The 144,179-nt window shown below is 46.0% G+C and overlaps 1 protein-coding gene across 1 annotated transcript; it reads right to left on the bottom strand.

Annotated features, from left to right (window-relative positions):
• Positions 1-33,270: 33,270 nt before the first annotated feature.
• TMEM214 (transmembrane protein 214) lies at positions 33,271-141,409 on the bottom strand. Its single transcript, XM_082249332.1, has 15 exons — positions 141,265-141,409; positions 139,573-139,707; positions 134,281-134,363; positions 131,803-131,908; positions 131,646-131,727; positions 130,496-130,597; positions 124,914-125,055; positions 111,246-111,337; positions 110,773-110,821; positions 109,839-109,949; positions 78,728-78,845; positions 60,923-61,019; positions 60,414-60,582; positions 58,881-59,032; positions 33,271-33,639 (listed from the first exon to the last, which is right to left on the bottom strand). The coding sequence occupies exons 1-15, from the start codon at positions 141,386-141,388 to the stop codon at positions 33,513-33,515; spliced, it is 1,689 nt and encodes a 562-aa protein (XP_082105458.1). The 5' UTR covers positions 141,389-141,409; the 3' UTR covers positions 33,271-33,512.
• Between the last annotated feature and the right edge of the window lie 2,770 nt (positions 141,410-144,179).

Below are 144,179 nucleotides of genomic sequence, written 5' to 3'. Positions count from 1 at the left end.
AGGTACTCTCCACCCCGACGACCGCCTTTTGGCCCGCGTGTAGGTCTACTATTCTGCTGAGAAGACAAGCTTTGTAATAGCTCAGGACAGCGGGCAGATTTAGCCAACCTCGGTGCTTGGGAGCCATGAGGCGAGAAAACTTGATCCTGGGTGGTTTACCTTGCCGAATGAATGTCAGCCACAGGGATCGAAGGGAGAAGAAGGCGGGGGGTAGGTGTATGGGAGTTGTTTGGAAGAGGTACAATAGTTTGGGGAGGATGGACATTTTTAAAAGAGCAGCCCTCCCAAACCAGGAGATCTGGAGATTGGATAGTGAACCGTAGTGCTCCAGGTCCCTAAGCAGATTCGGGATGGATATGTGGGGTTGCGACAAAAAGAGAAGCATAGAAAGAAATAGGTGTTCCAAAACAACGGACCCTGAAATGCTCCCACAGGACCCGTGTGTATGAACAGGATACACCCAATGTGGGACTTTAGAGGCGGGGTTCACTTGGCATGTATAGATAAATAATAAAGAGAAATTGGATAAAATGCAATAATTTTATTGGTACATATATAACATGAAGCAATGACCAACAAAGATGCAAAGCATCAATACACACATAGAGATTTGTGCAATATAAAAGATTTAAGAACCATATCCTAAAGTAACAGGGTCACACAGGTCCAACATGTTTCACCGCCTTCATGGGCTTCTTCAGGGACCATAGATACTGGTGACCTCAGAATAGGTTCTAGATACAAATAACATATTGTAAGTATCATATATATTGTTTTGTTCAACATTGCAGAAAGATTAAACATCAATTATTTTCATAGAGGTGTCATATCAGACACTCACCTCTATTATAAAATCCGGGGCACAGTTAATAGGTTAATAGCCAATGGCATGATCTGCATGTCCATCCGGGGAGTGCTCACACTCCTGGGCTACTTCCAGCTGGGTATGTCCTCATGGTGTGGTGGAAACTGCACCGGGTAATGCCAGACAACGGGGGTTAATAAAGCGGTCAGCAATAAAAGATATTGAATCGCTGCCTCCTTAAAATCAAGAAAAGAGAAAAAATTGACACAAACAATATATATATGTATGGTCTGGGGTGGCATATATAATAAACCACCATTTGCCAAGCCAATACCATCATCAAAGTTTCAAGCCGGTGAAGCGGACATAGATAGGACAATATATAGAAAAAGAAGAAGAGAGATGTGCTTAAGTATTTGATCGTGACTTGTGCCTAGTAGGGGCAGGTGAAGAAAGAAAAGAGATATATTCATAGAGTTGTCCTGTGCAAATAAATAGACTCCTGCATTTGCCACAACTAGGATGCCTGGATACAGAAGATTACGTATGCGATTAGATAGAAGCCTCCACCATGAAACCCATGTGATTGCATAGTAATTCCAAGGAGAGAGCAAGTGTATAAGCCCATAGACCTAAATACCAGAGAGGGATGGTGCCAAAAGTTGAGCAAGATTGAGACCCAGAGGGAATGTGAATATCTGTCCATAATGTCCGCCAAATCGGCAAAGTTTCAATAGCAATACTTACCAGAGCGTCCAAAAGCATGTGTTCGCGGTCCAGCAGGTAACGCTGCTGTAGTCGTGACCTGCTTGGACCGCGCCGTGGCTGGCTATAAGTATCCGGTCCCACCGGAAGTGATGCGGTCATAACTGACCTCTGAAGATCACTTCCGGTGCGGGGGCCATTTTGCGAACCTATCCCGCGCGATCCGCCAAAGGAAGAGGCGGGGCGACAGGACAGGATCACTATTAATCCGCCGAAATAGGGCGGACTCGGGGAACAACATGTGAGGAGGCAGTGAAGATGGAAAACATAGCCTCGAACTCTCCAACCCCGGCCTGGCGCCCGAGTGTCCACCACTAATAATAGAGGATCATAACCCAACCCAGTGGATCTCATGCAGATAACCATGCCATTGTAAAAAATGAAAAACATGAAAAACAACACATTATATCAAATTAATGTTTACATAGTCAATACATTGCATGTAATTGTCCAAAAAGGCAATATATGCTTATAAGTACTAGATACAAAATTCTAGTTATTTTCAATTGGCATAAGAATATGCCATACACTCCAAGAGGTATGTAAGGAGGCAGATCCATCAATGAGCAGAAGACAAATAAAAATACAAATACAAGAAGAGGGAAGGGGAAGGAGGGGAAGAAAAGGAACACATAAAAAATTCAGGGATGAAAACAATAACTAAAACTGTTGTCATATAGGATATCCCAAGTAGTTATACTATTCCAAAAAAGGTTTAAAGGATAGTGCTGTATTCAACCCTGGAGGTTTTGTGGCCTGTAAATTGTAAATCCATTTAACTTCAGCCTTAAGAATGGCATTGTCATAATTACCCCCTCGTGGGTTTTGTTTTACAGCCTCCAAGACTATAAATTGTATTGTGTGTGGGTCAAAGTTGTGGTGTATACCCACATGCTTGCATATAGGCGTGTACATGAGACCTGTATCTATGTAATAGAGGTGGTCATGGACACGTCGAGCAAAGGGTCTTATTGTTTTGCCCACATAGAAGGCCCCACAGAGGCATGTGGCAAGATATACCACACCCTCTGTGAGGCATGTGGCACGAAACCAGGGTCTCAGGGTAACTCCGCGTGGTAATGGGAACAGATATCCCTCCCTCACGCATGGGCATTCGCCGCACCGATATGTCCCGAGGCCCCCTACAGCTCCTGTAGCTCCCTCATCTGCAGTTTTGTAATGGCTGTGAACAAGTTTATCCCTAAGGGATGCTGTTTTCCGATAAACCACCTCAGGATAGGGTTTTACATATTTAGTGATAGTGGCATCTTCAGTGAGGAAGTGCCAATTGTTCGCCAATATATTACGTACTACCAGATGTTGTGAGTTGAATTTAGTAATTAATTTCGTGGTGTTGGTTTGTGGCTTCTGACGGGGACCAAATATTAATCTGTCTCTGGATTGTGAGTTAGCCCTATTGAAAGCCTTTTTCAAAAGTTTTTTGCTGTAGCCTCTAGCCAGAAGTCTACCCTGCAGGGCTTTGGCTGATTTGGCAGACATTATGGACAGATATTCACATTCCCTCTGGGTCTCAGTCTTGCTCAACTTTTGGCACCATCCCTCTCTGGTATTTAGGTCTATGGGCTTATACGCTTGCTCTCTCCTTTCTTGGAATTACTATGCAATCACATGGGTTTCATGGTGGAGGCTTCTATCTAATCGCATACGTAATCTTCTGTATCCAGGCATCCTAGTTGTGGCAAATGCAGGAGTCTATTTATTTGCACAGGACAACTCTATGAATATATCTCTTTTCTTTCTTCACCTGCCCCTACTAGGCACAAGCCACGATCAAATACTTAAGCACATCTTTCTTCCTCTTTCTATATATTGTCCTATCTATGTCTGCTTCACCGGCTTGAAACTTTGATGATGATATTGGCTTGGCAAATGGTGGCTTATTATATATGCCACCCCAGACCATACATATATATATTTTTTGTGGCAATTTTTTCTCTTTTCTTGATTTTAAGGAGGCAGCGATTCAATATCTTTTATTGCTGACCGCTTTATTAACCCCCGTTGTCTGGCATTACCCGGTGCAGTTTCCACCACACCATGAGGACATACCCAGCTGGACCTAGCCCAGGAGTGTGAGCACTCCCCGGATGGACTTGCAGATCATGCCATTGGCTATTAACCTATTAACTGTGCCCCGGATTTTATAACAGAGGTGAGTGTCTGATATGACACCTCTATGAAAATAATTGATGTTTAATCTTTCTGCAATGTTGAACAAAACAATATATATGATACTTACAATATGTTATTTGTATCTAGAACCTATTCGGAGGTCATCAGTATCTATGGTCCCTGAAGAAGCCCATAAAGGCGGCGAAACATGTTGGACCTGTGTGACCCTGTTACTTTAGGATATGGTTCTTAAATCTTTTATATTGCACAAATCTCTATGTGTGTATTGATGCTTTGCATCTTTGTTGGTTATTACTTCATGTTATATATGTACCAATAAAATTATTGCATTTTATCCAATTGCTATTTATTATTTATCTATACATGCCAAGTGAACCCCGCCTCTAAAGTCCCACATTGGGTGTATCCTGTTCATTTCAGGGTCCGTTGTTTTGGAACACCTATTTCTTTCTTTGTTTCTATATATATTAGGGATGTGACGAGAGTTCTCTTGGTTCATTAACATTTGGAGTCTGGCACCAATAACGTTCTTACTACTAATTTAGGGTGGAAAACCCTGTCTTTGCTCTGTGCTGGTTAACACTCCAAATGCCTAGATAAATATTTGTTATAAATCTATTTTTCTATGGCTACATTGTGAGAAGGTTTTAAAACGGTAAAACTGTGTTTTTCTTTTGGACATGTGTTCATCTTCCATTAAGTCTGTTAGGAGGTAATTTATCTAATTATGTTTTCTTTTTTGTTTGTGTTGTTCGGCTAGTGTGCCCCACGTTACTCTGCTTCCCCCTTTTCCCCTTCTCTTCCCTTTTTCCCCTGTGTTCTAGTATTTTCTTCCTCCTCTTTTCTAGTGATAAATTATGGCAAAAATGACACAACTGGGTGGAAAAAACTGGGAAGATTTCTTGGACACTATTGAAAGGACCTGTGCTACGACCACTCATACCGATGTTGGTCTGGAGGTATTTTTTCAAAAGATTAAGCGATTGCTGGAAAGGAAGTCCAATTTGGTTTGGCATGTCAGATTTTTTGATAAATATATAGGGGAGGGTCTAAACCCACTGGGATTGCGGATACGGATTTTCCCCTCTTTTGAGACTCAGGATTGGGTCTTTAAGGAGAAATGGGAAAAGAATCTGACCCAATGTACATCAAACATGATGGAACTCCTGAGGGACAAATATAAGTTGGATCTGATTGAGATTGACAAGGAAATAGAGAATCTGCAGACTAAAAATCGCTCCTTAATGAAAAATACAGAATATATCAAAAAGGAACAGGAATTACAAATATATTTGGAGAATTACAATAAAAACCTTCTAATCAGGAAGGACCAAAAATATTATAAGGATAAACTAGCCTTCACCGGAGGCTATGCCTACAGATGGCAAAAAGTGAATTACACACGTAAAAACAGATCATTTAGAGCTGTCGTCTCGGACAGGATCTCCAGTCAATATCAATCGGATTCTGAAATATCTCTTGCATCTTCAGCCTCCTCTTCACGGTCCACACAAAGGGGACATAATAAACAGGGACATGGAACAAATGGGAAATCAGGAAAACGAGGTAATAAAGGGGTTAATCACCAAAACATGGCAGGTGAAACAGAAAAATCGAATAGGAAACGTACCCTATCTCCTCTATCCACACCCAATGCCAAATGTACTCCCACCATCGGAGTAGTTAGGGATTTGGGGGCAGTCCCCAAAACATCTAGGAATGGGTCAAACTCCGGTCCTCTGATAGGGGATGCACCCCAGGGATTCCCTTTGGGGACCCCATTTCCCTCACAGCCCATAGACGACAAAGTGTAAAAAAGAGGAGGAACTCTCGACACATTCGTGATCAGGGGTCAAGTAGCAGATCAAGAATGAACTATCAAATTAGCAATGCTCGATCCACTGAAATTATGCCCTATAATGAGGTATCATTGGAAAGGGTGAGAAGGTGAGCAATCTCTGAACCATACAATATAGATTTGTTGGAAAAAACTCATTCTTTAGACATTATTAACCTGTCATCCCGTTCATTATCTGAAATAGAAAGGGGGGTACTCCAGCTCGGTTTGAGCTTCTGCCCCAATCAAAGTCTAAACAAATTTGAACTAATGAAGGACCTTTACTTGTTTGTTAGGAGCCTTATATACAAGTTTTTGTTTGATAAGGGGAATGAAAACACACGTGACGAGGATCTATATAAGGGATTTAAAGCCCAGGACTTTCGTAACCTTAAGACATTAATGCAACTACTGGAAGAGAACAAGCAATATACTGATGGCTCTTCGTCTGGCTCTTCTTCTGATGAGGAACAAGTCCAGACTAATGAGCCAAGTAAATTCAAACCTAAATCTACCCGATTCCCCAAGCTTCAAACCTGCCCAGCGATATGGGCATTTGTGAAGCAGACTCAGAAGGAGATAGACAACTTGGAGGTCCCCCCTCCTGGGACCTTTAATTTGTCTGCCTCCCAAAGAGCTTCTTTAGATGACCTTGTCCATGATGACCTCATTGTCATCAAACCCTCTGACAAGGGGGGCAACGTGGTCATCATGGACAGGCATCAATATGAAACTATGTGTTTCGATATATTGTCAAACCAGGAATGGTACCGATATCCCCGGATGAAGTTGACACATTTAAATTCAAATTTAAGATGATACTACTTGATGCCCTACAGTCACACACCATAGACCAGGATTTGTATGATTACCTTAATGTCAAATGGGCAATTTTACCCACCTTTTACTCATTACCAAAGGTGCATAAATGCTTGGAAAAACCACCTGGCCGCCCGATCGTGTCGGGGATGGGCTCAATCACTGAGCCGTCTAGTCGTTTTGTTGATGAACAACTTCGCCCACATGTCATGGGCCTTCCATCGTACCCGATAGATACGTTGGAATTATTAAGAGTACTTGATGATCTCACGGTACCGGTGGGATCCTTGCTTGTCACCCTTGACATTGAGGCTTTATATTCCAGTATTCCGCACTGTAAAGGCATTGAGGTCATCTCCTTATTCCTTAGGGAGCAGACCCACCATAAATGGGCATTGGCTGACTTTACGTTACAGCTTTTGGACCATATCTTTAGGTCGAATGTATTTACATTTGGCGATACCACTTACCTCCAGGTACAGGGGGTGGCGATGGGGACTTCGTGTGCCCCATCGTACGCCAACCTGTACCTGGGGGGGTGGGAAAGGGAACTGTTTGCCAATGATGCCGCCTCGATGTATCTGCGCCACCTTGCCTTATGGCGCAGATACATCGATGATGTCATCATTGTTTGGACAGGAACAGTTGAAAAACTATTACAATTTGTTGACTTCATCTCTAACAATAACTATAATCTCAAATTCACGGTCCAATATGATTTAAAGAAGATAGCTTTCCTGGATACTATAGTCTTTCTAAATCCTGATGGTACGTTACATACCTCGCTGTACCGCAAGGACACAGCGGGTAATACAATTTTGCATTACACGAGCAGTCATCCCTGATCACTAGTGTGCAGCATCCCGTACTCCCAATATCTGAGGGTGCGGCGGAACTGCGCACTAGATACGGACTTTAAACGAGAGGCCAAAGCCCTGCAGGGTAGACTTCTGCCTAGAGGCTACAGCAAAAATCTTTTGAAAAGGGCTTTCAATAGGGCTAACTCACAATCCAGAGACAGATTAATATTTGGTCCCCGTCAGAAGCCACAAACCAACACCGCAAAATTAATTACTAAGTTCAACTCACAACATCTGGTAGTACGTAATATATTGGCGAACAATTGGCACTTCCTCACTGAAGATGCCACTATCACTAAATATGTAAAACCCTATCCTGAGGTGGTTTATCGGAAAACAGCATCCCTTAGGGATAAACTTGTTCACAGCCATTACAAAACTGCAGATGAGGGAGCTACAGGAGCTTTAGGGGGCCTCGGGACATATCGGTGCGGCGAATGCCCCAAGTGCCCATGGGTGAGGGAGGGATATCTGTTGCCATTACCACGCGGAGGTACCCTGAGACCCTGGTTTCGTGCCACATGCCTCACAGAGGGTGTGGTATATCTTGCCACATGCCTCTGTGGGGCCTTCTATGTGGGCAAAACAATAAGACCCTTTGCTCGACGTGTCCATGACCACCTCTATTACACAGATACAGGTCTCATGTACACGCCTATATGCAAGCATGTGGGTATACACCACAACTTTGACCCACACACAATACAATTTATAGTCTTGGAGGCTGTAAAACAAAACCCACGAGGGGGTAATTATGACAATGCCATTCTTAAGGCTGAAGTTAAATAGATTTACAAATTACAGGCCACAAAACCTCCAGGGTTGAATACAGCACTATCCTTTAAACCTTTTTTGGAATAGTATAACTACTTGGGATATCCTATATGACAACAGTTTTAGTTATTGTTTTCATCCCTGAATTTTTTATGTGTTCCTTTTCTTCCCCTCCTTCCCCTTCCCTCTTCTTGTATTTGTATTTTTATTTGTCTTCTGCTCATTGATGGATCTGCCTCTTTACATACCTCTTGGAGTGTATGGCATATTCCTATGCCAATTGAAAATAACTAGAATTTTGTATCTAGTACTTATAAGTAAGGATGATCGAACTTTTGAAAAGTTCGGTTCGGCCAGAACACCCGAACTTCCCGAAAGTTCGGCCCGGATTTCAGAACCCCATTGAAATCAATGGGACCCGAACTTTGGTAATCAAAAAACACAATTTTTAAGCCCTAAAACCCAATAAACGCCCATAAAAAGTGCCCAGGGTTCTGGGTCATGCCCCATTAACTATTAATCACAGAAAAAAAAGTTCTTAAAAATTGTAATTTTTGATAAAAAAAGCCAATTATTGAAAAAAAAAAAAAAAAAAGAGATTTTTTGATTTTGACTTTGGATTTAGTATCTGGGGGGTCTAAAAGGTGTGCATGTGAAGTTTCAGCTCTGTAGCATGTCCAGAACCATGAAAAAAAAAAGATAATTTTTCAGTAGAACAGGGATGTGGGTCGGGACCCTCCTTTAACTTTAACACCTATTTTTTTCTGGTTCTGGACATGCTACAGAGCTGAAACTTCACAGGCACACCTTTTAGACCCCCCCAGACACCAAATCACACAAAAAAAGTTCTTAAAAATTGTCATTTTTGATAAAAAAAAAGCCAATTATTGAAAAAATTAAAAAAAAAAAGAGACTTTTTGAATTTTACTTTGTATTTCAGATCTGGGGGGTCTAAAAGGTGTACATGTGAAGTTTCAGCTCTGTAGCATGTCCAGAACCAGAAAAAAAAAGATTGTTTGTATTAGAACACTTTCTTTCAGGACAGGTAGTTAGTTTCTCTCCCGGTTTAATAGCAGGCATTTTTTGGGGTTCTTTGCAGTCAGGAAAAACATCTGAACTTGTGTATAGTGGTACTGTGCACACGTTCTGATGTTTTGCCTGCCTCCAAAAACCCCCAAAAAATGGCAGCAAAAACACACCTGGGCATTTTTTTTCTGGACGCTAGCGTTTTTTTTTGGCATTTTTTTGGGTTCTTTGCAGTCAGGAAAAACATCTGAACTTGTGTATAGTGGTACTGTGCACAAGTTCAGATGTTTTGCCTGTCCCCAAAAACCCCCAAAAAATGGCAGCAAAAACACACCTGGGCATTTTTTTTTGGACGCTAGCGTTTTTTTGGCATTTTTTTGGGGTTCTTTTGAGGCAGGCAAAACATCTGAACTTGTCTATAGTGGTATATATACACACATACTTATATGTTTATACACACCTAGACATATATAGGTGCGATAGTAGCAGAAATATATTAGTGTAAATGATTTCATTAGCGCAAGCATATATTTCTGCTACTATCACACCTATATATGTCTAGGTGTGTATATAAATATATGTATGTGTGTATATACACCACCATAGACAAGTTCAGATGTTTTGCCTGCCTCAAAAGAACCAAAAAAATGCCAAAAAAAACGCTAGCGTCAAAAAAAAATGCCCAGGTGTGTTTTTGCTGGCATTTTTTGGGAGTTTTTGGAGGCAGGCAAAACATCAGAACTTGTGCACAGTACCACTATACACAAGTTCAGATGTTTTTCCTGACTGCAAAGAACCCTACAAAAATGCCAAAAAAAACGCTAGCGTCCAAAAAAAAATGCCCAGGTGTGTTTTTGCTGCCATTTTTTGGGGGTTTTTGGAGGCAGGCAAAACATCTGAACTTGTGCACAGTACCACTATACACAAGTCCAGATGTTTTTCCTGACTGCAAAGAACCCCAAAAAATGCCTGCTATTAAACCGGGAGAGAAACTAACTACCTGTCCTGAAAGAAAGTGTTCTAATACAAACAATCTTTTTTCTGGTTCTGGACATGCTACAGACCTGAAACTTCACATGTACACCTCTTAGACCCCCCAGATCTGAAATCCAAAATAAAATTCAAAAAAATCTCTTTTTTTTTATTTTTTCAATAATTGGCTTTTTTATCAAAAATGACAATTTTTAAGAACTTTTTTGTGTGATTTGGTGTCTGGGGGGGTCTAAAAGGTGTACCTGTGATGTTTCAGCTCTGTAGCATGTCCAGAACCAGAAAAAAAAAAGGATTGTTTGTATTAGAACACTTTAAACACAGGTAGTTAGCTTCTCCCCCGGTTTAATAGCAGGCATTTTTTGGGGTTCTTTGCAGTCAGGAAAAACATCTGAACATGTGTATAGTGGCACTGTGCACAAGTTCTGATGTTTTGCCTGCCTCCAAAACCCCCCAAAAAATGCCAGCAAAAACACACCTGTGCATTTTTTTTTTGACGCTAGCGTTTTTTTGGCATTTTTTGGGTTCTTTTGAGGCAGGCAAAACATCTGAACATGTGTATAGGGGGTATATATAGACATACAGTGGGTACGGAAAGTATTCAGACCCCCATAAATTTTTCACTCTTTGTTATATTGCAGCCATTTGCTAAAATCATTTAAGTTCATTCTTCTTCCTCATGAATGTACACATAGCACCCCATACTGACAGAAAAACACAGAATTGTTGACATTGTTGCAGATTTATTAAAAAAGAAAAACTGAAATATCACATGGTCCTAAGTATTCAGACCCTTTGCTCAGTATTTAGTAGAAGCCCCCTTTTGATCTAATACAGCCAGGAGTCTTTTTGGGAAAGATGCAACAAGTCTTTCACACCTGGATTTGGGGATCCTCTGCCATTCCTCCTTGCAGATCCTCTCCAGTTCTGTCAGGTTGGATGGTAAACGTTGGTGGACAGCCATTTTTAGGTCTCTCCAGAGATGCTCAATTGGGTTTAAGTCAGGGCTCTGGCTGGGCCATTCAAGAACAGTCACGGAGTTGTTGTGAAGCCAATCCTTCGTTATTTTAGCTGTGTGCTTAGGGTCATTGTCTTGTTGGAAGGTAAACCTTCGGCCCAGTCTGAGGTCCAGAGCACTCTGGAGAAGGTTTTTGTCCAGGATATCCCTGTACTTGGCCGCATTCATCTTTCCCTCAATTGCAACCAGTCGTCCTGTCCCTGCAGCTGAAAAACACCCCCACAGCATGATGCTGTCACCACCATGCTTCACTGTTGGGACTGTATTGGACAGGTGATGAGCAGTGCCTGGTTTTCTCCACACATACCGCTTAGAATTAAGGCCAAAAAGTTCTATTTTGGTCTCATCAGACCAGAGAATCTTATTTCTCACCATCTTGGAGTCCTTCAGGTGTTTTTTAGCAAACTCCATGTGGGCTTTCATGTGTCTTACACTGAGGAGAGGCTTCCGTCGGGCCACTCTGCCATAAAGCCCCGACTGGTGGAGGGCTGCAGTGATGGTTGACTTTCTACAACTTTCTCCCATCTCCTGACTGCATCTCTGGAGCTCAGCCACAGTAATCTTTGGGTTCTTCTTTACCTCTCTCACCAAGGCTCTTCTCCCCCGATAGCTCAGTTTGGCCGGACGGCCAGCTCTAGGAAGGGTTCTGGTCGTCCCAAACGTCTTCCATTTGAGGATTATGGAGGCCACTGTGCTCTTAGGAATCTTAAGTGCAGCAGAAATCTTTTTGTAACCTTGGCCAGATCTGTGCCTTGCCACAATTCTGTCTCTGAGCTCTTCAGGCAGTTCCTTTGACCTCATGATTCTAATTTTCTCTGACATGCATTGTGATCTGGAAGGTCTTATATAGACAGGTGTGTGGCTTCCCTAATCAAGTCCAATCAGTATAATCAAACACAGCTGGACTCAAATGAAGGTGTAGAACCATCTCAAGGATGATCAGAAGAAATGGAAAGCACCTGAGTTAAATATATGAGTGTCACAGCAAAGGGTCTGAATACTTAGGACCATGTGATATTTCAGTTTTTCTTTTTTAATAAATCTGCAACAATGTCAACAATTCTGTGTTTTTCTGTCAGTATGGGGTGCTATGTGTACATTCATGAGGAAGAAGAATGAACTTAAATGATTTTAGCAAATGGCTGCAATATAACAAAGAGTGAAAAATTTAAGGGGGTCTGAATACTTTCCGTACCCACTGTATATGTCTGAATATATACCCCTAGACATATATAGGTGTGATAGTAGCAGAAATATATTCCTGTAAATGATTTCATTAGCGCAAGCATTTATTTCTGCTACTATCACACCTATATATGTCTAGGGGTATATATTCAGACATATATGTTTATATATACCCCCTATACACATGTTCAGATGTTTTGCCTGCCTCCAAAACCCCCCAAAAAATGCCAGCAAAAACACACCTGGGCATTTTTTTTTATGCTAGCGTTTTTTTGGCATTTTTTTGGGTTCTTTTGAGGCAGGCAAAACATCTGAACATGTGTATAGGGGGTATATATAGACATATATGTCTGAATATATACCCCTAGACATATATTGGTGTGATAGTAGCAGAAATATATTCCTGTAAATGATTTCATTAGCGCAAGCATTTATTTCTGCTACTATCACACCTATATATCTCTGGGGGTATATATTCAGACATATATGTCTATATATACCCCCTATACACATGTTCAGATGTCATGTCTGACATCAAACATGTCCTCAAAAAAGCACTGGCAGTGGCAGCCCCTGCAGCATAAAAAATGCTTGGCTGGTGAGAAGCCATATTCCAGTTACGAAGCTATTCAGAGAAATGATCATTTCTCTATAGCGGTCACCCTGCTATGGAAGGGTTTTGTCACCCTGCCATAGCAGTCACTGCCAGTTAACCCTACACTACACTACGGTCCCCTTACACTTAACACTTTCCCTACAGAAACTCAATTTTTGAAGCTAAATTAAGTGTAAAGGAGCACTCTAACTACACTAGATATCCCTTTCCTCACACTAAAAATAGCTAAATGACACTTTTAAAGTAAAATTAACAGAACTGCTTCCATTCTCTTCCATGTCCAGTATAACAATGCTAGGAATATGGCGGGGGCGATCTTATATACTGGGGGGCGTATTCACTAGTGATTGGTCTAGGGAACCCCTAGTCACTCCAATCACATTCCTAGCATTCTCCTGCCCCCTCAATTGGCTTTTGCTAATGGTTCTGGTCCAATCACAGGCTTTTAAAGCCCATATCCTGAAGCATTGCATTTTGGGCGGTTCTGGTTGCCGAATTCCGAACTTTTTGGGCAAAAAGTTCTAAATTCGGCCGAACCTCGAACACCCAATGTTCGGGTCGAACCGATGGTGGACCCGAACCGTTCGATCATCCCTACTTATAAGCATATATTGCCTTTTTGGACAATTACATGCAATGTTTTGACTATGTAAACATTAATTTGATATAATGTGTTGTTTTTCATTTTTTACTATGGCATGATTATCTGCATGAGATCCACTGGGTTGGGTTATGATCCTCTATTATTAGTGGTGGACACTCGGGCGCCAAGCCGGGGTTGGAGAGTTTGAGGCTATGTTTTCCATCTTCACTGCCTCCTCCCATGTTGTTCCCCGAGTCCGCCCTATTTCGGCGGATTAATGGTGATCCTGTCCTGTCGCCCCGCCTCTTCCTTTGGCAGATCGCGCGGGATAGGATCGCAAAATGGCGCCCGCACCGGAAGTGATCTTCAGAAGTCAGTTATGACCGCATCACTTCCGGTGGGACCGGATACTTATAGCCAGCCACGGCGCGGTCCAAGCAGGTCACGACTACGGCGGCGTTACCTGCTGGACCGCGAACACATGCGTTTGGATGCTCTGGTAAGTATTGCCATTGAAACTTTGCCGATTTGGCGGACATTATGGACAGATATTCACATTCCCTCTTGGTCTCAGTCTTGCTCAACTTTTGGCACCATCCCTCTCTGGTATTTAGGTCTATGGGCTTATACACTTGCTCTCTCCTTTCTTGGAATTACTATGCAATCACATGGGTTTCATGGTGGAGGCTTCTATCTAAGCGCATACGTAATCTTCTGCATCCAGGCATCCTAGTTGTGGCAAATGCAGGAGTCTATTTATTAGCACAGGACAACTCTATGAATATATCTCTTTTCTTTCTTCACCTGCACCTACTAGGCACAAGCCACGATCAAATACTTAAGCACATCTCTCTTCCTCTTTCTATATATTGTCCTATCTATGTCCGCTTCACCAGCTTGAAACTTTGATGATGATATTGGCTTGGCAAATGGTGGCTTATTAAATATGCCACCCCAGACCATACATATATATATTTTTTGTGGCAATTTTTTCTCTTTTCTTGATTTTAAGGAAGGCAGCGATTCAATATCTTTTATTGCTGACCGCTTTATTAACCCCCGTTGTCTGGCATTACCCGGTGCAGTTTCCACCACACCATGAGGACATACCCAGCTGGACCTAGCCCAGGAGTGTGAGCACTCCCCGGATGGACTTGCAGATCATGCCATTGGCTATTAACCTATTAACTGTGCCTCAGATTTTATAACAGAGGTGAGTGTCTGATATGACACCTCTATGAAAATAATTGATGTTTAATCTTTCTGCAATGTTGAACAAAACAATATATATGATACTTACAATATGTTATTTGTATCTAGAACCTATTCTGAGGTCACCAGTATCTATGGTCCCTGAAGAAGCCCATAAAGGCGGCGAAACATGTTGGACCTGTGTGGATATGGCTCTTAAATCTTTTATATTGCCCGAATCTCTATGTGTGTATTGATGCTTTGCATCTTTGTTGGTTATTACTTCATGTTATATATGTACCAATAAAATTATTGCATTTTATCCAATTGCTCTTTATTATTTATCTATACATGCCAAGTGAACCCCACCTCTGAAGTCCCACATTGGGTGTATCCTGTTTATACACACGGGTCCTGTGGGGCCATTTCAGGGTCCGTTGTTTTGGAACACCTATTTCTTTCTTTGTTTCTATATATATATATTAAGGATGTGGCGAGAGTTCTCTTGGTTCATTGACATTTGGAGTCTGGCACCAATAACGTTCTTATAAAGAGAAGCATGTCGTCCCCAAAAGCTGCCACTTTATGGGTGGAGTCTCCAACCTGGATGCCGTGTACATTAGGGTTCCGACGGAGCATGTTCAGAAAGGGTTCAAGAGATAGAACAAAGAGACTAGGGGATAGAGGGCAGCCCTGCCTCGTGCCATTGGTTAAGCGAAAGGCGTCCGACAGGTGGCCGTTGACTCGGACCCTGGCGATTTGGTCTGTATAGAGTGCCTGTATGTTCAAAAGCATCCGGGATCGGATTCCAATGGACTCCAGGGTCCTCAACAGGTAGTCCCAGGTCACTCTCTCAAACGCCTTCTCGGCATCGAGGGAGAGAAAAAAAACCGGGGACATTCTTTGTAGTAAGCCAGTGATGAATATTAAGGGCTTTTGTAGGGTTGACCTCCCTGCCAGGGACAAAGCCCACCTGGTCAAAGGAGACGAGAGACGGTAGGAAGGGGAGAATCTAAATGGCTAAGATCTTGGCGTATAGTTTTGTACCTACGTTTAAAAGTGTGATCGATCGATAGCGTGTCACTAAAGAGGCATCCTTCCCTGTCTTGGGGATCACCAAAATATGGGCCTCCAGCAAGGAAAGAGGGTGGGAAGGGGAGGTGGCAAGACTCCCAAATGCACGAAGAAAGTGCGGGGTAAGAGTGTCGGTGAAAGTGCAATAGTACTGAAGCGATAGCCCGTCAGGGCCCGGGCTTTTCCCGGTTTAAATTTCCTTGAGAGCTCGACTTAGCTCTTCTCCAGATATGGGGGCTTCCATGGATTCAGCATCTGTCTCAGAAAGAGGGGTCATGCCGTGAGACTGGAAGAAGGCATCTAGTTGAGCCTTTCTGGATTCCCGGAGAGGACTTAACAGCAGAGGAATCAGAAAGGTTGTACAGTTTCCTATAGTAGGACTCAAACTGCTTGGCTATGGTGGGATTGGAGTGGTGGGGGGCGCCGGAGGCATCCCGGATAAGATGTACCGGGGAGGATGTATTCTGTGTACGAACAGCACGAGCCAGAAGACGACCGCTCTTGTTCCCCTGCTTATAAAACAGCTTGCGTGAAAGGACAAGCCTGCGGTGGGCTTGAAGACCCAGTTTGTCACGCAATTCAGTGCGAACCGCCGTCAGCTCCGACAAAGTGGTTTGTGCAAGGGAGCGTTTAAAGGATTTTTCGAGAGTTTCAAGTCTGGCATAGAGGTCTGTGATTTCCTTTTGGCGTGCTCGTTTAAGGGAGGCTGACAAAGAAATTCCATCCGAATCACACACTTGTGTGCCTCCCATTGAGTCAATGCTGAGGTGTCAGGGGTGTCATTCAGAGCAAAATAGTCCGTCAGGCTATTTTGAAGCTTCGCTACCACTGCTGTGTCTCGTAGGAGAGAGGCGTTAAGTCTCCAGGATTTACATCGCATTTCGGTTTCCAGGAACTGAAGGGACATAGTAATTGGGTTGTGGTCTGAAAACACACTGGATTCAATAGAGGAATATAGGTAAGGAAGATCCGGGTTGGGAGAGAAAGATAGTCGATTCTGGAGAATTTCTGGTGAGGCGAGGAAAAAAATGTGTAATCTCTGGTATCCGGGTGGATCAGTCTCCCAAGAATCATGGAGTCGGAAAGATTGAAGCTGGTTGGTTATTTGGCGTAGCGCTCTATAAGGAAGCACCGAGGAACCCGTGGATGAGTCAAGTAAAGGATTCAAGGGGGTATTAAAATCGCCCCCCAAGAATCAGGAGGCCTGACTCAAAGTCCCGAAGTTCCTGAACGGCAGAGCGAAAGAAAGCTACCCGCTTACTATTAGGCGCATAAAGGTTTGCAATCGTAAATCGGGCGGGAGGCCCTTAATGAAGAGGAACCTGCCATTTGGATCTTTTTTTAGTGTCTAATAGTTTAAACTCCACTTGACGAGCAAGAAGAATTGAGACCCCGCGCGATTTGGAGCCTTCCGTTGTGGCATGAAATCCCGTTGGGAAGCGTTTGTTGGAGAGGAGTATCGGGTCACCAGTCCTAAAGTGGGTTTCTTGGAGCAGAAGAATTTGCGCCCTAAGTCTATGAGCTTCTGCTAGTATCTGGGAATGCTTTTCAGGCACATTAAGGCCTCGTGTGTTTAGTGAGAGAATTTTTATGCCTTTCTGCAGGCGTATCACCTCAGGGGCAGACATAGTAGGAGGGGTCAGGAGGGACAGGGGCGAGAGAAAAAAAAAGGAAGGGAGTGAAGGGGGGGGGGGGGGGCGTGGAGCAGAAAAGGAGAGGGGATGGGAAGCGTAAAAGAGAAGAAGAAAAAGAAGAGAAGCCCCCCGTAAACGTTACCAGGGGTACTGGTCAAGCCTTAGATGAATGGGGCGAGGAATTGTGCACTCGGTGCTTGGGTCAACAGGAGCCCGGCGGTAACTCAGGCAACCGTTGTTGTGTGGAGAGGGGTCAGAAGACGAACACTAAACAACCGTGAAACAGCACGGCACTGGGGGACAGCAAGAAAAGGATTGAAATAGTGGTGTCTCGGCTGTAGGCCGCCAGGAGAGCGTCTAGTACAATGTATATTCTAGCGAGTACAGAAGAAAACAAAATGGATAAAAACCTGAACAAACAAAAACAGCGTATAATATAATTGAAAAATGGAACATGCTGAGGCAATGATCAACAGAAAATACCCAGAATGCTATGCCCAAGCAGGGTCCACAGCAAAGGACTACACCCAGGATGGGCACAGCTCAGCAACTTAAAAAAACAGTGCATTACTACAAAACAGCATAAAGCCCTGATACATTGCAGCGTGCATCCAGTTCAAGCTAGTGAGAGCTGAGGCATGTGGAGGCAAAGATATGCCAGCGTATAGGAGAATACACAGAGGTTGGGATAGGGAAGGAAGACAAGGAGCTCAGGAAAGAATAGAGGGGAATGGAGAGAGAATCACTTGAGAGAAATGACAGGGGAGAGAGAGGGAGGGGGGGGGGGTAGCAGCGGATGACAGATTGGAGGAGAAGTAGTTGGAGCCAGCAAGACAAAATAAGGAAAGAGAGCAGCTGTCAGCGATCAAGATCTGAGCGACCCCAGGATCCCATCTCCAGGGAGTAATCTGGCATTTTCCTGAGGAGGCACTAGGACAGTATTATGCAGGAGAGAAGTTGGGTATGAGCGCCCAGCAGAGGGCTTCATGGCTCCGAGGGGTGCTGCTGGGAGTACTGCGGGGCTTGTAGAGGAGGTGACCAAGAGGAGAGGGGACAGAAAGTGTCAAGTCGAGGAGGAAGAGTCATGTACAGATCAGAGGGAGTGTTGCAACAGGGAGAAACAAGATCGGTGGGTGAGAGAGTAGGCATCTGACAGAGAAGGAAAAGGATGCTTTGTGCAACATAATACAACCCCCCCCCCCCCCCAAATCCACATTAGCAAGTGACATCTAGAAGACTGCTGTATTACCCCAGCTGCACCCTTTGTGCGCCGGAGTCCAACGGCTCCATCAGGGATAGTCTCTGATGCGGTGGAGCGGTCTGGTCTCGGCTGTGCATAGGGTCCCCCGAACCTGGTAAGATGGGGAAAGCCAGGGAGCAGGAGGCAGGCGGGTTCGGGAGAAGTCTTTGTCCCTAAAACAACAGGCTGCAAAGCGGGATGGATCCCCACCCAGAGGGACAGGGATCCTGTGATCTGTTAAAGCAAGCTTAAACGTCCTCCACATAGTGGGGTAGAGGGGGGATTAGGACACAGTCGGGTAGAGACACTGCAATAGCTGACCCTCCAGTGAGGGCAAGGTGACGGTCTACAGTGCATGCAGACATAGATGGAGTCAGCAGGGAGGTAAGAGGAGTCCAGTGGAGAAGGATATGATCCGGAACAGATAGCAACCCGGCACCGTCAGGGCATGGAGCGTCATATGGGGCCATTAGAACCTGGGAGAAGGGTGTCCGGGGACAGATCAGAGCGTAGGGTTATGCAGGGAGTTCGGGCCACAGGCAAGGCAGGGAGGGGGCAGAAGATGGGCACGGCCGGTGAAGGTGCAGGGAGGATAGGAACAAGTAATGGAAACTCACATTGCAGGCATCAGGGCTTCAGAGGCGAGGAGAGCTGCAGGATCAGAGATCAAGGCGTTCCCTCCGATGAGTTGGAGAACGGAGAGGACTTGCCCGTTGGTCTTCCCGTAGACAGCCAGGTGTTGAGCCTGAGCGAGATTGATGGTGCCTATGACGGTTGCTTTGAGCCTTTGGAGTGGAGGAAGATGTAACAGACACCCAGGGTTCCGGAGTGTAGAAGGCACTGTACCAGTCCAGTAAGTCTATGACAGGGATATCCATAGCTTGGCAGAAGGCTGGGAGGTCTTCAGGGGTTCGGAGAGCCACCGATCTATCACGGAAGGAGGCAGAAGGGGAAACGCCATCTATAGGTTATGCCTTTGGAGCGGAGAGACTCAAGGAAGGGACGTAGTGCTCTCCGATTTTGTAGTGTGATAGTAGAGAGGTCCTGAAATAGTTTAACCTCTGATCCTTCATAGGATATGCGATCTCGGGCTCTCGCTTTTCGTAAGATAGCTTCTTTGACAGGGTAGCTGACAAGGCAGGCCACAACAGCTCTCGGGGGTCCGATTCACCTCCTCGTGGTCTCAAGGCGCGATGTGCCCATTCTAATTCAACAGGGGTGTCTGCAGGCCTCTCCAAGAGGTCGTTGAAGATGGCGGTCAGCGCGGGCATGAGTGGAGGGGGCTCCACCGATTCAGTGAGACCACGTAGTCTAATGTGCCTTCTGCCCCAATTGTCGAGGTCTTCCAGATGCCTGTTTAGCTCGATGAGATGGGCAGTGTGGGAATCTGTCGACCGTTGGAGCTGCCTAAAAAAAAAGCAAAATGCTATGTGTGGTGGAAAGCGAACACTGCACATCCCCCTGAACACACCATCCCCACCATGAAACATGGTGGAGGCAGCAGCATTATGTTGTGGGAATGCTTTTCTTCAGCAGGGACAAGGAAGCTGGTCAGAGTTGATGGGAAGATGGATGGAGCCAAATACAGGGAAATCTTAGACGAAAACCTGTTAAAGAGTCTGCAAGACTTTAAACTGGGGCAGAGGTTCACCTTCCAGCAGGACAACAACCCTAAACAAACAGCCAGCGCTACAATGAAATAGTTTAGATCAGTGATGGCGAATCTTGGAACCCCAGATGTTTTGGAACTATATTATGCTACTGCTTATCCTGGAGTTTAGCTATAGGCCCGTTCACATTGGGCAATTTGGAATCAGGCAAAAATTGCAGCAAAACGTGCATTTGGGTGCCATTGTTCTTGAAGGCACTGGGAATGTGGTGCGATTCTGCCATGATTGTCACATACGTTTAAAGATTAGACTAAGCCTGTTGCCAAAAAGGAGCTGAACCTCCTTTTGGGCGACAAACACATCGGGCAACCCATTGCCGGGCATGCAGAGAATGAACTGCGCTACGCATGACATACAGAAACTAAGCAGCAACGTTAATTCACAGATTTACTTCTTTATGACAAAGCCATATTTTGCAATACGGCACTGCATTACTTTACCTGACCATTGCGCAAATTATGCAACGCTGTACCCAAATAAAAATGAAATTTTTTTCCCCACAAATAGACACTAGGGTAGATGGAAAGTCTGACTAAGCCTACAGGCAGTCCCAGGGGGTCTACTCCCTCTCTCTGCTATAGGTAGTCCATTTTGTTAGAAGCAGCGTCAAAAGAATTACAGCTCCACAGAGGAGTGGGTGCTGTGTCCGTCAATGAACATGAGAGAAATGGATTTTATGGTAAGACAAAATTTCCACAGAGGAGAGCTGGCATGTGAGGGGCATGAGAGGGTCTTAGTCCCGTTATGTATGAATACAAAAAAGAAGAATGCCCAAGGGACTTTGAAGGACACAAACCGGATTTGACCACTGGTAATCATCCATCCACAACGCCCTCACCGCCATACAGACCCGTGTGATAACAAGCATGTATTACCTGATTTTATTTGTTCAATAAACTGACAAGCACTATTAATGGCTGCCTGAGGGTTCTCCTTCACACGATAATATAATCTCCATCTATTGCACTAAATTTCCTTAGGATGTTTTGGTCTGGGACAGAGGGAAGGAAACACAAAGTCTTCATTCAAATTAAAATCAGACACAACCTTTGGAAGGAATGAGGGACAGGGGTTAAGAACCACCAGGTAAGGTGAACGACAAAATAACGCCACCAGTTCTGACACCCTGCGCACAGAGGTGATAGCCACCTTCTGAGACAGCGTAAGCAGGGGAATCTCCTGAAGATTCTCAAAAGGAGGCTTCTGGAGGACCAAAAGTACCAAATTGAGGTCGCAAGGCAGCAACAGAGACCATACTGGAGGGACCAAGTGCCGAACACCCTAAAGAAAAGTATGCACCAGAGAAGTGCCAAGGGTCGCTGGAAGAAGCCCGCCAAGGCCGACACCTGGCCTTTGATGGTACTCAAGGCCAATTTTTGTTTAACCCCCCGTTGAAAGAAGGTTAAGATCCGAGCCACCGAGAAAGCATGAGGAGGAGCCCCAAGGGACTCACACCACGCAATGTACGTCTTCCACATACGATGGTACATCTTAGTAGAAGTAGATTTCCTAGCTTTTAGCAGCGTTGGAATCACTGATTCAAACAAACCCCTATCCTTCAGCACATGGCTTTCAACAGCCAGATACTCCCTGAGAGGAAGCTTCCAAGAACGTCGGCAACCAGCTGCACCAGATCGGCGTACCAGGCCCGGCAAGGCCAGTCCAGGTCCACTAAAATTATCGGAATCCCTTCTGCCTTAATCCTGCATAGAAGTCTTGGCAGAAGCTTGAGAGGAGGGAAGGCGTAAAATCAGACAACGCTGACCCCATGGAGCCACCAGCCCGTCTGTGGCATCCGCCATAGGATCCAGTGATAGCGCCACAAACCTCTGCACCTTTCTGTCGAACCGGTAAGTCTACAGATTCAGCTCGGGGGTGCCCCACTGGAGACACAACTGATGAAATGCCTCTGGATGAAGAGACCATTCCCCCTGGTCCAACACATACTGAGGTAATCCGCCTGCCAGTTTTCCACTCCAGGAATGTGGAAGGCGGAGAGGGCTGGAACAAAATGTTCTGCCCACCTGAAAATGCCGGTGACCTACAGTTCTTGTGCCCCCTTGGTGATTAACGTAAGCCACAGCTGTGGCATTGTCTGATTGGATGCGCACTGGACATCCTTGGAGATGATCCGTTCAATGTTCCAGGCACAGCCTTATCGGTCTTGCTCCACAACATCGATCAGTAGTCTGGATTCTTCCAAGGTCCAGACCCCCTGAGCAGAACTTTTGTCCAGAACACCTCCCCACCCTCACAGGCTGGCATCCGTGGTGACCACTGTCCAAAACAAGGGGAAGGAAGGATTTGTCCTGCCAGAGAACAAAGCCACCAAATCAAGGACCCTTTTGAAACCTGGCTAGCTGGATTTGGATGTCCAGAGACGGCAGGTTCTAGTCCTATTTGATAATCTCCCTTTGCAGGGACCTCGTATGGAACTGTGCAAACGGGACAGCCTCGAAGGTCGATACCATCAGGCCCAGCACCCACATAAAAGTGCAGAGGGATGACCATCTGCTGGACAGCAGGAGATGAACTGAAGCGTGCAGTTTCTGGAGTTTGTCCAGAGGAAGAAGTACTCTAGCTAAGGCTGAGTCCAGAGTCAGTCCCAGATAGTCTAGCATCGTGGAAGGCACCAAGGCCGAATTCTGAAGATCCATCCAAACTCCTTCAGGGTTCGTATAGTGATCTCCAGGATTTCCACCTGCACATTAGGAGAGACTGCTCGCAGAAGGAGGTCTTCCAAGTAGCCCAAGACCGCAATTCCCCGCTGGCGTAACAATGCTATTACGGGGGCCAAGACTTTTGTGAAGACCCGAGGAGCAGAGGCGAGACCAAAGGGGATGCAACAAACTGATAATGCTCCTCCCACGGTAAAGCAGAAGCAGCGCTGGTGACCAACCCATATTGGAATGTGAAGGTAAGCAGCTTTGATGTTGATGGAGGCAAGAAAATCCCTGATGCAGGAAAGCAAAGGTTCAGTGTTGGGACCCTTACTTTTTAATATCTTTATAAATGATATCCGGTCTGGGATTAAAAGTACCATTTCAGTCTTTGCAGATGACACCAAGCTTTGCAGTGGAATAACTTCTTTACAGGATGTCTCCAACACGCTGACCTCAATGCACTGTTTCATTGGGCAACTATGTGGCAAATGAGGTTTAATGTTGATAAATGTAAAGTTATGCACCTAGGCGGGGGGAGGGGGGATATGCAGGCATGCATCATACTTACTAGGTAGAGCAGAACTGGGGGAATCCATAGCGGAGAAGGATCTGGGTGTTCTGGTAGACCATAAGCTTAATAATAGCATACAATGCCAAGCTGCAGTTTCCAAAGCAAGCAAAGTCCTTTCTTGTATTAACAGATGCATGGACTCCAGAGAGAGAGAGATATAATTTTGCCCCTGTACAACATCATAAGTAAGACCTCATCTGGAATATGCAGTTCCGTTTTGGGCACCAGTTCTTAAAAAGGATATCAGGGAACTGGAGAAAGTGCAGAGAAGGGCAACCAAACTTAAAAGGGGCATGGAGGAGCTCAGCTATGGGAAAAGATTAAAAGAACTGAATTTATTTAACTGAGATTAAGGGGGGATATGATCAACATGTATAAACACATAAGGGGTCCATATAGTGAACTTGGTGTTGAGTTGTTCACTTTAAGGTCAACAGAGGTCAAGGGGGCACTCTTTACATCTAGAGAAAAAACGGCTTTCGTCTCCAACTACGAAAAGGTTTCTTCACTAAGGGCTGTGAAAATGTGGAATCTCTCGAGCAGGTGGTTTTGGCCAGCTCACTAGATTTTTTTTTTTTTTAAAGCAAAGGCCTGGATTCTTTCCTGGGTGTACTTAATATAAGTGGGTACTAAAATTTATAGGTAAAGTTAATCCAGAGACTATCTGATTGCCTCTTGGGAGATCAGGAAGGAATTTTATTTCCCCTGCTGTAGCAAATTGGATCATGCTTTGCTGGGGTTTTTTCACCTTACTCTCTGGATCAACTGCAGGTATAGGATTGTGCATATTGGATTGTATGACTGGGTTTTCATTAATGTGTGTTTTTTTTTTTTTATTGGTTGAGCCAGATGGACTTTTTTCAACCTATGTAAAAGCCACCACCGTGTGAATGGAATCCATCCTGAACTTCTGCACCAGCAGAACCAGTTCAGCCCTGAAAACGTTCCGAATTCAGAACCGGGACAATCACCCTTTGAAGTAAAAAGGTCTTGCACCGCACCAAAGAGCCTGTAATCAGGAAAGAACCTTTCCGGAGGGTAAGAACGAAACTCGATCTTGTAGCCGAACTGTACGACTTCATAGACCCACTTGTCTTGTACCAGGGAAGTCCACAGGTCCGGGAACCAGCAAAAACATTCCTCCCACCCCAAGATACGGGTGAGGGCGGACCTTCATGTTGAAGGGGCTTATCCGCGGGTCTGGGGAAGCTCACTCTAGGCTTGCCAGACCAGGTTTGTTTGGATCCTCCAGAGGAGGCCCTGAAAGGCTTCAAGCCCTTCTCAGTCGACCCTGAGGGACAAAAAAAAACAAAAAACTTATGAGCCAAGAAGGAGAGCCCACGTTTACGACGAGAGTCCATGCCCTTAGAAGCCTGCGGAAGAAAGGTACTCTTCCCCGCTGTGAGAACTTTGTCACCATCCAGGGTAGCTCCAAACAGGTGATCTTGAAATGTAGGATCAGTCAAGTTTTTTTTTTATTTTTAATTTTTAAGAAGTCTAGCCCGCAGACCAGCATTTGAGCCAAAAGACACGCCCAAGGGCCACTGCCAAAACAGAGCTGAGCCACTAGGGGACCCGCATCCAAAGAGGCATCACAGATAAACTGCAGCTCCTGGACCAGCTAGGCCGCAAGCTCAGCAAAGGCGGGGGGGGGGGGGCAGTTCTCCCTCCAGATCATGGCATAAAAGCTTAGCCCACTGTCAGAGTTTGCAACACCATGGCAATGGTGAATACCAGCCTCAGTGCCGAACCAGCCAGAGTACACATTGCAGGCCACAGCCTCCACCTTCTTGTCAGCCGGGTCCTTAAAGGCAACAAACTCTTCAACTGGAATCATGGTTGCCCTGTTCAATCTGGAAACTGGAGGTCCACCACTGGTGGAACAGTCCCCTTCTTAAAAAAGGGACTCCTCATGGGGGGGTATCGCCTAGCAAATCATTTAGGGATCCAATGGGACACTTTGGTCCTCCCCACTCTTTTGCGACAATTCTGTCAAAATGGGGGGGGCACCTTTGCCGCTCTGGATGGCTTGTGAGTGCCAAAGGGAACCCCTGTCCTCCATCTTTAAGGATACAGTGAGTCCACCTGCATCTTTTTCATGTAGTTGCAGGTGTGGAGGAATCATCCTCACTATCTGAGAATTCAGGGCACCCCATGGCAGCCAAATCAGATTTAGGCTCTGATGAGAGATGAAGCAGGGGAAGGTCGGGGTGTGCTTTTTGATACACCATCACTTGAAAGCCACCTCCACTTGGGACACAAAGGACTCCAGGACCGCCATCAGTGCATTGACAGATGGTTGGGAGCTGGAGGGCCCACAGCCTCAGAGGGGGGGGGATCAGGTGGGGAGCTGTGCTCCAAAGACTCCATGAATCACCAGAGGGACCCCACAAAGTGTAAACCACTGGTAAGGGACAACCCCCCACTGTGCTGGTAGCACCACCTGGTCACAAAGTCACAAGCACCAAATCGATCCTGAGCAGAGAGGGAGAGGACCCCACCAGACTTAGCACCCTGCAGAAACCAGGCACTGCAGCCACCAGGAGAAACTGCACGTGCATTTCAGGAATGCAGGAATTCGTGCAGATCAGGAAGTGAAAGGATCCGGGAGTCAGCACCAGGAAATGAGAGGCTCCCATCGCCGAAACACAGCCCAGAAGGCTCCACAGACAGGGCCGCTGCTGTTTTCTTTGGCAAACCACTGCAAAATTGCCACCGGCATCTCAATGTATGGAATATTTTAAGAGAATTTAATACCTTTTTTAAACACCCAGAAGCGCACCACAACCCCACTTAATATTGACATTCACAACTGTTTTATAGTATCAGTTATCGTGGGGCAGCATCAGGGTGACTAAATAAATCCAAGATAGCGCAGGAACCACACTATATACAAACGAACTGATAATGCTCCTCCGCAATTGCGAATCTGAGTTACCACAAAGCGGTTCAGAAACTTTAAGTCCAGAATCCGACGCACCTTACCCTCTTTTCTGGGCACTGAACAGATTCAAGTAAAAACCCAGAAACCTGTCCCGGTGTGGCATCGGGACAACCACCCCCTGGGCGAGGAGATCCTGAACCACCCGATGGACATCTCGGAAACGATCTGGGGGTCAAATGAAGATTTGAGGGAAAGAATCTGTCTGCTGGGCGTGATCGAAACTCGATCTTGTACCCTGACCGAATGAGTTCTTGAACCCACCTGTCCTGAATGTTGGCCAGCCAAGGTTCTGGAAAACAGCACAGACGTCCCACCCCTGAAATGGGTGAGGGCGCCCCTTCAGGTAGAGGCAGACTGGGCAGCGGTGCCTGTGTGGGCGGCTTTAGGGTTGCCCGACCAAGGCTTCTTCTGGCCACCAGAGGCCTTGAAGGACTTACCCTTGTCTTGTGCCTTGAAGGCACAAAAAGGACCCCTGGTTATGTTTAAATGAAGGGCCCCGCTTACCGCGGAAGGATCTTCTCCTGGACACCTGGGGCAGCAGCGTGCTCTTACCCCCAGTGACCCCCCCTTCACCAGTTCATCCAGAGAGTCCCCAAAAAGACTCCCCCCTGCATAAGGGATGTCAGACACCGTCTTCTTGGAAGACTACCAGCTTTTTCAACCAAACGATGCGACAAATCGTCACTGCAACTGCAGACAGGCATGAGACTCAAGAGGCCTCATCCAACACCGCGTCACAGGTATAAAACAGCCTGAATAATCCACTATCTCCAAAGTGGCAGGAGGGGCGGAGTCAGTAATAAGGGTGCACTTGAGCACCTTGGCCCACTCCACAACCGCCTGAGAGACCATTATGGAAGCGAACACTGGTTTCATTAAGGAACCTGCTACCATGTAGATGTGTAGATGTGGCGGTTAAGAATTTCCACCCGCCTATACGCCCGGTCTTTAAACACCGGAGAATACTCAGCGGGCATTAAAGTGGCTTTATTTAACCTTGACACAGGGTGGTCCACCTTAGGAGCCACAGTCCAGTGCGAATGCACCGGAGCCACAAAGGGATAACGGTAATGAAATCGCTTGGGCACCACAAAATTGCACTTTAAATTGCACCATTGTTCATTCACGGTCTCGTGAAGCTCAGCGGGGCAGGAAAAAACCTGACCCGACTTCTGGGCTTTGCGGGTCCCAAAGGAAGACCGCATACCCGACAGGTGGGGCTCATCTAAATTTAGCGTGTCTTTCACAGCACTAATAAGCGCAGACATTGCAGCGAGTTCTCTTGCTGAACAGGACTCCTCATCCTTCTCCTCCTGCACATCTGACCGAGACCCCTCAGGGGGTAAACTGTCTGTGGCAACCATATCTGGCTCTAAATCAGAAAACTGAAAAAACCTGGGCCTTTTCCTAGAAGCCCGGTCAGACATTAACAAATCTACTTTTGACGCTAAAGTCGCAAGCGCAGCAGTGAGAGAGACTATAACAGAGGATTCAGGAGTACCTGAACCCTCCACCAGAGCAGGGGGGAATTTGCTATCCTGGGACTCCATCATAGCACTTCAGAATTTAAAAGGCGCTGGCCCTTTTAAATCGAAGATTACAGTAGAGCTGCACGATTCTGGCCAAAATGAGAATCACGATTTTTTAGCTTGGAATAAAGATCACGATTCTCTGTTTAACAAAAAAAAATTGTGATAACTTTACTGTTACGTTTTTTTTTTATTCATTAACCACTTAAGCCCCAGCCCTATTTCGGACACTTTTTGTTTACAAGTTTAAATCAGTATTTTTTCCTAGAAAACTACTTAGAACCCCCAAACATTATATATATTTTTTTAGCAAAGACTCTGGAGAATAAAATGTCGGTCATTGTAATATTTTTTATCACGCGGTATTTGCGCAGCGGTCTTTAAAGCGCCATTTTTTTGGAAAATTTTTGAAAAATCACATTTCACTAATTTTAAAAAATACTAAACAGTAAAGTTAGCCCATTTTTTTTGTATATTGTGAAAGAACATGTCACGCCGAGTAAATAGATACCCAACATGTTACGGTTTAAAATTGCGCCCCCCCGTGGGATCGCGACAAACTACGGTCAAAAGAGATCTCAATCTGCGACGCTTTAAATTTATGTAACGGTTACCAGTTTAGAGTTAGAGTGTAGCTCTTTTTTTTAAATTATTGCTCACGCTCTGGCGATCGCGGCGATACCTCACATGTGTGGTTTGAACAGCGATTTCATTTGCGGCTCGACTTCCGTATACGTTTTTTTTTGTGCGCGAGCTAACGGTGACGGGGGCGGCTAAATTTTTTTATTTTTTTATTTTCCCATTTATTTTATTTATTTTTTTAACTTTATTAAAGTTTTAAAAAAAAAAAAAAAATCTGATCACTTTTATTGCTGTCACAAGCAATGTAAACATCCCTTGTGACACCAATATGTAGTGACAGGTACACTTTATGGAGGGATCGAGGGTCTAAAAGACCCTAGACCCCTCCACTACACTTCCCTGTATGCAAAACGCCGAAAACGGCATTTTTGCATACAGCCGTTTTTCAAATTTGCCGCCTTTTGCAGCACAGTAACCCGGAAGTGACGTCATGGACGCCGCCTCCGGGTTACGTCATCGGAGACCCGATCGATGCCGTTTCCGGCATTCATCGGGACTCCATCCAGCCGGCGGACGTGCCGGCTGGGTGCTCGGGGCTCCCGGTGGAACGGGAGCCCCGGGCAAAGCCACGGAAGGCGGCGGGAGGGGGGGGGACGTCCCCTCCCGCCCCCCCGGGTACCGATCGAGCGGCTCCCGAGCCGCATCGGTCGGTACCGACGGAAAGCCAACCGTCGGCTCTAAACCACGGTACCGGGATGGTGCCTCTAGCTAGAGGCATCATCCCGGTACACTACCGCAAAGTTTACTGACGTAGACCTACGTTAGTATGCGGTAAGTGGTTAAAGTTTATTAATTGGGTTTGAAAGACTGCTGCGCAAATAGTGTGACATAAAATATTACAACAATCGCCATTTTATTCTGTAGGGTCTCTGCTAAAAACATATATAAAATGTTTGGGGGTTCTAAGTACTTTTCTAGCAAAGAAAACGGATTTTAACTTGCAAGCAACAATTGTCAGAGAAAGGTCTAGTCTTTAAGAGGTTAAACTTCCTTTCTCCCTGGCAGAGGGAAGGAAAAGATACAATGTAATCATTTTGTTTATAGTTACTGGGAGACTAATGCTGATAGGCGTTTGCGGAGGAAAGATACAATGTAATCATTTTGTTTATAGTTACTGGGAGTTTTCCACAGCTGTTTTCTCTGCTCCCTCAGCTATGCAAAGAATCGAGCATATGTCAGGTTTAGATCGTCAGGGGGGGGGTGAATCGAGATCGCGATTTTCATACAATTAATCGTGCAGCTCTAGATTACAGCGGTTCCCACCGCAATGAGGAACTAAGCCTGTGCTACTAAAAACTGCAAAAGAATGAAAGCCAGCAGGAATGCAGCCCAGGAAACACCATAAAATCCCCTAAAGTGTGCCTATACCTTGTCACACGATGCCAGCTCGATCTGCCTATGAGAAGAAAGGAAGTGACCTCATGCCACTAGAGGCAGAACACAGCTCTGAGCCCCAATAAAATGGTTGCCATTACAAGTCTATGGAGAAAGCTCCAGGAAAATGGCCGCTGTTCACAAAGAACATAGTGCCCACACTAAAGATGGCGCTCGAAGGCCCCGATACACCATGTCTGTACCCCCAAAACGTTGCCGAAGCACCTCAGGGATCCCCGCAACCCCCCACACAGCGGTAGAACCGGCACAGTGCCCCCGCAGGGACCGGGAAGGGATACACAGGGACCACACTGACAGACATGAGGGGGATATTACAGATCCATGTGCACTGCCATCCCCATAAACAGATGGCCCACATACACACCCCGACAGACAATGCCATAGACAGAGGGGCAGCATGGTACTCACCGGTCCAGCGAAACGTGGGTACCGCTCTGTGACAGGAAGCCTCCCACTCTGGGTGGTGGTGCCTTCAGCCGAAAAGGACACTATCAACACGCGGTGTACCGCAGTTGAGACATCCCAGGCGAAGTAGCAACTTCCCAGGCTCATCCCTGAGGACAGGGACATGGTCGTTTGCGAGGCCTGGGCGTACGCATAGCCTGCTAGCGCTCGATGGCAGGCTAGGATTCCATAAGGCCCTAGGAAAACCAGTGCGATTCCCAGCCCGCAAACACTGCAGTCTTCCAAAGTCCGACTAACTAAGCGCAGGAACAAATAAAAAGCTATTGTAAAGAAAAAAACACTTTCTCAGAGAGAAAAAATAAATGCTAGGCAAAGACAAACTGATCTGGGAATTCTGCTAGCTGGGGGTATTGGACCAGAGGGACAGCCCCCTGTAGGTGTGTCTATACGAAGGTTTTGTGAATGTTTTCTAACAAAATCTTATGCCTAGCTTACTCCTGTGGATAAGACCAATAACCAGAAGTGCAGACTGTATGAGTGGGCGGTGACTGTCAGAGGACATAAGAGAAATATAAGTTGTAGGGCTGCAACTAACGATTATTTTCATAATCGATTAGTTGGCCGAATATTTTTTTGATTAATCGACTAATCGGATAAAAACCTCCACAAAAAAAAAAAAAGGTTGGTGTATAATTTAGTTAATATTCTTGAATATCTATATGCAGTGGTAAATCTAAATATCCAGCTATATAGTTGGATATTTAATCCACTCTGAGACAGGTATATGTATTATTGGAGGTTTAAATGTGGTACATAGACTCAGAGACCAAAATTTTTAAAATTTGAAAAGACCCAAAAACACTTTTTTTGCAAATTTCAGACCGGATTGGTATAGATTATTAATGACACACTCCCTTATTAATAGGCAGGTAGTTTCATACAAGCTCCCTGTGCTTGCTGTCACTTATGCTGGCCATACACAAACTAAATTTTTTTTAGAACATTTTTAAAAACATTCATCCAATTTTACAACCATTAGTAGGGTCCATTTGGTGTTCATTGTTGACCACAGTAAGGGAAATTCAAGGGAGCAGAATGGAAAACTTATCGATCAAACAAATCTTCAAATAGTGTATGTGGTTTTTGCTCAGAAGTTATATTCATTTTAGGTTCGGTTCACACTTGTGCGATGCGGGAACGCTGCGAATATGCAGCGTGTTCCCGCAGCATCCACACCTCTGGCAGTTCACACTGCCATATGCGATACGCAGGGGGTGTCAATTAAAAGTTAACGACACCCCCAGTTTGATTGCATATCGCAGTGCGATCTGCAAGTACGCACAGAATCGGATCGCACAAGTGTGAACCACTGTGCGATTCGATTTTAATGCAGCTCAAAAAATGCCTCCCGTGCGTCTTTGGTGCAGATGCAGTGCGAAATCAGCCATACAAAGTGTATGGCTGAAATGATATGTAAACAAATAATGCATTCTGTATGCAGGACAACTAATCGGCTGATAGATTAATCGATTACGAAAATAGTTGACAACTATTTTCATAATCAATTAGTTGTCGATTAGTTGTTTCAGCCCTAATAAGTTGATCTCCAAAGAAATTCACTGAGCCCCTAATTTCCTGAGGGAGGCGTTCTATAGTCCAGTAGAGCTCATTCTATTTCTTAGCAGGTCACCATGTATTTTTCTGCATTTTAAAGAAATAAAAACTTAGGGAAATGTGCATGTATTGCAGATATACCGTGTACAGCTTTTTTTTGGGTGCCTAACCATACACTTTAAACACCTCTAAGCCCTATTAGGTACTTCAAGCAAGAGTTAACAGTCATTCATCAGCCTCTAAATCGCAGAGCCTCTGGTGGAAGTACTGCAACCACTATCAAAAGACCTCATTCTCCCTGTTGCATTTGTATGCGATTTGACATTGCAGAGAATACCTTAGGAAAAGTGAAATATCACATTGGAGGAACTAGGTGAAAAACCTAACTGGAAACCACTTTCAGAGATTCCCATCTTTCTAGATTCACATGGCAATCGCTGAACAATGCCCATTTTGGTGCGATTATCCTTTAATGGCACGAGATGCAATTCTGCCACATTCATTGTGCAGCAAACCACGCCTTTAGCTTGTCGTTCAGTAAGGTACAGGAGCTTCTTTTTGGGAGACAAATGCACACAGGGCAACCCATTCAAGTGAATGGGATGGAACTATATGACACGCACAAAAAAAAAAAAAAAATCGCAAGAGAAAAGCTCTTTGAAAAATGGCTAGCAGTAATGCTCCTCCAGCTACCCAATATGTGGACAAGGCCAAACAAAGAAGAAATACCTGGGGGGAAAAAAAAAAAAAAAAAAAAGGACTACCTTGTATAGCTCACACTGCTAAAACATACAAACTGTGTTGTGCTCTGAAAATACTGATGAGTTTATTCAACCAAGTACAACATGAAGCCAGAGGAGGAGGAGCCAATGCATACTTTCCCAACGTCAACCATAGTAGTAGTTTCCAGACTGTGGCAAGTGACAGATATTCTAGTTTAAACAGCCTGAGCAAGCAGACAGAAAAACAAAAAAATCTTTATTTGGCTAAAAACAAAAAGATCCGTGTAGCCTGTATAACAGAATGTTGGGATGGGAGTAACGGACATTTAAAACTGACTTGCACACAACACTCATGACTGCACACTGAACACAAGATGATCGATCCAAACAATCCAAGAGACAAATCACACGTATAAAAAAAACCCCCAAACAAAAAGTAAGACCCAAGTCCACAGGAAAACAGATTGTGCCACCGATGTCAAAGTCCAACACCTCCCTGGAGAACAAAAGATTGATAAATGCTTCTACATCATCTGTCCCCAAAGACCCAAGAGAACTTGGTACAACCATGTCTGTCAGATTCCTTCAATATGTTCTGGAACAAGTGGAGAAAGCAGCAGTGGAATACAAGTCACAGGGGAATCTCTTGGGCTTCTCATCCCAGATTGCTCACGCTGGTCCCATCACAGCTGCGACTTTTCACATAAGTGTTACGGGATTTGAGTAAAAAGCCAAATGAAGCCATTGTTTATTGTCTGTTCCTTGTGTAGTCACAGCTGTTAGTCTCTAATGACTTGACATTATGGCCACAGCCCAGTTCTTGATGGCCAATGTGGTGTTCTGGACAAATGTCCATGAAGATTGGGTGATGCTGGTCAGGTGGCCTCGTGTGCAGTCCCAAGTCACCTCCCCACTGAAACGAAATCAAAGTGCAAAATTAGTAACAAAAAAAAAAAATTTCCTTGCAAAACAAAGCAGTACCAGAGACAAGCTGCCATTTTCAGACCCTGGGGTAGTGCGGTCACTGAAAGTTAGACTTTAAAAACAGACATCACTAAAACAGTCCTATATGGATCGCAGTGATGCCACTTAGCAGCCTGGATGTCTTCTTCTGGATGTCCCACCACCACTGCTGCAGTAATTGGTTGCTAGGACCAATTGGATCTCTAGAATATAAATTCAATACCCCTGCTTTCAAAAAATTAAAGAGTTATTAAAGCTTAATTTTTTATTTTAATAAAGTATAAACACTTTGTTATATACTTACCTGCTCTGTGCACTGGTATTGCACAGAGAAGCCAAAGTCCTACTCCTCTGGGGTCCCCTGCAGATGCCCCCCCCCTAACTGCCAAGTGCCCCCATAGAAAGCTGCTCACTATGGGGGCACTTAGACAGGGTGGCTCGGGAGCAGGCCTGAATATCGACACAGACAGGGCAGCTCATCCCCACCCAACGCTCCCTCATGACTGGATTTGACGGACAACAGTAGAAGCCAATAGCTCCTATTGCTATCAACCTACCCAGTGAGAAGGGAAAGCCATAAGACGCTGCTCTCGTGCACATCACTGGATTGAGAAGGGGCTCAGGTACAAGGGGGACTGGGGGGGGGGGGAAATCGACAGTACAGGTTTTTTTACCTTGATGCATTAATGTTTAAAAACTTAAAGTGGTATTAACCACTTGCCGACTGCGCACAGTATATTTACTGCGGCAGTCGGCCCCGGCCAGGCAGAGTGACGTAGGTCTACGTCGCTACTTCCTGCCGGTCCTGTGCGCGCTCCCGCGCGTGCCCGCCGACACCGATGGCTCGATTGGGTTCAGAACCGATCAGTCATCAGGTCCAGGCCAATCATTTTTGGTCTGGACCTGTTGATCGGTCCTGCCCAATCAGATCTCCCTCTAAGCCTGTGAAATGTAAACACAGGCTTAGAGGAGATGTGCCCTCCCCCCACAACGGTCTTTTTGGATCCAGCGTGAGAGGAGAGCACATCTTACTGTGAGTACTGCACCAAGCACACCCACACACAGTTAGATAGGCGCATTTCACCCCCGATCGCCCCCCCGATTAACCCCTACAGCACCTGACACAACACACACTATATACAGCATATAGCATATACCTATATACCTGTATAAGTGTGATTTGTGAACAGGTGTAACACTTGCGACCCCCCCTTTTCCACTTGAATTACCCCCCACCCCCCCCTAATAAAGATTTGAGCCCCTGATCTCCCCTGACCCCCCCCTGATCACCGCTAGTTAACCCCTACACCCTCTGTCACATCAGCACTAATACAAACGCAATATACGGTGTTATTGTATTTTTGTATTAGTGTGATTGTGATCAGAATTAGCGCAGGCGACTAAGTTTCTGTCCCAAGAAGGTTTAGGGTCCCCGCCACCCGCCCAATAAAGATTTAAGCCCCTGACCCCCCCCTGATCACCCCTACACCCCCTGCCATAACACACACCGTATACAGTATATAGCATTTTGCTATATACCCGTATAAGTGTGATTTGTGGTCAGGTCTAGCGCTTGCGACCCCCCTTTTTCCACTTGAATTACCCACCACCCCCCCCTAATAAAGATTTAAGCCCCTGATCCCCCCTGATCCCCTCCTGATCACCGCTAGTTAACCCCTACACCCTCTGTCACATCAGCACTAATACAAACGTAATATACAGTGTTTTTGTATTTTTGTATTAGTGTGATTGTGATCAGAATTAGCGCAGGCGACTAAGTTTGTGTCCCAAGGAGGTTTAGGGTCCCCGCCACCCGCCCAATAAAGATTTAATCCCCTGATCCCCCCCTGATCACCCCTACACCCCCTGCCATAACACACACCGTATACAGTATATAGCATTTTCTATATACCTGTATAAGTGTGACTTGTGACCAGGTTTAGCGCTTGCCACCGTTCCTTTTATCCTTAGGATACCCGCCAGCCCCTTCCAATAAAGATTTAAACCCCTGATCCCCCCCTGATCACATCCCGTTAACCCCTACACCCTCTGTCACATTAGCACTAATACACACATAATATACTGTTTTTACTGTATTTTGTATTGGTGTCATTGTGACTTGAGGTTGCGCTAGCTAGCTAGTTTCTTTCCCAAAGGAGGTTTAGGGTCCCCGCCACCCCCCCCAGATCCCCAGCGCATAGTTTAGAAGTAACCCCTTGATTGCCACGCACGCACGCACCTACACTTCCCTTTCTAGTATAGTGTTTGAACAGATCAATATCTGATCTGATCAGAACTATACTAGCGCCCCCATAGTTTAGGGTTCCCAAAACGCGGTGTTTGCACGATCAGTACTGATTCCGGCCAGCACCTGCGTTTAACCCTTTCACCCAGGCAAGTGTAGTAATCAATAGATTACTGTCACTTGCAAAAAAACACAAGACACAAAACCGCTGTGTTAGCAGAGTCAGGCCTGATCCCTGCTAGCATTAGCAGTTTTTTGTAGCGCTTGAAATAATCTTCGACAACCAGGTGCTTTTATTACCTGTGAGTCGCATCACTGTACGAGTAAATTTAGTTACCAAAATGACCAAACGTTCGTACAGGGATGAAGAGCTTCTCAGTTATATGCTGACCGAGTCATCTGATAGCGAAGGGGAAGCTACAATGACCGAATTAGTGTCAGTATATGAACCTGATGACGGCAGCGGCTCCCTGACAGATAGCTCCGACGACAGATGGGTCCCTGTTAGACCCAGGCGTACCCGACCCCATTCTGAAGTTGTTGAGATGCAGGAATCGCAGGGTGCTCGTATGGAGCAGAGTGTGGGTACTAGTGCCGCTCATTTTTCTGGCGACCTGGCAAGCGCCAGCGGCCTAGTACAACCTGGACCTAGTACAACCAGCACTGCAGTAAGACCTGGTGACGTGGCGAGTCCCCTAAGTGCAGTTGAAGCTGGTGCGGTGGCTAGCACAAGTAGTGGCCCGCAGCCACCGCGTATTCGTAGACAGGCCCGTAGAGCCCATAGTGCCCTCCCTGATGCGCTGGCATATCCTAATTGGCAACCCACCGATACTACAGCGCCAGTACTTCCCCCATTCACCGCCCAACCTGGAATCCACGTGGAGACAGCTGGTTTTACGCCCCTAAACTTTTATGAGCTGTTCTTCACGGAAGATCTTTACAGATCGATTGTGGATCAATCAAATTTGTATGCACAACAGTTCATCGCCGCCAACCCAAATTCACACCTTGCCAGACAATTCGGCTGGAAACCTATAACGGTTTCCGAATTTAAGATCTTTCTGGGCCTTTCCCTCCACATGGGCATAACTAAACAGAGTGAATTGCGGCTATATTGGTCCACTAGCCCAGTTCACCATATGCGCATGTACTCTGCCTCCATGTCCAGGGGGAGATACGAGCAAATTCTGCGATTCATGCATTTCAGCGACAATGAAATCTGTCGTCCTCGGGGAGACCCTGAATACGATCGGCTCCACAAAATTCGGCCCCTCATAGACCACTTCAATCAGCGGTTTGCAGCCTTGTTTACCCCCGAACAAGTTGTCTGTGTTGACGAGTCCCTGATTAAATTTACTGGCCGCCTTGCTATGAAACAGTACCTCCCCAGCAAGCGTGCCAAGTACGGGGTCAAACTGTATAAATTGTGTGACAGGGCCACAGGCTATACAGTTAGTTTCCGGGTCTATGAGGGAAAAGATAGCTGTGTGGAGCCCCCCAACTGCCCAGACTACATAGGGAGCAGCGGTAAGATCGTTTGGGACTTGGTGTCACCCTTATCCGGAAAGGGGTACCATTTGTACGTGGACAACTTTTATACAAGCGTGCCACTATTTAGTCACCTTCTCGATTTACAAATTGGCGCATGTGGCACCGTGCGACCTAATCGCCGGGGCTTCCCCCAACGGCTTGTAAATTCCCGTCTTAGTCGGGGGGCGAGAGCCTGCTTGAAAACGGACAAATTGCTTGCGGTGAAGTGGAAGGATACACGGGATGTTTATGTTCTGTCCTCCCTTCACGCAGACACGACGATCCAAATCACTACGGCAACTGGCGTTGTGGAGAAACCCCTCTGTGTCCACGAATATAACCTTAACATGGGAGGGGTGGACCTTAACGACCAGCTTTTGGCGCCGTATTTAGTTGCCCGTAAAGCCAGACGCTGGTACAAAAAAGTGTCTGTTTACCTTTACCAATTGGCTATGCTGAACGCCTTTGTCCTATACAGGGCGTCAGGACGAACTGGATCTTTCCGGGAATTCCAGGAAGAGATCATCCTTGCCTACCTGTACCCAGGAGGCATGCCTGCCCAACTTCCCCTTCCAGATGCAGTGAGCCGGCTGCATGAGAGGCATTTTCCTTATGTCCTCCCGAGTACCCCTACCCAAAGATACCCCCAAAAAAGATGTCGTGTCTGTAGCAGGCGCGGATTTAGGCGTGACACCCGTTATTATTGTCCCAAATGTCCTGACCAACCTGGTCTCTGCATCGGGGAATGTTTCGAGCGCTACCATACACTAGTGGAGTATTAGCGTAGGGTACAGCACGACACAGTGTAGGGCACATAAACACAGGGTCTCGAAAGATGTTGGATGTCCATCGACATTTTGAGAGACCCAAGCTGGAAGAGAAGATCGCAGAAGATCGCAGTCCCAAATCAAGAAACAGTTAGAAAAATAAAAGGATCCAAAAACTGTTGTGTCAGTAATTTTATATGTCCTTCTCCTTCCTACTGTACTTTTTTCAATGTCCTTAGTTTGTTTTTTCATTCTTTTGTGACCTGTTTCTCTTGCAGGTCCCTCGTCGGCTACCACGCATTGATTTTATATATTCTGACACAAACAGCGTTTGCGCTCAGCATATATGGATACCTTTGCTGATAGCAGCTGTGGTGATTTTCTGATTTCAGCACTGCAGTTAAAATCCTATTTTGGTATACGTGGATAGCGCCGTGTATACCCATCATTAAATTCAGTGGGTGGTTGTTTGGGCGGTTAATGATGAGAATCCAAAAACTTTTGTTGTGTCAGTCATTTTATATGTCCTACTCTTCCTACTGTACTTTTTTTTAATGTCCTTTGTTTTTTCATTCTTTTGTGACCTGTTTCTCTAGCAGGTACTCGTCGGCTACCACGCATTGATTTTATATATTCTGACACAAACAGTGTTTGCGCTCAGCATATATGGATACCTTTGCTGATAGCAGCTGTGGTGATTTTCTGATTTCAGCACTGCAGTTAAAATCCTATTTTGGTATACGTGGATAGCGCCGTGTATACCCATCATTAAATTCAGTGGGTGGTTGTTTGGGCGGTTAATGATGAGAATCCAAAAACTTTTGTTGTGTCAGTCATTTTATATGTCCTACTCTTCCTACTGTACTTTTTTTTAATGTCCTTTGTTTTTTCATTCTTTTGTGACCTGTTTCTCTAGCAGGTACTCGTCGGCTACCACGCATTGATTTTATATATTCTGACACAAACAGTGTTTGCGCTCAGCATATATGGATACCTTTGCTGATAGCAGCTGTGGTGATTTTCTGATTTCAGCACTGCAGTTAAAATCCTATTTTGGTATACGTGGATAGTGTCGTGTATACCCATCATTAAATTCAGTGGGTGGTTGTTTGGGCGGTTAATGATGAGTAATACTACGCATTATTCCTGTGCTGATTTCTGATAGGTTCTCTTTTTTTCCGTTCAGCCCACAGGCTGCATGAAAAAAAAAACAACCTATATGCCAAACAAGGACCAGCAATGTACTGGTACGTTGCTGGACTTGGAGTGGTTATACCAGGATGATGCCTGCAGATTTAGGCATCATCTTGGTATCGTTTTTTACAGCCAGCGGTCGGCTTACATGTAAAAGCAATCCTAGCAGGTAATTGGCCGCTAGACTGCTTTTACATGCAGTGGGAGGGGCCTCCCCCCCCCCACCGCCGCCTTCCGCAGCCTTCCGTGGTTTTTCTCGGGCTCTCCTGTCCCACCGGTTAACCCGAGAGTGCAGCCGGTGGTTCAATTGTCTAACCATAGAGCTAATTGGAGAAGAGAATGGCTCCAATCATCTCTATGGCCTAAGATGCCGGAGGCTACGAGCATTTCATGACTTCTGTTTCGCCAGAAATAAGCAGGGCCATTGGGAAATTGGGAAAGTATTTTATCACACCAATTTTGGTGTGGTCAGATGCGTTAAGGTCAGAGGAGAGATCTAGAGTCTAAAAGACCCCAATTTTTTTAAAAAAGAGTACCTGTCACCACAGATTGCTATCATGGGGGATATTTAAATTCACTGTGATAACAATAAAAATGATTTAAAAAAAAAAAATGAAAGGAAAGGTGTCAAAATAACATAAAAAAGCAAAAGCAAAAAAAAAAAAAAATTGAGCCCCCCCCCTTTCCCCCGGTGCTTGCGCGCAATGGCGCACGCAAGCGGTGGTCTAGTGTCATATGTAAACCGCAATTGCAGCATGCATGTGAGGTATCGCCGCGATCGCCAGATCGAGTGCAGTAATTCTTGCAGTAGATCTCCTCTGTAAGTCTAACGTGGTAACCTGTAGAGACTTTTAAAGGTTTTTAAAAATGTACGTATGTTTTTGCCGCTGCGCAGGCATGCGCAATTTTTAAAGCATGTCATGTTAGGTGTCTATGAACTCGGCATAAGATCATCTTTTAAATTTTACCAAAAAAATTGGAATTATATAGTGTATTTGTGCAATAAATTAAAAAAAAATGTATTTTTTTCACAAAAATTGCGTTTGGAAAATCTGTGCGCAAATACCGTGTGACAAAAAAATTTGCAACATCCACCATTTTATTCTATAGGGCCTCTGCTTTAAAAAAATATATAATGTTTGGGGGTTCAAAGTAATTTTCTAGTAAAAAAAAAATATTTTTTCATGTAAACAAAAAGGCACAGAAAAGGCTTGATTTTCAAGTGGTTAGAAGAGTGGGTGATGTGTGGCTAAGATTGAGCATAAAATGCCGGGACAGTTCAAACACCCCCCAAATGACCCCTTTTTGAAAAGTAGACACCCAAAGCTTTTTTCTGAGAGGCATGGTGAGTCCATGGAGTATTTTATATTTTGCCACAAGTTTCGGGAAAATTATTATTATTTTTTTTGTTGTTGTTTTTTTACAGAAAGTTGTCACTAAATGATATATTGCTCATGCATGCCATGGGAATATGTGAAATGACACCCCAAAATACATTCTTTTGCTTCTCCTGAGTACAGGGATACCCCATGTGTGAGACTTTTTGGGAGCCTAGCTGTGTACGCGACCCCGACAACCAGTCCACATCTTCAGGTTTTCTAATGGCGTAAATTGCTGATTTTACCCCTGACTACCTGTCAGAGTTTCAGAGGCCCTGAAATTTCAAGATAGCACAAAACCCCCCCAAATGACCCCATTTTGCAAAGTAGACACTCCAAGCTACTGGCTGAGAAGCATGGTGAGTCCATGGAATAGTTTATATTTTGCCACAAGTTTCGGGAAAAAAATTTTTTTTTATTTTTTTATTTTTTTTTACACAAAGTTGTCAGTAAATGATATATTGCTCACACATGCCATGGGTTTATGTGAAATGACACCCCAAAATACATTCTGCTGCTTCTCCTGAGTACAATGATACCCCATGTGTGAGACTTTTTGCCAGTCTAGCCGCGTACAGGACCCGGAAAACCAATGCGCACCTTTTGGCTTTCCAAGGGCGTAAATTGTTGATCTCACTCCTTACTACCTATCACACTTTTGAAGTCCATAAAAAGCCAAGATGGCACAAAACCCCCCCAAATTACCCCATTTTGCAAAGTAGACACTCCAATCTATTTGCTGAGAGGCATGGTGAGTATTTTGCAGCTCTAATTTTTTTTGGAAAATGAAGAAAAAACAGAAAAATGCATTTTTTTTCCTCTTTTTTCAATTTCCAAAGCTTTGTGACAAAAAGTGAGATCTGCAAAATACTCAACATGCCTCTCTGCAAATAGCTCAGGTTGTCTACTTTCCGAAAAGGGGTCATTTGGGGGGGGGTTGTGCTATCTTGGAATTTTAGGGCCTGCGAAACTGTGACAGGTAGTGCAGAGATGACATGAACAATTTACGCCATTAGAAAACCTGAGTGTGTTGATTGGCTTTTGCGGTCCTGTACACAGCTAGGCTCCCAAAAAGTCTCACACATGGGGTATCCCCATACTCAGGAGAAGCAGCAGAATGTATTTTGGGGTGTCATTCCACATATACACATGTCATGTGTGAGAAATTTATCTTTTAGTGACAACGTTGTGTAAAAAAAAAAAAAAATTAAAAAAAAAAATTGTAATTTTCACAAAACTTGTGGCAAAATATAAAATATTCCATGGACTCACCATGCCTCTCAGCAAACAGCTTGGGGTGTCTACTTTCCAAAATGGGGTCATTTGGGGGGGTTTTGTGGTATCTTGACATTTCAGGGCCTCCTAAACCGTTAGAGGTAGTGAGAAAATGCAATGAAAAATGTACGCCCTTTGAAATTCTGATGGTGGTGATTTGTTTTTGGGGACCCCTACACAGCTAGGCTCCCAAAAAGTCCCACATATGTGGTATCCCTGTACTCAGGAGAAGCAGCAGAATATATTTTGGGGTGTAATTACACATATACCCATGGCATGTGTGAGCAATATATCATTTCAATGACAACTTTGTGTAAAAAAAAAAAAAAAAAATTTTTTTTAGTCATTTTTCAAACACCTGTGACAAAAAAATGAAATATTCAATGAGCTCAACATGCCTGTCAGGACATTCCTTAGGATGTCTACTTTCCAAAAAGTGGTAGTTTGGGGGGGTTTTGTACTGCCCCGCCATTTTAGCACTTCATGAAATGATTGGCAGTCAGAAATTAAAGCTGCGTAAATTTCACTATTTACACCATAGTTTGTAGACGCTATAACTTTTGCGCAAACCAATAAAAATACGCTCATTGATTTTTTTTTTGTCAAAGACATGTAGCTAAATATATTTTGGCAAAAAAAAGACATAAATTGAGTATATTGGATATTTTTTAAAAGACAAAGTTGAAAATGTCATTTTTTTGCAAAATTTTCGCTCTTTTTTTATTAATATCGCAAAAAATAAAAAGCGCAGAGGCGATCAAATACCACCAAAAGAAAGCTCTGTTTGTGAGAAAAAAAGGACGTAAATTTCGTTTAGGTACAGCATTGCATGACCGAGCAATTATCAGTTAAAGTCACGAAGTGCCAAGTTGAAAAAAGGGGTCTGGTCTTTAAGCTGCAAAATCCTCCGGTGGGAAAGTGGTTAAACTGCTGCAAAAAAAAAAGAAAAAACTTTACCCTACAAAATAGCAGCATAATGTGCTAGTATTCAACGCATACTAGCACATTATGAAAGGCGTACCTTAGAACGAAGCCTTCCAGCAGCGCGCTGTCGGTGCCCGTTTAGTAGATAGTTATTTTACCTACAGGTAAGCCTTATTATAAACTTACCTGTAGGCAAAAATTACCAAGTGGGCTTTACTACCGCTTTAGGGCTTTAGAACCACTAATTAGTATTAGTAAGATAACAGATGCTTTTGAGGCTTCCTACTCACATATTTTGCTTCATAAACAGTTAATTTTTAAGTTGCACTCCAAGTAAGTAGAATAAAAAAAAACAAAAACGTAAAATCAATTTCGCTGATGTACATTGACGGACACAACTCCAGATTCTTCTTAACCACTGGGTTATACTGCCCCCTACAGGAGTAAGACACTAGGCAGGAAAAAGCTTGACTACACCTATGGTCAGTCCCAGGGGTTATACATCCACTCTCAGCTATAGGCTCCACAGAGGGGAGGGTGCTGTGTCCGTCAATGGACATCAGAGAAATGGATTTTACGTTAAGTCAAAAATCCCATTTTCTTATTCGTTCATTGACAGACATTGATGGACACAGCTCCTGATTCCTAACCACTGGGACGTCCCAGAGCAGTGTTAAACATGAGGGGTAGAAAAAAAAAAAACAGAAAAAAAAATCCCAAGGCTAACCATAGCCAATTAGGTACCATAGCTTTACCATAAACAACTGGAGCTCACCTGAAAAAAACAATACACCCTCAAAGAGGATCAGGTCCTCTTAAACAGCAGCCTGCAAAACCTTACGGCCAAAAGAAACATCCGCAGATGCCAACACATCCACTTTATATAAACTTTGTAAAAGTGTGCACCAACGACCAGGTGGCTGCCTTGTAAACCTGGGTCACCGACGCATGATGACGGAAAGCTCAGGAGGCACTAGGTGCCCTAATAGAGTGCGCCTTGACAGGGAAAGGAGGAACCTGACCCTTGATTGAGTAGGCCTGAACCACTGTCTGATCCATCTGGAAATGGTCACAGAGGAAGAAGACAACCCTTTGTGAGGTCCGTCCGTGAGCACAATAGAGAGTCTGACTTCCCAAAAGACTCCATAGCTGCCAGGTACACCCTAATTGCCCGGATCCCATCCAAGCAGAGATGTATAGTAACGAAGTAGAACTACTTAAGTACTGTACTTAAGTACCGAAATGCGGTATCTGTACTTTCCTAGAGTAGAATTTTTTTCTCCTACTTCTACTTTTACTTCACTACATTTTTTCGATGATTTTGATACTTCTACTCAAGTATTTTTTTTTTGTGCTGCATAGTTACTCGTTACTTTTAAAAAAATTACCACTGCCAGAACAGTAGATGGCAGGTTGCATAAAGCTCAAAAAAATGTGTATAATGTCATTTGTAAATCAGCGCATACGAAAATAAAGGCTGTGTATAATAAAAGCTGGTATACCAAATCTTTCCAATAAAAAGAAAATATGAAACAAACAAATAAATGGTGCTACAGCGCTTAAAGTGCATCAAGAAACTACTAACAAACACAGGTTAATCATTTGAATAAATCATTTGAAATAATAAAAACAATATGATGTTCATACTTTTGACTTCTTTCTTTAATAACTACATAACACAGTACTTGTACTTCTACTTTCAGTACTTGAGTAGAAATTTTTTTTCAAAACTACTGGTACTTTTTACTTTTAGTACTTAAGTAGCAAATTTTTTGAAAAAACTACTTGCAATACTTAAGTAAAAAAAATGTTGAATACTTTAGTACTTCTACTTAAGTAACTTTTTCTGCGAGCACTTCTACTCAAGTAATTTTTTGATCGAGCACTTGTACTTTTACTCAAGTAGAAATTTCGAGTACTTTATACAAGTCTGCATCCAAGGCATGCAAAGCAATTTCCTTTGGATGCTTAGGCTTGAGACACAGGGAAGGCAACACAATGCCTTCAGTTAAATGAAAGTCAGTGACCACCTTAGGAAAGAATGAAGGACAGGGACAAAGCACCACCTTATCCTTGTGAATCCCCATTAGGTGAACGATCAGATAACTCCGCCAGTTCTGGACACCCTGCGCGCAGAGGTAAAAGCCACCAAAAAAATGCCACCTGAGACAGCGAAAGCAGGAAAAGCTCTTGAATATTTTCAAAGGGAGGCTTCTGTAGAGCTGAAAGCACCAAATTAAGATCTCAGGGTGGCAACGGAGCCCGCAATGAAGGAACCAAATGTCGCACACCCTGAAGAAACATATGCACCTGGAAATGGCCAAAGGTCTTGGAAAAAAAAAAAAACACACCAAAGCCAATACCTGGTCTTTGATGGTACTCAAGGCCAATTGCTGTTCAACCCCCCATTGAAGCAAGGTTAAGAGCCAATCCACCGAGGAGCGAGGATGAACCTCAAGAGAATCACACCACGCAATGTACATCTTCCACGTACAATGGTAGATCTTCCAAGAAGTAGATTTCCTAGCTTTCAACAGTGTAGGAATCACCAACTCAGACAAATCTGTATCCTTCGCACCTGGCGTTCAACAACCAAGCCATCAAAGTCAGTGACTGTAAAGCAGGATGGAAGATTGGTCCTTGGGACAGCAGATCCTCCCTGAGAGGAAGTCCCCAAGGAGCATCGACGACCAGCCATACCAGATCGGTGTACCAAGACCGGCGAGGCCAGTCTAGAGCCACTAGAATGACCGGAATCCTTTCTGCCTCGATCCTGCACAGGAGTCGTGGCAGGAGTTCGAGAGGACTGGAACAAATCGGTAGCCCACCTTAGAATGCCAGCTACTTACTGAGCCGCCAGGACACTTCTTGTGCCCCCTTAGTGATTTACAGACCACGGCCGTGGCCTTGTCCGCATGAATTCGTACCGGACACCCCTGAAGACGAATTGTCCAAGGAGCCAGACAAGTCTGATCGCTCGGAGTTCCAGTACATTAATCGGCAGTCTGGACTCTGCAAAGTCCAGATCACCTGAGCACGACTGTGCTGAGGACACCTCCCCACCCAGACAGGCTGGCATCCGTGGTGACAACCATCCAGTATGGAGGGGGGGGGGGGGGAAGGATTTTTCCTGTTTAAGCACTGGAGAATGAAGCCACCTCTAGAGACTGAGATCCTTGTGCAATTTAATCAGAATCTCTTTTGCAGGGATCTTACGTGGAACTGTGCAAGCAGACCAGTCTACACCATCAGGTCCAGCACCCGCATGCAAGCCCGGATGGATGACCGTCTGCTGAACAACAGAAGCTGAATTGCCTCCTGCAATGTCTGGAGTGCTTCCAGGGGAAGAAACTCTGGCTGAGGCTGAGTTCAGAGTAAGACCCAGATTATCCAGTTTGAGGACAGAACCAAAGCAGACTTGGAGAGTTCGGTTGGATTCTGAACCTTCCAAAGAGTTTGCAGAGTAGTCTCCAGATGTCCATCCGAGCAGTCGGAGACCCTGCTCGCAGAAGATCGCCCAGATACTCCAGTACCGCGATCCCTCGCTGACTCAAACAATGACGGCATCAGGGCCAACACTTTTTTGAAGACCCAAGGAGCAAAGGCGAGACCAAAAGTCAACGACACAAAGGTATACTGCTCTTCGCCCATGGCAAAACAGGGGGAAGCGCTGGTGACTGGCACATATTAGAATGTGCAGGTAGGCGTCCTTGACGTTGACATACCCGCACAAAGCAGTTTATCACCAAGAGGTCCAGAATTGGATGTACCTTGCCTTCCTTCCTGAGAACTGTAAAGAGGTTTGAGTGAAAACCCCTGAAAAGTTCCGAAGTCGGGACTGGAACAATCACCCCTTAAAGTAATAAGTCTTGTACTACCCCAAAGAGACCCTGTAAGCGATCTGGAGAGAAGTGCAGGTTGGAAGAAAAGAACCTTTCCGGAGGTTAAGACCAAACTCGATCTTATATTCTGACCGAATAGCTTTAGAGGACCCACGCGTCCTGCACCAGGGAGGTCCATGGACCTGGAAACCAGCGAAGACGTCCCCCCACCCCAGATATGGGCGAGGGCACCCCTTCATGCAGAGGCAGCCTTGTCCACAGGTCTGAAAGAGCCAGCTGATGGCTTGCCAGACCAGGTCCTCTTGGAACCTCCAGTGGAGGCCCTGATCTTGAGACCCTGAGGGACGAAAAAAACCTCATGAGCCGAGGAGAATGGTCCACGTCTACGACGGGGCTCCTTGCCCTTGGTAGCCGGTGGAAGAAGAGTACTCTTTCCCTCCGAGACCCTTGATGTCATCCAAGGAAGCTTTAAACAGGGGATCTCCTACAAGGGGAGATCAGATGAGGCTCTTAGAAATCAGGTCCGCAGACCAGCATTTCAGCCAGATAATCCCTTGAAGGACCACTTCTGATACAGACAGCCCAAAGATCAAAGGAGCCAAATCTAAAGAAGCATCACAGAAACTGTAGCCCCTGGATCAACTGCTCCGCAAGACAGGGGGAAGCCGTTTCCCCTCCAGGCCCCGACGCAAAAGTTTGCCCCACTCGGTCAGAGTTTGCGACACCAGGGCAATAGTAAATACTAGCCTAAGTGCCGAACCAGCTATAGCGAACATATGGCAGGCCAGAGCCTCCACCCTCCTATCAGCTGGATTTGTAAAGGCCGGGGACTCCTCACCCAGAATGAAGGTAGCTTTATTTAAACAGGAAACCGACGAGTCCGCTACAGGTGGGACCGTCCACCTTTTTAAGCAGTTAATCCTCACAAGGATACCGCAAGGCAAAAACACAACGCTTAGGAAACACTGCGATTTGACAACCCCACTGTTTTGTGACAATGCTGTCAAAGTAAGCAGAAAGGGGAACACCCTCGCCACTTTGGAGGGCCTGTGGGGGCCGAAAAGGGACCAGCACCTCCGATGACGAAACCTCCATTTTTAAAATTTCACGCACTGACACAAACAGTGTACCCACTAGCGCCTTTTCATGCGCGGCTAGACGAGCAGAGGAATTATCCTCGCTATCTGAGCACTCATGGTGCATAGAACACAGACCCAGCAGGGTGACTCGCATCCCCAACAATTTCAGGATCTGATGTATCAATCAGGGAAGGGCCCCTGACTGCGAATCCGCAAATGGGATGCCATCCGAGGGCCCACCAATTGACCACCTACTGGACCCCACAAAAAGGGGACAGGAGGACAAGCCCCTCCATAGGAGGCCCACATAATCAGAAATAGCCTCCTTAAAAGGTGGCTGCTCGCCATGATGCAGATGCACAGGCAGTGTACCTCGATGGTCCCGCAGCGCTAAAAAGGGGCAGGTGCCCCACACAATGGAGGCAAGACAAAAATGAACCACCTCCACAGCGCCACCCCTTCCAAGGGATGCGCCAAGCTGACCACACGGCCTAGCAGGCCGCAAGCAACGGCCAAAATTTTCTTGGGAGGTCCAGCTGCAAGTGCCCGGATCCCAGTCCGGCAGATGCCCAAAGTAAGAGTGGGGGCTTTAGCCAAACACTCTGGGGCCGCCGCCCCCCAACAGAAGCGTCCGACTCAGCCGCATTGGCCTAGTAGGCCGTAAGCTGCGGCCTAAATTTTTGTGGGTGCCCAGCCGCCTGGAGGCGAGCCACAGTGAAGCTGACCACCCAGAGGCAGCAGAGGGGAGGGCGGATGCCCAAACGGAAGGCAGTGGCTTCAGCCACCCTCACAGGGGCCGCCCCACAGTTTCCGACCACTAGGCCGCGGGCTACATTTTTGGCCAGATCCTGCCCCGTGCGGCACGGACTCGCGGATGCTAAACCATCCGCTCCCCCAGACCAACAGCTTCCACAGGGAGCTCAGGGGACATCCCTGCACTAGTCACCAACCCCCAGGGTGGCAGGGAACCCAGCTCAACCCCTCGTTGCGCACCAGGAAAAGCCTGGTCAGCAGCAACTCCCAACAAGCCCCCCCCCCTTAGAGCATGTGGCAAAAGCCAGCTCATAACTTCGGCCAGGGAGGGGAGGGCCGAGGGACCCACAGTGACCACCGAAAGTTTAGAGGGGCTAGGGGGATGGAGGGGTTCCACGGTCCCAGGGAGGGGCCCACTTCCACCCTAAAACCCTACAGGAGTAAAGGGGAGACAGCTACTTACCATACCAGGAACAGGGTAGGCCCCCGCTACGGACAGACCATCACTCCATCTGAATGTGGGTGGCTGTCGGCCAGGAGGAACGCTGCGACTCAGGCCAGGTCATATGCACCCTCGCGAGACATTTAAACTTGCAGGCCAGCCCCCGTTCAGTGGGGCTGCCACGGCTAACCTAGCGTGGAGCTGAGGCCTACGCGTGCTCGCTGGCCAGACTGGGGGGACCCTCTTGATCTAGATTAACCAGTCCGTCAATTGAAGTTAGATTCTCACAGGAACAAAACAAAAGATAGGAAAAAAGATCCAGTATTAGATGCAATTTACCTTCCTTCCTGGGAACAGGTTTGGGTAAAAACCCTAAAAATGAGGTTGAAACCGGAACAAACACCCCTTGAAGGAAAAGGTCTTGTACCGCCCCAAACAGGCCCTGTAAGCGGTCTGGGGACAGGCGCAAGTTGGAAGGAAGAAACCTTGCCGGGGGGAGTGAAACTCGATCTTGTTGCTTGACCGAATGATTGTGGACCCACTTGTCTTACACCCAGGAAGTCCATGGGTCCAGGAAAAACAGCAAAGACGTCCCCCCATCCCTGATACAGGTAAGGGCGCACCTTAATGCAGAAGGAGCCTTGTGCCCGGGTCTGGAGAAGCCTGATCTTGACTTGCCAGACCAGGTTCATTTGGATCCTCCAGAAGAGGCCCTGAAAGGCTTCGACGCCTTGTTAGTCAACCCTGAGGGACGAAATACTTCTTATGAGCTAAGGAAGTGTTGCCTTATGAGTTTATGTGTAATCTCCAGTCATGTCCGCCCTTAGTTAAGTCTCCATATCAAAAAACTCTCATTAAGATATGCAATGAAGATTGACTATCGGTTGAAGGGTTGGACAATAGGCCTGGGAGATGAACCCTGCATCTTAATTATCATTTTCAAAGTAAATTAACAGGTTCTCCCCCCAACAGAGAGGAGTGGTTAGCAAGGAATTATGCTAACCTAGGGGAGGGGGAAGTTGTCCTATCCTGAACCAGATACGCCCAGAGGGAGGAACAGAGCAGGATAGCTGAACCAATCAGAATAGCCCTATACAAGGCAATGCAATATGGTTCTATATTAGCAATGGTGGAAATAGAGGGACTTCCTGTTTTTGCATGGCAGACCAGGAGGAAACACTCAAGTGAAGGGTAACTATGAAGGTTTAAGGTAGACATGGCTTGTCCTCTTTGTGTCTGTGTTCTTATATGAGTATCATACTCTATTTGTTAATTTCTAGGAATATTTTCCATTTTGTTGTATGTACCATAGTTAGATTGTTGTAAATTAATTTAGGCTTTCAAACTATATACCAATAAATAATTGCCGTTTTAAAGCTTTCATTCATAGTCAAATAACTAATTTTTAACCCAAATATTGTCTGAGGTAAAGTAAATCTCATATCTTTCGGGTAACAGAAGGCAGGCCCACATCTATGAAGAGGTTCCTTGTCCTTAGTAGCCTGCGGAAGAAAAGTACGCTTGGTTGCAGACCCAGCAAGGGGACTCAAGTCCGTGGTGGCCGAATCAGATTCAGGATCTGAGGAGACAGATGAGGCAGGGGAAAGGGGCGGCTTTTGCTAGCCCGTCACCCGCAAACCACCTCAACCCGGGACACAAGGGACTCCAGGACCGCCGTCAGTGCATAGATGGATGGTTGGCACCTGCAGCCTTAGAGAGGGGATCAGGTGGGGAAATGTGCTCAAAAGACTCCATGAGTCACCAGGGTAACCCCACAAAGAGTGTAACACACTGCTGAGGGATAACCCCCACTGCGCGGCAGCACCACCCGGTCGCCAGGCACAAAGTACCAAGCGATCCTCAGCAGAGAGGGAGAGGACCCCACCAGACTCCCCACCCACAGAAACAGGCACCTGCAGCCACCAGGGGGAATCTGTACTACACGTGCGGCGATCAGGAAGTAAAATGATCCAGGAGTGAGCACCAGGGAATGAGGATGGGCTTCCACCGCCGAAATAGCCACCCACAGGGCTCCACTGTCATGGCCCGCAGCTATTTCCAATGGCAAGCCAAAAGAAAAAACACCGGACTACACAAACATGTGTATATAAACACAGGCTACAACAAAATGGTGGCACCACGAGGCTTCCAAGGAGCCAGGAGGGACAGCAGGCCTCCAGGACAGATCCAGGCAGGACAGAAGCCCCCCCCCCATCGCCAGTTAGCGCCCTGCCCCTATCCCAGGAAAGATGGCCAGACCACTCCAAACGTGGGGGGGCAGGATGAGGGACTTGGAAAGGGGGGTTCCTGCGGGAAGGAGGGGAACCGACTGTCCCAAGGAGGGGACCAAGTCCACCCCAAAACCCTCCAGGCCAGTCCACGTCCAGTGAGGCTATGTCGCAGCTGACCTAGCGCGGAGCAGAGGTCTGCGCGAGCTCGATGGCCAGACTAGAGTGACCACTGGATCTAGATTATCCAGCCCGTTGCCCAGTCTGGCAGTTGATTGTAGATCTCACAGGAAACAATCCAGGAGAAAAGAAAAAAAATCTAAAAAATTTTGGGCAGGACCACAGATCCCAGCAAGGAAAATGGTTCTTACTCCTGACTAGGTTGAAAAAAAAAAAAAGTTTGTATAGCTGAGAGAGGGAGTATACCCCCTGGGACTGCCTATGGGTGTAGCCAGAATTTCCTAGTGTCCTACTCTACTCCTGTAGGGGTCAGTATAACCCAATAGTTATGAATATCAGTTGTGTCCGTCAATTAACGAAAGCGAAAACATAACATACCTGAAATTCTTTAAAAAAAAATTAAACCTGTTTGTGAATGCAAGCAGTATAAACATCTAAAATTTGACTTGGAATCCACCTCCTGCACAGCAGATTAGACTAGGAGAGGGTGTGCTTTATACACAAGGCATGTGTCATTAGGAGGGGAGAGCAGAGAGGATCTCAGTGTGCTGCTGCTCATTTACTGCCCAAGCTAAGTAAATCTCGCAACCTGATGAACCAAAATACAAATCCTTTGACTAAACAGCTCCTATTTATGTATTTCATCTATTTGTAAGTCTGCCTGAATTTGAACTTTAAAATTAGTATTAGAGCTCTGCCCCCCTTTACGGTCATGAGTGACATAATACATAACTCCTTAAGAGCAGTAGTGCGTTTTCGTAAAAATATGAAAGGAATGCAACATAACATTCTGTGTCAACCACGAGACCGTAATATTACCACAAACAAAATTAAGAATTGCCACATTTCCTGTAACTGCTAAAGAAAACGGAATTTTTGTAAAATCTTACCTGTAAAATTCCTTTCTCTGAGTCCTCCGACAGTCACCGCCATCTTCATATTCGTCACAATGGGGGGTATTAGACTTTGCTCAGAAGGAGTAGCTAGGCAACAGAATATGTTAACATTAAAGCTTTTAACATATCCCACCCCCAGGGGGTGGTCCCCTCAGTCAATACCCTCCTACTTCCTGCATCCATATCTCAGTTTCAGTGGAATAGCAGTAGAGTATATAACCAAACCCCAAAAGAGGGGCGGGGGCGGCGACTGTCGGAGGACTCAGAGAAAGGAATTTTACAGGTAAGATTTTACAAAAATTCCGTTTTCTCTTACGTCCTCCGACAGTCGCCGCCATCTTCATATTCGTCACAATGGGGACGTCCCAAAGCAGTGCAAACATGAGGGGTGGGAAACGCAGCCGCGCCGTAAGGCAACGCAGTCTCCACATCAAAGAAAGGAACCTTACCAAAGGAAGGAAACCATCTGGGCAACATGAAAAAAACTTGCTCAACAGGAGCAACAACCCAGGAAAAGCAAATAACCCAGGGATAAAACACGTATCCCAAAACAGCCAGGGGTCCAAAACAAGGGACCCTAAGGAACTGCCGCACTAAGAACCTTGCGGCCAAAGGAAGCATCTGCCGATGCCTGAACATCCACTTTATAGAATTTTGTGAAAGTGTGCACGGTCGACCAGGTCGCCGCCTTACACACCTGGGCCACAGAAGCCCCATGACGACAGGCCCAAGACGTACTCAGAGATCTAGTAGAGTGCGCCTTCACAGACATAGGGGGAACTTTTCCCTGCAAAGCATATGCCTGTTCAATGGTCTGTCTGATCCATTTGGCGATGGTAGAAGCCGACGCCGCCATGCCCTTCCGAGGACCTTCCGGAAGAACAAAGAGACCGTCTTGCGAAAAGACTCAGTCGATTTAAGGTAAACCCTTATCGCCCGAACAACATCCAAGGAGTGCAACCTCACCTCCTTCGGATGCTTAGGCTTCGCGCAAAGCGAAGGCAAAACAATATCCTCATTGAGATGAAATTCCGAAACTCGCTTCGGAAGAAAAGAAGGGTTAGGTCGCAAGACCACCTTATCCAAGTGAATAACCAGATAGGGAGACTTGCAGGACAAAGCCGCCAGCTCCGACACTATACGAGCCGAAGTGATCGCCACCAAAAAGGCTACCTTTTTGGACAACATAGACAACGAGATCTCCCTGATCTGTTCAAAAGGAGCACGTTGTAACACGGAGAGAACGAGATTCAAATCCCAAGGAGGCAGAGGTTCCCTCCTAGGAGGGACCAGATGTCGCACCCCCTGAACAAAAGTGCCAACCAAGGGGTTAGAAGCCACAGGACGTTGAAAAAGAACGGCCAGCGCAGACACCTGACCCTTGACCGTAGCCAGCGCCAAACGCTGGTCGACACCCGTTTGAAGGAAGGACAACACTCGAGAAACCGAGTACGTGCGAGGTGAAAACCCCCTGGACTCTCACCCGGCAAAATAGGCCTTCCAAGTACGGTAATAGACCTTCCCCGAGGAAGGCTTCCTCGCGTTGATCAAAGTGTGAATGACCTCAGGGGAGAGACCCCTATCCTTCAGGACCTCGGTCTCAACAGCCAGGCTGTCAAAGCCAGCGACTGTAAAGCAGGATGGAATATCGGCCCTTGAGACAGGAGATCGTCTCGAAGAGGCAGACGCCACGGGGCGTCGACCGCCAGATTCACGAGGTCCGTGTACCAGGACCGGCGAGGCCAGTCCGGTGCCACAAGAATTACCGTGCTGCGTTCCGAGTGCAACCTGCGAAGGAACCTGGACAGCAATTGAATCGGTGGAAACGCATACATCAGTCGGTACTGATGCCACGGGGCCACCAACGCGTCCGACGCGTCTGCCCGAGGGTCGCGCGTCCTTGCCACGAACTTTCACCTTGTTGTTCAGACGAGACGCGAACAGGTCCACATCTGGAAGACCCCACTTCGGGCACAACATCTGGAAGACAGCCGGATGGAGAGACCATTCCCCCTGATCCAGGGTCTGGCGACTCAGATAGTCCGCCTGCCAGTTCTCCACCCCCGGAATGTGAACTGCCGTTATCGCCGGGACGTGAGTCTCGGCACAAGATAGAATGTCGGCTACTTCCCGAGCCGCTCGGGCACTCCTGGTGCCCCCTTGGTGGTTGATGTAGGCCACCGCCGTGGCATTGTCCGTCTGCACCCGAACCGGACAGCCCTGCAGCCGGTCCGTCCAACGACGAAGGCAGAGATTTATCGCACGCAATTCCAGAATGTTGATCGGAAGGGAGGACTCCCCCTCCGACCAAGTTCCCTGGGCGGACAGAACGCCCAGAACACCACCCCAGCCCGACAGGCTGGCATCCGTGGTGATCACTGTCCACGATAGAGGACGAAAGGACTTGCCCCCTGACACCATCGGGGACTGGAGCCACCACAGAAGATCCCTTCTGGTGCGATGGCTCAACGAGATCTGACGATCCAGAGATTGCGGTCGCCCGTCCCACCTGGACAGGATCTCCGCTTGGAGACCCCGCGTGTGGAACTGGGCAAAGGGGATCGCCTCGAAGGCCGAGACCATCAACCCCAGACATCTCATGCACGTCCGCAGTGACGAGTGTTGAACGTCCCTGAGGGACCTGACCTCCTCCTGAAGAGTCCTGAGTTTGTCGTCCGGCAGGAAGACCTTCGCCTGGACAGAGTCAAGGATCATTCCCAGGTAGGGAAGACGAACCGACGGACCCAGCGTCGATTTTGGAAAATTTATCGTCCAACCAAACTCCTGTAGAGTTTGCATCGTGACGGACAGGTCCTTTTCCAGACCCTGGCTGGTCGCAGACCGAACCAGAATATCGTCCAGATACCCCAGGACAGAGATGCCCTGGGCTCTCAACAAAGCCAGAACCGGTGCAAGCACCTTGGTGAAAACCCGTGGAGCCGAGGCGAGACCAAAAGGTAACGCCACGAATTGGTAATGATCCTCCGAAATGGCGAATCGCAGGTACCTCTGGTGACCCTCGAAAATCGGGATGTGAAGGTACGCATCCTTCAAAATCGATGGAGGCCATGAATTCCCCCGGAACCAGGGCAGCCACCACCGACTGCAGGGATTCCATACGGAACTTGCGAACCCGTACAAAGCGGTTCAGAGCCTTCAAGTCCAGAATTGGACGAACCTTGCCCTCCTTCCTGGGCACGGTGAACAGATTTGAATAAAACCCCCGAAATCTGTCCCGATGAGGCACCGGAACCACCACTCCCTGAGCCCTCAGGTCCCGCACCGCTAGGTGCAGATCCCGCAAACGCTCTGGAGACAGTTGAAGATTTGAGGGAAAGAATCTGCTCTCCGGCTGAGAGAGAAACTCGATCTTGTAGCCAGTTCGAACGATCTCCTGAACCCACCGGTCCCGAACGCGGGCCAGCCAGGGTTGAAGAAAACCGAGCAAGCGTCCCCCCACCCCAGAACTGGGTGAGGGCGTCCCTTCAGGCCGCATTGTTATGGGCAGCGGGTCCGGACTGACCGGACTTCTGCTTACCAGACCACGGCTTCTTTTGGGAGCCGTGACCCTTGAACGGTTTGCCCTTGTAGTGCGACTGAAAGGCACGAAAGGACCCCTGAGAAGGCCGAAAATTAGTATGCTTCTTACCAGGAGCCCCCTTCGCCTTGGGGAAATGGGGCAAGAGCGTGCTCTTACCGCCCGTGATCCCCTTTATCAACGTATCCAAGGATTCCCCAAAAAGGCGAGATCCATCATAAGGCAGATTGGCTAGGGTCTTGCGCGAAGATTGGTCCACAGACCAACACTTTAACCAAACCAGGCGGCGAGACAACACCGCCACACTGTGTACACGTGCAGCCAACGGCACTAAATCCAAGTCCGCATCACACAAATACATGACACCTTGATGGATTTGATCCACCATATCCAATGTCGCCGGTGAGGCCGAATCAGCCACTAGGACGCGCCTAAGCACCTGCGTCCAACTCGCGACAGCCTGGGCTGCCATAAGAGAGGCAAACAGAGCTTTAAGCATCGAACCCGTAACAGAATAAGTATGAGTAGAGACTCCAGTCTCCTATCCGTGGCATCTCGGAACACCGGAGTATCTTCTGCAGGAACCGCAGTGGATTTATTCAAAACCGCTATCGCGTGATCCACCGGGGGCGGCACACACCACCGTTCATCAGTGGTAGGCGTGAAAGGATAACGCAGCCTGAACCTACTTGGCACAGCAAAAGGTTTGCGTAAATTGCGCCATTGTTCCTTAACAGCATGCTGAAAATCATCAGTGCAGGGAAAGACCTGCGATGTCTTGCGTCTTTTCTGTGTCCCATAAGCCGCCAGGGCAGCAGGAGGACACGGTTCATCCTGCAAACGCAGCGTTTGTTTAATAGAAGCAACCAATTCATCCATGATTGCAAGCTCTTCAGGCGAGCCAGGGGGAGAATTATCAACCCCTTCAACCTCAGCCTCGGACCCCACGAGATCCAGGGAGGAACGGGACCCCGATAAGGAGATCCCAGCCATAGCAGCCCCATCACCATCACCCTCTGAATCAGAGGACATTGAAACTCTGGGTCTTTTAGTGGATTGAGCAGCCACAAGCATCTGCACCTGAGCAGCAAGGATAGCCACCACCTCAGCCAAATCCCCCCCTGGGGGGAAACAGCAGTCCCCTGGCTACCCACCAAGGTGGCAGGAAATTTGCCTTCCTGAGAATCCATTGCCCCAAAAAATATGCTGGAGAATAAAGGGTTAACTGCCCCTTTAACAAGCACGGCTAGCGCAGCCCACCACACACACACTAGCACAAGCAGACCCCCACAGGGATAAAACTGAATACAGGCAATGGAAATAGGAAGAAGAGAGGATTAAACCTGAAGAGACCACTGCTGCTGCTGCCTCGATCGGTGCACCCAGGAAAGAGGAAGTGATGAGTCAGGGCGCTCTATTAAAGCCTATGGAAGGCTACAAGAAAATGGCCGCCCGCATGGCAAACATGCGGCCGGGGCGAGCGCAGCCAGAATGGCGCCGAAACCGCCGCTCCCCCACTACTGTGAGGACCGCAGTATAACACTACAGCATGTAAAAATCATGGCGGACCGCCGCAGCGATCGCTGTATTGTGCCCAAACATGACAAAACATGCCCCACAGCACACAGCCTGTCACACATCCCACAGTCTGACACAGATAGTGCAGCACAGCCCCCCCCCCTGCAGCCCACAGCCAGAGCGATAGGGAGCCAAACAGTGTGAACAGAGGCAGGTTACACAGTCCCAGACTGACACCCCCCCCCCCCCCGACAGGTCCCCACACAGATACACTTACCTAAATGGCGTGGGGAACCCGCACAGGCGAACAAGCCACTGCACATGTGGCAGGGAGAGTCGCATTCAGGACGCAGAAAAATCAGGGTTAAGAAACCGCACAGCGTCCAGTGCTCACCAAGCATCCCTGCACCGAACAGGGATGGGTCGTTCACTGTGCCAGGAGCGTTACCTGGCTGAACGCTCGATGGCAGGCTGGGAAGCCACTGACCCACAACCTGAGACCAGGGGAATCAGCCCGAGACCCAGCCCGCACGAATTCTCTTCATCAGAAGAACTAACTAATGCTGACAAAAAGAACAGCTAAGGAGAGAGAAAAAACTCAAACAAAAAAATCAAAAAAGAAGATAAAGGCTGAGGCAAAATGCCCCAGCATAGAGAGATCCAGCTACTCCTGACAAGCTAGACATTGAAACTGAGATATGGATGCAGGAAGTAGGAGGGTATTGACTGAGGGGACCACCCCCTGGGGGTGGGATATGTTAAAAGCTTTAATGTTAACATATTCCTTTGCCTAGCTACTCCTTCGGAGCAAAGTCTAATACCCCCCCATTGTGACGAATATGAAGATGGCAGCGACTGTCGGAGGACGTAAGAGAAATATAATTTCTGGCTTGCCCCCATAGCCACAGCTTTACACAGATTAATGGGACCTTTCTAGATAGAGCTAGAAGTTGAAACTTTCTATCCTATTGCTGTGTCATCATTTGGGGTATTTCTACATCTATTTAACATGGCAAGTGTAAGGGGAAACCACTCCTGGGTCATAGTGTCAACATTTGCGTCTTCAGTCTTTAGCATTACATATAATGGTGATGCCAGGATTGGAGGTCCCCTATGCCTTGTAAGGCACTATTCTTGCCTCTCCTTACTTTAGCTTAAGTTAAATAAGTTTTGGCTAAGGATGAGCCTTTAAGGATAATTTCATTAGTAGAAATTAGAGGGCGACTATTAGCTCACAGAAGTTTGCTATGCTGATTTTAAGAAAAAAAAAAAAAATCCAGAGTCTTATTACCTGCAAACTAGCCATTTTTTGCAGAACATAACATTTAAAATGGATTCTGCTTTTAAAGGTTCCCTGCATTGTTTACACAGCTTTAACCCATACGCTATAAATGTACTTACTTGCACGAATCAACGTACTGCTGCCACGCTGTCTGTAAAGCGGTCATACAATACACTGTAGCAGGCACAAGATATCTGTGATGGAGGAGGAGCAGCAGCTCTTTTAGATACTCTATAAACTGGTGGACAGAGTCAGGAATCTGGGCATTTAGCTAAAAAGAGAAAAGAATAAACGGTGATTGAACACACAAAATGCATCTTAAAAAGGGACTCATGCCAATCTACTTGTTGCTCCATCTAACAGTACCTGTCCATAGAGGTTTATTGCTCCCTTTCTTGTCACAGCTACCCAACAATCCCTACAGAGCAGCAGTGAAAACTCTATACAAAATAGGCATCCTTTCACTTTTCCTTCCTTCATCCCTACTTTTCCTATTGACAGGCAATTTTTTTTTTTGGCTGTCCTCAATCTCCATAGGGCAAAAAACTCTCTACTTTTATTTGTCCAGTTATACTCTATACGGAGATTCACATCCTTCATGCAAAGACTCAGTTTCTGACCTTTTCTGATTACACCCATCTCTGGGATATCAGTCCCCCCCAAAGATCCTCCATAGGGTAGAAAATACTTTGTTCCTGATCTTCTCCCTTCCTTTCCGATTACAAACATCAATTAGCAGGATAAACACTTCCAAAATGATTCTCCAACAGGGTTTCTCAACCTGCGTTCCTTGGAACTCTAGAATTCCGGCAGAGGTTGCTAGAGGTTCTTTGAGTAATGAGTAAGATGCAATGGAAGATGGATTGATAGAACTCGGGTATTAGCAGATTTATCAATGCTTATAAGTGCTATATGCCGATCATGTGAATGAGAGGCCTAAAGTTCCAGTGATGTCAGTCTTATTGATGAGGTTTTTCACTGAATCATGTGGAGTTAAAACTTTTATTTTTTGGTGTAACCGAATCAAGAGCTATGTGGATGTACATATTACAACCTTTGGATTGAACATAATTTTTGTGGACTTCATGTGACTCTTCTACGAATGGATTTTATTTGTGTTGAATCTTAAAATTTTGGTTTTAGTTATTTCTACACCAAATTTGAATTTGCTTTTCATGAGCAATTTCTGCCTCATAATTTCTCAATGACACCATTGATCTTTTTAGCTACCTGTAAGAGGGCAATTTTTCCCAATGATCACAAATGTAAAACATTCTGCCCACTAACCATCACTCTAATGTGTCACAAATTGTAGAGATAGCAACTTTTAGCAGGGGTTCCTTAAGACCGAAAAGTTATTTCAAGGGTTCCTCCATGTTGAAAAGGTTAAGAAAGTCTGCTCTATAAGAAGAAGAAAGTCTGCTCTAAGAAAATACTCTATTCATGACCTTTACTCTATCTTTCTAGATACATCCCCCCCTCCATAAGAAAAAATATGCTTGAAACCCCTCTACCTGGGATATCACATCCATCTCTCTAGCATTCTGAAAACATTTACCTTAGCTTAATTGATTCACATTTATGTCAGGTAGTTCTGAACAGTGTAGGAGGAAAGCAGGAAGGAGGTCCGTTAACATATATGAGCAACCTACCCACTGAATAAACCCTGGCAGGTTGTCCTTAAGGTATACAAAATAAGTTGAAAAATGCTGTGCAATGTAAATGGCCCCATCACGGCTCTTCTCCCATATTATTTCCAGCCCTGGTCCCAACACCTCCACTGCCTGGGAATAATACACAGGAACGTTCCTCTCCAACCAGCTGCACAACATATAAAAAAAAAAAAAAACAGTCAATTACAGCACAAAGATAAGGTTTAACTTTTAGTGACCACAATACACCATAATAAAAAAAAAAGTTGTATTCTGTGAACCACAAAATTATATCAGGAAAATATTCTACAAGGAACAGTGCCGACTGTTTCATTGGCTTCAAAACTGCTTTACTCATCATACAAGTGTTAGGAAATATAAAAACAGCTTGAACAGGTAAAAAGCAGTTCAGAATGATCTCAAATGTTTCAGACTAAATGTCAAAAGCATGCTCATTGACACAAGCCTAAAGCCTGTTGACACAGATGAAGGATGTTCAGTTTACTCACTTGTGTCCATGCTGGGTGTAGTGCGACACTTTGCTCCATACCTGCTGTGACGCCGACAACACACCCATCTGCTGCAGCATTTTCACCGTTGAAGAGGCTGCAACAAGAAGTCAGGTGTCAATACGGGCAATCTTTAGTTTCAGATTAGAATGTAACTGAGAATGTATCAAAACCAGGCTTTCATTGTAATTCAGATATTCTATATAACATCCCTGACTTTGTAGAGAAATTACTACACATCGGTGTAAAATTTGTACATGGGCACACCTAGAGATGTGAGGGCCCGGAAAAAAAAAAAATTGAAACATTTCAGGAAAAAAACGTTTTTCCGTTTTCCTGAAGGCTTTTTTTTCCCCAAAATTTAGAAAAATTGAAAAAAAAAAAAAAATTGTGGAATATTTTATTTTAACATGATGAATAAAATATTTTATGACAGGGTGTTCAAATATTTTCCAAATCATTTCTAAAAAAAATGTATATCAGATTATTCTAATTTCTGAGTGAGGACAAGCAAGTCCTAGGTAACAAACTGAACCCTCCAATGCAAGAAAAGTATGCATTTCTTCCTTTAGGATGTGCTGTGCTGCTAGCTATTGTAACAAGAAAGGTTTCAGTTTTGCTTTTGCATGTTACAGCTCATTCAGATTGGCGCGACAGGATTTTGTGGGGCGACCTGTGAAGTCGCGGTGCACAGCTTGCACCGTGATCTCGGCGGGACATGCACGGACTTCATATAATTGAAGTCAATGCAAGTCGCCCCAAAGTAGTACAGGACCCTTTTTCCAAGTCGGAGCGACTTGTGTCGCTCCTATTAGAACGGGTCCTGTACTATTCAATGGCGAGCGACCGACCGCGACTTGTCAGGCGACCAAGTCGTCTGACAAGTCGCTCTAGAATGGACCCTTAGTAGGTTTGTTTGGTTTGTTCTATCCTGTTCACTAGGCCTCAAAAGCATTGGAAGAAAATAGAGAAACAAAAAAGGACCTGAAAGTTTATACTTCATTAAAAAAAGGTAAGAGTTTATATTAATCTGATTCTGGATCCAGAAAACGGAATCATTTAGCTACATTAGTTTATCTTTATAAACTTTTGTGTAAATAATAATTTAATTACCAGTAATGTGGTTCTTCCCCCAGTGACCCCCACACACAACCATAGGATTAGTGTCTTCTTAAAAAGTAGTCATTTTTTCTTGTTTTTATTTGCTACTCCCCTCAGAAAAATGGTGAGACCAACATCTAGCATATGGAGGCATTTTCACATTACAAGTTCTTCTGAAAAGAAAAATGTGATTTGCACATATTGTCAGATAAAATATGCATTTCCAAATGCTACCAGGATGACAAAACACATTGTTTGTCCTGTAGATATAAAAAAATCCTTCATGGATCGAAGTGAAGACGACAACAATGATGACAATGCACAGTTTTTCTGAACGTTCTTGTTCAAGAAGTCCTCTTTCTACTCCATCTAAAAACGTCAGCAGCAACACAAAGTGTTGTCCCATCAGCAGCATCTTCAAGTAAACAGATACTGAAGACAGCTGCATCAAAAAATGATTCACCAACTTCCATTTATAGACAAGATGACACCTGAAGATCAGGAAAAAAATTGATCAAGCTCTTGCAAGAGCAATATATTCTTCTAGAACACAGTTTTCAATAACTGAAAATACATACTGGCAGGAAGCTTTGAAATTATTAAGACTATCATACCTATTGCCCAGAAGACATTCTTTGATCAAGCCTCTTTTGGAGTCAGAATATGAACGCGTAATGGAATCGGTGCAAGAAAAAAATTTATGAAGCACTGTGTCTACTTACAGATGGATGGACAAATGAGAGGAGAAGGAATTACCGTATACATTTTGTTATAACACCTCAGCCAGTTTTTTACAAAAGTATTGAAACAGGAGAGAACATACATACTGCAGAGTATATCCGCTGTAAAATCTGTGATGTCCTACAGAAAATTGAGAGTGGTGGTAAAGTATTTGCTTTGCTTACTGACAAATGCCAGCAATATGAAAGCAGCATAAATGGAGAAGTATCCACATATTACCACAATAGGATTAGGGATGCACCGATCCGATATTCGGATCGGAAAATCGGCCCCGATCCAGACAAAATAGCTGGATCGGAGATCGGTAAAGTTCAGCCGTCCCTCACGAGCCGATCCGGTTTTTGCTGAGTAACGGCTCAGCCATCCCTTATTAGGTGCAGTACTAGTATGGGATGGGAGCCGTTACTTCCTGTATAGTCCCGGCTCACAGGCGGAGTGATATCGGATGCACTCCGCCTGCGAATGGAGGAGTCACACACACGAAGCAGCGGCTTTGCTCTGTACTGCAGCCGCTTGCTTTGTGTGTAGCTCCGGATCGGTTCGGTATCAGCGATTTCACCTCGCCAGATATCGGTATCAGCTCCAAAAAAGCCGGATCGGAGCATCCCTAAATAGGATGTGCAGCCCATGGGCTAAACTTGCTTTTTAATGATATTATGAAGTTGGAGAACCTTCAAATGGTCTATAGACGAGCAAAAGACGTATTAAACATGTAAAAAGGTACTCATATTGTAGCTGCAATTTTCAAGAAGCAGCAAGTCGAAACAAATGCAAAGAATAGCATAGTTAAGCTGAAGCTCTGTAGTAAAACTCGGTGGGTTGGACTGGTAAACTCCTTTGAAAGTTTACTAAAAAAACAAAGAAGCTCTTCAAGAAACCGCAAGGCCCCTTTCATACTTGTGCGACTTCAAAGTGGCGCAATTTTACGGCGATTTAGATGCAAGTTTAACTGGGCTTGAATGTCTTTGGCCTTAAAATGCTTCAAAATCGTGCCAAAGTAGTGCAGGGACTACTTTGAAGTCGCTGCGACTTCAGGTCGCACAGATATGAATGGTACTTATTGGAAATAATGGACGACTTGTCATGCGATTTTGCAGTCCCAAACCGCATGACAAGACGCACAAGTGTGAAAGGGGCCTAATAGTTGAAGATCTTAAAGTACCGAGGAGTGAAACACTGTTCTTGATCAGGATGTCTTCTAGGTTCAGCTGCAAAATTCCCTGAAGATGCTAAAGCCAATTGCTGCAGCAATAACTGCATCTGAATCAGATCGTGCACTTTTTGTCAGGAATTCCTTATCTAATGACCAAGATAAAAATGGATTTTTGTAAAATCTTACCGTAAAATCCTTTTCTCTTAGCTCATTGACAGACGTAGTCCTCGGTGATACACCACCTTCGGGTTATGTTGCCTCCACAGGAGCAGGACTAGACAGGAAATTAAAAAGCTCTGGCCACACCCTAGGGGCAGTCCCAGAGGGTATATCCTCTCTCTCTCTGCCTCAGCAAATCAGTTATGTGAAAAAGCAGTCTTTAGAGATTTTAACCCAACTCAAAAAACAGAGGGGCGGGGACTACGTCTGTCAATGAGCTAAGAGAAAAGGATTTTACGGTAAGATTTTACAAAAATCCATTTTTCTCTAGCGCTCATTGACAGACGTAGTCCTCGGTGATACACCACCTTCGGGACGTCCCAGAGCAGTATCACAACTGAGGGGTGGGAAAATGAAATCAAATCCCAATCTAGAAGGCCCAATCGGTGCCAACTAGAAGTTTACAATGCTCATCCTTAATGATGAGACTCAACAAAAAAAGAGAAATTTTTTTTTTTTTTTTTTTTTTTTTCAAACAGAAAAAAAAAAACCCTCGAGGTAGACCACCGGTCTCCTCAAATTGCGGCCTGCAAAACCTTGCGGCCAAATGAGGCATCCGCCGATGCCGTCACATCAATATTATAGAATTTTGTAAAGGTATGTACCGACGACCAGGTGGCCGCCTTACATACCTGGACCACTGACGCCTGATGGCGAAAGGCCCAGGAAGTACTGAGCGCTCGAGTGGAGTGCGCCCTAACAGGGAACGGAGGACTCTGACCCTTAATAGAATAAGCCTGTACCACCGTTTGTCTAATCCATTTGGCAATGGTCGCGGCAGATGCAGGCAAACCCTTTCTGGGGCCATCCGTGATCACAAAAAGTGAATCCGTCTTACGGAAAGATTCCGTAGCTTTCAGGTATACCCTGATTGCCCGAACCACATCTAAGGAATGCAACGCATGTTCCCGATGATGCTTGGGCTGAGGACACAAGGAAGGTAGTACAATATCTTCATTCAGATGAAAATCTGAAACCACCTTAGGAAGAAAAGATGGCTTAGGATGAAGTACTACCTTATCCCTATGAATCACTAGGTAAGGGGACTGGCATGATAATGCAGCCAGTTCTGACACCCTGCGAGCAGAAGTAATAGCCACCAAGAAGGCCACCTTCTGGGATAAAGTAAGCAAGGGAATCTCCCTGATGTTTTCAAAGGGAGGTTTCTGTAGAACCGACAAAACCAAATTAAGATCCCAGGGCGGTAAGGGCGCGCGGACTGGAGGAGCCAGGTGCCGCACCCCCTGGATGAAATTCCGCACCAAGGATTTGGTAGCTAAAGGCTTCTGAAAGAAGATTGCTAATGCTGAAACTTGACCCTTGATGGTGCTCAAGGCTAGCTTCTGCTCAACCCCTTGTTGCAAAAAGGCCAATATTCGAGTCACCGAAAAGGTGCGTGGAGGAAATCCTAAAGATTCGCACCACGCAATATAAGTCTTCCATGTGTGATAATAGACTTTGCTGGAAGTCGCTTTCCTTGCTTTAATAAGGGTAGGAATGACTGAAGTAGACAAACCTCTGTCCTTCAGTACCTGGGTCTCAATGGCCAGGCCATTAAACCCAGCGATTGGAAAGCATGATGGTAAATTGGTCCTTGAGACCACAGACACTCCCTGAGACGAAGTTCCCACGGAACGTCTACGACTAACATGTCCAAGTCGGCCAGGCCGGCTTGAGGAGGCCAGCCTAGAATTTCTAGGACCACTGGCGCTGATAGAATCTGAACCAGGCGTCCCTAGAGGTATCTGGCCCCGACCATCCGAGAAAGTCTGGTCGTTTTCTGTTCCCACACATTTATCAGATACCTGATAGTTATCAGGAAAGGTGATCTTTTCTGGTTGAACCTCAGGGACCGAAGTCACCCGACTAGAGGCTACTTGGCCTATCTGGTCAACCAGATCCGATTCCTGTGAGGTATCGGGACTAATCTTAGGAAAAGGTAAAGGAAAAGATCTATTCAGGGAACGGTAACTACCGCTTCCTGTAGTACTTAAATGTTGGAAGGGAAGAATCGCACCGGTAGTAATGGTTGATGCTCGATCTAATGTCCTGAATACCGGTGAAAACGTCCCCCCACCCTGAAACCGGGTGGGGGCGCACCTTCAGGCTGTGTACGCCTTTGCTTCGGGTTTGGCTGGGTTGGTCCTTTGCTTGTCCGACCAGCCCTTCTTGAACCCTCCTGGAGGAGTCTTGCCTTTCCCGCTAGTACCAGCCGGGCGCCCTTTATGGGCGGTAAAGAAAGGTCCTCGCTTGTTGCGAGGTCCCTTAGCTTTAGCAGCCTGTGGCAAAAAAGTGCTCTTGCCCCCAGTGGCATCCTTAATGATTTCATCTAGGTTGGCCCCAAATAGACGATTCCCCTGAAAGGGGAGATTTGTCAAGGTCTTTTTGGAACCTAGGTCAGCTGACCAGCATTTTAACCACAGCACACGTCTGAGGATCACCGCTGACTTAGATGCATGCCCTAATAAGGGAGTAGTGTCCAAGGCTGCATCACAGATAAACTGTAGCCCTTGTATAATCTGTTCCATCAAATCAGATGTCTCCTGGGGAATATCTTTTCCCCTAAGATCTTGGCGTACCATTTTCGCCCATTCTGTAAGTGTCTGGGAAACTAGACCAATAACAATTACTGGTCTAAATGCTGACCCTATCAGAGAGAAGATGGTGCGGGACTCTGCTTCCATCTTTCGATCCACCGGATCCTTAAAGGACGAAGTGTCCTCCACTGGAATAACCGTGGCTTTATTCAGCCTGGAAATAGGTGGATCCACCACTGGTGGTACCGTCCATTTCTTAATGATGGATTCCTCAAACGGATAGCGTCTAGCAATACGCTTGGAAATAGTAAAGGTACATTTAGAATGCTCCCATTCTCCTTTAATCTGATTACCGAAACATTTAGGTACAGGAAAAACCTTCACCGTTTTGATGGGCTTATTAGTACCAAAAGGAATCTCTGTTTCAGTTGCCTCTGCCGGTAAAGCCTCAAGTTTTAAGGTTTCCTGCACTGCCACAACTAGTGCGTCCACCAATGCTTCTTCCTGAATTATAGCAGGAGAAGAAGCGTCCTCCTCACTGTCTGAGGGGGCTTTACCTGGGATAACAGCCCTTGCAGAGGAACCTGCAACTGCAGTGACCATCTCTGAATCAGAGTCAGAGGTGTCAGATAATATAGGGGTAGGCGGGGGTCGCTTCCTTGACCCCCGTCCCTGACAGGCCGCCTCCACCCGAGCCACCATAGACTCCAAAATTGCTGTAAATGACTCTATACTCTGTGCACCGGCGGGTCCCGTGGCCCCCTCGAGGGAAACAGGTGGGGGAATATGTGTGGCAGGGTCCATGATAATTCCAGTCACTTCATGGATAATATAATTCAAAAATAAAAAACTTTTTTTTTTTTTTTTTTCTTTTCAGACCCCCAGCGCCACAAAAGCCCCTTAGTGTTACCTGCTAGGGATCCCTATCGAACGAGAGAGAGAGAGAGAGATAGACCCCCAGGCTCACCACTTGATGCTCAGAGTTTAACTGCAACAGGTTACAGCGCTGTCTTGACAAACAGGAAGTCTTTTGGCTGGCTGCCCAGGAAGAAAGGAGGCGGCTCCGCCCCTCTGCACGCCTTCCGGCGCCTCCCCCAAGCTCCACGAGGTGTTTGGATCACCTCAAACATGGCCGCCCCCATGCTGGAGACACGAGGCTACGCCAAAATGGCGGCTCGTGCGATCCAGCAAAAAAAAAGGCGGCGGCCTGTACTGAATAGCGGTGTGCTGCAGGGCACACAACACTCTCTCTGCATGGGGATATGACGTGGTTGGCGGTACCAACCCTGGCGGACCGCATGGCCATTCGGGAGGCCTGCTAATAGCTGGAGATCTGATTAGGAAGGCAGTCTACATGTCCGTGGCTTCTGACTGGTAGGTAGCTTATTCTTAACACCGTAAGATTCCCAGAATGCCACAGATTACATCTTTTTAACATGTATACAATTAGATTGTTAGCTCCCAAACCAAGCCTCCTGGCTTTTTGCACATAAAATCACACTCAAAGTAGGAGGATCTGTGTCATGTTATAGGATAGAGAGGGACTCTATCTTACCATACAGAGAGGGGCCCGCGTTCACCACAAGACCAGTCAGGGGAAAAGGGGGAACATACTACTCACCATACCGGAACCAGGCGGGCACCAACTCCTGACAGTACCCCTCTCCACCGGGGCGGGAGGGCTGTCGACCGATACGGACGCCGTGACTCATGGTCTTTGGCGTTTCAGCGAGACGTTTAACTCGCGTGGACAGTCCTTTAATGGGACTTTGTCGCGGCCGACCCAGCGCGGAGCTATGGCCTGCACGCGCTCGTAGGCTGAACTGGGGTGACCACCGGATCTCAACATCCAGCCCGTCGCCCAGTTCAGCTTTCTTGCTTGAAGATCTCACAGGAACACTGGAGAAAAAAAGCTGTCTAAAAAATCCTTTAAGAAAAAATTCTTGCCAGGACCTAAGATCCCAGCAAGGTATCTAGGTCCTTACTCCTAACTAGACAGAAAATAACTGATTTGCTGAGGCAGAGAGAGAGAGGATATACCCTCTGGGACTGCCCCTAGGGTGTGGCCAGAGCTTTTTAATTTCCTGTCTAGTCCTGCTCCTGTGGAGGCAACATAACCCGAAGGTGGTGTATCACCGAGGACTACGTCTGTCAATGAGCGCTAGAGAAAAACTGTTTTTGAAAAACTCAGTATATCTCCACTTACAACTATAGACGTGAAAGATTTTATTTAAAAAAAAAAAAAAAAAAAAAAAAAAAGGGAAGAAGTTTGTTGTCATCCAATTCATGCTGCTGCAAATCTGTTGGATCAAAGATTCAAAGGGGCAAACATAAGTGATGATGACACTGCTACTGCATTTGACTGGATCACAAAACAAGCATCACATTAAGGATTTTATGTTAGGAAGGTACTTTCAAATGTTGCAGAATATAGGACATCTTCAGGGATTTGGTCCAGGAATGCAATCTGGGATTCTGCCAAACATGTTCCTCCTGCAACATGGTGGCAAGGTCTTTGCACAACACAGCCTCTGACTCCTATTGCTTCTCGCCTTCTTCAGATACCTCCATCTTCTGCAGCATGTGAAAGAATCTGGTCTATGTTTGGAAACACTCACACTAAGTCAAGAAATAAACTAACATGTGAAAGGGTAGAGAAGCTTGTTTTGATCCGGGCAAACCTTCAGTTTTTAGAAGTTCCTAATTGTGATGACGGACAAAAAAAAAGAGTAGCTGCAGAAGCAGAGACGGATACTGACAATTTCAGCTCAGAAAATGATTCTGATTAAATGTCCATTGAAATTCTCTTCTTAATACTCCCCCCCCCCCCCCCCCCATCTTCAATTCTTTTTAGAAGAATAGGGTTTTTATATTTAATATTGTGGAGAGGAAATATGAAAAATTGTTACTTTTGGTTTTGAAAATGGTTTTGTGGAGGCTTTTTGGCTGTTCAATATAAACTAGTAAGCAGTTCAGGAGATTGTTGCTCCCTTTGTTACAAATATTCTAAAAAAAGTAAATTCTGTTTGTGATAATTGTTTGGCTACACTATATTTTTAATATGCTAGTTGTGATAATTTTATGTCAAGTCAAATTGTCCATAATCATATTTTATGTTCCTAAAGTAACAGAAGGACTTTCAATGTTAAAAGTGCTAATGTAGCATTTTTTCAATTTTTCCGAAATGTCCATTTATTCCCCCCAAAAAACGGGGAAAACTTTATTCTGAGCTTCAAAACTTCCGGAAATTTTACATCTCTAGGCACACCTGTACACTTTTTTTCAAATAAATCCCTTGTGTCATGCGATTAAGTAAAACCAATGCTAGAATGCGTTATTGGAGCCAAGATGGAGCCTGCTCTACATGCAGGATTTCAAATTACCTGGACAGCTTAACAAACAGAAGGAGAGATGGTTTTGCAATTCTGCGGCATCATTTGACCCACCTCCACCTGAGTCCAGGTCGTCCAGAACCCGACCTCAGTCTGTGACTGTACAATGACAAGTTCAATGGTGTCACTCTGCTCTTTCAGCATGCTTCATGTCAGCACACATACTGATTGACCCCTTGTGCTGACTTTTCCTCTCACACTTCAGCCCCACTGTACAGGGACTGTAAGAGGCTGAAACAATTTCACATTCAAGCACTAAGGCCTCTTTCACACGGAGCAGACCGTATTGCGATCCGCTCCGGCACTTTTTTTTCACGGACACGGATAACATTTGTGTCATCCGGTCCGTATGTCCGCATATCATCCCATCTGTTTGCGGATGATATACGGACAGAATGTATGTCTATGGGATTGCGGATGTCAGCGGATGACACCGCTGACATCCGATTTTGCGTCCTTTCCGTTTTTTAAATGGAAGAAAAAATAGGGTTCTGTTCCGTTGCAAATAACGGAACAGAATTGAAAGGACGCAAATCGGATGTCAGCGGATGGTCGAGACAGACAAAGCCTGATCGCCTGAATCTCCAGGATGTTGATCGGCAGACTGGACTCCTCTTGAGCCCAAATACCTTGGGCCGAGTACACAGCCAAGATATCACCACCTGGACAGACTGGCATACGTGGTGATGACAATCCAATTCCGGGAAGAAAGGATTTTCCTAGACGGAAGCGCCGGGGAGCGGAGCCAACATAACAGTCTCCCTCGAACCCCGACTCAACATGATCAGATTGTCCCATAACTGTGGATCCTTGTTCTATTTGGACAGAATCTCCCTTGGCAGAATTCTGGTATTGAACTGAGCAAACTGAACCGCCTCGCAGGCGACAACCGATGGTTGGACAACAGGAGCCAAACCGCATCCTGTAGCTTCAGATGTTTCGCCTGAGGAAGAAACCCCCTGGCCGACGCCGAGTCCAGGGTCAGACCCAAGTAGTCCAGCTTGGTGGATGGAGTCAATGCTGAGTTCTGAAAATTTAGCGACCATCCGAGCTCCTGTAGAGTTCCCACAGTAACGTCCAAGTCGGCTTCTAGAGCCGAGGAAGACTGCACGCAGAAGCAGATTGTCCAGGTAACCAAGTTTTGCGATCCCTTTCTGCCGTAACAAGACCAGAACTAGGGCCAAAACCTTTGAACATCCAAGGAGCTGAGGAGAGACCAAAAGCTAACGCCACAAATTGATAGTGCTCCTCGCCCATGGCAAAATAAAGAAAAAGCTGATGCCCGACATTTATTGGAATTTGAAGGTAAGCATCCTTGAGAGCAATATAAGCCAGAAGAACCCCTTGATGAAGGAAAGCTACTACCATGCAGATGGACTCCATCCGAAATTTCTGAACCCGAACAAAGTGGTTCAGAGCCTTGAGATCCAAGATCGGACGAACCATGCCATCCTTCCTAGAGACTGTAAACAGATTTGAATAAACCTTGAAAACGTCCTGACTCTGGATCCAGCACAATGAGTCTTTGTGTTAACGGGTCCTGCACTGCCCCATAGAGGCCCTGTAGCTGATCGTGAGACAAGCGCAAGTTGGAAGGAAAGAACCTTGCAGGAGGCAAGGACCAAAACACGATCTTGTAACCGAACCAACTCGTGGACCCATCTGTCCTGAATTTGCAAGGTCCACGGATCCGGAAAAAGGCAAAGACATCCCTCCACCCCAGATGCGGGTTAGAGCACCCCTTCAGGCTGGGGAAGGCTTGTCTGCGGAACCAGAAGTGCCCGCTTTTGACTTACCCTTCCAGGGTCTCTTGGAGCCTCCCGCAAAATTACGGGTTGATCTCGAACCCTTTCCCTGCGATCCAGACATAAGAAAGCCACGAAGAACCACGTTTATGACGAGGTTCCTTAACCTTAGCAACCTGCGAAAGTACTAATCGCCTGTAAGGCCCTTAATAATACCTTCCATAGAGGTACCGAACAGACGACTACAAAAGGTAGGCCAGTCAGCACCTCTTTTTAGAAGCCTGGTCAGCCGAGCAGTAGTTCAACCAAATCATGGATCAAAGATTTACCGCCATCACAGATACCCTACCAGCAATGGGGCCGCATTCAAAGATGCATCACAAATGTATCCCCTGTATCAACTGATCCGCCAGCTCAGGAGGCTCCCTTTCAGATCCTGGCATAAAACTTTATTCCATTCAGTTAAGGTCTGGGATACCAAGGTGATAGCAAACACCGGCCTCAACATTGAACCATCCACGGTGAAAAGATACCAGACCAGAGCCTCCGCTCTCTTGTCCAAGGGATCCTACAGGATGGAGAATCCTCTTCCGGCAAAAGCGTAGCCTTATTTAACCTGGAAACCTGAGAGTCCACCGACGCTGGAACCGTAATTTTCTTCAGGAGAGACTCCTCAAAGGGATATCTCCTAGCTAAGCGCTTAGGTATTCCAATCATGCGTTTTGGAGAACACCACTGATTAGTGACAATCCCGTCAAAATAGGCAGGAAAGGGGGAACATCTGTCACCTTGGAAGATTTGCGGGTGTCAAACAGTTTGACACCCCCGTTGCTGACTCAGCATTAGCTGAGTCCCCAACTTTAAAGTTTCCTGTACTGACAATTAGCAGCGACTTTTCAAGCGTGGCTGCGGAGGAGGATGACTCGTCTTCACTGTTAAAGCATTCAGCCTGCGTGGACACAGACCAAGTGGGCCGACTCTTGTCCGCGGCAGCCAAATCCACCTCAGACTGAAAAAGCAGGAGGATACAGGTGAGGGCGGGGGCGCTTCTTGCTAGGCCTTGTTGAAAGCCCATATCTACCTTGGATACAAGGAGCTGCAAGGCTGCCGTCATGGCCGCCAGGGCAGACAGAACCAGAGGGTCCCGCTGCTTCCAGGAGCAGGTCAGGTGGGGATATACTTTACAGAAGCTCCATTGCCAACAAAGGGTTAATCTGAGCCATGCAAAACAAAAAATTATATATATTTTTTACAAAAAAGGGGAACCCCCCGCGCACCACAAGAATCAGCGCACCTGTGGCGCTGTATAGGAATAGAGTAAGGATCGTATACCCCCAGAGATTCATCACCCCAGAGCTGGAGAGCACCAAACAGCCTGCCACACTGATGGAAAAAGAGGAAGCGCCGACACTAACACTAGAGGCCCCCACAGCACATCACCGCATTCAGACTACAAGAAAATGGCCGCTATTCTCCATGGGAAACCAAAAATATGGCCGCTGGACTACACAAACATGGTTGCCGAAGCCGGAAATGCAGCATCCACAGCAAAACGGCGGCGCCACGCAACCCGGTATCCCAGGGAAGAGGCATCCACCAGAAAGGAACCCCCCCCGCAGCACCAAGGTAAAGGCACCCCCGAAAAAGGGAACCGACAGCAGCACCCACCCACCAGACAAGCCCCCTACCTAAATACACCCATGCCACCCAAAAAGGCGCTAAGGGGGGGGGGGGGGGGTGGACAGGGGAAAGTGAGGACAACCTACGCAGGGGGAACCCTGCTGTGAAGATGGGGAAAAAACGTGAAGGGGATAAAGGACACAAGAGGGGGCCTACCATCCCCAGGGAGGGCCTGCAACCACCCCAACAATTCCGAAAGAAAGGAGGGGGGGGGGGGGAACACTACGGCACCAGGTGGGCGCCACTCCCAGCAGTCCACCGCACCATTAAGAATGGGGGTGCTGTGGCTTGAGGTACACTGACTCTGATCGTAACCAGGGCTATGCAACCTCGCGAGGTGTTTCGCTCGCTGGCCAGCCCCCATCCAGAGGGGGTATTTCACTACAGTCAAGTGATGGCACCCCTTCAGGCAGATGAGGGCTTGTCTGTGGGTCTAGAGCAGTGTTTCTCAACTCCGGTTCTCAGGGCACACTAACAGGCCAGATTTTAATACCTTGGGGAGATGCAGACTAGAATACTGCAATCACTGAGCAGCAAATTATATCACCTGTGATGTATTTCAGTTTTCTTGCAAACCTGGCTTGTTAGTGTGCCCTGAGGACCGGAGTTGAGAAACACTGGTCTAGAGGGACCGGCCCTCAGCTTACCAGACCACAGCCTCTTTGAACCTCCTGAGGGGGTTCGAACTGGTTTCGATGATCCCTTGTCCTGAGATCTTGAGGAATGAAAGGGCCACTTGTGAGCCGGGAAGAAAGGGAGACGTTTGCGATGAGACTCCTTGCTCCTGGTAGCCTGCGTGAAAAGCATACTCTTCCCCTCCCCCCTTCCTGTAAGACCATTAATGATCTCATCCATGGAAGCTCTGAACAGATGATCTCCTAGAAAAGGGAGATCAGACAGGACCTTCTTGGAAGCCTGGTCCGCAGACCAGTATTTGAGCCATATCATGCGCAGAAGGATCACCGCTGTTACAGATACCCTGCAAATTAAGGGAGCCGCATCCAATGAGGCATCACAGATGAACTGTAACCCCTGGACCAACTGGTCAGCCAGCTCAGCAAAGTTAGGGGGAATCTGTTCCCCATTCAAAATCCTGGTGCAAAAGCTTTGCCCATACCGTTAATGTCTGGGAAACCAAAGTTAGGGTAAACACCGGTCTAAGGATGGAACCGGCCATGGTAAAAAAAGGTGTCAGACCAGAGATTCAGCTCTCTTGTCAAAAGCGTCTTTAAAAAGAGAGAGTCCTCCACCGGGAGAAGGGTGGCTTTATTTTACCTGGAAACCTGAGAATCCACCATAGGCAGGACTATTTTTTTTCTTAACAGGGACTCTTCAAAAGGATACCTTCTAGCAAAAAGCTTAGGCACCTCGACAGGGCATTTAGGGAAACCCCACTGACTCGCAACAATCGTGTAAAAAAAGGTGGGAAATGGGAAAACCTTTGCCTCCTTTGAGGATCTGCAGGTACCGAATTGTACCAGAGTCTGACACAACAGCAGCTGCGTCCTCCAGTTTGAACGTTTCCCGCACAGGTACAATCAATGCATCCACTAGCGCTTTTTCATGCGCAGTGGTAGTGGAAGAGGAATCATCTTTACTATCTGACAACTCAGGGTGCGTGGACGCAGACCCAGTAGGGTCACTTGCATCCGTGGTGACCAGGTCAACTTCAGAATCTGAGAAGACAGGATGCAGGTGAAGGCGGGGATGCTTTTTGCCTGTCCTGTGTTGCAGTAACATATCTACCCTGGACACTAGTGACTCTAGGACAGCCGTCAGAGCAGACAAGTGGACTGGGACCCAAAGGGCCCCTACAGCCTCAGAGGGGGGTCAGGCCGTTAGACATGTTTCAGGGACTCCATGGGTTAACCTAGGGGACCAGTAGCAAAAAAGAAAAAAAAAAAACTGCTAAAAAAAACCCCACCGCTGCACAAGCGACACCAAAGTCCAGGCAGACAAAATTTGCTGCTATAGAAGAGGGAGGTGTTTTGCACCCACAGAGACTCACCACCACCGACTCATAATAGAGCAGAACTCAAGGCTGCACAGGTATCAGAGAAGAAGGCAATCCAGGAAGTAACATTAGAGGCCCACTGCCAAATCACCAATCCATAGGCTTCAAAAACATGGCCGCCGCTTTACATCAATAGGAAACTAAGAAAATGGCCAGACTACACCAACATCGCTGCAGATACCTGTAGCAGCCATCCACGGCAAAATGGCGGCTACATGCGGCACCCACGCAGCCCCTGGGACCCCCAGAAACAAAAGATCAGTAAGGAGGGGCCCTGGTAGGAGCTCCACCAGGAGCATCCCCCCAAAAACCGTAGTTTTAGCAGCCGTCTTTTTGCCCTCCTGGCCCCTATCGCCTGCTCAGCACCCCCACACAGACATAACATGTATGGCCAGCCCAGAAGGAGAGGTGGGGGGGGGAGAGCTAGGTTTGGGTGAATGAGGGGTGGTCCACAGGGGGGCCCAGATAAATGAGGGAGGACACAATGTGGGAAGGAAGGGAATCCGGGGGTTAGACTGTTCCTGGGAGGGGCCCACATCCACCCAAAAAGGCCACCAGTGGTAGTGGGAGACCCTACTTACCATACCATGGAAACCGGGTGAACATCACTCCAGAGACCACCGCACCATCGGAATGGGGGGTGCTGCAGGCCAGAGGTGTGCTGCGACTCAGGTCGTGACCAGGTCTATGCGCCCTCACGAGATGCTTAACTCGCCGGCCAGCCCCCGCCCAGTGGGGCTATTTCGCTGGCCAACCTAGCACGGAGCGGAAGTCAGGTTGTGCTCGCTTGCCGGACTGGGTAGACCATAAGGATCTAGAATATCCAGTCCGTCGCCCAGTCCAGCAGTTGATTGTAGTTCTCACAAGAACAGAAAACAAGAGGAAAAAGACAAAAGAGATCCCAGCAAAGAACTAGGTCTTTACTTCTGACTAGGCAGAAAAAATGTAATGCCTATAGCAGGAAGTGGGAGTATACCCCCTTTGACTGCCCCATAGACGTGGTAAAGCTTTTTCCTGCCAAGTGTCCTACTCCTGTAGGGGGCAGCATAACCAATGGTCAAGAAAATTCTGGAGCTGTGTCATTCAATGAACGATAGAGAAAATTACAAATTTGGTTTATGTACAGCGTAGCATGATGCGCAATAGTCAGTTTAAGTAAAGCAGTGCCGTATTGTGCTGTTACACCAATATGTAAAATATAATATACAGTAAACCCCCCTCCATTGCGGGGGTTACGTTCCGGACCCAGCCGCGAAGTGAGAATCCGCGAAATAGAAAAAAACCTATTAAAATGCATTGTAGGCATGTTTTTTTACTGTCACTGTACGTGACAAAGCATTTTAAGGTCTTTAACCACTTTACCACTAGAGGATTTTGCTGTCTTACGTCTGGGCCACTTTTTGCGATTCGGCGCTGTGCGACTTTAACTGAAAATTGCGCGGTCGTGCGACGCCGTACCCAAACAAAATTTACGTCCTTTTTTTTCCCCACAAACAGAGCTTTCTTTTGGTGGCATTTGATCACCTGTGCGATTTTTACTTTTTGCGCTAAACAAAAAAAAGTGTAAATTCTGAAAAAACAACAATATTTTTCACATTTTTTTTATATGAAATTCCCCCCCAAAAAAATGTAAAAATCAAATTTTTAAATTTTTGGCCACCTTTGTTTTCTGCTACCTATGTTTGGTAAAAAAAATCACAATAAGCGTATTTTGATTGGTTTGCGCAAAAGTTATTGCGTTTACTAACAAAGGGAAAGATTTGTCATGTTTGGTGTTTTTTTTTTTTTTTAACGCGTAATGGCGGCGATCTGAGATTTTTTTTGCGGGACTGCGACACTGCGGCGGACAGATCGGACCCTTGACTGACATTTGACACTTTTGGGGGTACCAGTGACATTACTGCAGTAATCAGTGCTATATATATGCACTGTTACTGTAAAAATGACACTGGCAGGGAAGGGGTTAACTTTATTGGAGAGGGAGGGGTTAATATATGCCTGGTGCTTACTGACGTATGTGGGGGGAGGTGACTGAGTGACACAAGCACAGATCCAGGGTTCAGCTATGCTGAACCCTGCCTGTCACTTAGGAGATCCACCCGCTTGTGTTTACACAAGCAGGCGGATCTCCACACTAGATCCCCGACGATCGGGGAAGAGCGGCGGCGATCGCCGCTGCTCCTCCCCTGGCCCGACTCCCACTGTGACTGAATACAGCGCCGAGAAAGGGGAGTGTCTGACGACGTAGTACTACGTCGTCAGACAATAACGAGCCACTTTGCCGCAGTAATATTACTGCAGGCAGACGTAAAGTGGTTAAACACACTTTTAAAACAATAGAAACTCATTTAAACACATAAAAGATACTGAGAGACATAGCAAGAGCTATGGAAAACACAAAAATTTCATTTTTAATGATTTATATAGTAAAATAACATTACAAAACATTACAAAATATACCGGGACCGCAAAAACTGAACCGCGATGGAGCGGGGGTTTACTGTAATGCATAGTTGTGGTAATGTCATAATTGGTTTTCTACTGCCATCTTGTGGTTGTTTCGGTTGTTGCACTTGCTTTGTCTTTCCCTTCTGTGTTCCTTCCTGTCCCCTCCCATTTAGGATGTATTTCCTGTTCCTGCTTTTTATGCTTGTGGGAATAGAGATGGCCACATCTGTCTAGACCTTTATACAATCTGCTTGCATCCGGGAACACATTACCATGTTTTGACCTGCAGATACCATCCTTCAATCATCTGCCACATTTTGTTGTCTGCTATACCTACTGCTTGTAATAAAACCTATGTGAATGGAAAGAAAAAGTTCAGCTATCTGATAACTGTCTGCGGTGATTGTATCTGCTTATACAGGCCAGGAATAGATCTCAGCAAGGGATAAGTCACTATTACAATTGGAGTCAGAATACGTATAGTAAAAAAATGGCTTGGTCATGAATGAGGGTAAATCTTCCAGAGGTCAAGTGGTTAATGACATTAGTACCAGAGCTGCATTAATATTTTAGTTCAGCTTTAACCTAGTCTAAACAAAATCAGTACACCATCATTGCTATGCTTCATGTGCATCATGGCCATGCCATGTGGCAAGGAGCGGGGAGGGCAAAACTCAAAATCTCAGGCAGCGATAAAAACCTGACAGGCTCTAGCCCTTTCCAGTACCTCCAAAATGAAAAAAGGTCATAAGTTACACTTGTCACGCAAACTGACCTTGGATGGAGCCACTCGTTCGGACATCATGGATGAGAAAACCAGAAAGGAAGACGAGTGCTACGAGGCAGAGCCGGAACCAGGGGAAGCCTTGGCCCTTCATCTTCTGCAGCAGAGCCTAAAATTAGAGCTGCATTAGACCATACATAGTGTGTTCAAGAAATTGTAAAAAAAATACACAAGTCTATGCCATGAAGACGTCATGTCTCTTACATATGACTTCAGATCTACATACCAAGTACATTTTAGTTTACTGTCCAAAAAAAATAAATGAAATACACTATGCTGCACAGAGATTTTCATTAGCCATTTACCTGGTCATGGGGAGGGGGGGCGGAAAAAAATTACACTAGCCCTGCAGTTTTTGAGAACAGCCCGCATATCAGAAGTACTGTGGTGTACTACCCAGCATAAAGAAAATAATTGATTTGTTAAGTACAGTTCCGCAATCTGGCCATGAATTACACCCGAGCAGATGTAACATGTATTAACACATGACAACTTACCAAAATCTCCATGCCTGGAGTTCTGCTTAAGTTGTTATAATGGGTAAAAAAGTTAGGTCCCCTGTTAGACTGGAGGGCAACAAAAACCTATTTGCTGAAGAGACCTTCCCTCATTTCCTGTCACTGTATCTAAACGTAATTGTCTTCAATGGAATATTATATATAATGCCCCAAAGGTGAGCTGCATGCACTGCAGCTGCTTAGTGTCTATGTTTTAACATTCAGATTTCCACATACGCTTTCTGTGTAACATGGAAATTTGAATTAAAAAAATGGATTTTTGTAAGAACTTACCATAAAATCCTTTTCTCTGAAGTCCATTGACAGACGCAGCTCTTATGCTTCTTATACCATAGGGTTATGCTGCTCCCTTACAGGAGTAGTACTAGGCAGTAAAAAATTCAGACACGCCTACAGGGGCTGTCCTTCACGGCATAACCCAACACACACTGCCACAAGCCAGTTTCCTAGCAAGAAATGAAAAAGACGACAAACCATCCTCAGAGGGAGCGGGTGCTGCGTCTGTCAATGGACTTCAGAGAAAAGGATTTTACGGTTAAATTTTTACAAAAATCTAGTTCTCTATCGTCCATTGACAGACGCAGCTCTTATACGTCTTTTACCATAGGGACGTCCCAAAGCAGTGTAGGCATGAAGGGTGGGAAGAACTGAACAAAAAAAAAAAAAAAAAACACACGTAATATTTTTTTCAAAGGCTAAATGTAGCCAACTGGGTAACAAAGCTCAACCAGGAACAGGAGCTTAACCATGGAAGGCAAATATAAACCCCTGAAAGAGAAGAACAAGTCTCTTTAAACAGCAGCCTGCAAAACCTTGCGGCCAAAGGATGCATCTGAAGATGCCAGCAAATCTACCTTGTAGAATTTTGTAAAAGTATGCACGGACGACCAAGTCGCCGCCTTACACACTTGAGTAAGAGGCCTGATGATGAAAAACCCAAAAGGCACTCAGCGCTCTGGTAGGATGTGCTGTCACAGGGAAAGGAGGAACCAGAACCTTTAATGAATAAGCCTGTATAACAGTCTGCCTAGTCCATCTGGATATAGTCTGAGCAGACGCAGCCAACCCTCAGTAAGGACAAAAAAAATAAATAAAATCTGATTTCCTAAAGGACTTTGGTCAACCGGTAAATCCTGATCACCCAAACCATATAGTTGGCAATTTCCTTGGGATGCTTAGGCTTAGGGACAGAGTGAAGGCAAAACAAGGTCTTCATTTAAATGAAAATCAGACACCACCATAGGAAAAAAAAACGGATTAGGTCAGGGAATCTCATCTTCTATTATCTCTGTGGACACCAAATAAAGCGGACAGGGAAGTGCCGCCAACTCAGAAACTCTGCAAGCAGAAGTAATAGCCACCAAAAAGGCAACCTTCTGATATAACAAAGGCAGAGATATGTCCCTATATTCTCAAAAAGAGACTTTTGAAGAAAAGCCAAAACCAAAACGACAAATCCCACTGAAGAAAGGGGCAACGTCTCGGAGGAGCCATATGACACACCCCTTGAACAAAAGTGCAAATTAAGGTATTCGCAGCCAAACGGGCGTGGAAGTACATCGCTAAAAGCCGACACTTGGCCCTTGATCATGCCCAAGGCCAGCCATTACTCAACTTATTTCTGCCAGAAAGCCAAGACCCTAGCCACCGAAAAAAGGCAAGGGTGCAATTTTTGCGATTGACACCATGAAAGATACATCTTCCACGTGCAATGATAAATCTTTCTGGAAGTCGCTGTTCTAGCCCTCAGCAGGGTAGGAAGCCGACAGCTCTCAGCACCTGGCCTTCAACAGCCATGCCGTTAAAGCCTGCGACCGTAAAGGAGTATGGGGGATCGGCCCGAGACAGCAGGCCCTCCCCTCAAAGGCAACCGCCAGGGAGGCACGATGACCATCTTTACCAGGTCTGCGCACCAAGACCGACGAGGCCAGCCTGGAGCTACCAGAATAACCGGAACATTCTCCACCACCATCCTATGGAGCGAAGGCATAAATCCTCCGGTACTGGCTCCGAGGAGCTTCTAATGCGTATGTAAATAGTAAATAAAACCGGCGCTTAATCACCCCCAATATGTATAAAAATCACAGTAATAAATATGAATACACATATAAGAACAAGCAAAGCAACAGCAAATCAATGTAAATAGGTGAACAGTAATGTGCACAATGACAATAAGTGAAAATAAATAGATGAAATAAATATAAAAAGTGATGAATAAACACAAAATTTATGCTGAAATAGTATCAAAAAGTGATAAGGTGCATAATGCAAAAATTGTGTATAATAACCACAATAATATAACGTGATGAAGAAGGATCACTGAGAAAGGATGTAGTGAAAGTGAACTCAAAGTGCACTGTGCTATAAAAGGGTCCAATAAATGAGAAAAAAAAAAAAAAAAAAAAGAGAAATTGGTCTGAACGCACCTAAAGTGATAATAGTGCACAATATAGATGATCACAGTGGTAAACAGTGACAATTTGATAAATAATCAAGATATAAACAATAACGCCCATATAAAAAATAAATAGTTTGGGTGAAAGTATAAAAAAGAAAAAATGAACGAAGATAAAAAACGTTGAAAAATGGTCATCAGTTCATAAAGAACAAAAAAGTTCATAGAGAAAGTGCTGGTGAAGAAATATTGCCGAAAGTGCAGGAAACTCCTACGGTGCGGGAAACGAATTACGCTGTGGTGGTGAGCTAAAATCCATAAAAGAGTGAAATGGCGCTCACCTCCAAGACACTCTAAATGAGTGTTTGTACCAAAGGTAACAAGGTCTCCACTGTAGGGATAGGGGTCCAGTGATGGTTCCTTTAAGACAGACTATGTCCTTATTGGAAAGCCAGCATCAAAGCAAAGGGTGAAATCCTAAGTAGGGTTTGGAGCTCAAACCAACGATAAAAAGGAGGCACCTTATGGTGTAGTACGTTTAAAAAAAACGGAATTTTTGTAAAATCTTACCGTAAAATTCCTTTCTCTGAGTCCTCTGACAGTCGCCGCCCCCTCCAAGTCCTCACCAATGGGTATTGACCTTTGCTCCGTAGGAGTAGCTAGGCAACAAGAATTGTTAATACAAAAGCTTTTAGCATAGACACACCCCTAGGGGCTGTCCCCTCAGTCAATACCTCCCTGCAACAGCATTCCCAACTCAGTTTGGTAGCATAGCAGTAAGAGTACACAAAAACCCCAAAAGAGGGGCGGGGGGCGGCGACTGTCGGAGGATTCAGAGAAAGGAATTTTACGGTAAGATTTTACAAAAATTCAGTTTTCTCTTACGTCCTCCGACAGTCGCCGCCCCCTCCAAGTCCTCACCAATGGGACGTCCTAAAGCAGTGTAGACATGAGGGGTGGGAGACGCAACCGTAGAAAAAGGCAACGCAGTACCCACATCAGAGACAGGAACCTTACCACAGTAAGAGAACCCAACTGGGCAACAGGAAAAAACGTGCTCAACAGGAGCAACAACCCAGGAAAACAAGTAACATAGGGGTAAAACACCCCAACAACCAAGGGCCCGCAAAACAAGGGTCCCTAGGAAACTGCCGCACTGAGAACTTTACGGCCAAAGGAGGCATCAGCCGATGCCTGAACATCCACCTTATAGAACTTCGAGAAGGTGTGAACGGACGACCAAGTCGCCGCCTTACACACCTGGGCCACAGAAGCCTGATGACGGTAAGCCCAAGACGTACTCAAAGACCTGGTAGAGTGCGCCTTCACAGGGAAGGGAGGAACCTTCCCCTTCAAGGCATAGGCTTGCTCAATGATCTGTCTGATCCATTTGGCGATGGTCGCAGCCGACGCCGCCATGCCCTTCCGAGGTCCCTCAGGAAGGACAAAGAGGGAATCCGACTTGCGAAAAGATTTAGTGGACGACAGGTAAACCCTGATCGCCCGGACAACATCCAAGGAATGTAAGGCAACCTCCTTCGGATGCTTAGGCTTCTCGCAGAGCGAAGGCAAGACAATGTCTTCATTTAGGTGGAATTCCGAAATCCTTTTCGGAAGAAAAGATGGGTTAGGCCGCAGGACCACCTTATCCTTGTGAACCACCAGGTAGGGAGAATTGCAGGACAAAGCCGCCAGCTCCGACACCCTGCGAGCCGAAGTGATCGCCACCAAAAAGGCAACCTTCTTGAATAACAGACAACGAGATCTCCCTGATCTTCTCAAAGGGAGCCTGTTGCAACACGGACAGAACCAAGTTCAAGTCCCATGGAGGTAAAGGGTCCCTCCTAGGAGGGGCCAAATGACGCACCCCCTGAACAAAGGTGCCAACCGATGAATTAGATGCCACAGGGCGTTGAAAGAGAACGGCCAGAGCAGAAATCTGACCCTTAATCGTGGCCAACGCCAAACGCTGGTCCACGCCTGTTTGAAGGAAAGCCAACACTCTCGACACCGAGTATGAGCGAGGGGAACACCCCCTGGACTCACACCAGGCAAAATACGCTTTCCTAGTACGGTAGTAAATTTTTCCCGAAGAGGCTTTTCTAGCCTTGATCAAAGTGGGAATGACCTCAGGGGAGAGACCCCTATCCTTCAGGACCTGGCTTTCAAACAGCCAGGCCGTTAAAGCCAGCGACTGTAAAGCAGGATGGAATATCGGTCCTTGAGACAGAAGATCTTCTCGAAGTGGCAGACGCCATGGAGCGTCGACCGCCAGATTTACGAGGTCTGCGTACCAAGACCGGCGAGGCCAGTCCGGCGCTACCAGAATCACCGTGTGCGGTTCCGAGGCTAACCTGCGAAGAAGCCTGGACAGCAGTTGAATCGGTGGAAAGGCATACATCAGACGATACTGATGCCAGGGCGCCACTAACGCATCCGAGGCGTCTGCCCGAGGATCGCGCGTCCGTGCCACGAACCTTTCCACCTTGTTCAGACGAGACGCGAACAGGTCCACATCCGGGAAACCCCACTTCGCGCACAACATCTGGAAAACATCCGGGTGAAGGGACCATTCTCCCTGGTCCAGGGTCTGGCGACTCAGATAATCCGCCTGCCAGTTCTCCACCCCCAAAATGTGAACTGCCGTTATCGCCGGGACGTGCGTCTCGGCCCAAGACAGAATGTCGGCTACCTCCCGAGCCGCTCGGGCACTCCTGGTGCCCCCTTGGTGGTTGATGTAGGCCACCGCGGTGGCATTGTCCGTCTGAACCCGAACTGGACGGCCCCGAAGCCGGTCCGTCCATCTCAGAAGGCAAAGCTTTATCGCTCTCAATTCCAGAATGTTGATCGGAAGGGAGGACTCCCCCTCCGACCAAGTTCCCTGGGCGGACAGAACGCCCAGGACACCACCCCAGCCCGACAGGCTGGCATCCGTGGTGAGTACCGTCCATGATAATGGATGAAAAGACTTGCCCCCCGACACCGCCGGGGACTGGAGCCACCACAGAAGATCCCTTCTGGTGTCGTGGCTCAACGATATCCGCAGATCCAGGGATTGCGGTCACCCGTCCCACTCGGCCAGAATCTCCGCTTGGAGACCCCGCGTGTGAAACTGGGCAAAAGGGATCGCCTCGAACGACGAGACCATTAAACCCAGACATCTCATGCACGGAGAGACGAATGTCGGTTGTCCCTGAGGGACCTGACCTCGTCCTGAAGAGTCCGAAGCTTGTCCTCCGGCAGGAAGACCTTCGCTTGGACAGAGTCCAGAATCATCCCCAGATAGGGAAGACGAACCAAAGGACACAGAGTCTACTTCGGAATGTTGATAGTCCAACCGAACTCCTGCAGTGTCCGCATCGTGGTGGACAGGTCGGTCACCAGGCTCTGACTGGCGTTCGACCGCATCAGGATATCGTCCAGATACCCCAAGACAGCAATGCCCTGTGCTCGCAACAGGGCCAGAACCGGCGCCAGCACTTTGGTAAAAACCCGCGGAGCCGAAGCGAGACCGAAAGGTAACGCCACGAATTGGTAGTGATCCTCCGCAATGGCGAATCGAAGGTACCTCTGGTGACCCTCGAAAATGGGGATGTGTAGGTACGCATCCTTCAGATCGATGGAGGCCATGAATTCTCCCGGACTCCGGGCAGCCACCACTGAGCGCAGGGATTCCATGCGAAACTTGCGAACCCGCACAAAGCGGTTCAGAGCCTTCAAGTCCAGAATCGGACGCACTTTGCCCTCCTTTCTGGGCACAGTGAACAGATTGGAGTAAAACCCCTGAAATCTGTCCCGATGAGGCACCGAGAACACCACCCCCTGGGCCCGCAGGTCCCGTAGCGCCAGGTGCAAATCCTGCAAACACTCCGGAGACAGCTGAAGATTCAAGGGAAAAAATCTGCCCGCCGGCCGAGAGAGAAATTCGATCTTGTAACCAGATCGAACGAACGATTTCCTGAACCCATCTGTCCCGAACGCGGGCCAGCCAAGGCTGTAGGAAACCGCGCAGACGTCCCCCCCACCCCAGAAACGGGTGAGGGCGTCCCTTCAGGCGGAAGTGGAATGGGAAGTTGAACCGGACTGGCCGGACTTCTGCTTCCCCGCCCACGGCTTCTTTTGGGAGCCTTGGCCCTTGAAGGGCTTGCCCTTGGACTGCGACCGAAAGGCACGAAAGGACCCCGGAGGGGGCCTAGACGAAGAATTCCGTTTACCATGGAAAGACTTATTCTTGAAAGACTGGGGCAGGAGAGTACTCTTGCCCACCGTAACCCCTTTAATCAGGGTATCCAAAGCCTCGCCAAAAAGGCGAGACCCCGCGTAAGGAAAATCCGCCAGCGTCTTGCGAGAAGACTGGTCGACCGACCAATTCTTCAGCCAAATCACACGACGATTCAGAATCGCCACGCTGGACAGATGCGCAGCCAAGGGAGCTAAATTCAAGTCCGCATTGCACAAGTACATGACACCCTAATGGATCTGATCCACCATAGCCAACGTGGTAGGCGAAGCGGAATCAGCCGCCAAGGTGCGCCTGAGCATCTTGGTCCAATCAGCAACAGCCTGTGCCGCCATAATGGAAGCAAAAATAGGCTTCAGCATAGAACCAGCCACCATATAGGCATGACGGGCAAGAGACTCCATTCTCCTGTCCGTAGGGTCCCGGAAAACCGGGGTATCCTCAGAAGGCACCGCAGTAGCTTTGTTCAAAACGGCTACCGCGTGATCCACCGGAGGCGCCACACACCAACGCTCGTCGGTGGCCGGCGCAAACGGATAAAGCAGTTTAAACTTGTTGGGCACAGTAAAGGGCTTCTTTAAATTGCGCCACTGTTCATTAACCGTATGGTGAAATTCAGCAGGGCAGGGAAAAACCTGCGCTGATTTGCGAGCCCTCTGTGTTCCAAAAGAAGACACCCTAGCAGGAGGAGTAGGCTCATCCTCCAGGTGCAAGGTGTCCTTTATGGAAGCAATCAGCTCATTCATGAGTGCAAGCTCTTCAGGCGAGCCAGGGGGAGAAACATCAACCCCCTCTACCTCAGGCTCCCCCTCAGACCCCACAAGGTCCAAAGATGAGCGGGACCCCGACAAGGGCATGCCAGCCACAGCAGCCACATCGCCCTCTGAATCAGAGGAAATGGATAACCTGGCCCTTTTTGCGGATCGTTCAGCCAGCAGCATCTGCACCTGAGACACTAAGGAAGCCACTACAGTGGTCAGATCGGCCCCCTCGGGGGGTGCAGCAGCCCCCTGGTCCCCCACCAGGGCGGGGGGAAACGTGCTATCCTGAGAATCCATGCCCCAGTACAGAAAAGTATAAAGGTACTGGCCCTTTAATACCACGGCGAGCGCAGCCCACCGCACACTGCTGTATGCACTGACCCTGCAGAGATAGACAAAACTGAGCAAGGAATGACAGGACAAGAAGGTAAAAAACCTGGAGAGAGCACACCAGACTGCTGCCACCGATCGCTGTTCCCAGAGAAAGAGGAAGTGATGCAATGCTGGCTGACTGATATAGCCTTATTGAAGGCTCCAGCAAAATGGCCGCTCAGCCGGGGGAGAAGGCTACAATAAAATGGCGCCGCCATGTGCATGGACGAGTACCGCCCGCCAAAATGGCGGCGAATGGCGCCAAAACACGGCGCTGCACAGGGACAGGGCCGGTCACAGTATGCAGGCAAATAAAATGGCGGATCGCCGCAGCGACCGCCGCACACACACGTCTGCACACACACGTCTGCACACAAACTGCACCCAGAGCATAATAAACAGCAGAGCAGGATGCCCCAAAGGCCCACAGGCAGTGCAGCCACACAGGGATCTGACAGGGAGCCCGCAGTTACACAGACATGGAGGGTAATACACAGCCACAGACTGACACCCATACAGAAGGTCCCCACACAGAGGGTGCTTACCGTACCAGATGGCGTGGGGAGCCGTCTCCAGCGACAAACCGCTATCAGGGCAGACAGAGAGTTCCGCAGCCAGGACGCATGTGGACCGCAGTCATGGCGTCCAGTGAGGTAGCCACCTCACAGGCAGCATCCCTGCAGCGAACAGGGATGGGTCGTTCAATGTGCCAGGGTAAAACCTAAGCTGAACGCTCGATGGCAGGCTGGGGATCCATCTGGCTCTCAGCCCTGGAATCCAGGGCGGCCAGTCCGAGACCCAGCTCCGCATGATGATTCTTCATCAGAAGATCCCTAAGCTAAGCAAAATAACAGCTAGCAAGGAAAAGAGAAAAAAAAACACTTGAAATAAAATCAAATAAAGGGTAGAAGGCGGAGACTGAGCCCCAGCACAGGAAAGCCAGCCACTCCTAAGCTAAGCAAGATCAAACTGAGTTGGGAATGCTGGTGCAGGGAGGTATTGACTGAGGGAACAGCCCCTAGGGGTGTGTATGCTAAAAGCTTTTGTATTAACAATTCTTGTTGCCTAGCTACTCCTACGGAGCAAAGGTCAATACCCATTGGTGAGGACTTGGAGGGGGCGGCGACTGTCGGAGGACGTAAGAGAAACATTTATTTAAACATAAGCATAAAATAATGCACTCACATTTAGGATTAGTGTAAACAGCATATAGTTGCGTAGCAGCGGCAAGGCAGTGAAATCCAAGGACTTCCAGTCTCGGCCGAAGACCGAAAGTGACGTCAGACGCTTCTCCCGACACGTTGCGTCACAGCATGAACGTGACTTTCTCAAGGCAAGCATCTAACGCGTCTGTGGAGTCGGCCTGAGGATCTTGAGCTCTGGCCACGAACCTTTGCTCCTCTTTGTTGAGCCGAGACTCAAACAGGTCAACCTCCGGGGTCCCCCAACGGACATACAGGAGACTAAATACCTCTGGATGAAGGGACCATTCCCTGTGACTCAGGTAATCTGCTTGCCAATTCTCCACTCCCAGAATGTGAGCGGCGGAGAGAGCCGGAACCTATCCTTCCGCCCACATCAGAATCTCAGCTACCTCCACGGCTGTGGCTGAGACTCCTGTCGCCCAGACTCCCTGGGCACAGGGGTTGTCCAGCACCCTGCCCCAGCCCGACAGGCTGGCAATTGGTGACCATCATCCACATCAGCAGCAGAAAGGTATTGCCCTGACTCAGGGCAAGCGACTGAAGCCACCAACAAAGCGCTGACCTCATGAGTTTGCTCAAACTTATTCTGTCAAGGACTATAGATCCTTGTTCCGCTTGACAAGGACCTCCTTTTGCAGAGGCTTGGAATATAACTGAGCAAATGGGACCACCTCAAAAGGTCGACACCATCAGACTCAGGGCTCTCATGCATATCCATAGAGAAGAGAGATCGCTTTCCAGCAGCAACCGCATCTCTCCCTGCAACTTCAGAAGTTTGTCCCTGGAAAGAAAGACCCTCGCCACAGAGGAGTCCAGAGTAAGTCCCAGGTAATCCAGTCACACCGACGGGGGTCAGTGCAGATTTGAAGTTGATGATCCACCCGAACTCTTGAAGGGTCTGAACCGTGATTGACAGATCGCCCAACAAGGCTTGGTGAGAGTTTGCTCTCAACAGGAGATTGTTCAGATATCCTAAGATCGCAATCCCTCTTTTGCGCAATGCCAACACCGGGGCCAAAACCTTAGTAAAGACTCTGGGAGAGACCAAAGGGGTAAACACCGCAAACTGAAAGTGCTCCTCCGCCACCGCAAAATGGATACCTCTGGTGTCCCCACGCATATAGGGATGTGCAGATAAGCATCTTTGACGTCAATGGAGGCTAAAAAATCCCCCTGATCTAAAGATGCTACTACCAACCGAATGGATTCCATCCAAAACTATTGCATCCGCACAAAGTGATTCAGAGACTTGAGGTCCAAATTAGGACGCACCATGCCCTCTTTCCTGGGCACCGTGAACAGGTTTGAATAAAAACCTCAAAATGGGTCCTGTGAGGGAACCGACACAATCACTTCTTGTGCAAGGAGGTCTTGCACTGCCTCCCTTAGATCCTTCAAGCGATCTGGAGACAGACGAAGATTTGAGGGAAAGAGTCTGTCTGCGGCCGAGACTGAAATTCGAACTTGTACCCGAAACGAATCAGTTTGTGAACCCATTTGTCCCGGATCAAGGACATCCAGGGTTCCTGAAAGAAACGCAGACAACCCCCCACCCCAGAAAATGGGTGAAGGCGCCCCTTTATGCAGAAGAGGATTTGTCCGCCGAACCAGACTGACAGGCTTGGTCGGATCAGCCCAAGACCATTTTGCTCCCTCCAGAGGCCCTGAATGGTTTTCCCTGCTTGTGTCCCTGAGACACGAGGAAAAAAAAAACGCCTTTGGAGGATTGAAGAAGAGTACTCTTACCCCCCCGTTAAGCCTTTTATCAACTCGTCCAAGGAGTCTCCAAACAATCGATCACCCACAAAGGGGAGAGCTGTTAAGGCCTTCTTAGAAGCCTGGTCTGCCGGGGGCAGAGCCGGCGAGCGAGAGACATGACTGTGGGAGACCACAGCTCCTCACCATACGGATCCATCAGAGAAAACCACAACGGAATGGGGCACCGGACAAAGCAACAAACAGGCGCCGGACAACCTTGAGACCCTCCTGAGCATGCCGAGGAAGAGAAAGGAGAGGATTAGGCCCGGTAACATGACAGACTTCTTTTCTGCCTCTAGCAGGCCAAGCAGCCAAGATGGCGCCGGCGGCCCCCCGGGCTCTCCCTCACAGGAAAAGCACAATCTATCTTTCTGGATGGACAAACAATGCAGAGTAGCCTCCATTAATGCCCAGACCATGCAATCACAGCGCCAGGGTGATTTCAAGCCATCCCCAGGCCCTAACAGCCAAGCAAAATCTAAACAGAACATCTCACACAGGATTTGGAGGGATATCAGGAACTGCCATAGACGACACCCTGGAATTTCAGGACTCTATAGCCGATTTCCCCACTAGCAATCAACCTGTCATGGACTTTCTCCTAAAAGACATGTATCGCTCAGAACAGCTATACACACACATGCTGCAGCACATGAATCAGTGTAAACCTGAAGTTAATGCAGTGAGTGAAAGGGTATCCCATATAGAAACAAGATGGGAGAATTTCGATGATACGTTAAATGACATGGTGGATGCTCATAATGATCATAAGGATGACATAACATGGCTCAAGGCAAAAGTTGCAGACCTTGAGGATCGTTCCAGAAAGAATATAAAAATTAGGGGTATCCCCGAAACAGTAAAACCACAAGAACTGACAGCGTTTCTTACTAATTTAATGGAGGTTCTGCCAGAACTCCCTCTGGAGGAATTAGTGATTGATCGTATACACAGGCTTCCTAAGCCAAAGCATATACCTGCAAACTGCCCAGACACTATATAGCGGATTCACTACTACAAGGTTAAGGAAAAGCTGATGTATGCAACAAGAAAGGCAGAGAACCTACCTGAATCTGTACAGGGACTGTGCTTTTTTGCCGACTTATCAGCCAATACCATGCAACGAAGGCGCAATTTGGAGACTATAACCAAGCCTCTGCGAAATCACCATATCCCTTACCGCTGGAATTACCCAGCAAACATAAAAAAATTATCAAAGAGGAACATGATTTCTTGATCACCAACTTGGCTGATGGTATTCGCCTACCAAATAGAAAAGCTGAGTTATACTTACTGGTAACTCCTTTTCTAGTAGTCTTCCAGGACAGCCCATGAGACCTTAGGGCTCCTCCCCCAGGACAGGAAACACATTCCAAAATTTAAATAAAAAGGCGGTCCCTTGGTCCTCACCTTCAGTATTTCATGAGAACCGTAGGACATTCTGTAAAACATACATATATATATATATACACATATACATATATATATATATATATATACACATATATACAGGCCTCGACAAATCCCGGGCGCCAGGTCGCATTTGCGACTAGAATTAGCGACCTGGCGCCTGGGGTGCCCTGCTTGAGCTGTCCTGTCCCTTTTGCGCCCCCCACCTCCTCTTCGAGTTCACGGACTTCCACGCCGTCCAGAAATTTAGTCCCCGGCTTTTCGGCCTTCTTCTGTGAGATGAGAAGCTAGGGGAACTGGCGCCCTCTTGTGGTGGCCGGGAGTAATGCATGTTCTCAATGCCTTTTCTTCTCCTTCCAAAGAGGAGAAGAGAGGGAAGTTTTTTAAGGCTTCATCTCTCTGTCCAGTTACCTTTGCTTAAAGGTAAGTGGACAGGGAGTGTGGTTATTATTATTAATTTATTTTTTAAATGTAAAAAAAATAATAATTTTTTCTTTTTTTTTTTAATTATTAAAAAAAAAAAATAAAAAAAATGTTTTCTTTTTTTTCTTCAATTCTTATTAAAAAAAAATATATATATATAAATATATATATATCTTTTTTTTTTTTCCTCATCGCCGTGCCACAGCCAAAGGCCCCTTTCACACGGGCTGTCTGATCAGGTCCGCCTGTCAGTTTTTCAGGCAGACCTGATCGGACCGTTCAGTCTCCTCTATGGAGCAGTAATCTGCCGCCATCTGACCCTGCCCGCCAAAAACAGACGGATGGTGGTTCTATTTTCTATCCATCCCGTGGATCCGATCAGATGGCATCGGATGGAAAGAGACAGACAGTCTGTTTCCATCCAATTGCGCTATATAGGAGAGTGGGGTTCTAGTCGTATTTATGTGTAAATTTAGTATCAGTTTTATTAAATAAAGCTTGGTTGTTAGTTTAAAAAAAAAAAAAACTGGCTCCTAACTTTTTTAGCTGGCTCCTAGATTTCAGGCAAGTTTGTCAAGCCCTGTATATATATATATATATATATATATATATACATATACACATACATACATACATATATATATATATATATATTATATACATACATACATATACACACACACACACACACACACACACACACACACACACACACACACACACACACACACACACACACACACACACACACACACACACACACACACACACACACACACACACACACACACACACACACACACACACACATATATATATATATATATATATATATACACACATATATACATACATACATACACACACACACCATACATTATACAAGACAAACTGGGTGGGAATCCGGCTGTCCTGGAAGACTACTAGAAAAGGAGTTACAAGTATAACTCAGCTTTTCTCAGAAACGTCTTCCAGGACAGCCCATGAGACGATGAGCAAGAAACTTACCAGTCTAGGGAGGGACTACTGCCTGGAGCACCTTTCGACCAAATGCCTGTTCCTGAGAAGAGAGGAGGTCCAGGCGATAATGTCTAACAAAGGTCGAAAAGTTAGACCAGGTAGCTGCCTTACAGATTTGGTCTGGTGAGGCACCGGCCCTTTCGGCCCAAGACGTGGACAAGGCCCTAGTGGAATGTACATTAATGTAAGGTGGAGCCACATTCTTCACTATTTAGGCTTCTGTGATAGCCTGTTTTATCCACCTTGCTAAAGTGGCCTTAGAAGCTTTTTCCCCTTTATGGGAGCTGGAAAACTGCACAAATAAGGTATCGCTTTTCCTGAAGGTTTTAGTCACCTCCAGGTATTTCAGAAGGGCTCTTCTGACATCTAAACAACTAAATTCTCTCTTTTTCGTTATTTGGGAATTTACAAAAAGGTAGGTAGTACTATGTCCTGAGTCCTATGAAAGGAAGAAGCTACCTTGGGTAAAAACCCTGGATCTGTTTTTAGCACAATCCTGTCATCAAAAATTATGAGAAAAGGTTCTCTGATCGAGAGAGCCTGTAATTCACTTACCCTTCTAGCTGAAGTTATAGCTACTAAAAATAAAGCTTTTAGGGTGAGCAATTATACTGACAAATCTTCCAAGGGTTCAAATGGGCTGGTTACCAAAACCTGAAGCACCAAGGATAGATTCCAAGCTGGACACGTTTTTATCACGGTCGGCTTTGTTCGGGCAATTGCCCTAAAAAAATTATTTATATTTGGATTTTCTCTAAGGGAAAACTGAAGAAAAACGCTAAGGGCGGCAGCCTGTACTTTCAAAGTCCCCAGGGAGAGACCCTTGTCGATGCCCTCTTGAAAGAATTCCAAAATAGTTGGTATATGTGGAGATTGTCTCCGATTCTCCGCCATCCAAAAGTGGAATTTCTTCCATATTTTGGCATACATTTTTCTTGTGACTGGCTTTCCACATGTGATCAAAGTTTTGATCACTTTGTCTGAGAACCCCTGAGAGCCTAGTATCTGTTCCTCAGATACCAAGCGGTCAGGTTTAGGGTTCTGAGATATGGATGGGCCACCGGACCCTGTGTCAATAGGTCCTGTCTCCAGGGTAAGACCATTGGAGGTTTGGAAGCTAGTGCCTGAAGGCGTGCAAACCATGGCCTTTTGGGCCAGAAGGGGGCTATCAAGATCATATCTGTCTTCCTGGATGAATTTCTGGAGGACCTTCGGGATTAATCTGACCGGAGGGAAGACATAACAAAGCTTGAAAGTCCAGGGGTTGGCAAAAGCGTCGATGCCTAAGGCCTGATCCCCCTGAGTTATGGAGAAGAATTTTTCTGTTTTCCTGTTTGTCTGGGCAGCAAATAGGTCCACTAATGGAAGACCCCATGAGGTTGCGATGTTTGCAAATACCTCTGGGTTGAGGGACCAATTGTCCTGATTCACCTGGTGGCGGCTGAGATGGTCTGCTAGATCATTCTGAGTCCCCTTCAGATGGATAGCCGAGATGGATGTTAGATTCAGCTCGGCCCAGACAAAAATCTTCTGGGCTATGGACTGTAGACCCTGACTCCGTGTACCTCCCTGTTTGTTCAGGTACGCCACGGTTGCTACATTGTCTGACCGAATTTGTAGATGACTTCCCTCTATATCTACCTGAAAAAACTCTAAGGCCTCCTGGACCGCCATAAGTTCTGGTTCGATGAGGTTTTTATCTGTAATGGGGACCATTTTCCCTGCGCCCACTTGTTCTGCAGATATGCACCCCATCCGGAAGCGCTTGCATCCGTGGTTATCCTCTGACACTTGGATGGCCCAGCCTAGCCCTTTTGATAGGTGAAGAGAAGATCTCCACCACCATAGAGTTTTTTATTTTGGTGGAAATCTTTACTTTTTGTTCCAAGGAACTTGGCCATCCGTCCCAACTCCTTAGTAAAAATTTCTGGAGGGGACATTGCTGGAACCGTGCCCAGGGGACTGCTGGGAAACAGGAGGTCATCAAGCCTATTACCCTTGTTATGTCCCTTAAAGAGACCCATAAATTGGTCTGTAAAGAGGCTACCATCTGGTGCATCTTCCAAATCTTGAGCTGTGGGAGAAAAATCATTTGATCCCGAGAGGAAATCTCGTATCCGAGGCAAGTTACTCTCAGAGGGTTTTAGGCAGTACTTTTGCCTGTTGATGATCCAGCCTAGTGAAGTCAGAAACTCCTGAACTATTAGGAGGTCTACCTTCAGTTTTTGATATGACTCTGCCACTACCAGGATGTCGTCCAAGTAGGAGGTGATCATGATGGACTTTAGTCTTAGTGGGGCTAGTGCTTCCCCCAGGACCTTGGTAAAGATCCGGGGGGCTGAGGATAACCCGAAGGGCAGTGCCTGAAATTGGTAGCGTTTGACTTCTGGTCCTAACTTTACTGCCAATCTCAGGAATTTCTGGTAAGACTTGTGTATCGGGATGTGAAAATACACATCCTTTAAGTCCAGGGTTGCCATGTAACACCCTGGATACAGCAGGTTCCCTATGGAGTATATTGACTCCATGCAAAAATGTTTGTATGTTATTGAGAGATTCAGATTGCGTAAATTCAGGATCAACCGATAACTGAAGGTTTCCGTATCACAAAGATGTGAGAATAAAACCCTTTGCCCTTGGGGACTGGGATTATCACCTCTTGATCTAATAAGTCCCCTAATTGGAGACTCAGGGCGGCGGCCTTGGTTGGATCCCTGGGCAAACATGTAACCAAGGTTCTTTCTGGAGGCTGGAAACAAAATTACAGCTTGTGCCCTCTGCCTACCAGGTCCAGAATAAAAGGGCTGGAAGTAATTCCCATCCACTGAGGGAGGAAGGCCCTTAATCTCCCCCCCCCCCCACTCTGAGAAGGGAGTCTTTGGGGCTTGTTGGGGTGTTGAGGAGGGTTAAACGAGATGTTTCCCCTCCCCCTACCTTTATGCCCCGTCCAGTGCTTTTTGAAAGTTGGCTGAGGCTCACTAGATCTCTGCTGTTTGCCCCTTCCTCGAAAATTCTTTTGGGTATAAGGGTACTTTCTCCTTTCTGGAAATGCTTTCTTTTTATCCGCCGTGCATTCCAGAGCCTCTGTTAGGCCTGGGCCGAAAAGATGGTCGCCTGTAAAGGGAAGACCACAGAGGCGTGATTTAGAAGTAAGGTCCCCTGACCATGCCTTGAGCCATAGGCTTAGTCTGGCTGTGTTAGCCAAGGCTGAGGTTTTTGCTGCCATTCTTACCGCCTCGGCTGAAGAATCCGCTAAAAACCCCACTGCCTGAAATAGGAGTGGGAAAGATTTTACAATCTGTTCCCTAGGTGTTCCGGCAGATAGATGAGATTGAATTTGAGACAACCATAACTCTAGGTGTCTGGCTATGCAGGTGGATGCCAGGGCTGGCTTCAGACTCATAATAGAGGCTTCCCAAACTCTACGTAACGTGGTGTCAGTTTTCTTATCCATTGGGTCTTTTAGTGACCTCGAGTCCTCAAATGCCAAGTCTGTTCCCTTGGATATTTTGGCAAGAGGGGCATCCAACTTGGGGATTTTGTTCCAAGGCCGCTCTTTGCTGTCGTCCAATGGAAACCTTTTCAAATTTTTGGGAAAAAAAGGTTTCCTGTCAGGTGTATTCCATTCCTGTTTGATTGTATCCAACAGGGAGCTATGCACAGGAAAAACTCTAGCTTGTTTCTTATGGCTGGCATACATAAGGTCATGCTTAGAGAGCTGCACCTTCTCCTCCTCAATTTCCAAAGTGACATATACCGCTTTGAGCAGATCGTCCACATCCTCCAAGCTCAGTTTAAAGTTGGAGTTACCATATGAAATCCTCTCTTTAGGTTCCTCCCCTGACCCGGATCCCTCCAAAGAGGAATGCGAGGACTCAGATTCCTCTTCCTCAAGGCCCTGTGCTGGCTTGGTCATAGATGCAGGGATCTGAGCTTGGGTAGGAACCTGGGTTGGTGCCTGCATTTTTTCTATGAGAGTTCTAAATGAACTGAAAGTACTTGTCAGTTCATCTCTAACCGAGGACAGCATCCTCTGAGTGGAGACCGTAGGGTCATCCCTGACCAAATTCTCTATGCATGTACGGCACACTGTTTTGTTCCAAGTGGAACTTAATTTTGCTCCGCATACTGCACATTTCTTTTTGGGGGGGCTGTGGTTGGACCTTGTCCTGAGCCTTGGTCTAAAGATAGGAAACAAAACACACATTTTTAGTTTAAGGATTTTGTGCCCCCTCCACCTCGTGGACAGGTAAGGAAATAGTGCTCTCTTTTACCCGATCCCTTAAAAAAAAAAAAAAAAAAAAAACAGGAAGGGAAAGAATACGGAGTCCCTAACCGTTATATGCAAATAGGGTCCACACATCCCCCTTGCTTACCTGAGAGGTGCCAATGCCAGAGCCGACTTCTACCGCCTGTGCGGTTACTGCCGTGGGATCCATCGCTCTGTCTGGTGGTCCCAGCGTGTGCTGTTTCACCCAACACCGGTCGCCCATTTGTCTCTCTGTTCGCGCCTCCGGAAACTGGAACGAGGGTTTCCTGGCGCCCGCGGATGTCGTCACTGTGACGGAAGCAACGTGTGTCACTTCCTGTGAGGCCAGAGTGGAAGCGCCTGAGTTCCGCCCCCTCCGTTATGGCGCCAAATTCAAACTTTTACGAAGTCGGCGGGCCACGGGTACACAGCATCTGCTGCTCCAGGGGCCCTGCCAGAAACGGAGCGGACTCCCCCTGCGCTCTACCTGACTTCATCCGCGGTCTTGCCAATGTGGCCTCGAGGACAGGAGACAGCGGTCAGCCCCTATTGCAGCACTAAGGGGTACCGCTATGGACAGGAGAAGATGCTTTTTCCCCCAAGTCTTTCCACGGATAGTCCAGGAGACCGGGAGCTTCAGTTCCAGGAACATGTTACCCCCTGTCCGGAGGAAACACTAAATACTGAAGGTGAGGACCAAGGGACATCCTTTTTATTTAAATTTTGGAATGTGTTTCCTGTCCTGGGGGGAGGAGCCCTAAGGTCTCATGGGCTGTCCTGGAAGACGTTTCTGAGAAAAATAGCAAATCTTGCCCCAGGATGGAGCACAGGCGCAACCTAATACATATAGACCAATGACTCCTCTTGCCTAAAATATGCCCTACCATTTGATCCGCATATCCACAAGATGCTCCGATGGCCTCAAACAGCTAACACCAGTGTTCACCCCCCGAGTTTAACTAAACTTCTCCGCATAAATTTCCTAGGAAAATCACTTTTTTTTTTTTATATGTAGACAGGAGGTTGCATAGTCTTAAGTGCAACTCTATCCATTTCCTCCATTGTTCTTGTTGCTAAAGTTCGTTTGACTGTTTCTTGTTCTCTGGTTCTTAAGAATCATCTCAAGGAATCTCCAGCTACAACTATCTTCTGATTTAAAGCTGACTTGGGTCTTCCGGATATGGAAGGGAATGATCTGCAACACCTGTTACTACTGTACATGCACGGTTGACTCGCCTTCAAAGTAAGCCTGTTCACATAAGGTCTCTGGCAACCCACCTGTCTCTATTTCAGCGCTCATGCCTACCACACAGAGGTCTTTCAAGGTGACCTCAATAAACGTGAATAGCCTTAGCAGTCCACCGAAAAGACCTATGTTATGGAAAAAGGCACATATGCAGAGTTGCGATGTGCTGTGCATTCGATAGATGCACTTTAAGGAGCAGAAGCACCCAAAACTCACTAACAGCCACTATCCTCATATATACCTTCCAATGCAGCACAAAAAAAGTGTGGGTGGCAATCTTCAAACACATCGCATGAATGCAATACGGAAGGCAGATATATTATACTTTTGTGAAATCAATAATGTGGCTTATACCTTGATCAATGCATACACGCCAAAAGTGTAGACAGGTCACATTCTTGAACAAACTATGGAAAAAAATCAAGGCTATACGCAGGGGCCGTGTACTCCTGTGTGGCAATCTCAGATGCACTTCAAACCAGATGAACACATCCCGCAACTCTAGTAAATCCTCATTTAAAAACGCAGTTGGATACTTTTTCCCGATCCTCAGATCTTCATGTGGGGAGATATCAGCACTTTACAGAACGGGACTTCAACCTTTTCGAAAGTACATTCTTCCTACTCAAGAATAGATATGTTGTAGTAGGAACTTATCCATCAAGAACATATTACACAGTCAGAAATAGGTTCTATAACTTGGTCGGACCATGCGCCTATCTCAGTGACAGGCAGTCCTCGCTTGTTTTCCGAGCCAATAGGTGGAGAAACAACACCCACCTTTTCTCAGAACCTGCGGTTTCCTCAAAGATTAAGGGCTCCCTGTAGGAATTTTTTCGATTGAATGATACTGTGGACATTGATCCATTTACCCTTTGGGGCGCCCACAATGCGTTCCACTCCTCTGTCAAGCCCTCCACTGGCTTCCGCTTACCCAGCAAATTAAATTCAAAATACTAACATCTTACAAAGCCATCCACAGTCTCCAAATACCAACCTAATCACTCTTTCCTCTCAAAATCTCCTCCTCTCTAGCTCCCTCGTCACCTCCTCCCATGCTCGCCTCCAGGACTTTTCCAGAGCCTCTCCAATCCTATGGAACTAATTCCCCCAATGTGTCCGATTATCTCCTACTCTATTAGCTTTTAGACGTTCCCTGAAAACCCTCTTCAGAGAGACCTATCCTACCCACACCCAACAACTATACTTCCATTTTCTCCATCAGCTCATCCCCCACAGTTATTGCTTTTCGTTTCACTTGACCCTCCCTTCTAGATTGTATGCTCTAATGAGCAGGGCCGTCCAATTCCTCCTGTATTGAATTGTATTGTAACTGTATTGTCTTCCCTCATATTGTAAAGCTCTGCGCAAACTGTTGGCGCTATACAAATCCAGTATTATAATATTAAAATACAAAAAGATGCATTGTTGAATAGGCACAGGAGGCAGCGGATGGACACTCAAAACGTTATTAAAATTCAAGAAAGGACCCATAAAAGATCTCCCACAGGAGCTATTGCTACTCAGTTATCACAAGCACGCAATCATTTACGTCTTATTGGTAGTACAACATACAGGATGTCTGCGTAAACTTAAAGCTAACTTTTATACCCACGGTGATAAAGCGGGCAAATTAGCCAACCAAATCAAAGAAAACAAAAACTCAAAGCGAGGTGTCCTCATAAAACCTTAATAAAACATATTAGAGTGGGGGGCATGGGAGTACCTGACATTACCATATAGCGGCCAAAATGGATCAGGTAAAATACTGGCTTAATCCATCTCAACCACCATTCTGGTGCCAAGCGGAACAGGCGGTGGTCACCCAGGGTACATTGAGCGACTTGTTATTAACTACTACATTGACGACACATTCTCTATACAGCAAGCACTCTACTATATCGGCAACACTGCAGGCCTGGGATCAATTTGTGGGAACAAAGGATACACATGTTGAATATAAAATCATCCCTATCCCCCTAGCGGCATTCTTTCCTCACACCAGACCTGAAATTAATGCATTGGAAAGGCTACGGCCTTTATATAACTGACCAACGACAGAACCCTATTATCTTATTCCAGGACCTAAGGTCCAATTACTGTTTACCCAATAAGGAGAGCATGACATGCACTATAATAGTACACATTCTATCCCATGCCAAAATGCAGTGTGTATCCCTACCAGTACAACTAATGAAGTTATGGTTCCACAACCCACCCCGAGTAAGGGGATAACGCTGATATATAGTGTACTGCAGAGCAAACACTCCTTTGAAAAACCAAATCAATTAATCAAATGGGAACAAGACTTAAAGCTACCTATTACATAGTAGTTGAGGTTGAATAAAGACATCAGACCATCCAGTTCAACCTGTACAGGGGTGTGTGTGTGTGTGTGTGGCCTGCTCATTTCCCATAACCCTGAATGTTGTGATTTGTGAGATGCACGTCCAAGAGTCTTTTTAAAAGTAGCCACACTCCCCACAGCTACCACCAATTGTAGGAGAGTTCCACATTCTTACCGCCCTTACAGTGAAGAACCCCTTACGCAGCTTAAGGTTAAACTGCCTATCCTCTAATCTCATTGTGTGGCCATGTGTCTTCATGCACTCCTTGGGACTAAATAATTTTCTACCTATGCTAGGATCGCCATTGATGTATTTGTAAATCGCTATCATGTCCCCTCTCAGGCGTCTTCTCCAAGGAGAATAAATTAAGCGCTTGTAATTGCCCTTCTTTGAACTCTTTCCAGTTCCAGCACATCCTTTGATTAGCAACCAGAACTGGACAGAATACTCCAGATGTGGTCGGACCATGGTTTTATAAAGTGGTAGGATTATAGCTTTATCTCTGGAGTATATCCCCTTCCATATGCATGCTAATATTCTGCCAGCTTTGACAGCTGCAGCTTGACATTGCATGCCATTACCTATACCTAGTCTATCTTCCACTAGAACCCCCAAATCCTTCTCCAATCTGCATTTTCCTAGAGGTTCCCCCCTAGAGCATAATTCGTGTTTGTTTTTTGCCCCCAAGTGTAATAACTTACACTTCTCTACATTAAATCTCATTTGCCACTTAGTTGAACACTCTGAGGTCATTCTGTAAGATTTCTATATCTTGATGAAAAGTTGTTGCCCTACATATCTTTGTGTCATCCGCGAAAACAGATTGAGCTACTGATTCCATCCTCTAGGTTATTGATGAATGAATTGAAGAAAATGGTCCCAGGACTGAGCCCTGGGGGACCCCACTTACAACTCCAGACCAGTCTGAGTACGAGTTATTTATCACCACCCTTTGGACACGCCCATGTAACCAGTTTTCTATCCAAGAACAAACCTTGTGGTCGATGACTGCAGACCTTAGCTTGTATATTAAGCGTTTGTGGGGATCCATGTCGAATGCCTTAGCGAAATCCAGATACACCACATCCACAGGTCTCCCCCTACCTAGCTCACAGCTCCCCTCCTCGTAAAAGGTTAGAAGATTGGTTTGGTAAGAACGTCCTTTTGTGAAGATTACTGCTGATGATACGGTTGTCCTTGGCAAATTCTTGGATGTAGTCCCTTAACCCTTCCAATAATTTAAATACAATTGAGGTCAGGCTGACCGGCCTAGTTTCCCGGAATATCCTTCCTTTTTTGAATATTGGTATCACATTAGCTTTCCTCCAGTCACCTGGTACAGTGCCTGTCAGTATACTGTCTGAAGATACGGAACAATGGTCTAGATATAACACTACCGAGTTCCTTAAGTACTCTTGGGTGCAAGCCATCCGGTCAAGGTGATTTATTAGTATTAATGCCATCAAGTCTTTCCTTGATTTTGCCCTCTGTTAGCCACTGCGGCAAGTCTTGTGCTACCCAGACAGTCCTGGTTTGTATACCCTTCCTTTTCATGTGTAAAAACCGAGGAGAAGAAAGTATTTAGCACAGTTGCCTTCTGTGTCCTCTGTAACCATCCTCCCATCATTGTTAATTACGTGTTCAACGTGTTCTGACCTAGCTTTCTTGCTATTAATTTAAAGAATTTTAGGGTTTTCTTTTACTCTCCTCTGCCATGTGTCTTTCTAAATCATTTCTAGCCATCCTGATTCCGTTTTTAAATTTGTTAAATTCCCTGTATTGGTGAAACGCTAATGTCCCCTCCGATTTGTATTTCTTAAAGGCCATTTTTTCGCTCCAATAAGAATTTTCACATTACGGTTTAGCCACCCTGGTTTGACCTTGGCTCTTTTAAATTTATTTCCCATTGGAATGCACTGTGCGATACTTTTGTTTAATATGTTCCAAAAGCATTCCCATTTTCTTCCGTGTTCAATGTTCCTAGGGTTAGGTCCCAGTCTATCTTCTCTATTATTGAGCACAATTTAGGAAAGTTTTCTTTTTTGAAGTTTAGAGTCCTTATATTCCCCTCGTGTCTTATTGTTCTATGATTTACTTTAAATGTAATCATCCTGTGATCACTAGAGCCCAAGTTGCCCCATACTTCTACATCTGTGATTAGTCCTGAATCGTTTGAAATTGATATAGATCTAGCAATGCAACTATTACCCGAGACCAATGGCTTAAAGCCATAAGACTTAACTACCACCTACACCAAATGCTCCAACTTTAGGAAAATATCACAAAAAATGGATTTTTGTAAAATCTTACAGTAAAATCCTTTTCTCTTAAGCTCATTGACAGACGTAGTCCTCGTTGATTAACAACAACTCGGGTTATACTGCCCTCTACAGGAGTAGGACTAGACAGGAAAGAAAACGTTCTGGCCACACCCTAGGGGCAGTCCCAGAGGGTATATCCTCTCACTTCCTGCTACAGCAAATCAGTTATGTCACAAAGCAGAATTTAACCCAACCCAACTCAAAAACAGAGGGGCGGGTACTACGTCTGTCAATGAGCTTAAGAGAAAAAGGATTTTACGGTAAGATTTTACAAAAATCCATTTTTCTCTGTCGCTCATTGACAGACGTAGTCCTCGATTAATAACGCGGGACGTCCCAAAGCAGTACCACAAATGAGGGGTGGGATAACAGAAATCAAAATCCAGAAGGCCCAACCGGAGCCAACCAGAAGCATCAAGGACTCATCGAGCAAAAGATGAGACCTAAGTGAAAAACCCAACAAACCCTTGAGGTAGACCAACAGTCTCCTCAGATTGCGGCCTGCAGAACCTTGCGGCCAAAAGAGGCATCTGACGATGCCATCACATCAACTTTATAAAATGATGTAAAGGTAGGAACCGACGATCAAGTCATCGCCTTGAAAACCTGGATCGCTGACGCCTGATGGCGGAAGACCCAGGAAACACTAGGCGCCCGAGTAGAGTGCGCCTTAACAGGGAATGGAGGATTCCGACCCTTAATAGAATAAGCCTGTACCACCGTCTGACTGGTCCATCTAGATATGGTCGCGGCAGACACAGGCAACCCCCTTTTAGGGCTATCCGTGATCACAAAAAGTGAGTCCGTCTTACGAAACAAATTTGTAGTAGTCAAGTGTACCCTGATTGTCTGAACCCCATCCAAGGAGTGTAATGCAAACTCCCAAGGATGGCTAGTCTTAGGACACGGGGAAGGTAACACAATATTTTTATTCAGATGAAAACTCTGAAAACCACTTTAGGAAGGAAGGATGGATTCGGAAGAAGAACCACCTTATCCCTATGAACCACCAGATATGGGGAACGACAAGATAATGCGGCCAGTTCTGACACCCTGCGTGCAGAAGTAATGGCCACCAAGAAGGCCACCTTCTGGGATAATGTAAGCAAGGGAATCTCCCTAATATCTTCAAAGAGAAGTTTCTGAAGAACCGACCACACTAAATTAAGATCCCAGGCGGTAAGGGTGCACGCACTGGCGGAGCCAGATGTTGCACCCCCTGGATGAAATTCCGCACCAAGGAATGATTAGCCAAAGGTTTCTGAAAGAAGATTGCCAACGCTGAAACCTGACCCTTGATAGTGCTCAAGGACAGTTTCTGCTCAACCCCTTGTTGCAGACAGACCAAGATTCGGGTCACCAAATAGGTATGTGGGGGAAATCCAAGGGATTCACACCACGCAATATAAGACTTCCATGTGCTGGAAGTCGCTTTCCTAACTTTAACTAGAGGTAGGAATAACTGAAGCTGACACTCCCTTGTCCTTCAGTACCTGGGTCTCAATGGCCAGGCCATTAAGCCAGCGATTGTAAAGCAAGATGGAAGATCGGTCCCTGAGACCGCAAATCCTCCCTGAGAGAAGTCTCCAAGGAGCGTCCGCGACTAGCCTCACCAAGTCGGCGTACCAGGCTCGACGAGGTCAGTCCGGAATTTCCAGAATAACTGGAATTCCCTCCATCTCTATCCTGCGAAGAAGTTCCCGCAGTAACTTGAGAGGATGGAAGGCATGCCGTAGCTGATACTGCCCCCACGGGGCGATCAGCGTTTCTGCTGCGTCCGCTAGAGGATCGCGGGTGCGAGCTACAAACCTCCGCACCTTCCTGTTGAGCCAAGGTGCCAACAGATCCACATCCGGGGTTCCCCAATGAAGGGACAGCTAGTGAAAAACCTCTGGATGAAGAGGCCATACCCCTTGATCCAGAATCTGAAGGCTGAAATAATCTGCCTGCCGATTTCCCACCCCCGGAGTGAACACTGCGGGGAGATCTGGAACAAACCGTTCCGTCCAACGAAAGATGCTAGTCGTTTCGATGGCCACCAGGACACTCTAAGTGCCCCTTTCTTGACATAAGTCACGACCGTGGCATTGTGCGATTGGATCCGAATCGGGCTGCTCTAGAGCTGCTCGGTCCAGTAAAATCAGACAAAATCTGATCGCTCTCAGTTCCGATACCCTTATTGGTAACCTGGATACTATCGGAAGGAATGACTTCCCCTGGTTGAGCATCGGAGACTCCCTGGTCCGCTCGCTCAACCGGATCCGATTGTCTAGGGAATCGGAATTCTGATTCTATTAGAAAAGAATCTCCTTCAGGAGAATTCGGGTATGAGACTGGGTATACGGTACTGCCTCTAAGAAGGCCACCATCAGTCCCAGCCAATTGACAGACAGCAACATCCGAATCGTTGACTGAACCTTCTGGAGTTTCTCCGCAAGAAACTCTTGCCCAGGATGTATCCAACATTAGGCCCAGATAGTTCAGTCTCCTGGTGGGAACCAGGGATGATCTTTGGGAAAGCAAAGAAAACGCTGATGTCCTGCGATGATGGGGATATAAAGATAGGCATCCTAAATGTCTATGGACGCCAGGAAATCCCCCTGATGCAGGGAGGCCACCACTGTACGGATGGACTCCATCTTTCCCCAAGTCCAGAAATTGGACGCACCTTGCCCTCTTTCCTGGGCATTGTGAACAGGTTCAAATAGAACCCCCTGAAACCGTTCAATGTTAGAAGGGAAGAATCGCACCGGTGGAAGTGATCGAAAACTCGATCCTGTATCCTGACCGTATGACCTCGCGAACCCCTTAGTCCGGGGTTCTGGCAAGCCATGGATCCGGAAACCGGTGAAGCCATCCCCCTACCCCAGAGATGGGTAGGGGCGCATCAGGCTGTATTTTTCAGGCTTGGCTGAGCCGGACTTTTTGTTTAGCCGACCAGCGCCCTTTGAAAACCCTCTGAAGGGGGTTTGGAGGGTTTCGCCTTATCGCCCGCCCTCGCGGGCGACAAAAAAAAAAAGACAAAGTAAAAAACTTTTTTTTTTTTTTGTAATCCCCCAGTGTTACCTCCCAGAGAGGGGCCCGCGTCCACCACAAACCCGACAGGGGGAGAGGCGGAACATACTACTCACCATACCGGAACCAGGCGGGCGCCAACTCCTGACAGAACCCCTCTCCACCGGGGTGGGGGGGCTGTCGACCAATACGGACGTTGTGACTCTGTTGGTCATTGGCGTCCAGGCGAGACGTTTAACTCGCAGGGTCAGTCCCCGTCCAGTGGGACTATGACGCGGCCGACCCAGCGCGGAGCTATGGCCTGCATGCGCTCGTAGGCTGAACTGGGGTGACCACTGGATCTCAACATCCAGCCCAGTTCCAGCTTACTTGCTTGAAGATCTCACAGGAAACTGGAGAAAAAAAGCTGTCTAAAAAATCTTTCTAAGAAAAAAATCCTGCCAGGACCAAAGATCCTAGCAAGGAATCTAGGTCCTTACTCCTAACTAGACAGAAAAAAACTGATTTGCTGTAGCAGGAAGTGAGAGGATATACCCTCTGGGACTGCCCCTAGGGTGTGGCCAGAACGTTTTCTTTCCTGTCTAGTCCTACTCCTGTAGAGGGCAGTATAACCCGAGTTGTTATTAATCAACGAGGACTACGTCTGTCAATGAGCGACAGAGAAAATACATTTAAGATGGTATAGGACGCCATATATGGTAGCAAAATTTACAAATTCTGCATCCAACCTCTGCTGGAGGGAATGTGGGAAAGTAGGTAACTTAGTCCATATACTATGGTTTTGCATTTATATGCGTGGCTTCTGGTTGAGCGTAGCAAAACTTATTGCAGACATAACCGGAATATTGAATAAATTGAAAGTTGAGCAGGCACTACTGAGTGTAAATCTGGATATAGACCCACCTTCTTACAAACCTATAGTGCTATATATACTTTATGCAGCTAGATTGGTAATAGCGAAGAAATGGAAATCCAATCTGGCATTATCAAAGTAGTAACTACCTTGGGTAGACGACTTATGAATATGAAAAAACATGCATGGCATGTAAAGAGGGGGAATGTGCCCAATTCAGCAAGAGGTGGGTAATGTGGGAAACCTTCCGGCATTCCAAACTGGGAAAATGTGTACCAACTTGAAGCCATTGATACTCCCTTGACACATACTATGTTATGCTATGTTGTAATGTGCTAATCCTTGAGAAACTATATAACGATTATACTTCAGTAACAACCTCATTCTCTACCTTTACTCTCTCATCATACATTCTTTTCCCTTTCCTTCCCCCTTTCTATCCTTTTTATTTTATCCTTCTTTGAAAACCAAGCCTGTTGCTTGGGTCTCATGTTCACTGGTTGATACAACGGTTTCATAGGTTTGCATTGATGAATGTCTTGGTAACTCTTCCTGATAAGAATTGATGCTGATGTTTATTTTTTTCTGTTTCCTTGTAATGTTACCTTGTATAAATCCCAATATAAAAAAAAAGCCTGGTCACGCGACCAGCTCTTAAGTCACACCATGCGGCGCATGGCAATCTCAACCGCTGTCCCTCTGGCAACCACACACAAACACCAGGGCCTGGGCTATCTGGTCCGTAAATCCAATCAAGGTCGGGGGAACTCAGTGTTCAAGTTACCCCTAAGCACTTTAACCAATATCGTTACCGTCTGTGAAACCAGAACGGACACCAAGATCGGTTTTTGCACCAAACTCGCCAAAACATGGAGGTGGTGGGAAAGGGATTCCACCCGTCTGTCCACCGGGTCCTCAAAGACCGGGGAATCTTCCACGGGTACCACAGTAGATTTGTTAAACCTGGAAAAAGGATGGTCCACTCTAGGTGGCACCGTCCAGCGGTTTGAGACGAGTCAGCAATGGGACAACGGCTTTTAAAGCGCTTAGGCACCCCACCACTGTTCATTCACAATATCGTGAAATTCCTCGGAACAAGGAAACACCTGACCCGATTTCTGGGTTTTGCAGGAGCCAAAACTACCCACGTTCCTGACTATGTGGGCTCAGTTAATTGTAAAGTTTCCCTTATTGAACAAATCAGTGCTTATACCATAGCATGTTCCTGCGCTGCGGCTGAGGACAGGTCCTCTTCGCCATCCGAATGCGAGGTCAGGAATCCCTCAAGGAGGGGGTTGTCCGTGGCGACCATATCAGTCTGAGTCAGAAGACAGAGAAGGCAGCGGCCGTTTTTGTTTTGAAACATGTTTCATGACAAGATCAACCTTGATGCCAGACTTTCCAATGCTGCAGAAAAAGACACTATGGACTGCGAGTCGGACAAACCGGCAGTCACACTGAGGGGGTGTGATGGAGAATTTACCTGCAAGGTGACAAAAAAACGTGCACTGCCCCCTTTAAATTTGCGATCGCAGTCCGCACCGCCCGATCGTGCTGTACTCTGAGTTACCTTTTAAACAGCGGCAGGTAGAGTGCGCAGGGAATGCCCAGAAACGACCCACATACTGTATCACCTCACCAAGAAATCGGCAACATCTGCAGCATGGAGAACTGAGTACAGAAAGCGATGTCACAGGAAGGGATATCAATCCACAAGAGGCCGAACTGCCTGTGTAGCTCCAGGCTACAACAAATGGCGCCAATACAACTGTATAGGAAGCCCAGGGAAAATGGCCACATCACCTCACACACAGGGAGCCGATGCCCACACCCAAGATAGCGGCCAAACGCTGCCATGCGTTCAGGACCCAGATACAAGGCCACACCAGGGATCTACCTAAAAAAAATCCCACAGGATAAGGTACCGCTGTATACCACCCCCCCCTTAGGCACCAGGCGCCGAATATATGCGGGAGCAGGGAGGGCAGGGCCAGAATCCTGATAGGCCAAGGGGATCCTTTAGGAAAACGGGGTCCTATTAACCCCAGGAGTGGGCCCACATACCCCCCAGAGGCCACTAGGGACATGGGGGGGCTCAATTTACTCACTATACCATGGACCAGGTGGGGGTGCTGCCAGCCGAGGGGTACGCTGCGACTCAGGGCGTTCCAGATCGAATCGTCCCGGCAAGACATCCACTCGCAGGCTCGTCCCCGTCCACAGGGGCTCTGTCGTGGCAAGGCCTAGTGCGGGACTATAACCTGCTCACGCTCGTCGGCCAGGCTGGGAGACTGAGGATCCATATTATCCAGTATCTCAGCCGGCTGTGGATTGTAGTTCACCAGGAGGATCCCCCTGACACTAGCTAGCATTAGCGAGTAAAGAGAAATAAATATTCTGAAAAGAACAAAAAAACCTGAGACTGAAGTCCCAGTAGGAAACCTGGGTCCTACTCCTTCAATAGGCAGCAATAAACTAGCTTGTGGCAGAGTGTATGGGGGGTTATGCCGTGAAGGACAGCCCCTGTAGGCATGTTAGTGAATTTTTTCATTGCCTAGTACTACCCTATGGTATAAGAAGCATAAGAGCTGCATCGGTCAATGGACGATAGAGAAAAGCAGAAAGACTGGTGCTCCCCTTTATTTGTTGGATTAAACAGAAAGGGTTACGTGGGAATCTACTGTAATGTTGAAACACGGATACTAAGCAACTATATAATGTATATAAAAATTCTCCAAGATAGAGAGTAAAAATAGGCAAAACAGATACTTTTTTTTCTTCCCTGTAAGACATTCAACACTTTTCCAGCCCAAAATAAAATGACAGTTTTGGATGCCGTTGACCACTAAACTGGAAATGCAGCACCTAGCAATGAGTGCCAACTTTCATCTGCAGACAGTGGTGTGGAGTAATGTTAGGTTAGAGAGTCATAACTTTTCAGAGATAAGCAAAACATCTGGAAACCAACCTGACATGCAGAATCACACACTTCAATGTCCTTTGAATGCGAATCCTTGGCTGAGAATTCCTCATTCGTCACACAGAATGACTGAACCGTCTCCCGCACGGCCTTTCTCATCTAAAAGACACATGATCAGATAGGTCACCTGCTGTGGGGGACTAATCTTATAGTGAGATATAGATCAGACCCCTTCCCAGCTGCAATCTGGATATTCATGTTCGCCAGCACAGGACATCATGACACATTAATCCTTTTGTAGACACAACAGGATTTTATAACGTGTCAATATAAAATGTCACTTGCGGTTATAATGTTAACTACTCTCAAAGCAGCTGAAAACTAGAAAGTACAAAAAGGTATGTGTTCTTAGTTCTCAGACCTGCTGTCGTTTACAAAAATAGACTTACTGCCAAGTTAACGGATACATAGCAATGCTGCTAAACTAGGTTGGGGATTTAGGCTTCTAAATAAATGGAAAAAAAAAAAAAAAAAAAGATAAATCCCCGGTCATGGTTAATAAATGCTCTCCATTTGAAAGCCACCAGCTGACACTGTAGTTGTTAATGGCTCTCAATCACTAGCTGTTAACTGGCAGCTCTGGTCCTCTATTGACCTTCGGGAAACAAGCACAGTTGCCAGACTACAAGGGAGAAAATATAAAAAAGAGTTAGGGGTTTATATACCCTTGAAATGTTTTACATTTATGAAAACCAACGATACAGTTAAAGCATGACAACTCCAAAAAGGTAGGTAGAAGGTGATTCCCTAAGTCTGTGCGGATGAATTTTAGCATTTGCACTAAGCAGGTAGCTTATATGCACAGAAAGGTCCAAACAGAACATCAGATCCTAACAAACATTCTTTGCATTGTTCTTATAGTTTAAATATGACGACAAGTCTTAGGGGCTTATATCCAAGAACTACCGGCTGTCCAACTTACTGGTTTGGGCGTCGTATCCCAGGAAGCAACAAGGTGCTGCAGGAGCAGGCTGCAAGAGAAAAATCAATATTCTACAGGATTTATATAGTATTAACAGTTGCCCAGCACTTTACAATATAAAAAAGGGACAGTACATTTACAATACAAAATCAAGACAAGGTGGTTAGAAGGGCCCAGCTCAAGAAATCTTACAATCTAAAAAGTGAGGGGCAAGTGATAGAAAGGCAATAACGGAAGGATGAGTTAAAGTAAAAAAGTTCAGTTCGGTAGAAGGGGACAGGATTAACTGAAGAAATTCATTTTTTTGGTTGCCTAGAGGAAAACAGCGTAGGCAATAGTCAGAAAAAAATCAGGGTAGGGAGTTCCAGGGGATAGAAGAGGTTCTGGAGAAGTCCTCTAGGTGAGCATGGGAGGAGGTTACAAGAGAAAAAGCATCTAGACAAGGAGCACAGACCCAACACTGCAGCCTTTACCTGGACTGCGGTAAATGTTTGGTGTAAAGTTGCCGCCACACGCTAAAGCTAAGAGGGTCGACGTTCAGACATTCATAGAGACTGTGCAAAAGCTGAAAAACAACAATATTCGGTATTCAGCAGCAACAAAGCTTACAGTGAATCTACTGTATCCTGGGGGATTCAATCTTTGTACATGTTCAAAAAAAACACCACACATTACTCTAAACAGTACATAGTAGAGCTGCAAGATTCTGGGTAAAATGAGAATCATGATTTTTTTTGCTTAGAATTAAGATCACAATTCTCAGAGAAACATCTTTTACATTATACAAAAAATTGGGCTAACTTTACGGTTTAGTTTTTCCCAAAAAACTGTTTAAAAGGACTTCTGCGCAAATACAATGTGACATAAAAGATCTATCTATATAATGTTTGGGGGTTCTAAGTATTTTTCTAGCAAAAAAAAAAATAGAATTTTTGTAAGAACTTACCATAAAATTATTTTCTCTGAGTCCTCCGACAGTCGCCGCCCGATGGTATTAGCCTTCACTAATGGTGCACTCCGCAGGAGCAGGCTAGGCAGATAATTATCAGGTTAATACAAAAAAACTTTTGTACCTCAGCACGCCACTAGGTGGGTCATCCCACAACCATTACTCACAACCCATCTGATATTACCTCAGTTTGTAACAAGCAGTACCGGAAGGCAACAACCCCCAGATCCAAAAACCAGAGGGGTGGGGGCGGCGACTGTCAGAGGACTCCGAGAAAATAATTTTACGGTAAGTTCTTACAAAAATTATATTTTCTCCTACGTCCTCTGACAGTCGCCGCCCGATGGTATTAGCCTTCATTAATGGGACGTCCCAAAGCAGTGCAGGTATGAGGGGTGGGAAAGCAACGCAACCAGATAAGAAGGTAACTCAAATAACCGGGCTAGTAACAACCTGAGCCCACAGAAAAAAAACTGGAACAAACCCAGAAAAAACACCCCAACAAGGAAAGACATTAAAAGTAATGTCCCCTCAAAACAACTGCCGCACTGAAAACTTTGCGGCCAAAGGAAGCATCCGAAGATGCCAAAACGTCAAGTTTGTAAAACTATGTGAAAGTGTGCGCGGACGACCATGTTGCCGCCTTGTAAACCTAAGCCACAGACGCCCGATGGCGAAAAGCCCAAGAGGCTGTGCGCACAGCGAATGCAACACGATATCCTCATAAAGGTGGAATGAAGAAACCACCGTGGAAAGAAAAGATTGACTCGGCCGCAGAACCACCTTATCTCCATGAAGCACCAGATAAGGAGAACAGCAGGACAAGGCCGCCGATTCAGACACTCTGTGAGCCAACGGAATGGCCACCAGACAGGCCACTTTTTGTGACAACACAGACAGAGGAATCTCTCGGATGTTCTCGAAAGGAGAGGTTTGTAACACCTACAAAACCAGAGTCCGATCCCAGGGAGGCAAAGGAGCCCTCCTCGGGGGAGCCAAAGGCCGCACCCCTTGAATAAAAAGGTGCGGATCAAAGAATGCGACACAAACGGTGGCTGAAAAAAAGATGGCCAAGGCCGACAACTGACCCTTGACCGTAGTCAGCGCCAGACGCTGATTAACTCTTTACTGTAGGAAGGCCAAGACCTTCGCCACCTAGAAGGAAGAAGACCATTTTCCTCGCACCAAGTGATATACGCTTTCCAGGTGCGGTGATAAATCTTCCTGGAAGCGGCTTAGCGAGCCTTTAACAAGGTAGGGAAGACCGCCTGCGGAAGGCCTCTATCCCTCAGGACCTGACTTTCAACAGTCATGTCGTTAAAGCCAGCAACTGTAAAGCAGGATGGAAGATTGGTCCCCGAGACAGAGGATCGTCTCGCAGCGGAAGCCGCCAGGTAGGTACGACGACCATCTGGACGATGTCCGCCTACCAGGACCTTCGAGGCCACTAGAATTACTGACAACCTTTCCACGCCACCCTGCGAAGGAACCTGGACAGCAGTTGGATCTGAGGAAAGGCATAGACCTGCCGGTACAGGTGCCAAGGCCCCACCAACGCATCTGCGGTGTCCGCCAGAGGATCGCGAGTTCTGGCCACAAACCTTTCCACCTCTTGGTGAGGAGAGACACTAAAAGACCTACGTCTGGGGTCCCCCACCGGGCGCACAGAAGGTGAAAACCCCCCGGATGCAGGGACCATTCCCCCTGATCCAAGGTCTGGCGACTCAGATAGTCCACCTGCCAGTTTTCCAAACCCGGAATGTGAACAGCCGATATCGCTGGTACATGCGATTCGGCCCAAGACAGGATCTCGGCCACTTCCATGGCCGCCCGGGCACTCTTTGCGCCCCCCTGGTGATTTATGTATACCACGGCTGTGGCATTGTCCATCTGTACCCGGACTGGACACCCCTGAAGCTGAGATGACCACCGGAACAGGCAAAGCTTCATCACCCAGGGCACCAGGACATTGATCGGCAGTGAGATCCCCCCTGCCGACCAGGTCCCCTGGGCACAGAGCAGGCCCAGAACTCCGACAGCCCGACAGGCTGGCATCTTTGGTGAGAATCGTCCACAACCAAGGCCGGAAAGACAGGACCCTCACCAGGCAACTCAAGGAAATTCTCCATTCCAAGGACTGAGGTGTCCAGTCCCACCTGTCCAGGATCTCTGCTTGCAGAGTCCCGGTATGAAATTGAGCAAATGGAACTGCTTCGAAGGCCGAGACCATCAGGTCCAGAACTCGCAGGCAGGTCCGCAAAGAGGAGAGATCGCTGAGTTTGACCTCCAGAAGGTAGACCCGAGATTGAGCAGAAGCCAGGACCATCCCCAGATACTTAAGACGATTTGAGGCAGTCAGTGCTGTCTTCTGAAAATTGATGGTCCACCCGAATTCCTGGAGTGTCTGCCAGATCGCTCGACAAGGTCACCCTTGAGTTCGACCTTAACAAGAGGTCTTCTAGGTCAGTGGTTCTCAATTCCGGTCCTCGGGACCCACTAACAGGCCAGATTTTAAGTATTACCTTGGGGGATGCAGACTAGAATACTGCAATCACTGAGCAGCAAATTAGATCACCTGTGATGTAATTTAGTTATCTTGCAAACCTGGCCTGTTGGTGGGTCCCGAGGACCGGAGTTGGGAACCACTGTTCTAGGTAACAGAGGACCGCAATGCCCCGCAAAACGCAGTAAAGCTAGAACCGGAGCCAACACCTTGGTGAAGACCCTGGGAGCCGAAGCGAGGCCGAAAGGCAACGCCACAAACCGATAGTGCGCCCAGCCACCGCAAAGCGGAGATATCTCTGATGACCCTCGAAATTCGGGATGTGTAGATAGGCATCCTGCAAGTCTATTGAAGCCAGGAAGTCCCCGGATCTCAATGATGCTACCACCGAACGGATGGATTCCATCTTGAACTTCGGCACCCGCACACAGCAGTTCAGAGGGCGAGGTACATCTGATTCTGGACATAAAATCTCTTTCCTGGGCACTTAAGAGGTTGGAGTAAATACCTTGAAAAAAGTTCCCGTGAGGGAATGGGTACAATGACTCCTTGGGCAAGCAGATCGTGCACTGCCCCCATGAGATCCCTGAGACGATCGGGAGACAGCTGGAGATTGGCTGGGAAGAACCTGTGTACGGGGCGAGATCGGAAATTGATCTTGTACCCTGAACGAATCGGTTCTGGAACCCACCTGTCTTAAATGCCGGACAACCAGGATTCCTGAAAACAACGCAGACGTTCCCCCACCCCGACAACAGGTGAGGGCGTCCCTTCAGGCAGAGGTGGACTGGGTCACCGAGCCCGACTGTCTGGCTACTGGCTTACCCATCCATGGTTTCTTCTGGCCACCCGGGGGTCGGAAGGGTTTACCCTTCTCTTGTGTCCCGAAGGCACGAAAGGCAGAACGTTGGGTCTTGAAGGAGGGTCCCCACTGCGCGCGGGGGGACTTCCCCTTGGTGATCTGGGGCAACAGAGTACTCTTACCTCCTGGGAGCCCCTTAATCAACTCGTCCAGAGTTTTCCCAGAAAGACGACCCCCCTAATAGGGAATCTCAGACACCATGCTTTTTGGACGCGTGGTCAGCCGACCAGCTTTGCAACCAGATAATGTGACGATCGCGATCCCCACCGCCGACAACCGTGCGACCAAGGGAGCTTCGTCCAAAGCCGTGTTGCACAGATACATCCCAGTTTGGTTGAGCTGATCAACCATTGCCAGGGCAGTCGGCGAAGCCGACTCTGCCACCAGGGTGCTGCGAAGACCCTCGCCCCATACCATGAGCGCCTGAGAGACCATCACAGAGGCAAAAAACAGGTTTCAACAGGGAACCTGCCACCATATAAATGTGACGGGAGAGTGCCTCCACCAGTCTATCTGCCGGATCCCGGAAGACCGGGGAATCCTCCACTGGCATCAAGGTGGACCTATTCAGCCGAGACAGTGTAATCCACTTTTGGGAATACCGTCCAACGTTTTTCCACCGCCTCCGCAAAAGGATAGCGGATGGCAAAGCGCTTAGGCACTACCAACATGTGCTTAATAAGCCGCCACCGGTCATTCACAATCTCGTGAAATACCTCCGGGCAGGTATAAGCCTGATCAGACTGCTGGGGTCAGTCGAACCCGAAATCCTTACGTAACGGAGATGGCTCCTCTTCAAGAACAAGAGCTTCTATAATGGCGCTAATGATAGCATCCATCGTAGCGTGTTCCCGCGCTACCGAGGGGGGAAGACTTCCCCTTCTCATCCCGCTCAGAAGCGGGGGATCGGGACCCCTTAGGGGGACCATCGTCCGTGGCAACCAATTCTGGGTCAGAGTCAGAGGACTGGGAGGGCACATGCCGTTTTTTGGAAGAGTGTTCTGACATCAGCAGATGCATCTGGGGCGCTAAAGTCGCAAGGGCAGCAGATAAGGAGGCCATGGAAGAGGATTCAGGTGTACCTGAAGCCCCCACCAGGTCTGCGGGGGAATTTTTTTCTGGGAGTCCATTTTGCCTTAAAATAAAAAAGGCCCCTTGTGAAAACACTCCAGCAAAAAACAGAATTCAATTTGGTCTAATAATGGCCAAGATATGAGCAAAAATCTCCAGCCTGTCAGAAATTTGCTGACAGGCTGGAGATTTTTGCTCATATCTTCTGTACACAAGTAAAGAAAGAGGAAGTGACCTCACAACATCGCTAGAGACCAGCCTTCGAGCCCAGAGAAAAGGTGCCTATTGGAAGCCTATGACAAAAAAGTCACAGGGAAAATGGTCGCTGCCCTTACTAGGCATGTTGCCTACATCCAAGATGGCGCCTGACTCAGGCTTTTGAGCAGAAATCCTCACATAGCTGATGTTTCACACAGAGCTGAGAATCTGCATACGACTAAAGTGGCGGCCGCTCCAAACGGCTGCGAAATAAATGCACCAAACACATTTCTGGCTATTAGCAGGGACCCCAGGGAGACCATACAGCGCCCCCAACAGGGGCAGGGAGGGGAGGGGGAACCCCAACCTGGCAAGAAGACGGATCCTACAGAGACCGTCTGCCCTATCCCCAGGAGGGGGCCCTCAACTCCCCAAACGTCCCCAGGGACAAGGGGGTTCAATACTCACCAGTCCAGCAGCAGGCACCTTGTCAAAAAACAGGAGACCTCCCACCCTAAGTGGGGGTGCCGTCAGCCATGGAAGGACGCTGGCAACACGCGGGCGATCCGGGTTGAGACATCCTCTGCTGGAGGGGCACTGTCGTTGCAAGGCATGGGCATACCAGTAACCTGTGACGCTGGTTGGCAGGCTGGGACTTCATAAGGATTTATATTACCCAGTCTGAGGCCCAGCTCTGCAGTCACTTGTAGTCCTCCAGGAAAGGAATCCCTGACTAGCTAGTGATAGTGAGAGGAAAAATCTAGTGTGGAAAGAAAAAAACACTGGAATTCAGAAGAAAAATATAAGAAAGCCAAGACGCTAGGTCTCAGCAGGCAAAGACCTAAGCTCTGCTCCTGACGCTAGGCAGAATGAAACTGATGTAACACCACATGGGTTGTGAGTAATGGTTGTGGGATGGCGCCCTAGTGGCGTGCTGAGGGACAAAAGTTTTTTTGTATTAACCTGATAATTATCTGCCTAGCCTGCTCCTGCAGAGTGCACCATTACCCATTAGTGAAGGCTAATACCATCGGGCGGCGACTGTCGGAGGACGTAAGAGAAATACAGATTTCAACTTGTAAGCTACAAGTGTCAGAAGAAGGCTTTGGGTCCTTTCACATAGTCCGCCTCCGTAGGCGGATCCGTGCTGCTCAGCAGGGGATCGTAAACACAGATCCCCACTGAGCAGGAAGGCAACAGCTCCCATCTCCGCTCAGAGCCCCATAAATCTCCACCATATGGGGGAATCGGATGAGAGCGGACCGCCTGTCCGATACCATTCGAGCCGCTGGACGGATGGAAAATAGGGTTTCCATCCGTTCAGATTTCACGGACAAGATCGGATGCGGATGGCAGCAGGTGTCAGCGGACATGTCTCCGCTGACATCCGCTGCCCCATAGGGTTGCATGGAGGATCCGATCAGATCTGCCTAAAAAACTGACAGGCGAATCTGATCGGAGCGGTCGTGTGAAAGGACCCTTAGTCTTTAAGAGGTTAAACTGCCCTCACTTACAGGCGGAAGTACATTCCTTTGATCTAAAAGAACAAATGATACATTGTAAAACATTGTGTTTATAGTTATCTTATTTTTAAGATATTAGCAATTTTTTTTTTTCCAGACAATGACATCACCCACCCCCCTTCAATAGCCTAAAGACACAAAACTGAGCTGGCTGGTGCCATTTAAATTTCCGTTCTTTTATCGTTCTTGCGTTACTAATGATTTATTAAAGGTCACCAAAGGTCACTCAGCCCCCCTACAACAGCCAAAAGACACGAAACTGGGCTTCTTGGTTAGTGCTAGGTTTGTACTGCTAAAATTCTTATTTGTGCTGTTATGGTTAAGTTGCAACAGGTTATTTTTTTAATCAAACCTCACCCACTTTGTTCCGCTACAATCATCACAAATAAAAACTCAAGTGTGTTTTAGTGCTACGTTTGTGCTGTTTTGTGCCGTAAATTTACATTTGTGCTGCTTTTATTTTTACAATATTAGCAATTGTTTTTTCTAGACTATGACATCACCCAGCCCCCCTACAACAGCCAAAGGACACGATACTGGCTGGTTGGTTAGTATCGCATTTGTGCTGGTTTGTGCTGTTTAAATCTCCAATCTTTATTAAATCTTTACTAACGCAAAAAATGACAAACAGTCAGCAAAGGTCACTCAGCCCCCTACAACACCCAAAAGACATGAAAAACGGGCTTGTTGGTTAGTGCTACTAAAATTTGTGCTGGTTTGTTTTTTTTTTTAGTTTTAACATTTTTTTTTCTTTAAGCCACACCCACTTTGCCCCACCTACAATCAGCACACAAAAACTCAAGAATGTTTCTTTAGTGCCAAGTTTGTGCTGTAAAATAGAATTTTTGTAAGAACTTACCGTAAAATTATTTTCTCTGAGTCCTGACAGTCGCCGCCCGTTCATACAGCCTTCCCTAGTGGGTAATGGCACCCTCTGCAGGAGTAAGCTAGGCAGTTAGAAAGGTTAATAAAAACCTTTCTATACTTAGACACACCTCTAGGGAGCCGACCCCAGCCATTATCCTGATCCGGTTACGACTGATCCTCAGTTTGTAGCAAGCAGTACCGGAAGGAAATAACTCCCAGATCCGAGAACCAGAGGGGCGGGGGCGGCGACTGTCAAAGGACTCAGAGAAAAGAATTTTACAGTACGTTCTTACAAAAATTCTATTTTCTCTTACGTCCTCTGACAGTCGCCGCCCATTCATACAGCCTTCAATAGTGGGACGTACCAAAGCAGTGTAGGTGTGAGCGGTGACGTCCCAAAGCAGTGTAGGTTTGAGGGGTGGGAAGACGCAACCTACCGAAAAGGTAACGAAACAACTAAAAGGCACCCCAGGAAGAGGGGAAAAAAAAAAAAAAAAAACGCGTCTCTTCAAACAACCGCCGCACTCAAAACCTTGTGGCCGAAGGAAGCAGCCAAGGATGCCAGTAAAGCAATTCCAAAGAATTTTGTGAAAGAGTGCACAGACGACCAGGTCGCCGCATTGCACGCCTGAGCCACAGAAACCTAATGGCGAAAACGTCCCAAGAGGCACTGACGGCTTTAGTAGAATGTGCCTTTAAAGGGAAAGGAGGACCCTGAACCTTGATTGAATAGGCTTGAACAATCCTCTGTCTGATCCAGTTAAAAAAAATGGTTGCCGCGGACGCAGCCGAAAAACTTTCCGAGGTCCCTCAGGAAGGCCAAACAGGGATCAGGCGACCCAAAAGACTCCTGACGGACAGGTAAACCCTGATTGCCCAAACTACATCCAAGGAATGCAGGCAAATTCCTTGGGAAGCTTGGGGTTCGCACAAAGCGAAGACAGAACAATAACATTGAGGTGGAAAGCAGATACCACCATGAGGAGAAAAGATTGACTGGGTTGCAAGACCACTTAATCCCTATGAACAACAGATAAGATGAGCGGCAAGACAGAGCCGCCAAGTCAGATACTCTGCGAGTAGAGACGATAGGCACCAGAAAGAACATTCTGGGGCAACACGGGTAGAGGAATGTCCTTAAAGGGAGGCCGTTGCAAAACTGACAAAACCAGATTCAGGTCCCAGGGAGGCAAGGGAGCCTACCTCAGGGGAACCAGATGCCGCACCCCTGGAATAAAGGTGCGAATCAAGTAAAGTGTAGCCAAAATGACATTGGAAAAGAAACGGCCAAAGCCAACAAATGACCTTTGATCGTGGTCAGCGTCAGGCGCTGATCCACACCTTCCTGCAGGAAGGCCAAAACCCCCGCCCCCGAAGGGAGCGGAGAAGGAAATCATGCGACTCGCACCAGGCAATATACGCCAGCTAGGTGCGATGATGCATTTTTTAGATGTAGCTTTCCGAACCTTCAATAAAGTCGGAACAGCATTCGGGAGGCCTCTGCCCATCAAGACTAGGCTTTAACAGCCACGCCGTCAAAGCCAGAGACTGCAAGGCAGGATTGAAGATCGGTCCTCGAGACAGTAGATCATCTCTCAGCGGAAGCTGCCAAGGAGGCCCGTCGACCATCTGCACGATGTCTGCGTACCAAGACCGGCGCGGCCAGTCTGGGGCCACCAGAATGATTTGAATCCGTTCGGACGCTAACCTGCGGAGGAACCTGGATAATAGCTGAATCGGAGGGCACTGGTGCCAAGGCACCACTAACGCGTCGGTGGCATCCGCCAGAGGATCACAGGTTCAGGTCACGAACCTTACCACCATTTTATTGAGACTGGACGCGAACAGATCTAGGTCCAGGAGTCCCCCACCGGGCACACAGGAGGCGAAACACCTTCGGATGCAGGGACCATTCCCCCTGGTCCAGGGCCAGGCGACTCAGTCCGCATGCCAGTTGTCCACCGCCGAAATCGCTGGAACGTGCATCTCGGGGCAAGATAGGAACTCGCCCACTACCCTGGCCACACGGCACTCTCACGGAACAAGAACAGCTTGATTGCATGGAGCTCCAAAACGTTTATCAGCAAGGAAACCTTCTCCGCCGACCACATCCCCTGGGCACAAAGCGTGCCCAGAACTCCACCCCAGCCTGTCGGGCTGGCATCCGTGGTGACCACCGTCCACAGCAGAGGCCGGAAGGACTTTCCTTGTGTCAGAGTTGGTGACAAGAGCCACCATAAAATATCAGATCTTGCGAGGTGGCTCAGATAACTCAGAGCAGGGGAAAATACTTGGAGGGGGTAGGCCTAACATCCCAAAGGCCAGGGGAACCGAGGGAGCATTGAGGGTCCGACTATTCCAAGGAGGGGGGTCCACGTCCACCCAGAGACCGCCAAAGGATTGGGGGGACAGTATTACTCACCATACCACGGTACCAGGTGGGTGCCACTCCGAACAGTCCACATCACAACCAGGGTGGGGGTGCTGCCAGCCAGGGGGTAGGGGTACGCTGCGATTCAGGGTGTTCCAGGTCGATCGCGTCCCAGCGAGACTTTTCCAATCACAGGCTCATGCCCATCCATCAGGGCTCTGTCGTGGCGAGGCCTAGTTCTGGACTATACCCTGCTCACGCTCGTTGGCCAGGCTGGGAGACCGTAATGATCTAGAATATCCAGTCCAAAACCACAGCCGGCTGTTGCTTGTAGTTTTCCAGGAACCCTAACTAGTGAAAAAAATAAACAAAAAAAAAAAAAAAAATGTCCCTATTAATAGCCAAGACCGAAGTCCCAGCAGGGAACTAGGTCCTTTTCCTAAACTAGGAAGAAACAAACTGGCTGCTGTAGCAGAGTGTGTGGGGTTATGCCTGCAGGGACAGCCCCCATAGGCGTGGTAAAGCTTTTTCCAGCCTAGTGTCCTATCCCTGATTGGAGGAGCATAATCCAATGGTCCAAAGAAGATATGGAGCTGCTTCTGTCCATGAATGATAGAAAAGTTTTACTTTATATAGAACTAATTTTGTATCTGAAAGAATGGTTTTAGCCTGTTGAAGAAATAGGAAATGGTTAGCAGGAGAAATGGTAAGCATGTGATTCTTACATGTGGAGGGGGTTTGAGCAGATATAATGCACAATATCTCCAAAACCAAACCAGCACAAATGGTATTTTTGCAGCACCAATCAGCAAGAACAAAAAGGTATGTTTTTAGATTTAATTACATGGGGTGCAAAGTGGGTGGGGTTTGAATATAATGTGTAATACAGGAAGTCGGAGGTCCTTCCATACAAATCATAGTTACAAAATGGAGGGAGATCAGCAGGAATTGAGAGGAAATCTACCCCAGGAAGGGAAAAATCACTCCTGTAAGTTATCATGGGAAAAAGGTGTCCCTACTGAAGCTTTATCAGCAACCCTCATTGTCCCAGGGACATCAAGTGAGCTGAAATATTCTGTACAGGGGCACAGACAGCAAAACAAGCAAACATCGCAGGGGTGCTACCATTCCCTATGCTATCCAAAAATTATATAAAAAAATTGTGGCTGGAGTTACACAAAAAAAAAAAAAAAAAAAAAAAAAAAAAAAAAAATGTACCAGTTCCAACTTTAACTTAAAGCGGTAGTATCCCGCTTTTTGACACTTAAACTACAGGTAAGCCTATAATAAGGCTTACCTGTAGGTACAATTAATATTTCCTAAACCGGCACGGTTTAGGACATATTTGCAGTACATGCAGCCGCTCACGCGAGCAGCGCATGCGCTCTGAAGGTCCGGGGGGACCTTCAGTTTTGCTTGCCGGAAAATCACTCCCGCGTGCATGCGCGGGAGTGACGTCATCGCGGCTCCGGCCAATCACAGCGCCGGAGCCGCAGAACCCGGAAGAGACGCCGAGGGATCATGGCAGCGCCCGCAGCAGTGTCCGGGGGTCCGTGTCGGGGCTTTGTTCTAAGGTAAGTAATACATAATGAGCTAGTATGCGATGCATACTAGCTCATTATGCCTTTGTCTTGCAGGTTTTTTTTTTTTTCTAGGGTTTACAACCGCTTTAAAGTGGAGTTCCAGCCCGTATTAAAAAAAAAAAAAAAAATTCAAAAAGTCAGCAGATACAAATATAAAGGGACACCTGTGCAGGAAGCCCGCAATGTCGGCACCCGAAGCCGACCCGTCGAATGGCTCCGGGTGCAGGCGCTGACATCGTTACTAAGGGAAATAGAAGTGAAGCCTTGTGGCTTCACAGCCTGTTTCCTTCTGCGCATGCACGAGTCGCGCTGCACTTTCTGAATGGTCCCGCTGTCTTCTGGGACCTGTGTGTCTCCTAGAAGGCAGCAGGGAAAGGAGGGGGGGCCGCAAATGACATAGGTCACCGTGGCACCCTTACACAGAAGTGGGAGCGGGTACCTGTTTGACAGGTATCTGCTCCACCCCCCCCCTCCTCCCCTGAAAGGTCCCAAATGTGGCACCAGATGGGGGGAGGGAGCCGATAAGCGGAGCTTCCACTTTTGGGTTGAAATAAGCTTTAAGAATAAACCTACAGAACCTTGTTGTAACCTGTGAGACTGCCTGCATCTTCAAAACCAAACTGGCACAGATGTTGATGTTTGTACAAATGAACAAATGTAGCGCTAACCAACGAGCCTGGCTGGTGTCGTTTGGGTGTTGTAGGGGGGCTGGGTGACCTTTAATAATGCAAAAACGATAACAGATAACGGAAATTTAAACAGCACAAACGCAGCACTAACCAATCAGCCCAGTTTTGTATCTTTTGGCTGTGGTAGGGGGCTGGGTGATGAAGGAAGAATGAGAAGGAAGAATGAGAAGGAAGAATGAGAAGGAAGAATGAGAAGGAAGAATGAGAAGGAAGAATGAGAAGGAAGAATGAGAAGGAAGAATGAGAAGGAAGAATGAGAAGGAAGAATGAGAAGGAAGAATGAGAAGGAGTACATTTTTATGGCACAAAACAGCACAAACGTAGCACTAAAGAAACACGCCTGAGTTTAACTGTGCTGATTGCAGGGGGGCCAGCTTTGCTGAGCTGCAGAGAACAGCTTTGCAAGAATCGAGGACATGCAGTTTTAAGATTGTGAGGGGGGGTGAATCGAGATCTCAATTTTTTAATGATGAATCATGCCGCTCTAGTTCATCGGCATAGTTAGTTAACCTTCAGTGAAAACGACATGAATTTACTTAAAATTCTAATGCCCCAAACATATTAAATATACAGTTCTGACACATACTGCAGTGCTGTACAGAGAACAGCAAGCCTGCCACATGAGTGTCTGCACCAGAGGACCTCACACTATAACGTCCCCATATTATTATTATAAACAAGCACAAAAATTCACCAACATAGTTGGAAGTTAATTTATTTTTATTTTCTCAAAAAAAATAAAAATAAAAAAAAAGGTGTTTTTCTCATAAAGCGCTAATAAAGTTGGCCATACACCAATAGAACTTCATTAGAACGTTTAACGTTCCAATTTCAGTAATGTAAAATTACCTTAGTTTTTGACCATAGTGTTTTTGACCATAGTGATGCGAAAACATGAAGGAGCAGGATGGAAATTTTTTCTCGAACAATTTTCTAACAGTATATGGTTTTCGTTCAAGAAATTACATTTACTTCAAATCCGAGTGTTAAAAGCAAAGCAAATTAAATTGTGAAGTACTTTTGAACAACAATTGAATGTACTGAGAATTTTCATAAACATGCATGTTTCAAAATCTACTGGTAAATGGTCAGCGTTATTATGCTGGCCATACACTAGCCAAAATATCGGGCAAACTCATTTTCGAAAAACGAAAAATCAGTCCTGAGAGCAGAAAATCGTGCCATCATGTAATGAACGAATTTCGAAAGATAAATCGTTCAATGGACATTAATGAATTCAGCTTGTCACATATACCTAGTGCAAACAGGTCGGCCGAGAAACACATTAACCTTTCAATTTATCGTTCGTTTAGCGATCGGCCGGCAGATTTTCAAAACTGTTCCTTTGATTTTTCGGCTCTGAAAAGTTGAAACGATTTTCTATTTGTGCCCATTAACTGGATGAAAAACAAGACGATTGGACCAAATGACAGATTTTCGAACGATTTTTCGGCAGGTGTATGGCCAGCATTACAGTACAAAGACACATTACATTTGGGGGGGGGGGGGGGGGGGGGGAGCTCACCTCTTTCCTCATAGCAGAAGGGCAGTTGGGAGTAGCCCTGGACAGGAAGGATGGAAAGTAGGTGTGCAATGTGTTCTCTGGTGTTGCTCCAAACGCCAAAACCTTCAGCCTGGGGTACAGGTCTCGCAGCTGTTCCTGCTGGCTATAACCAAACTGGATTAATTTGATATTAAACCTGTCCTAATTCACAAAAACTACGATGAACCAGCCTTCAAACATCCTATTATTTCAAATTAGTACTTCTTCCTTTACTTTTTTTGTAGAACACTATCACTGTAAAAAAAAAAACCTTTAACCACTTACAAACTGGGTACCTATATCCCCTTCCTAACCAGGCCAATTTTCAGCTTTCAATGCTCTAGCATTTTGAATGACAACTACTCAGTCATGCAACAGCGTACTCATATGAAAATGTCTGTTTTCCACACGAATAGAGCTTTCTTCTGATGGTATTTAATCATCACTGGGTTTATTTTTTGTTTTGGTTAAAAAAATTAGCAAATTAGTAATTTATTTTTCTTCATAAATTTTGGCCAAAAGTTATACTGCTATATATCTTTGGTAAAAATAACCCAGATAAGTGTATATTTGGTCTTTGTGAAGGTTACATAGTCACAAGTTATGGTGCCAATCATTGAAAATTAATCAAACCTGATATACTGACGGCCTATCATTTCTTGTGACACTAACAAGCCAGGAGAGAACAAATACTCCCCAAATGATCCCTTTTAGGAAAGTAGACATTCTAAGGTATTTAGTAAGCAGCATGTTGAGTTTTTTTTTTTTTTTTTTTCAGCCGCGCAGCAAAGCCGACCAACCCAGGTAGTACCCGCGCCCCACACTGTATCCAGGCAAAGAGAGGAAGGGGCCCTTACTTACTGGATCCAGTGAAGCGTGCGGGTAACACTCCCAAGACAGGAACCTCCTCGCCACCGAAGTGTGGGAGCGGTCAGCCAAAAGGAAAGCTGCGACTCAGGCCGAGACCCAGTCGTATGCGACCTTGCGAGATGGTTAACTCGCGGACCAGCCTCCTTCAAGTGGGGCTATGTCGCAGCTGACCGAGGGAGAAGCTATGTCTGTGCACATGCGCGCTGGCCAGACTGAGGGGACCACTGGAGCTTCAATAGTACAGCCCGTCACTCAGCCCGGGAAGTTACTAGAAGATCTCCACAGGAAAAAAAAACAGGAAGAGATCGAAAAACAAGAGCAAAAAAAATATACAAAAAAGCAAGGACCTAGGGCCCGGCAGGGAGACTGCCTAGTTCAGGAATAGGACCTAAACAAAAACTGAGTATCTAAGCAGAGAGAGGGGATTATGCCAGCCAAGGACGGCCCATTGGGCGTAGCCAAGCTTTTGTGTTGTCTGCCTAGTCCTACTCCTGTTGAAAGCAGCATAATCCTATGGTCAAGAATATGGAGCTGTGCATCAATGAACAGAAGAGAAAATAAATTTCCAGTGCAATTACTCTTCTTTTCTCAGTTTATATAAAATGAGAGATAAGCATTTCTACATTAATGAAAAACACAGCAGTTAAGATTTCATTGCTGATAAGCAGTCTTAATTCTAAAAGTTCTAATAGGCTTTAAAGGGTTCAGCAAAAAAAACAAAAAAAACCCTCCACCCCAGTACATGATGTAACTGTCAGAACGGGACAAGATTCAGCAGTAACAAGGTTTGGGAGAATGCTGCATTTCATATCTTTTATATTAATATGTAAAGGCACTGGTATTGGTGGGTCTCTCATTATCAAGTATGTCTCTGCTTGTATTTGCTGCAGTTATTTTAGATGTGCAACATTAATGTGAAAATTATATGTGACACCTATTTTGTGGTTGCGTGATCAATGTATATTGATAGCAGACTTGTATAAAGTACTCGAAATTTCTACTTGAGTAAAAGTACAAGTGCTCGATCAAAAAGTGACTTGAGTAGAAGTGGAAGTGCTCGCAGAAAAAGTTACTTAAGTAGAAGTACTAAAGTATTCAACATTTTTTTTACTTAAGTATTGCAAGTAGTTTTATCAAAAAATTTGCTACTTAAGTACTAAAAGTAAAAAGTACCAGTAGTTTTGAAAAAAAATTTCTACTCAAGTACTGAAAGTAGAAGTAGAAGTACTGTGTTATGTAGTTATTAAAGAATGTTTTTTATTATTTCAAATGATTTATTCAAATGATTAACCTGTGTTTGTTAGTAGTTTCTTGATGCACTTTAAGCGCTGTAGCACCATTTATTTGTTTGTTTCATATTTTCTTTTTATTGGAAAGATTTGGTATTGCAGCTTTTATTATACACAGCCTTTATTTTCGTATGCGCTGATTTACAAATGACATTATACACATTTTTTTGAGCTTTATGCAACCTGCCATCTACTGTTCTGGCAGTGGTAATTTTTTTAAAAGTAACTAATAACTATGCAGCACAAAAAAAAAAATATTGGAGTAGAAGTATCGAAATCATCGAAAAAATGTAGTGAAGTAAAAGTAGAAGTAGGAGAAAAAAATTCTACTCTAGGAAAGTACAGATACCGCATTTCGGTACTTAACCACTTTACTACCGCTTACGGGAATACTACTGCGGCAGAGTGGCTCGTTCCCGTCCAGTCACGTAGTATTAACGTGACTGGACTCCTCCCCTTCTGGGCGGCGCTTGCGCGCCGCCGGAGGCTCGCTCCCGCTGTTTTCATTCACAGCGGGAGTCGGGCCAGGGGAGGAGCAGCGGCGATCGCCGCTGCTCTTACCCGATCGTCGGGGATCGAGTCTGGAGATCCGCCCGCTGTGTGTAAACACAGCGGGCGGATCTCCATAGTGACAGGGAGTGACAGATCGGACTGTTCAGCATAGCTGGACATCCGATCTGTCCATGAATCACATAGTCACCTCCCCCCCTACACGTCAGTAAGCACCAGGCATACATTAACCCCTCCCTCTCCAATAAAATTAACCCCTTCCCTGCCAGTGTCATTTTTACAGTAACAGTGCATATATATAGCACTGATTACTGCAGTAATGTCACTGGTACCCCCAAAAGTGTCAAAAATGTCAGTCAGGGGTCCGGTCTGTCCGCCGCAATGTCGCAGTCCCGCAAAAAAAAAAAATCGCAGATCGCCGCCATTACGCGTTAAAAAAAAAAACACCAAAAATGACAGAAATCTTTCCCTTTGTTAGTAAACGCAATAACTTTTGCGCAAACCAATCAAAATACGCTTATTGCGATTTTTTTTACCAAACATATGTAGCATAAAACAAATTGGCAAAAAACTTTTAAAAAAATTGGTTTTTACATCTTTTTTGGGGGGAATTTCATATAAAAAAATGTGAAAAATATTGTTATTTTTTCAAAATAAACGCTCTTTTTTTGTTTATAGCGCAAAAAGTAAAAATCGCACAGGTGATCAAATACCACCAAAAGAAAGCTCTGTTTGTGGGAGAAAAAGGACGTAAATTTCGTTTGGGTACGGCGTCGCACGACCGCGCAATTGTCAGTTGAAGTCGCACAGCGCCGAATCGCAAAAAGTGGCCTGGACGGAAGACAGCAAAATCCTCCGGTTGTAAAGTGGTTAAGTACAGTACTTAAGTAGTTCTACTTCGTTACTATACATCTCTGATTGATAGTATTCTAAGTGTGGCAGGTATAAAAAAACCTATTTCTACAGTGATTCAATTTATGACAAAATTCAAATAAAATAAACTCACACAGAAAAAAAAAAAAAAAAAGTGCTCTAGGTGACTGAATATACCTTCTAAATGGCTCAAGGATGGCCAATGTATAACTGCAGTTATGGAATAATAATCCAAGCAATATAATAAAATATAAATATACACTGTTATAACTAAATTTGTGAATGACTGACTGCCATTAGTGAAAAATTATAATAAACACTATGTGCAAAATAGTGAATATTTAGTCCGTAAAATCTATGGCACATAAAACTTGTGATAAATGAATCTTCAATTCAAGTGCTCCACCTCATGCTCCTTGTGATAATTGTGGTGATCAATCGTGCTTACCAGATAGTAACAGGTCACACAGACCTATGGAGCCTTTGATCCGTATTTAGGATGGATCAATCCTACACCTTTCTCATCCACATCAATTTTCCTCTGGCTATTTAGAATCAGAATGGGATTATATTTGGGATAACTCCTTCCCCTCACTCCTACTCTCCAAATCTAGCGTAGTCGGAGACTGAGGACGCGAGACAGCGAAATGCATTGTGGTCTACACACAGGAAATATTAAGAGCCAGCGACGTCACTTCCGCATATCGCTTGGAACGCACGCCGACCGCTGCCACGCTACAAGGGCTGCACATTTCCATCCAGATTAGTGCAGAGGGGTACAGCATACAAAAAAAAAAAAAAAAAAACACCACCCTTGACTAGCAGAAAGCGCTTTTACCCTGTGCCAGGCGGGCACATTAAGATGTAAGCGGACAATTTTATTTTTTTATTAAATAAAACGTTATTACACTATATCTTGGCTTCCTATTGTCTCTATATGTATACATCTGGCTGAGACTACTACCAGAGGATTTGGAGAGGAGGAGAAGTGAGGGGAAGGAGCTATCCCAAATATATAGTCCCATTCTGATTCTAAATAGCCAGAGGAAAATTGATGAATTGATGTGGAGGAGAAAGGTGTAGGATTGATCCATCCTAAATATGGATCAAAGGCTCTATAGGTCTGTGTGACCTGCTACTATCTGGTAAGCACGATTGATTACCACAATTATCACTAGATTCATTTATCACAAGTTTTATGTGTCAGTTTTTTACGGACTAAATATTCACTATTTTGCACATAGTGTTTATTATAATTTTTCACTAATGGCAGTCAGTCATTTTTCACAAATATAGTTATAACAGTGCATATTTATATATTTTATTATATTGCTTGGATTATTATTGCATAACTGCGGTTATACATTGGCCATCCTTGAGCCATTTAGAAGGTATAGTCAGTCACCTAGAGCATTGTTTTTTTCTGCGTGAGTTTATTTTAATTTTTGAATTTTGTCATGTATTGGATCACTGTAGATATAGAATATATATTATGGAATAATAGTACACACAAAGGAAAGGGGCAGCAGGTACACACTTAACATTTTAAAAAGGGCAGAACCAGGCACCTTCCCCTGCATAAATATATTTCATATCGGTTACAGTTTATGTTCAACCCCTTTACCCTTTAGTAACCCATATGTGCAGTGGCAAAAGGTAGACTTTAACGCCCACTTGCCACACATAAGCGTCGCTTGGTGGACAATATTTATGTGCTGGGAGCACACCGCTTAAAACTACTCAGTCCAGAGAAAAAAAAAAATTGTTAGCCAGTGGGATCAGCTTCCAATCATGACTGCCATGACAGCTAATCACAGTGGTCACATGATCACCAATCCTTTCCACCCCCTGTGCTTTAACTTTTAAAAAGAAGGTCCCAAAGCGGGCAGGAAAGGTTTAAGAGAAATTTAAACAATTACAGAATTCTCAATTGTCATTATACACCTTTCAGAAAGCCTTTGCGGAACTGAGGATAGTGAGATGGGTGATAAACAAAAACACAAAGCAATATGAACTGTGTACCTGGTAGTCAGCGAGTTATTTGGCATAAAAGCAAAGTCCAGAAGGGGGAAGAAATCCTTAGGGCCGATCATGCCAAAACCTTTGGTCAGGTTAGAATGCATCCTGCAAGACAAAGGAAACAAACCTATCATCCACAGCCTGCCAACCAAGGATTACAAAAGAGAATCAGATCTTCAGAATAAATTCGATCTCTAGACGTTCCCAAAACTGCAATTCTGCCTGCACACTAGTAAAATAATCCACCAACAATGAAAAAAAAAAAAAAAAGTGTATTTGTTACATCTTTGCAGTCTATTGCAACCATGAACAGTGAGTTGCAGGTGCAATGTACAGGCTCTTCTATAATTTACCAATAGGAAAGGACCTTCTGTTATGGGACTGGAGGAAATAAACAATGGACTACAAGAGTAGTGACATCACTGTCCTGATTTCATGGCAATGTGACCGTCCACGCAGGGAGCATGAACAAACTAATTCAGATAAGGGTTTGGGGGGCGGGGGGGGGGGGAGGAGTTATTGACAACAGCTTTACTAAAAAGAAAGCATAGGAAATTTTTCACCAGTAAAAAAGCCATTTTTTTAATTGCTGTCTGGATCCCTCATTTTTGGTGAAATAGAAGTCACTCTGAAAGAGCTCTGGTTAATAAAATCCAGATAGGGGCACTAATTCTTCCCTACTCAGTCTGCAAGGTGGCTGATCTCAAGCTTGCCTGGGAAACCACGATATATTTATCTACTCATCCCACCCTTTTACATTTCTATTTTTTTGTTTTACATGCACGCTTCTATTTTTCTTGCTCTGGCTCATGCACTTTGTGTAAATCTGAGCTTGAGCTACCAAACTGTTAACCGTTATTTTACAACGTGAAGCAAGGAGAGAACAGAAATATGATGATTGAAACTAGAGCATGACCATGTGGCTAAAAATAAAAAAAAAAAAAACTACAGAATATTCATACCCACAATTTTGGACAAAACGTCTGGTCATAATATTATGTACCAAGCCACTATACAGGTTTTACTATCAAGATGGCAATATGAAGCAGTCCCTACAAAAAACTAGGGACCAGTGCCATTTCCACACAGTACGGTGGAAGCCACTTCCCATAATCTACATAGTGCCCATTTTACACACTCCCGCAAGACTTACAGTAATAGGCGGTCCAGATAGGATATAGCATAGGGTGACAGCGACTTGATCCCCAGCACTGGCAGCATGAGACCGAGCCACACTGAAAAACAGATACAGGTGTAAAACAAAAGGAACAACCAGTAACATGCATTGGACCACTCAACAAACAACTCACCTTTCAGCCCCTCTGTCAAGTCCACATATCCAGTCTGACCCACAACCCACATGATTGTCAGACACTTTGCCGGCTTGCTTTGTTGGGCACGGAGCATATCCAGGTACTGGGGGGAAAAAAAAAAAAAAAAAAAAAAAAAGGAAAATACTTCAAAAAACAGTTTCTAAAAGTTGCTGCAGGTTAGTCTCTTTGTGGACTCGGTGTGTGAATACACAGTAGGCTCCACTGCACAAAGACACCTTAAATGCCATTACAGGTCCAGAAAGAAATTTGTGAAGCCCCTCTATAACAGTATTTACAGTACATCTATTTACCAAACTATTGAAATAAGAGCTCCAGCTTTTCACACAATTTACATAAGTTAGTTTGGGCCAAGCTGGTCCAAACAAGCTATGTCCCTCGCAAACCTGTGAGGCTGCTGGATGTGCAGTAGAACTACTACCCGGAACAAAGGAGTCCACAGCAGTGGCGCTCAGCCATTTAGAGGGAGCGATTTAATCTACAAATGAATTCAGCTTCAGAAATGAGCTTCTTCTGATTGGCAGGTCAGAGAGGCGGGTTGATGTCACACCTCTAATAGGTTATAGGTTATACATCTCTGCTTGTTTTGCACTAATGTAGGATACTTGATCGTTGGTATTATTGAGAACTTCATTCACTGTATTGTAGTGTATTTACATTTTCAATAATGTTTTTACAGTTAACAGGCATCAACCACTTCAGCTCCAGAAGGTTTAACCCCCCCCCCCTTCATGACCAGGACATTTTTTGCGTTACAGGTACTGCGTTACTCTGTCAATTGTGTGGAAGTGTGACGCTATACCCAAATGAAACGTTTGCCCTTTTTTCCCCACAAATAGAGCTTCCTTTTGGTGGCATTTGATCAACTCTCCGGTTTTATTTTTTGCGCTATAAACAAAAAAGACCGACAAGAATAAAAAAAAAAAAAAAAATTTCTATATCAATTTAGGCCAATATGTATTCTGCTGCATATTTTTAGTAAACAAAAAATCCCAATAAAAAGCTCCCAAGCAAAAGTCATAGTGTCTACAAACTATGGGTTATTTTTATTTTTACTAGTAATGACGGCGATCAGCGACTTATAGCAGGACTGCAATTTTGCGGCAGACAAATCGGACAACTAACACTTTTGACACTTTTTGGGGACCAGTGACACCAATTCCGTGATCAGTGCTACAAAATATGCACTTTCACTGTACTAATGACACTGATTTACTAACTGAGGGAGGTGCTTTGACTGGGGGGGGGGGGGGGGGGAGGTAAAGATCCATGTTCCCTCTTAGCAGAAAAACAGGATCAGTACATTCCCCTCGCACAGAACGACAGTCTGCCTTGTTTACATAGCACCCCAGACCCAGAAGTGTCAGATCATATACTAGCTACAGTGGCCAACACTGCCGCAGTGGGGTGTTTTGCAAGGGGTTAAATAAGACAACCTGCTTATTTTGCAATATTCACTGTTATTTCAGAAATTTGCCCACTCAGTACTTTTATTTCTGTCGCTGATGTCCTCAGTCTGATGGACAGCGTCATTTAATACACTACTTCTTAGCCCAGGCCGTCCTGGATCCATTCCCTGGATGTGACTGGGTAGTGAAAGGAGAGGCAGCACAGTTCATCTGTCACTCTGCTCGCTCCTATCAGCATGTTTCTTGTCACATGAACAGATTGGCTCCATGTGCTGCTTCTTCCGCTCAAACACTTCAGCCCTGCTGTGCAGGGACTGCACGATGCTAAAGCCAGGTCAGGTATTTACACTGCTTGCATAAAAAAAAAAAAAAAAACAACACACAATAAATGTATTAAAGTAGAACTATAGGCAAAACTAATTTTGGATAGAGAAAGGGAGGGTTATAACCTCAGGCAGAATCTGTTTCACAATCTTTGTCCCATAGCCAAGCACACAGAAGGTAAAAAACCTTCAGCCTTTACAATCACTTTAATCTGTTTTTAAATCTGCCTAGAGTTCAGCTTTAATAGTCACATACAGTATAAGCATAGTTGAAAGTGACCTCATATCCTTGTGGCAGACACAGAACACCTCATGATGCACAATAGTGGATGTCTGGTTCACAAAATTGTTAATTTACATCGCAGTATAGGGGTCTATAAAAAAGGACAGACGCTCACCCTAGAACAATGGCCCAGGAGATACCTGTCCCCTTCAGGAAATGTCAGTAACCACTGTCTTAGGTCATAAGCATCAAATTTTGCTCAAAATGACCAGATAGGGGGTATAACCCCTACTGCTCTATCCAAAGCTAAAATATAAAAAGCACTGGCAATACACTAAAACATTATGTATTCATTTGGAGGCTTGCCTATGAAAAAAAAATAAAAAAAAAGGTATTTATTTTTGGCTGGACTCCTATTGACCACTGAAATCTGACCGTTAACATTTTATTAATTTCATAATTGATATTGTAGAGGTTATTCCGGGCAGTACTGGATATTTACCTTCTTCAGATCGAGGGTCAGAGACTTGGGCTTGTCGAGTAGAACAGCCTGGATGCAAATCCGATAACCATGAACAGAGTCTCCTGCCAAGAGAAGTACAAAAAGTGATGACATTCAATAGGAAAGGAGCTCATTTACTCTGCATGGCCAATAGTTTGTGGACACCTGAACACCCCACCTATACAGAAGGCTTGCTGGACATTCCATTCTTCAACTTTGACCATGGATATGGCATTCCCCCTGCAGCTATACCAGCCACTATCACTTAAGGAAGGCTTTGCACACGATTTTATAGTGTGCTTGTGAGAATTTGTGCCCACTCAGCTAACAAAAGAGTATTTGTGAGGTCAGGTACTGATGTCGAGGTCAGCTTTACGATGATCCCAATAAGTTGTATAGGGCTGAGGTGAGGGATCTGTGTAGATGTCACTTCCTCCATACTAACTTTACCAAACCATGTAATTGAGCTGGCTTTGTGCACAGAAAGTCATGCTCAAACATAAAAGGGCCTTCCCAAACGGGCACCACAAGGGTGTAGGTGTCCAGTTGCATAAAAGGTCCTTGTATGATGTAGGATCAACTGTATCCTGTTTAGGTGGAGCGGGGGATGTTGGAGGAATGGCTGGAATCTGCTCTGATACCAGTTAAATATGTCCAAAAAAGGAAAGTTAAAAAAAAAAAGGAATATCTAATAAGACATAAAAGTGCAAAGGGGCCAATACTGAATGATAGTGACAAAAAATGTCCATATAATAATAAAAAAATCCACAAAAATATGAAATTAAAAATAAAAAAGGAATAGAGATCCCGGTGCAGACACTGATATAAGTTGATCATGCCACCATCCGTGCTTCAATCACCACTGTGTGACCGTCCACCGCTCTAAGGATTTACTGCTTACCAAAGAGTGTGGACTCAGATACCATTAGCACTGAGTCAACCGCATTAGGATATACCCAAGGATGGTACTTGAAGGCAGCTCTGGAAGTTTCTAACACGTAATTCCACGATAGGATCACAACTCATGGAGTAGTATCGTACAATGCGTTGGGACTATAGAGATAAAAAGAGCCTCCACATAGTGTAAAACTAGCTCCAATTATAAAAAGGTTGAAAACTTACATTATATACAAGTAACAAGCGCTTATAGCATCATCCAGCATATAATATCGAGATGCAATGGCCTAAATGACAATAAATCTGACACATTTCGTCATCTAAGTCATCAGATGATGTCTTAGAGGTTGATGAAATTCAGATGAAATTGTTTATTGCAATGTTTTTTTCCATAGTGCGAGCAGCTGTAGACAATTTGAATCAGTGCTGTATTTGCACATATACATACAAACAAAAAAAAAAAAGGGAAAAGGCTATCCAACTCCTTCAGCTGCTGCCAAGGATAAAGAGGGCACTGCATTTCACTACTGGTAATCCTGCCCACGGGCCTGGAAAATTTGGATCAGAAAATAAAAAATGTAATCGACCCAAATAAACCTCAGTAAATTCCCATCCGAGGCTCTAATAAACTGGCCCATCAGGGACAGACCCATGTGCTCTAGAACAGGGGTCTCCAAACTTTCTAAACAAAAGGGCCAGTGTATTATGCTTCAGACTTTAGAGGGGGTCGGACTAAGGCAAGTAGGAGTAGAAAGTGTACTGGCATTGGTTAACAATGCCTCATCCTTGGTGTCCGTGAAAAGACAAGCTCCCCCCCCCCCCCCCCAAATCCTTGGTATCTGAAAATACCACTCCCATGTCTGAAAAGAATACCCCCATCCTCGGTGTCTTCAAAAAGAATAATGTCCCCTCTTGGTGTCTGAAAACATGGCGCCCCCCCATCCTTGGTGTTTTTGAGAATAGCCCCCCCCCCCCCCCCATCCTTGGTGTTCTTGAGAAGTATAGCCCCCCCCCATCCTTGGTGTTCTTAAGAATACCCCCCCCCCCCATCCTTGGTGTTCTTGAGAAGAATAGCCCCCCCCCCATCCTTGGTGTTCTTGAGAAGAATAGCTCCCCCCCAATCCTTGGTGTTCTTGAGAAGAATAGCCCCCCCCCCCCCCCCCCCCATCCTTGGTGTTCTTGAGAAGAATAGCCCCCCCCCCCCATCCTTGGTGTTCTTGAGAAGAATAGCCCCCCCCCCCCATCCTTGGTGTTCTTGAGAAGAACAGCCCCCCCCCCATCCTTGGTGTTCTTGAGAAGAACAGCCCCCCCCCCCCCCATCCTTGGTGTTCTTGAGAAGAATAGCCCCCCCCATCCTTGGTGTTCTTGAGAAGAATAGCCCCCCCCCATCCTTGGTGTTCTTGAGAAGAATAGCCCCCCCCCATCCTTGGTGTTCTTGGGAAGAATAGCCCCCCCCCCCCCATCCTTGGTGTTCTTGAGAAGAATAGCCCCCCCCCCCCCCCCATCCTTGGTGTTCTTGAGAAGAATAGCCCCCCCCCACCCCATTCTTGGTGTTCTTGAGAAGAATAGCCCCCCCACCCCATTCTTGGTGTTCTTGAGAAGAATAGCCCCCCCACCCCATTCTTGGTGTTCTTGAGAAGAATAGCCCCCCCATCCTTGGTGTTCTTGAGAATAGCCCCCCCCCATCCTTGGTGTTCTTGAGAATAGCCCCCCCCCCATCCTTGGTGTTCTTGAGAAGAATAGCCCCCCCCCCCCCCCCAATCCTGGGTGTCCTTGTATCCTTAAGAATACATACCACTCCCATCCTGGTTGTCCTTGAGAATAGCACTCCCATCCTGGGTGTCCTTGAGAAGAATAGCACTCCAAGGGGTTGATCAAGGCAAGCAAAGGGCTGTCTCTGGCCACCAGGATGCAGTTTGGAGACCATTGTCCCAGAAGAATGATTTCCTTTATTTCTTGGCAGCTATAACAGCCGTAGACAGATCATAGAAATATTCCCTAATGCATCTGAACTGGTTAAAGCTCACCTTTTATAAAAATGCAAAAATTAAAAAAAAAATCTGCTATATTGAATGATAGAATGGAAGCCTTGAGGGTGTCAGATTCTTGGATCCCAAAACCACAGGAAAAAAATAAATAGGCAGTCAATTCTGTGGAACAAAAACATCTTCCTCCATCCTCCCCCACATTACAAATTACCTATCCTCACTCTTAAAGCAAGCCAAATACTCACCCTACACTCCATATACCTTTGATTCATCTTACCATTCTACATTCCCCACTTATTCAGTGAAGCAATTACTATTGCTAAGGGATTTCTTTAAACGGATGATAGAAAATGTAAGGACCTTAGCAGCATCCAATTTCACAATTGTCATAATACACGAGGCTGTCAACTAACAACGACTATCACCTGCCCACTCCAACCATGAGCTACAAATACACAGCAATACTGAAGGATAAGTTCACCTTTTATTAAAAAAAAAAAAATAATAATTTATTTTATTTTTTACACTGGAGCCTGTAAAGCATTGCACCCACAATCTCAATGCCAGGTCCCTGCAGACTCAAGTCAGCTGTCTGTCCATACCCCCAACAAAGGAAGGCAGTTACAGAATAGCAGGAAGATCAATGAACTATGAGAGTACTCATCAGCGCCCTCATAGTTGAGAGGTACAAGCCTTCGGCTGATGGAAGTTCATTTACACAACTCTGAAATTATTGAAATAGAAATAGCTAAAAAAAAAAAAAAAAAAAAAAAAAAAAAAAAAGAAGATTAGCAACTGCATTCTGCACAAAAAGGTGAACAGCAATACAGCAGGGTGATGGAGCTCCTTATAAGCTGGACTTACTGCAAATTGTGAAGATGAGTAGTCCACTCGGAGAAAGAAGAGTAAAGAAAAAGCATAGTGTTTAGTAGAAGTGTATATGGCACAAAGTTGCTTTAGGGTATGTTCACATCTGTGCGAGTGATTTCTGCAGTGCATCCACACCTGTCCCTGCAGCTGCAACCATCACAGCAAAATGCATAAAATGTGTGCGGGTGCAATTAATCCTAATCGTTGCATGCACTGGAAATCGCTCCAACACAGGGAACCGCACTGCACTTGCAGTTCCCGTGTAGGCTGGGATTCCAAAAATGAAGCAGGGACCTTTCCCCTTTATTTTAGGAGGCACGGCAGCTTATTTAAATGAATGGGCTGCTGTGCCAATGCAAATGCGCCCCGCAGAGCCGAGTGAACCAGGCCTTAAGGCCCTGTTCACATGATTTTGACTTGGCGATTCTGCACGCCACATAGAGTAATGAGCAGCCCTAAGTGCGTTGCTCGAAAAGAAGCTCCTGTTCTTTTTCGGGCGACAAGCTTTGAACGATTTGTAAGGGTGTGCAGCAATCGTGGCTGAATTGTATTGCATTGCATTTTGGGGTGCTATTAAAGGATAATGGCACCCAAAACCGCATAGTGCTGGGATTGTCACACGATTTGAGATCATGAGCAGAATTCACAGTGATTCGGGCTGAGGTGCCAAATCGCAAGATGTGAACAGGGCTTAATAAGATTACTATACAAATCTAAATTCCTATTAACCCTTTATCATGATTTATTGCAACAAACACTCTTGACGAGCCTTCACACCATCAACACCTCCTTGACCATCCCTGGGCAGCAGACCTTTATGCCATTTCCTGTAGAGGTGCGCATCTTCACTAGTCTTACAATTCAAATGGATTATGATTATCCTGTCAATGATTTAATTTGATTCCGCGATTCACTGCCCATGGTTTTCATCAAAATAAAGATGAGTTGAAATCCCCCATAAACCAGTGATCACTGGAAGATTTCTCCTCACCTCCTGTTCTTGTGACAACCTATGGGCATTTTCGATAACTTTTTGTAAATAGTCACCAGAACAATTATGGGGAAGGGACACAAAAAGCAATAAATTGACTGTGCTATAGTCCTATCCCACTTTAAAATTTATTTTTGCCAAAACATGTGCTTTATAATAAAATTGAAGGCAAACATTTAAGGGTTATCCAAAGAGGGAACTCCCTGGTAAGTCACCAGCCCCTGTAGTTCTTAGATTGGGGAAGACCGTGGCGGGCAGTCAGGTGAGCGTCGATATGAAATAAGTTATACAGCTACATTTTTTTTTTTTTTATAAAGCACATACACTGGGGCACATTGCTTAATGGAATCCCCTTTGTTCCATTTAGCAAAGTGGCTTTACAACCACTTGAGTACACTGGGAACACTGTCCCAGGAGAGGCAGGGCGTGCCCGAATGATGCCATTCGAGCAATCACAATGCAGCCATTCTCTGCACCGATGCAGAATTGTTCAAGTCTGCATCACAATGCATTGAGTAGGCGATTATTTTTAACACCCCAATATACCTGTGGGTTTCTCCAACTCCTCCAGCATTAATCGTATACAATTATCCACCAGCAGATTCAATACAGAGGGGGCTTTGGAAAGCACTGATCTGATAACGTTCTTTAGCTCCCTGTTCACCAGACAGTATGGATAATCTGTGGGGGAAAAAAAAAAAAGCAGATTACATGCAATTCTCAGGAATTCTCTTCAACATACTTTAAATGAATTGTGAAAAAAAAAAAAAAAAAAAAAAAGGACAAAATCATTTGATTCGGGGTGATGGAGGTAAAGTTTGGATTCCTCACTCAATTTCATGCATGAAAATGTCTAATCTTATCAAGCTAAAACCCCAGAAGAGGATATTTATCCAATTTCAGTGTAACTAAAAAGTAGATGTAAACCTCAAACTGGTTCTTCACGGATAGCATGGTTTTCAAACTCCACAAGGAACCTTGCATTACAGTGGTGTATAGAATTTTGCAGTTGGGAGGCTTCTTGCACTTCTGTTTTTTGTATTTGGGATGAGGACAAGGTCCCACATAGCCTTGGCACTCATGGCTGGAGGAGCTTTAAGTCTGCCTTGAGTGGCATCTCCTACAACTGTTAACTGGATAAGGTTTAGTTCACTAAGGCAGGCCACAGATGATGCAATTTTCTTTTCTGCAACCATAGCCAAGATTCGAACCATAGATGGTTCGAATCTTGGCTGTTCCCTGCTGAACTGGCTAAGATTTTAACCCATCTTTGGCCGGCATTAGGCCCCATTCCCATCTGTGCAGTGTGGATTTTCTGCGTTGTGTTTTACGCTTGTATTTAGGTGCACTGCCATTAAACTATTAGAATGCATTTTTTTTTTTATTAAAGTGCATATATTGAAAAAAAAAAAACATGCAGGACTTTGATACACTGTCATGAAAACATGCGTTCTAATAGAGTTTAATGGCAGGGCCCCTAAAAACGCATGTAAAATGCGCCACAGATGTGAACCCAGCCTAATGCATTCTGTATCAATGCTTGTAAATCCTTATTTTCTTTGAAGTGGAAGCAAATCCTAACTATTACTAAAAATGTTCCCTGTCCCCTCCTCCTCTTACCTTGCCTATTGTACAAAAAGGGAAAAAAAAAAAAGCTGTGAATTTTGGGAGTTGTGACGTCACCCATAGGCTCCCTTGGGCCAGCCGTTCTCCACGCTTTCTCCTCCCCCCCGCAGCAGCAGCTGCACACTAACACAGGGAGGGCAGAGCTGTGGAATCACATTACTTTTTTCAAACAGGTTAGGCAAGATAGGTAGGAGAAGAGGGGAGAAAACATTTTTAAGAATAGTTCTAGTTAAGACATTTCTGTCTACAGCACTTGGAGCACATCATTGCTTTGGACCAGCTTCACAATGTACAATGCCACCGTAGCCTCCACCAGCATCGCACAGGCACAGCCTTTTGTTGTCACTATCAGGCACAGAGTCAATGAAGTGAGGTCAACGCGAGAGCAGGTAGACAGAAAAGTCGTTGAAAAAGTGGAAGAGGAGACAAGTAGCAAGGCAAAGCAACAAAGGAGTGGGAAAAAAAAAAAAAAAAAAAAAAGGTGAAAGCAGTATTCTAGAGAAAAAAGCAACTGTGGCAACAGATTATAAAACCAATTGCTTTAGAAAATGGAATGTCATCCAGTTAGAGCTTCTATTGTGTTATGTCCAACTGCACCAACAGGCCACTCACCATGTGACTGCTGCAGAGGCAAGGGGTCATTCTTCACAGTTTGCAGTTTATAGTTCAGGTAGCTTGCCAAGTCCATAACCCAGATTTGGGGATTCTCTGGAAACACATTCTGACTCTTTTCCATCTCCTGATGAAATTCACCAAGGTCCATCTACAACAAAATAACCAAGAAGGTAAATTATTACTATGCAGAACAAACCATAAATGAGAAACATAATTAAAGCGGACATTTAATTTGCTTACATTTTACCTTCCCTGGTGCCACCCATTAATCAACATCTAATAAAATGTTGAAAAAAAACCTTTCCATTTTCATGACTTTTTCCATTTTAGACACAGTAGCATCAAACGCTGGGTATCTGAACTTCTCTATGCAATGCAGGATCATGGCTGTGAGGTTTTCAAGAAGCTGTAGATAGCTTGCTGAAAACACCACAGCTACCTACCTCAGTACTCCTCAAGAACCCTGATCCAAGCAGCAGGCAGAATCTTGGGAGGAGTTATGCAAGTACCCAAATGTCTTGATGGGTGGATGTCAGCCTGGAGGAGTGGGCATTCCAATTTTATGCAGACCACTCTAGGCAAGGCCCACATGCGATGCTCAGCATCAATGAAGAAAAAAAAAAAAAAAAAAAAAAAAAAAAAATGGACGAAAGGGGTGGACCAGGGACAGTCAGACTGGGGAGGAAAAACATTTCCGTACAGGAGAGAAGTCTGTACAACTGTGCAAGACTGAAGGGAAGGCCGGAGGTCACATTTAAAGTGGACCTTGCAGTGTTAAGTAAACACCTCCTGCTAAAAGTATGTCCTGAAGGGACTTGTAAGAAAATATAGCTAGATCTAAGTATAAGCCTTGTTTTCTGTATTCCTGGGCACAATCATTTTTACAGAAAAAGATTCCTAGGGAATAATGAGCAGGCGAAATCTCATGCGAAGACATCCCTGTTTATTTCATAAGTCTTCCCATGAGATCTAAGCTTCTCTTTATTTCCCAGGATTTTAACGAAAGGAGTGTGACCACCTGTGCCAAGACTCCACGGGCAGAAAATAGGGACTAGGAAAGTATACAAGATACATTTTTTTTCGCTCTTCACATGAACCTTTTGAAAATACGATCAACCAATGATTTTTACAGGGAGAAGGCATAGACCTTACAAAAAGGAAAAAAAAAAAAAAGTAAGACTTTGAGCCCTTTCACACCCAGGAGTTTTTCTTGATTATTAACTTTTTTTATTAAAGATAATAGAAAAGAAGTACAAACAGGGTGCATATGATTTCAGGAGCTACAATGCAAGCATATAGTATTGAACACATGCGAACAAGATGAAGCTGAGACACAGCATATACGGTATGGAACTGTTCGGAAAAAGGTAAAACCTCCAACATATCTGTAACGAGACCCTTGCTCGCTCCCTCCCGCTCTCCCGACACTCCTGTTTCTAGTGAGTCAGCTTGTAGATCGCAACGTTTGATGGTTCGGTCAACCAAAGCTCCGGGATCCGAACTACAGCTATGTGCCGTTCGGAATCCATTAGAACAAACACCAAGCAGGCTGTATGCAAGTTCAAACAGGAAGACAATTTATTGGCAGTAAACAGCACACTTTTATACAGAATTCGGAACATCCTGCCCCAACAACCGCTTTCCCATTGGTCAATTGCACAGTACATGCCGTTCTCCTTCAGGTCCTCCTTAGCCATGCAAATGAGGACTTGAAAATGAGTCAGCAGGGATTGGCCCGTTTAGCTTGATTAGAAGGACTGTTATGTGTAATGAGACAGAAGCCCCCAGGGGACAATCAATGTACACAATAGCCAGACACAGAACAATGGTTCCATAACGAGCCCCCCTAATACACATTACTCTGAGTGTCAATACATCCCTCAGCAGACAACAGGTGGGGTCATTAGCACACCCGACAATAGGTGAATGGAAAGCCACCTCAGAAAAAAGCAACATTGTTAGACAGTCAGCCTCCTCATTGAACTTCCTGGAATGACCATATTAGGAGTTGTACTTCCTGGTCAAAGACCTCATGGCAAATGGGAACAAATCTCAATATTTCTACATGGAGACCTTGCTGACAAATATGAAGCAATCCAAACCATCACCTATCTGTCCTTAAATTCCAGTGACGGTGAACACCGTCACAATATCTCCTTCAGCATACATCTGTGGGGCAAAAGTTGAGAATGACACAAATATTACATTTTCAAAGTCTGCTGCCTCAGATTTTATGGTGGCAACTTGCATATACTCCAGAATGTTATGATGAGTGATCAGATGAATTGCAAAGTCCCTCTGCCATGAAAATGAACTTATTCCCATAAAAAACATTTCTACTGCATTTTGTGAAGGCGGCTTCAGGGCGCCCAAAAAAGTCCAGCAAGCACCAGAACTGTCTCCTACAGTTGATTCAGCTGTGGGATCGGGGCACCACCAGTGCGCAGCTTGCTCAGGAATGGCAGCAGCAGGTGAGTGCATCTGCACGCACAGTGAGGCAAAGGCTTTTAGAGGATGACCTTGTGTCAAGAAGGGCAGCAAAGAAGCCACTTCTCTCCAGGAAAAACATCAGGGACATACTGATAGTCTGCAGGGAATGGACTGCTGAGGACTGGGATAAAGTAATTCTCTCTGATAAATCCCCTTTACGATTGTTTGGGGCATTCGGAAAAAACCTTGTCTGGAGAAGTAAAGGTGAGGCTACCACCAGTCCTGTGTCTTGCCAACAGTAAAACATCCTGAGACCATTGGTGTGTGAGGTTGCTTCTCAGCCAAGGGATTGGGCCCACTGACAATTTTGCCTAAGAACACAGTCATGAATAAAGAATGGTACAAAAACATCCTCCAAGAGCAACTTATTCCAACCATCCAAGAACAGTTTGGTGAGAAACCATGCCTTTTCCAGCATGAGG

Source organism: Pelophylax lessonae (assembly GCF_965119305.1).
Source record: "Pelophylax lessonae genome assembly, chromosome: 3".
NCBI lineage: Eukaryota > Metazoa > Chordata > Amphibia > Anura > Ranidae > Pelophylax > Pelophylax lessonae.
The sequence above is the reverse complement of the archived record's forward strand: the minus strand, read 5'-3'. Positions and strand labels throughout refer to the sequence as shown.

Excerpts from the sequence above, each read along its gene's own strand:
- TMEM214 (XM_082249332.1), bottom strand. The coding sequence starts at position 141,388 with ATGGAAAAGAGTCAGAATGTGTTTCCAGAGAATCCCCAAATCTGGGTT. Across the intron at positions 139,708-141,264 it reads GCCTCTGCAGCAGTCACATG|ATTATCCATACTGTCTGGTG; the intron begins GTGAGTGGCCTG and ends TTTCCCCCACAG. Across the intron at positions 33,640-58,880 it reads CAGTACGTTGATTCGTGCAA|TGGGGAGGTGACTTGGGACT; the intron begins GTAAGTACATTT and ends ATTTCGTTTCAG.